Source organism: Gymnogyps californianus, chromosome 1 (genome assembly GCF_018139145.2).
Source record: "Gymnogyps californianus isolate 813 chromosome 1, ASM1813914v2, whole genome shotgun sequence".
Lineage (NCBI taxonomy): Eukaryota > Metazoa > Chordata > Aves > Accipitriformes > Cathartidae > Gymnogyps > Gymnogyps californianus.
In genome coordinates, this window is record NC_059471.1 from 28183052 (window position 1) to 28326797 (window position 143746).

The window sequence follows — 143746 nt, forward strand, 5'->3', positions numbered from 1 at the left end:
TCCTGCCTTTCAAGACATTGTGTGTCTTTCCTGCAGTCTGGAATGCCTTCAGCTGATGAGTCATCTTATGTGCTTATGCTAAGATGAGACTAATTACCCTCTGGAAAAGCCCTCTGTCTTGACCGTAAAGGAAAATTGGGCTGAATAGCTCAGACAGAGACATCCATTTTATTTCCACTTAAGTTAAAGCAGATGAATGCCTTCTAGCACTCCAGATTGGGACTGAGTTGTACAGGTGGATTTCCAGCGCAGTTCCTTTGGTGCTATCTATACCAGAAGGAGCTTTCTCTCACCTTTGCTGGATCACAGAGATGCCTGGACTTAAGTAATGGCATAGACAAGGGACCTGTCACCTGCATTTGTCCCCATTTAGAAGTGCTTTACAGCCACTCTTTTAGCCATGGTGTCTTGTTTGATTTGGGGATTGCCTTTGCAGTATTTGTGAAAACGTCTCTCTGCACATGACTTTTAGTTGCTGTCATGTGAAAATAGTGAAGCTGGGAAGAGAATGGATGAATAATCCAATGTAAAATTGTGGCTTAGTCCAGAATGTCTCTCCCCAGGCTATCAATTTGTGCATCACGGTTGCACGGTTTTGCAAGTTATTAATAAATAACCAGGACAGGTAACGTTCTTTGCTGCAATGCGCTATCAGCCCATTTCTTACAACCTGCACCCTCAAGGGTAGATTGACGGTGGCTGTTTGGTATTTCTGTTTTGCAGATGTTGTAGCGTTTTCCAATGGCAAGGCTGCTATTTTTGATGAGCTTTTGTTCGCTGTTGTCCAATACACAGCAAGCACCATCGTAAGTACATTTTATTATTAATTCTTCACTCCTAACAAATCCCTTGAAAGAGAAAGTAGGAAATGCTAATAGTCTTGACAGAGAATCATCAAAGCCTGTTTCTTGGACCACTGAAAATTTGTGTAACCTTAAATAGGTAAAAAGTAAAAAGCTTAAAACTGCCCTTTTAAGGCACTTTTAAGGGGAGAGATGTCCATTCAGTAACAAATAATTAAAAATGTCCTACTAAAGCATGATGTTCATGCTGTTATTGCTGCTTGTTCATCTTTAGTTTATGACATCTACCGGATTGGAAAATCTTGGGAAAGAATAACTCTCTTTCCTGTAATTGATTTATACATTGCAGAAAACAAAGGTTTCACATTTGGGAGAGCTTCAGGATTTTTCTGCACTCATCCTCTATTTTAGCGGAGATTTACATATGTTGATACTGGTTCTTCGAGTTGGACAAATTCCTGGCTTTGGGAAACAGATGTAACTCTTTGAGAAAACCTATGGAGCATGTTAAAGGTCCTTCAAATTGACTTATCTGTAGGGCAGAGGTACAGGAGAAGAGACTCTTGCTTTGTTCCCACCAGGATCAAGTGTATTCTCATACTTGCCATAGCCAGAGGAGAGCTTTGATGAGATATTTGGGCAGCCAGGTCAAACCCTCCTCCCCTTCTGTGTCAGCCCACCTTTGAGGTTGTCATCTCCAGCCCCAAATACTTATTTCTCTTCTTATGAGGTTTTAGCCAGGTGCAGACTCCTGCCTGCAGTCTGCTGTTGACCTCCAGTGTCCACATCAGCATGAAAACTACAGCCCCATAGAAACTTGATATTGGGTAACTGTGGTGCATCTTGAGACACACTTCATCTTCAGTGAAGCTATGATGCATTTCAGTAATCATATCAAAGGAGAGAGATGATTTTTATTCTGTTTTCACAGTGTGCCATGATTATTATCAGAAAAAAGCAAGTAAATTTGAGTTTCATTGGAAAAAAAAGATATCAGTTTTATCCCCTTATTTCTATACCCCACCTTTCATTTTATAAATTTAAGAAAGAAGAAACATTAAAAAAAAAAGTAAAAAAAGAGAAAGTTCAGCCAACCCATTCTGATAATGGTAGAATCATTTACCTTTCATTTTAGAAGTCTTCTGCAGAATAATCATTTTCCAAAAGCAGCTTTCTTTAGCGCAGAACTGTTCTTTGTGTATGTGCCATTATATCATTAAGACATAGTTCTTCACATAGTTCTCTGATTTTTGTGTGTAAAAGATACTTGAAAAAAAGAGGGCAAGAATGATGATCTACATTTTGAAGGTCATTAAATTAATTACCAAGAAGCACCAGAGCAGAGTTAAGAATAAAGGAAAGTAATAAAGAGAAAAAACTAAATCCCAACCAGTTTAGCCTGCAACTCAGCCCTTCCCAGGGCTGTGGTCTCACCTTCGGTGGTCTCTCATTATCAGCATTTCACAAACAGTGACATCTGAATGAAGATCAGCTACTTGAAACCCCATAAATACGATTATATAGGAAATTGATACCTCCTGACATATTAATGCATAAGCTGGCATAAGGTAGGTGCTAGTACATGAAGATACATGACTTCGTAGTATCAAATATGTGTTTATGAATATCTATTCATTGTCTTTTAACACATAGCCTGGTTTTGTTTCCAGAAAGTTGAGTTTATAGAACTTTCTCTGAGTTAAACTAGGCTATAAATGGCATTGGCAGTCCCTGGGACATATTGCACGGTTTTTTCTCTCCTATGTATAGGGACTGATCTTTTGCAAGACCTAAATGTGATGGTTCAGAATTCGGGGATCAGTTGGAGGGAAACTGTCTTCTTTTAACCTCTATTCTGACTAACAAGGGGGATGGACTAGGTGGTCTCCACAAGTCCCAAGCTCAACTATTCTGTGAGAGTCTTTTTTTTCTTTAAAATTCTTATTGGTTGGCCATTCTTGTATTATACGAAAATCAGCCTACATACTGGACAATCTGTTTCTATGTTGTTTTAGATTTCTTATTACTGCCCCAAATGTGGTACATTTGGGCACACATGAGACAATAACAGTTCAAGTCCATGGAGCACAGCACCCTGTGCAAGTTACTGCATACTTCAAAGTCGAGACAAAAAATCAGCTCATATCAGAGAGGATCACCTTTAACCTTAACCAAAATAACAACTACCAAGAGATGAAAAAAGTAATGGTGAGTCTACCATCATAGTGATCTAAATGTTTTAATCTGGTGATAAAAACCACATAATCTGTACTAGGACTATGTTGGAACAGAGACAACACTGATCCCTAGAGACAGATGACAAGACACCAATTCCAGTGACAGCAGCACCCTATTCACCCAACCAGCTAATAAAACAATACCTAATATAATTTCAGTGGTGATTGTGAGTGCTCTTTTGTGCCCACCGAGCAAGCTCAAGATTTTGTTACATGGTGATGATCTTTTCATTGCTATGATGAAATTAAATTTAAAAACATTTAGTTGTTTTATCACTGTTTGTTGTTCTTCATCACTTCTTAAACTAAGACTGCATTCATGCCTTTGGCATACTGGCTATTTTTACAAAACAGGAGAAACTTTTAAAAATGTGCAGTCTCTCAGACCAAAGCCTGTGATATTTCTGCAAACCTGTAAGTTGATTAATTCTTTACATCCTGCTTTGCATCATTTGCTTCTGACATGATTCTTTGAAGCCTGGCAGCATTTAGTTCAGGAGACTAGTTTGGGCTATTGGGTTGGAAAACAGCACACAGTAAGACTCAGTTTAGCTCTGATATTGATTACTCCCAAAGCTAAAAGCTGAGCTTTCAGATCAGGTTCCTCTTGAGCATGATATTTAGAAGCATCGTATTAACCTGCATAAGGTAAAGCTCTAATCTCATAGCCAAGATTTTAGCAAGTGAAGGATGCTGCTACAGCTACCAAATGACATGGTAACTGGAATTTAACATGCATATAGGCTGAAGAAAAGTCACTGGGCTTGAGTTATTGCCATTGGACAGAAGAATGTGTATTTCTATGGCAGAAAATGGGGGACTAGATAGTATTTCTACTTAAAAAGAAATATTCACCCAGTAAGAAAGATATAATTGAGTATCTTCTGTTGAATGGTGCTAATAAAATTATTTAAGCACTTGAGCTGTTTTGGGGCCTCAGCTGTGTGGCTCCGAAGTTACCGGGTTCATATGTGACTCTGCGGGGTTTTTCCTTTTGTCCTTTTCAGGTCAAGCCAGGGAATCTGCAACAGGATCTGTTCAAGAAGAGTAATCAGCCATATGTTCTGCTTGTCACCGAAAGCAGGGAGCTTTATAAGGAGACCGTTCAAAGCACTCGCATCCTCCTGTCTTCCAAGAAAGGCTACATTTTTATTCAGACAGATAAGCCTATATACACACCAAGCTCCAAAGGTTAAAATACAAATGCTGCATTTCAGATGTTGAATATAGATGTTACAAGGGCATGAACAGAAAAAGTAATAATGATTTGATCCTTCCTAATGTAAATCCTTTTCGTTTAACCCCAGCTTTGTCTTGCTTACCAGCCAGTCCAGATTTTAAACTTGCCTTCTGCAGCTGGGGCTTCGGCAGGGTCTGCACTGCACATTGCAGCAACCCATGTGGAAATGCCACCAGAGTCAAAAAGCAGTTCTCTCTTCTAACAGGAGCCAGACAAAATCTGCTCCTTTCTGTTCAAAAAGCTTAATAATGACTTTCCTTTGGAAAACAAAATTGTGAGAAACCTGCAGAAAAACTCCTATTGCTTCTGCTTGCAACACCACCAATAAGTATCCTTTGCACTTTAAGACCACAACTGTTTTGTTACTTAACAATTTAATTAAGTAACAAGAGAGGGAAGTCAAAAAAGTTCTTGAGTTTGGTTGCAGGCCTTGACTTCAGAAGGAATACAAAAGTGAGTGAAGCTCCCTGAGAGTTTTTTGGAATTTGCTTCAAAAAGGTGTATCTGTTTGGTCACGTAACATGCAAAGCCTATGGAAGAATGCAATTCTTTTTTGAAATTTCTCAGACTTCTTTTCATTAAAAGAAAGTGTTTTATCCTATATTCAGTAACTCAGTTTAGCGCTTGTAATAATTACTATCTAGAAAGGCCAGAAATAAATATGTGAATGCATTTATTCTTCTGTTAAACAGTAAAATACAGGATCTTCATTCTGGACAATGCTATGAGGCCAACAGATGACACAGTTACAGTTGCTGTGCTAGTAAGTATACAAAAAACACTGTTAATGAGTGCTTCTTCAGCACAGGAACTATGAAAAACTTCCACAGAAGATCCAAGAGTAAAACTATAGCTATGACTCCTCTCCAGAAATCAGTATTTACAAATTGTGAGATATGTCAAGTCACTTTTGGCCAATATCAGGAGCATGGAGGGAAATGTAACATGAATATTAAAGTAGGAAAGTAAGCAGAACATTTTGTCTTCCTTAGGACTCGTATATGAACTTGAGCTTTTGAATGTAAATGTTTGACACTTGGTGCATAATTTTATGTTTGTTTTCTCTCTCTCAACAGAATTCAAAAGGAACGGTGGTTAAAAAGTCAGACCGGAAAATAAGAACAGTGTTCAGTGAAAACTTTGAAATACCTGACGTTGCCGAGTATGTTACTGCTGTGCCTTGTGCATTAAAACAGTTCACATGTCAAAATGTCTCTTGCAGCAGAACTATCTTCAAGCTAAAAACAAGTCTTGTCCTTCCCTTCCCTTCTTTCTGCTCTGCTCCTCTGTTTTCCTCTCTTGTCTTTTTTTTCTTATTGTGTATTGTCTGCTTTACTATTTCTTCAGAACAGGAGGTGCACTAAAGCAGACAGTTTTGCTCTGATTACACCTGGGAAGCACCACAGCGCACTGTCAGCACGTGACAGCAGGGAACCGAGCATGGTTGCTCTGCAGCCAGCCCTGCAGCCTCCTGCCATGCAGGGGTCTACGCCTGAGCTGGTCCCCCCACGCTCCCTTCTCTGACACTGGGGAGAAAGTCACATATTTAGGCTATGATTCATCTGACCTGTTTCAGATGCCTGTGTCAGGATGAGATGTACTGTGTCTCGGCACTGTCTGTTTCTCTCCATTGGCAGTAGAGGAGCCCGAGGGGACCTACACAGATGAAAGACCTCACAGTATAATGTCTAAAGTGAGGAGGACTAACCCCACCTCCTATTAGCAGGATCAAACCATCCAGATTCATCCCCCTTACCTGTTGAAGTACTTAAGATTTTTAACTGCTGAATTGCTTGAATTACCTTTCAAAATTGTCTTTCTCTCACCATGGAGCAGAGATTGAGCCTATGGTTAATATCTTTTTACCTTTAAGCACCTCATCTTGGAGAGGTGAGTCCAGAATTTAATGTTAATATGCTGCAATTAGCAACATTTATCCTGGTAAGGAACAATTTAGCAAACTGCTTAAATATCTGCTCAACTGTATGACTACATTCAGGAAAGCACTTCTGTAAGGGCTCAGTTTGCAAAGTGTAATTAATTACCTCTGATTTCAAACAGTCAAGCTTTTACTTAATATTCAATGTGCTCTTGCATGCTAGATTGATTTGACATCACAGTGAAGGTAATCTATAGGAAATATATGATAAGTTCTCTATTTCTGAGGGCTTTTCAAAGGCAGTGCATGTTACATGTGGTTTGCAAATACGTTATCTTGCAGTTCCTCATAAAAAGTCTTTTTGAGTGTTTCCTAGGACATTTGGAAATATGTTGCTGGCTCCTCCCAGCAAAGAGAAATCCATTAATAAATTAGTTTGGGATGAGATCAAAGCAAGGAAAATATTAGCATTTAGTGATAATTTAAATATATTAGCCTCATAAAATATCTGAGGAATCCTAATTAACTATTTTCTGCTGAATCTGAACTTTAGGCCTGGAACTTGGAAAATCAAAGCCTGGTTTCATCAATATGGAATGTCTAATGTTTCTGCTGAATTTGAAGTTAAAAATTACGGTAAGAGAACATTTAATTTGCATTATAAATATATGAAGTCTTCACTATGTCTTAAAAGGTATACTGCAGTGATTAAACCTGGCTGTAGTTAGGTACTAAGGACAAGATTCACAGTGTTTCAATGCCTCATTGCTATCTCTGATGTACAGAAGAACAACTCTGGTTTTGTGTGCCTTCCACTTATATTTGAAAAAAACTTTATTTTTATACAGACTTAGTAACTTTAACGTTTTTCACAAAACATCCTTTTTTGGAAGGGCTCTCCTACCACAGAAAAAAATGGAGATGAGCCCCATTTTAAAATCATTGCAATTCTGGCTAAAGTTTCCAGTGAAGACTAGAATGAAAAAAAAAAGCTGCCTATTTTCTCTCAGTAGAATTCAGTTTGGAAGTTGATTAGAGTTGTTCCTATACTCAGAGAAGCTTTTTTAAAGAAAACTAAAGGCACTGTGGAAAAAAGTAAAAATGTAGAAATTTAACAATTTGGGGTAAGAAATGGCTTGATTTATTTGCACTGAAATTATGCTTTCTGGTAAAATTTAGTGTGGGGGTTGGTTTTTTTTCTTAAAGACAAAAGAAAACCTCAGGATTATATGAAAATCTCAGTTTAACAAAACTGGTTTTGCCTTAGCTAGTGGATGTAACAGAATAGTGGAGACCACTGCATCCTCTGCAAACACCTACATCCAGGACCAAATTACTCTGGCTATGTTTACAGCAGCAAATAGTTTGGCTTTATAGGAGTGAATTGCAGAGTGACACAGCTGATGCTGAGGACCTCATGTTCACACTCAACCCATTTCAGGGTGGGTTTACTTCAGACTACTTCTAGTCCAGGGCACTTAATGTCCATTAGCAGTTAGAGCTTATCTTCTGGCTTATTTTCATTGTAAATAAATCAATTTTGTGTGCTCGAAGACTGCTTCACTATGTGAAGCAAAGAAGAATATGGAAAGATGATCAGGAGATTTGCTTCAGAAGTGTACTGCTGATTCAAACTAAAACATCCTCTCAGTGCAGCTGCATCCTCTCAGTGGGTGTTGCCACATGCCAGGAGTTTAAGGTATGTTTGAAACTCGCATGTCATGACCTTTTGTCTTCTTTTTTTCATGCAGAACTTCCATCTTTTGAAGTCAAACTCATCCCACTTCAGCCCTACTACCACATCTGGAATGAAAACTTTGTGTTTGATATCGAGGCAAAGTAGGTGTGCTCAAAGCGAGGCTGGTTTTGGAGGCAGATATGTAGATAACGAACTTTGCAGCTTCTTCCTTTTTCTTGTCATTAACAGTTAACCAGCTTCTGGCTTTACTTGAATCTGACTTTAATCTTATACACTCCCTGTTTCCACTACTAACTTGAGACATCAGTGTAAAATGCTACCTGGGTCCAAATGGTGATGATCAAAATGGAATAAGATTTTCTGAATATTTTAGTTTGCTTGTAAAAAGGTGACTATTTAGGATTCTCCTCTGTGTTGCCAGGTAACGTTCCAGGCAAACCGATAACCTGCTTTTCTTTATACTTTTTGGTTTAAACATTTAGAAACATTCTAAAGCCTCAGATGTTGCTATTTAATGTCATTCAAGTAGAGATGGATTCAAGTTCAGGTATGAAATTTTCTTAAAGCCCAGTGAAGTTTGGAAGTAATAAGCCAGTGCTTATTTGAAAGTAATGATTTTATGCAGAAATGCTTCCAGGCGAACAAATACAGTTTATACTGTGTTTATATATAAATACATGAGGAGTTTCCATGACCATCACTACAGACACGTACATTACTGCACAGTAGTGCAACACTGATCTGGATGAGACATGGCTACAAAGCTCTCAGACTGGCCAGACCATGAGCTCAATGGAGAATAAATTAGACCTGATCCCATATCAAATTAGAATGGCATCAAACATAGAGTAACTTAGAAAAGTCAGACAATGAAAATTTAACCCATCAAAATATTTTGAATACTTTGGAAGAATCAGACTGAACCTAGATTGAATAAGTATTTTGTGCTGTGTGGGTCTGGTATTTTTGATCCCACACTGACAGATCTAAATTTGCTGTATGATCTAATAGTGGCTCATCAACATATATCAAGCCTTCTTGGCTGTTGAATTTTCAAAATTCTTAGGAGTGGAAATACTAAACGACTGCCTGTTAGGAGAATGTTCTTCCCTTATTTACCACTCAGCTGGAATCCAAAATGACTAGAAATATCTTGGCCACCTTGCACATTGGGAAGATGGAGAGAGAAACCAAATAGTTCTCTGGAGACTCAGCGATGTATTTCCTTTTCACTGAAGTCGCCACTCATGCAACTAGAGTTGATGACTTCGGTAGGATATATTTATATAAGATTTGTAAGTCCAGAATCTACATGCCCGTCATTTAAGTGAAGTGGTTCAGTGTGGCATTAGTTCAGATGTTATAAATTTGATTTACAGTTAGATTTTAAATCTGTTTTAAAGATCACTCAGTGTAAAAAAAATATCATGGTATGAAAATTGTATCATATTGGTGAAAGAGTATGTCAAGTTCCTTCATGAAAAACAATGTACTAGAAATTGGCTAAAACAAACTTAATACTGCACTTGAACAGAAGTTTATGTTTTCTGAAGTCAAAGAACCTCTGCATGAAAAGTTAGACATCTGAATTAGTGTACCTATGGTGACTAAATTAGAACTAGAACTTGATACCTCTCGATTCTCTATTACCTCTATTCCTTGATGAGGAATAAATTTTATGAAATGAGAAGAGGCAGCTGGAGGCAGCTGGCCTTCTCTCATAGCTGGGAGAAATCTTTTCAATTTCAAAGGAGCAAGGAGACTGACCACCTTTTTTTTCACGTTTCATTTTCTTTGTTTCTGTGGATTCCTAATTTTTTGTATCTTTAAAGATCAGGAAATAATATTAGCAAAGACTATCAAATTGAATAGGTTTTTAGGATATTGCCAAACATCCTGGATAGTTGATATGGAAGAAATATATCTCCTGAAATAAGGTAGTCTGCATTATCTAAATAACACTGAAATAGTTATTCTGTTTATTTCTCCCTATCTAGACAAAAGCTCAGATTTATTTCAGGGCAATTCTGATGTGTCAGCAAAGAGCTGAACATACAGTATTAGCAAGTAATGTCAGACCTTCACTAAGAACAGCTCCTTAAAAAATAAGTCAGCATCTCATGGCTTTTGAGGTTGATTCACCATGTTCCTTAAGATTCTTTAACACAAAACCACAAATAAGATCACACAGAGTTATTGTAGCTAGTATTGTTAAATATATTTAGTGTTAAACAGGAGGCAAATTTTGTGTGCAGTAATGATACCCAAGATAGTGGAAAGTGAACTGTGTATATTTTATTAAATAATCAGTATTCATTTTTGAAGCCTGTAAAGCTTATTGTATCCATTCACTTTTACTATTTTGACTATTAATGGTTTGCAAGTATTTTTGAATAATATAAAAATATACACATGTGACATTGTTGGGAGATGTTTTAACAGTTAAGTTGTTAGATTCTAATAACTTGCTAATTCTACAGAATAACTCGTATAATTTTATCAAGTTATTTTATTAATTTTCCTAGGCAAAGCCCCTTTGAGTGTTGCCTTTTACAAACATACACATAACTGAATAGTATAAGAATATCTTATTGATAAGTCACCATTGGATAGTTTGTGTCTATCTCACTAGCTGATGGGGATGGCAGAGAAGAGACAGTCAATACTGAAGGGAGGAAAGATCTAGGTATAGAAATTGCTGATATAATATACAGATAAGAATAAAAAAGCCTGGTCTATACAACCAAAGTTTGTGACTTTTTGTTAAGCACTGACAGTAACTAACCTTGTAAGTAATTTGACTTACAGTAGCCTTTAGTTAAATAGGCATTAAATATTAGCATTGAACTATGTGAGTGTATGTGACTAAAGTATCATCACCATTTGTGTTTCATCTTGTGTTTGACTCTGGAAAGCCCTCCAAACTGAAAGCAGTAAACAAATTATTATTATACTCAAACATTATTTGATATCTTTTGAGATATTTTTTCTTAGATTCTTTCCTTATATGAGGAATTATTCTCATACAGTAGGAGTTTTGTCTGCATTTGAATGTGATACCAGAAAAGACATTTGAGCCACCTGGGTAATAAATTAAACAGTTCCAGGAAAGGTTTCTGAGCCCCCAAGCTTGGCTGCCGACGGCTTGGCTGGTGCATGGCACAGGCTCGGCCTCCGCCATACAGCACTCCCCAAACAATTCCTGGAAACTCTTTGGGAGGAAGCACAGACCAAGGTCCACCCCAGGTCTGCATGTGGCTACCCTGCTGTGGAAGACATGGGGTTTAGTAAAGCGGGCATGGGCTGCGCTGTGCCAGCCAGCCTCAGCCTCCGAGACAGCACTGCACTCATTTAATTTAATTTAATTAACCTGGTCCAAACAAGGTGCAGTCGCTAGATTTGCTACATGGACCCTGGCATTGTATACGAGTGGAAGACTGATCCTCCACCCCCTCAGTTCTAGTGGGTTTTATTTCTGGTCTAAATTCATCCCTGGCCAGCTTATACCCTGTTGGTCTTCTGCCCGCTGTCCTTGAGCTCTTCGCCTTGACTGTGCTGATCCTTCCTTTCCCCAGCGCACCTTGAGAGAGCAGACAGAACTCTGTATCCACTTCCTTTTGCTTGGCTGAACAAACTCAACTCTTCCAATCTCCTCTTAATCACCTTCACTTCTCTATTTGGTTCTATTGAATAATTACTAGTTTTAATCATGATTACTTGATATTGTGATATGAAGTGATATCAGATAACTGGCTTTAATATTTTAATCCTTTCTAAAGTTTTCTCTGTATGTTATTGCAGCACTCAATTTTGAGGTTATCAACTGTGCAACTCCATATATACTTCACTACCCATTAACATCATAATTATTTAAGAGGAAAAATTGGGGTTGAATAACCGGATACTGTTCTTTTGTCTATTGGAAAAGGTCTTAGTGGTGCTACACAGGCCTGCCTAACTTTCATCAAAATCAACATATGGAATTCCTGATAATTGAGCTTATTTCTCTGAACTGGCCATGCATGTAATGAACAGTTATTTGGTATATTGACTGTTGTTTCCCACAGTTATTAGTTCTGACATTTTAAGCAGTTTTCATAAGAACTGCCTCACAGTTTGTTTCATTGGTATAGATCAGTGCTGCTGATCAGGTCAATTTGAAAGAGGTTTTGTTTAAACAAAAATAAGCCGTTACAGAACTGAGATGAAGCAGGATTTCCACAAGCAAAAGGCAACACCACGGCCGTGTTTGTAGCGGTCTCATGTAGCACATTACATGCTGCAGGCAGGAGGATGCCATCTGCCAGGGTTTCCTTGAGTAAGGAGCCTGCCAGGTGCAACGACGTGCCCTATCCTCTCTCTCCATTACCTATATGGAGAGTTCAGGGGTGTTCTGGCCAGATACTTATCTGGCAAATATTTCACTTACAAGAGTTCCCTATGCTATACTGCCTAAATCCATAGGAGAGACGTGGGGCAGAGGATGTCTACTCTGCCTAATGCAGGTATTAAAATTTCAGCAGGTAGGATCTGTCTCTGGAGGTCTTCAGAGGTACCAACTATTTCATATTGGTCCCTGGGATGATTCTCTGGCCCTCTATTTTAAATGCTCTGCTCATGAGATGTCTCATACAAAGGAATTAGCTGTTCATCCAAGCTAAATAGACTGGATACCTCCCTTGCTCCCTGCGAAGGGGATCAGTTGTGTGAGACCTCACTGTGCAACTAAAGTTCTCATTAATTTGTAAAAAAAAAAGTTTAAATTACTCTGGTGTAAATTTTGTCAGAAGATGTCTCCACATTCTGCCAATGATGTGATTTACTCCATATATTTGTCTGCACTTGAAATCACCACTTTGTACACAGACCAGTAAGAGTCTTTATGTTTGAGTTATCAGTAAGTGGGACTAATTTTTGTTTTCAAGCTATTAGTTACAGATGGGATGCCTACAGATATCCCAATTTTATTTCAGCATAAAATGATTAGTCTGATTTATGCTTGCTTTTTATTAATGTAATGATTCATCTCCTCACTTTTCTTCCTTCCAAAGACACTCTTATGGGAAAGGGATTCAAGGTGCTGCATATGTGCGATTTGGAATAATTGATGAAAATGAGAAAAAAGTCTTTCTTCCAGGCCTGGAACAACAGCTATCAGTAAGTACTGGAGTTCAGTGGAACTATTCTGATTTATCCCAGGTGAGCTGAATATTGTCAGAAATTATCGAAATATCGATCCCTGTAACAATTTTTTAATTCTAATGGCAACAAACCACTAAAGGGTTGTCACTTTTTTTTTTTCACTTTTGTTTTAGATTAAAAATGGAACAGGAAGAGTTACTTTAAATACACCACTTTTGGAAGAGAAATTAAGAAAGAGTATTTCCACTCTGGAAGGGTTGCATTTGTATGTTGCTGTTACCACTGTAGAAACTGCAAGTGAGTACACTATGCCTTAGCTGATACAGTCTGTAATATTTACATTGATCTTTCTCTAGCGTAATCCTTCATGTGGGAAGTCTTGTCCCGCTGGACCAAACTTGACTGCAAAGCTTGCTCATGCTATAGTGCATGACAATCTCTTTTATCTGACCCCCTTCTGTGCACAAACTTAATCTTGGGTGAGATTCACTTATCTGAACACTAATGTCCAGTACCACTTTAAATGCCCTATGTAGTCCTGTGTGGTCTTCCACTGCTGCTCCAGAAGTGCTCAGGTCTCCTGTAAGTATTCTCCTATAGGGTCTGTCCCATATTAAACAGCCCTGTGAGGATATCTAAGATACCTTAGTCCATCTGAAGTGGCACCAGATGCCTGTATGAATGCAAATAAACTGCTCCCCTTGAGATCTTGTTTGAGCACTTGCCTCAGCCATGTCTGCTCCTTCCATACATACAAAGTTATTAGGTGAGCTTGGTATCTTAGCTTGCTTTGGACCTCAGCTGGCTAAGCTGTCAGTCTAAAGGAAAGGTATATGTATTACAGCTACAGTGCGATGCAGAGGAGGATCTAGCCCTTGTGAGTCCTGCTTGTCCTCTTATGCCTTCCCACAGTTTTATCAGACTGTGATCCTTGGCATATGCACAAGTACAATATAGTCCAAATAGCTTGGTCATGCTGTTCATCTGGGACGTGAGCCTGGAGCATGCCTATCCAGAAGTTTTTCAGTGTCTGTTTGCCTTCGTTTTCCTAGAGGACAGATAATTACTTCCACAGTTCATTACAAGGGATTTGTGTAGATATTTGCTCACAGCAGTGCTAAGCATGTTGAGTAGGCCCCCCGATATCTTAGAGCTACCCACAGGTGAGCACTGCATTAAATTAGATGCAGTGGTCAATGGGTTATTTGGGTTGTAGCAAGTGCTATTGTTAGTCATACGAGGCTAAGGTGAGTGGTGCAACTTCAGTGCTGACCTCTGAAGTTGAATCTGTGACGAAGCTGACCTTTCCAACATGGGCAAGATTTTTCTTGTTGTTCATAGGGAGATTGATCCCTTTGATTTTAGATATCTGAAAATAAGGTATCTAGTCAGAGCTCAGGCACTTTGTATAGTCAGTATAGAGAATGTCTGGGTTAAACTGCACTTCAGAGGTGTCTGTTCCCGTTGGCTATAGAAGCAGTCCAGTTACTTAGCTTAGAATTGCTAGAATTCTAAAAATTTCTAAAAATTCTAAACATTAAGTAGGATTCCTTAGAATCCTAAAATTAAGTCAAATGCATTGCAGCTGTGCAGTTCCTTAGTATAATCTACTATAGGTTCTTACATGCACTATTGCCACAACATTTACTGCAAGAGCACGAGGGGCCGAAAGACCTCCCATTACCACACCAGCATGATGGACATAAGATCTCATGGTGTGGCATGGTCTCTACCACACTGTGCACACTTCCTCTTTGCGCTGCAGGCAGGCTGCCTCCACGCTTGTGTACTTGCTGGGTTTGGTATTAATTATACGCATGACAGGGCAAGGCTGGTGGGCTTTACTGACACCTCTCAACCTTGGAGTGTTAAAGTGGAAAATAAGGACACTGAAAGAATGTCTCTAAATGCACTTAGTTTAAAGCAAGCCATGTAACTGGTTTTTTTAGAAGTAGTTATGGGTAGTGGTTTAACTAGAAGTTAACTAGAAGAATGAGTGGTTTAACTAGAAGAATCTTAGATGGGAAGCAGATGCTCAAGCTTTTTTGTAGGTGCAAAGTTGCAGAAGATGATATTAGGTAATATTAACTCTCACCACTAGTAAAAAATGAAAAAAACCCTCTTTCAGAAAATTAGAGATCTAAGGTCCAAACCCCCCTACCGATTCTGAGTGACTTCTATGTTGCGCTTTGATGTAGCCTTCCCCCAGGAACAAAGCCCCGACAGCTCGGAAAGGGAGATGCACGGCCGCAGTGGCTCCTGTGGTACCAGTGTGCTCTGTGTTTGCAGGCACCTTGCTCCAATCGATGTGTTAGAAGGGAATTTTTATGTTGTGAGTAACAAACCGCTTTGCAGGTCTCTGTGTCTGAGCTGTTGAGAGCACGCACCTGCCAGTGCCGGCTCGCTGGAGCACCGCACACGTCGCACTGCCCTTGCACTGGCCTGTCTCTGGTTGTGTTCCCCATCCACCTGCACCCATCTCTTCCTCTCTTCAGGACTGAAGCTCCTTGGGGAGGGATCATATTTCAGGGTTTTTTATATATGCTGCTGAAAATGCAATTAATCTTGAAAACAGAAATGATGGGTGCTATAGTAATATGCAAGCACATAGTTATTGCTGCCATAGCAACACATACTGTTTGATATTAACAGGTGGTGAGATGAGGGAAGAGGAACTCAGCAATGTGAAGTTTGTGAAATCTCCTTATGCTGTTGATCTGTCTAACACCAAAAAGTATTTTGTGCCTGGAGCCCCCTTCTCTGTTGTGGTATGTAACATTTAGCTGACTCTGTCCGTTTGCCTTCATAGCAAGAGATTTATATCTATCTATCTATCTGCCCTGTTTATAAAATCCTTATCTGATCCAGTGGGAGCTCTGTAGGACAGAGACCTTCAGGAATAGGTCCGACACAGGGCTACTGTTTGTGTGTCTGGTTTGTCTCGTTTCTGTACACACAGAGCCTGAGCAGGGAAACTGAAGCCAGAAAATGCTGGTTTTCTGGTCTGGAAGTCATCTGTGCACTGTTGCACTACAAGTTTTTACAAAACATGTAGCAGTCTCTTCCTCACTTCCATACCAAAAGATTAAAATAATAATGTATCAAATTAATCCCATATCAAATTAAAATTCTCAAAACTAATCCAGGGTATTGTCTTTTTTTAAAAAAATGCACTTAATTTTTTGAGTTTTTAAACTTTACACCTTCAAGTTTTTCTACAAAGTTTTCTACAAAGAGTTAAAGTTAGAAATTTACCTTATAATAGTTAAAGACAAATATCTCTGGGATCAGCTGAGATCTAATAGATGCTAAGTGAAAATCTGGGGCAGCTGTTAATCTATATTCATGGATTTTTACCTTAGCTGCAGTCCAGACTGAGTCTCTCAAAGCTCAAATTTTCAAACACTAATGTGTAGAGTTTTGTATTTCTTCTTAGTTTATAAAATAATTGCTGCTTGTTTGTGGGCATTTTTTAAACCCAGGCATTTCCCTGAAGTAACATAAAAACATTTTTTTCCAATAGGCATCTGTCACTTTGATTGATGGCTCTCCTGCTGCCTCTCTACCTGTCACTGCTACTGTTACCTTGCCTGGAAAATCCCCAGTGAAGAAGACTGCACTTTCTAATAAAGAGGGTCTAATCCCCTTTACATTTGACATCCCTGGAGATGCTCAGACGCTTCAAATAATGGTAAAAAAAACCCCAAACATCCATGTTTAAAAATATACCACTGAGAAAAGCTTGTAAGGCAATTACAAATGACTGTGAAGATGATCAGTTTTCATTAAATTAGCACAGAGAGTGGAACATGATTTCTTACACTATCTGCATAGCTTTGTCCAGATTATGTAAGATATGTTAGAGAGACCAGGGGCCCGAGGGATGTCTCACTGAAGTGAAGGACACTCTCATACATCGGAGCTTTGGGAGTATGTGCATTGGTGCTTTTTTTGTGGTTCGGATGTGCGTTTTCCTGGCATGAAGGATGGAAATGGGACTGTAAGGAATATCACCATGAGAAATGACAGAAAATGATGAGAAGAAGGTGAAGAAAAAAGTCCTCAGCAATGCAGACAGTGGGCTACGTCTGGACACTCAGAGGGTTCAATTATGTGCACAATAGAAAAAGGGAAAAAAGCTGTCTAAGTACAAAATCACTTTGTGATTTTGAGCCATTGATTCTCATTCAGAAAGAGCCAAGGCTGAAAAATATCAAGTGCAAATACAGCAAGAGACAAAATAGAGTGAGGGAATAAAGTAATTAAAATCCTGGGTTTTGATGCCAGGTTCTGCTAATGAGGTCTCAGGAGTGATTCATCTCATTTCCCAGCATTTTCTGAATAACCTGGCAAGATATGAATTAAGGGTGACACTCTATACAGTCTCCTGAGGGACACTTTACTCACTCTGTCCTTTTCTTCCCTGACAGGTAAAGGCTGAAGAGGGAAAAGAAAAATTAGAATCACCTGAAACCAGTATCAGAGCTGAAAGATACCAGTCTGCTTCCACAAACTACCTCAGCATCAGCATCCCGCATACTGTTGTGGCACCTGGAGATACCTTACGCATCACCTTGAATGATATTCATCAGTCTGGCAGTGGAAAGATTGACTATTTCTATTACATGGTAAACAGAATAGTAGCATATCAGTAATTTCTTTTAGAAATTATATAACCCAGAACATCTCTCTGGTTACTAATACGTGGGAAACCAGAGGGGGTCCAACAAAGGGCAACTGAGATGATCGGTGTCCTAGCACACCTGACCTACCAAGACAGGCCGAGGGAATTGGGCTTGTTTAGTTTGGTGAAGAGGCTAAGAGTGAGTTAATAGCAACCTAAAATTACTTGAAGAGGAATTAGACATAATGGAGACAAAGCTTCCTAGGTGGTGCCACGCAATATAACAAGGGACAAAGGCTACAAATTATGGCCTGGAAGGTTCATTTTGGACAAATCTTTTCACTAGTGATGAATGCACTACTGGAAGAGGTTCCCCACAGAGTTTAGGGAATTGCCATCCTTAGAAGCATTCAACGCTCAACTAGAGAAAACCACATCTGACTTAATCTGACGCTGGTGATGGCTCATCTTAGAGCAGGCAGTTGGACTAGAGATCTCCATAGGTCCCTTCCAGAAACTATTTCTACGATTCTGTCATTTTTATATATTTGCATATATTTTTGGGTGTGTAATATACAAATCTTTGTAAATTTTTCTTCTGAAGGACACATAAGTACACTCCTTCCAATCTCTATTCTTTCCTCATAATAAGCCAATATTAAATATTATTTTTATTGGTCTGATTCCCATAAATACCTTTTTTTCAGCTATTACAGAGCTGCTCACCTTGTTGTGGGCAGATCATACATATAGATAACATTCTGTCCCTGCAACTAGAAAACCTAGTCATATTCTAGCGGACCTTGAATATCCCAGAAAATGCCTTTTATAGTTAACTATTGTTTATTTCATGAACAACACATGATTCTTGTATTACCATGGCTCCATATTACCTGCACTCAATGTTAGTTAACAGGTAGGTCAGTGTTATCTCTAACAGATAATGTCATAAAGGATCACTGAAGGCATTGGCTGTTGTGGCCCTAAATAGCATCCTGAAATTGGGCCTGGAAAGCAGTTCTATAGATCGAAAAGTGAGGAAACAATCCTGCTTAGCCTGGGACCAGGAATGCAAAGTATTTATTTTGCTGAAGGAGACAAATGTGTTCATGGATACGTTCCAGGAGTGAATCTGTTGAATGTCAAATGTGTTTAATCCCCTTCTCCCTCTCTTCGTCCTAATTTCCCTTGGCAGCTTAAATTTCCCATGATGATAAGCACTATGGGCACCAGTTCCCATTTATTTTTAATAAGACTCTGATATATTGGAATAATTGTATCCCTAGGAGTTAAATTTAGGTTTGGGAGTTTATTTTCATTGGATGACTTGGCATAGGGTTGTAATTGCCGCTGCCGGGCTCTGGGAAGGTGCAGTGCTGGGCAGGCAGGGTGTGTGGGAGGGGTGGTGGGGGACACTGCTGGAGCTCAGCAGTGGGACTCTCTCCCAAACTTTGGTCACCTAAACGAAGGCAGTGAGGATTTCAGACCAGGCTGCAGCATGTCTTTGTTTCTTCCTGAAGCCCATTCATTGCGCATTTAGGAAAGCTGCATGTATTTTGTTCAGGGAAGAGCACTATCAGTCCTGCCACTGTGTCTGTTTTCCACTCCTCTGACAACCCATGAATATAATTAACATAACACAGGAAGAAAGGAATTAAATAGTGAGAGGTGGGCTGAAATTAGTTAAGGGCCAGCCTGTGATACTTTATCCTGAATAATAGTTTTTGGGTGAAACCTCCTGCTCCAACCCTTCCACACCATCTGAAAGATTCAGTACTGATTACAGATTAAATAAAGCTGATATCCTCCTGGGGGTGATGACTTGTTATTGTAGAAGACAAAAATAAGACTGCCATCTGGGACCCCCTTTTCAAGCTGTAAGACTGAGTGGAGGGTGGTAGATTTGTGTTCAAACCCGGGCCACAGGACCAGTGCAGCAGAGGCTTACCACCACACTCCTGGGCTAGAGGCACTGTGTGCTGGTCTCCTCCAGGCTACTGGTATGCAGGTTGGGAATTAAAACTATTAAGTGCCATTAGAAAAGAATAAATTTTAAACAGAAATGGCCTCAGAAATTCTATGTATGTATATAAAATTATGCAACATAATGCCCAGTCTAATGTGTATTCACAATATTTGATTTCTGTTTGTTTCTGCCTTGCAGGTTGTGGCAAAGGGACAAGCCGAGCTTTTGGGAAGGATTCCCTCCTCAAACAAAATAATAAACCTTAAAATCACCGAGAAGATGGTGCCCGCCTTTCGCTTTTTAGCTTACTACTTCATTGCGCATGAGGGCCATCAAGAGATTGTCGCTGATTCTGTATGGGTGGACGTTACGGATGTCTGCGAAGGAAAGGTACTTTCAAAGCAAGTAGCATCTGTTATTATATTCCAAAATAAAAACAAAAACATGGGGTATCAGCAGAGCAAGTGCAGGCCTGGGGTTAAAAAGTGAAAGACATTTCATTTTTATTGAAAAAGGGAGTCGTCGGGGTTCTTGCTAAAAGATATAGCTGAGAAAGACTCCCAGGAGTGATGGCAGAGATAGCCTTCTTCCATAGGACAGGTTGTGCCCTAAAGAGATGAAAAATATCATTTCATACACATAAATCCCCCTCTGCAAGTGTCTATATATACAGACATATATATAGACATGAGAGAGAGAGAGAGATAAAAATATATATATATCTATCTAATATATAATATTAGAAATCTGCAGGGAAATACCAATAGAATCGTTGAGGGGCAGAATCTCTTTATAACTTTGTGTTTTTGTAGTGAGGTGCATCACATGAAAGAAAGTAATTTATTGGGAAAAAAAAAAGAATTTTAAGTCATTTTCAAGCTTTTTCGTTCCTGTTAAAAGTAATTTTCTTAGATTTTGTAGCACTTCAAAAGCACTTTAAAAAAAATAAAATAGTTTACATTACAAAATGAAGTGTGGACAAAATAGGAGTCCCTCTAAGCCTTTCTTTCACCTTCCTCCTCCTCCTTTTTTGTACCATAACATAAAATGAAAAAAATAAGACACAAGAATTTTTCCCAATAGCATGAAACACAACTGCTGAAAAGTGTCAGCCATCTAAAATGATTTTTTCCCCCGAAAATGTTTGTTTTGGAAAAAGAATGTGATAGTCCGTTGGGGAAAAAGGTTTTCAAGAAAAATTTTCCATCTCTAACACACAAGCCAATTCTTCATTCATATGATGACAAAAGCCAGTTACGTTCAAATTGGCATTTCTATTAATAAATCCCTGTTAATTTCGTAATCACCATGGCTACTTCCTCCTAAACCACAGAAGTGTCTGCATCAGATATGCACCAGTTCTGAACCCAGTCACGTTGAAACATTCAAGTGTGAGATAGAAAGGAGGCAGTACTATTGCAGACTGGTTTAAGTCAGTTAATTTTGTACGTTAATTAGTCTTTTGCTGTATTTCATGGTGATTTTGTTTCCACTGGAAAATAACAAAATTATGTTAAGGGCCCTAGTTCAGCAAACCCCTTACACATACTTTTAATTCCCCTTGGTGCTTAAGCGTCATTGAAAGGCAGTGTCCAATATCCTGCATAGACACATCTTTTAACCCCCCACATTGCCCGCCAGTGGAAGATATGTGCATCTACGTCTTCCAAAACGCAGGATCCCAGGCAGAAACACCGCAAAACAGGAACATCACCCAGCCTCTGACTGCTAACGGTCACAGCTGACATTATTCCTGGCCCAAAGAGTCTTTGCTTTTTATTAACAAATGTAAAATTTTTGTTTCAATCTTTTCTATTTAGATTAAAGTGAGAACAGAACAAGAGAGATACGAACCAACAGACAACATCAATTTAGTGATTGAAACGGACCATGCGGGAACAGTTGCCTTAGCTGTGGTTGATAAAGCAGTTTTTATTCTGAACAAGAAAAATAAGCTTACAGCCAAAAAAGTAAGAGATCTGTAAGAAGAAAATATCATATCTACTAGTCAAATGAAATTTTCCATGACCAATGAGAGGATCAAAATGTAATTAATGGCTATTAATTGCTTAATCATAGCTTTGCTAAACTTGAAAATGTTTTTGCTTTTGCAACTTAGGATCTATTTAAGATGAATGATGTATTTAAGATGAGGATTTCCATGTTACAGCAGACAAGTTTGTAAATTAAAAAAGCATTACTTGAAAGCTCTCCCCAACTAAAACATCCCTCAGCTTTAATCTCAGTTTCCAAAAGCAGCTTGTACCACCAGTTTGTCTTGCTTCTGTGGGTCAAAGGCTATAAGTATTTTTTTAATATATATATTAAAAAAAACTTTTGCAAATGTGTACACTCCATCTATGCTATTTTATTTGGCAGGTATTTAATGCTATGAATTCGTATGATCTTGGATGTTCTGCAGGTGGTGGTGCAAATAGTGTTCAAGTTTTTACTGATGTTGGTCTGGCCTTTTTATCGGATACAATTAAATCCAACGTTCGGGAAGGTAAGTGCAATCTGCCCTTTACTTTAGATGTTTGTACAAGACCACTATAGATCTGGGGAGGCTGATTGCTTAAAAATCAGAAATATTTTATCGTGATGTTGTAAAATTTCCCTTGCCTGTAGATTTTTCTTCTTCTGTTCTTCCACTGGGTGCTGGCAGCTCAGATATAGCCCAGATTGTGGCTGCTGGTCCTTTGGTGTCCAGCTCAGCTGGGACAGGCAGCAGTTGGCTAGGGCTGTAAGGTAACTCATCAAACTGTGGGTCTTCTGTGAATGAGATGGGTCCTAAGATGGGTCTTCCATGAATGACCTGAATGATCAGGCTGTTACGGTCATAGTATCATGACCAAGCTCTTCTGTTCTGCTTTCCCAGGCTATACATGCCTCCAGGTTACCAGAAGGCAGAAAAGATCTTTGGATTTTCAGAAGAAAATGTCAGGAATTGGTATGTCTGCTCATCTGGGTGGCCTGAAAGGCTTAGCAGGGGGAGGCAAAGGGATCTGGCTGGGATCTAGGGGGCAAGAAGTGATGGGATAGTAAAGGATACCAAGATATTCATAGTCCCAGTTCTTGCATTAAGTGACATAACCTAGCGCAAGTGTGTATACTATGCTGTGTGACCTGATGCATCATCTATGAAAACAACTCAAAAAACAAAACCAAAGAGCGGCCCAGCTGCAAATGGAAACTAATTCACCAGTTTATAATCCCAAATGTGAAGTACTTCTGCTAGATAACATGTCATGGAATCAGTCATGGCTTTAAAGCTTTTCAAAATTATTTGTATGGCCAGAAAATGTTTTATAGATCCTTTTTTTTTCCTTGACATTCTCCTTTGAAGTTGTGCCAGCTTTGGTACTTTGTGCTCCAATTAAGAGATGAGCTAGTATAATATTTGGTCTAAATTTAAAAAAAAAAATTGATATTTCCTTTCCAGAAGACATGAAGGCCTGAAGCTGGGATCTTCCTTACTTTTGAAGGCAGCCTCTTTATTCAAGAATGAGAACACTGCGATGGCTATTTCTATCAAGATATCTAATTCCAGTCTGCCAAGGAGGTGTTTTAATTCACAGTCTGAATTTGAAGAGAAAGCTTAGAATAGAATATCTAGGATGCCACAGGGCCTATGCTTTCCTCCTGTGTTTGTGGACTGTTTTTAGGATGGAGAACAGGTCTCCGGCTGAAGGTAGACTGCTGCAGTAGCAACTAACGTTAACTGCAAAGACTGACAGAAATGAGCACAATGAACACATTTACACTTATTGCTACTTCAACAGCACTAATTCTGGGCTTTAATTATATTGCAGCCAGCAAATATCAAAACACTGATCTACAAAAATGCTGTGAAGATGGAATGAAATTAAATCCCATGAAGTTTTCTTGCGCGAAAAGGCTAACAAAGGTGGCTGGCTCCGCCAAATGCAGAAATGCCTTCCAGGACTGCTGTGAGAAAGCCACAGCCCTCAGAAAGGAGGCGAAGCGGACCAGAGTGGGCTTGGCACGATGTAAAGAACAGTGGCATGCACCTGTCTACAGAAAAATACCCTTCATATGGTGGCAAGGGAGGGTTAAGGGGCATTTAATGCTGTGGGGCCAGGGAGGAAGTTTTCACATCAACATTTCAGTGAGACCCAGTACAGTGCAGCACCCACGTGCCATTGCATCTTCACAACTGTGCGCTGTGAAGGTGGGAGTGGGACAGGATAACTTCTTGGGGTGAGAAAAAGCAGGAATCACTTTAGCCACTGTTGGCCCCAGAACAGCCTTGTGGAGGAGCTGTTGGCCCCTGCCCGCACCCCGGGAGGCCGCAAACAGCGGAGCAGAGAAGGGGGTGGTTGTCTGCGTTCAGGGCGCTGAGTGATCTTGGATTCATGACTATTTTGTTAGTGGTACTACTGTTGTAACACCCGAGTACCTCCAAAACACTACCTCATGAGAAGGGGCCACTTCTGCCAGGCACAATTTTGCCTCTTCCTTCCTTTCTTCTCCCCAAAGTCTATCTCTGATCACACAAGAGCTCATGTTACAAAAAAAATATTTTGTGTTGAAAATGACCCCATTCTAAGTGTAATTTCTGCTACCATTTTTCTCAGAGCTCCCCTTTCACACCCTGTCACAAATATGGGATGGCGGGAACATCTTTGCTACGCATTACTAACGGGGAATGTTTTCTTGTTTGGTAGCATATAGTTATTGAACTTGGAAAGAAGAATTATCCTTTTGTTCAACAACAATCTTTGGTCATTGCTTCTCTTTTTTCAGCATTTTTTTTTTAATGCACGAAATGAAACCCAGATGAAGTCTTTTCATTCAGAGTATTTTTCATGCTGCTTTCTCTCTGACAAACTGACTCCCTGCAAGACAGTATAAGGTCAGCCGCCAAGGACTTCAGAACAGAAACCCCACTCTTGTTTTACAGACTATGATGACCATGAAGAAGTGTTTGATGACATCTCTGTCAACTTGCGCAGTTATTTTCCTGAGAGCTGGTGGTGGATTTTTGAAGAAGTGAAAAACCCTGGAAACCATAGGTACGGTATTACCTGACTAGGTGAATATGTCTAAATGTGTACAGCAAAATGTATATAACTATCAATCAGCTTTATGTGTTACCTGATACAGAGGACTTCAGAATATTTGCAAGTACTTTGTCTCCACAACTGAGGGAATATTTTTTTCCCTTACAATATTCAAACTTCAGCAAATGATGTTTACATTTTATACGTCCTTCCTAATACATTTTATTTTGTGTTTCTTAGTGTAGAAAACTTTGCTCCTGACTCTATAACTACCTGGGAAGTTCAGGCAATAAGCATATCTCCCCAAAAAGGTACAAGTATTGGGTATTTTATTGGATTTCTTTGTATGGATGAATAGAGAACGTATATTTTTTAAAACACAGATACAATGTTATGTTGACAGAGTGAGACAGTCTGTACTGAAAAACACAAAGTGTTTTGATCATGACATTTACTCTTCCCTTTTATGCTGTATTAAAGCCCAGCTAGAATTTAAGTGATAGATATATATTTCTAAAAACAACATGAAGTGGGTTCTGAAGGAGGATGCATTATACAATCAATCAAAACTGTCTCTTACTCTTTCCAGTCTATAAACCATCTCATTTTAGCTTCCACATGGTCAGGAAGCCACAAGAAGGGCAGCAGTAATAACACCGGTTTTATTTGAATATTTCTGGGAGTGAGTTCTGGCCTTCTCAGAGAAGCATGAAAGTCTATGGTCTCTGGAAAGTCAGAGAAGAGAAGAGCACCACGAGACTAGCAGAGGATCAGCAAGGGCTGGACACCAGAGAGCCCAGGTTCCCAGGTGCTGCTCTCTGGGAGCTCCTGGGGGTTGACCAGGACCATGCAGGAGGGACAAAGGGTCCACCTGGTACTGCTCACTCCCCTTCAGAAAGGGAGGTTCATCCAGGGGTGCAGTGATGGGCATGGAGTTTAGGTACAGAAAGCGAGGAAAGGTCATTGTGTTTTAAACATGGCCTTTGCAGGAAAGCTGGGCCACATTTCACTCACAAAAGCTACAAACAGTCCTGCCAAATTTTACCTTTTGAAAACCATGGCAGTAACTCCAGAGGTCAAATCATCTACCCCTGAGATAGGTCTCTAGCGCAGGTGAGTTGAAATGCTTTCTGGATATGCCTGTCTCCCTCTCCTGCTCTTGACCTCAGGGGAACCCAGGCAATGAGTTTTGATTAGACATTTAACTTCTTATCAGCTGATGTTAAGTGTGTAATTCTCAACTCTGTTTTTTTTCTCGTTCCAGGATTTTGCATAGCTGACCCCCACACCTTTGCAGTTTTCAAAGACTTTTTTGTATCCCTGAGATTACCATACTCAGTCAGACGACATGAACAACTAGAAATAAAAGCAGTGGTTTACAACTATCTGCCCAACGATCTCCAGGTAGTATTACCACCAACTGCTGTGCTATACACATCTAGCCAGCTAGATGTATAGCTATGTAATAATTTAATGTAAATGACTCAGCCACCTTTCAGTGCCCTCCTACAGCCCAGACATCACGTTCCCATTTTGAAAGTCTCCCCAAGGACAGGATCCACTTGCTAAGCAAACTTACTGTATAAACCAGATTTTATTTACCATATTACATAGCCAATTCCTTGTCTTTGGGTATGTCTTCTCCCCCTTCATTGAAGCAACCTGTTACTTTTTTGCTGCCTGCCAATCTGGGCAACACCCAGCTGCTGATAAAGAAGGTACACAAGATACAGAGGTAAATTATGAGCATACAATCCAATATGTTAGCCACAAAATTCATTGTGCATACAATGCAAAGCCACTTTTTGTCTGCATGTGACACCTATCCAGCTCTGCATATGGCCACAGTTGTCACTGGGCTTAGGGCCCCCATCATCCTCAGGCTGATGCTCTTTTTTTCATCTCTTCCCATCTCTCAGCCAGATCTGCTTGATCAGCATCTTCTGAACTGTGTTGAATTGTGTAGAGTTGGGATGTATAAAAATGTATTATCCTTCTTACTTCCCTGTGGTTCAGGGATAGGCCAAAACTATATTGCAAATTCAGTGTAATGAAGAAATACTGGCTGATTTACCTTCACAGCCCTAGTCAATGTAGATGAATGTTAACAGACCATAGGGTCATAGAACAATTTAAGTTGGAAGGGACCTCCAGAGGTCTCTAGTCCAACCTGCTGCTAAAAGCAGGTCCAGTTAGAGCAGGTCGTTCAGGGCCTTGTCCAGTCAGATATTGAATATCTCCAAGGAGGGAGACTCCACAAACTCTTTGGACAAGCTGTGCCAGCATTGGATCACTTCTTGGTGAAAAAGTTTTCCCATTTTTAAAATGGAGAATAGTGAATTCAGGGGAGCGAAGTGAAAAACACTTTCTGTCTTGCAAAATATCTGCATTGCTATTTCTTTTTCAAGCAAAAGCTAGTCTCCTGTTATACCTGTTTCTCATTTCCCATTCTTACCTAGACATGGTGGAGCTGGAGTATTTTTCCTGTGCAGTGATGCACTAAGCCTGATCGCAGGCATTGCCTTGTCCCCGCAGGTCACAGTGAAAATGGATGCAGTGAAGGGGCTGTGCGCCGCAGAGGTGATGGAGAAGGCTGTGCAGCTGACGCTGGTGGCTAAGGGGAACTCTGCAACACCAGCCTACTTCTCGGTTGTCCCTCTGACTGTGGGAGAAATTCCAATTACTATTACTGCTTTTGACACGATTTCTGGGCACAGTGATAGCATTAGGAAGAACCTTAATGTTGTGGTAGGTATAACTAGTTGAGGGCAGGCACTTCATGAATATGTGTTTCTCCTCAAATATAACATTCACTATGTGTGGGGCTCTTGTGGAGGGAGTGAAATCGTAGAAACATAAGGCTGGAAGCAATCTCAGGAAACCTGTTTCTCAGCAAGGATTGAGCTAGAGCATGGAGAAGAAATTTAACCCTGTGGTGAGCTTGTGTGTGGTGTATATGGAAAGAATTGTTTTCTACAGCAAAAAGGCATCCTTCTACCCATGACATAGCAACAACTTCCTTCATGCAGTCAGTGCCTATCATCTTGTAATCTTTAACTTCCACCTGCTTCATCAACATTTGTAAAAATTCTTTTTGTCTTATGAAGCCAAGATTGAAGATGTCCATCTAGCAATATTTTGAGAAGGAAATACTCTCTGCTAGTCATAAAGTTAAACCCTATTTTATTCCGTCTAGTTAATGGATCTTCAATCCTAACAATTGCATAGGTAAAACACATGCAGACAAACAAAGATATTGCATTGATTATTTAATACCTTAGTTCTCTTTCAAAATGATGAAAAGGAGGAGCCTTTTAGAAAAGACGACTTTTCAAGAGTCAGCACTGACCGGCACAGACTCATTACAGCGCCCAAGTAGCCCACTGAGGGCTATTTTCAACCCACACAAAAAGTGCAAAATATGAATCCTTGCACCATTAACGTCAGGGGATAGCCATGTAGGTAAAGATAAGGCATGGGATGCCAGGAACCTGCTGTTGTAACAGGCCATAACTTTTCTAGAGATAGACACAGTCTCAGAGTCCAATGCTACCCAAAATACAAAAGTGTCTGTAAAAATAGCTTTATTAAAATAGAAACTGTAGGAAGAGGGCTGTGTGGAAATCAGAAGGAAAAAAAAATTAAGTTTTACCAACAAGATGAACTCAGAACTTGGTGGATTTCATAGATGAGAAGTTTATAAAAGTGAGTCCACCTGTGAACTGGACTTCTACGGCTCACAAAGCTGGGAATAAACTTTGAAGTTTAATTTTTCTGGGTTAGTTTTGGTTAAAGGAATTTCATCCAGGGAAATATGTCCATAATAACAAAGAGTCAGTAATTAGCATTTCAATTGGGAGACTGAAATTCTGATTTGAAGCTTCAGTTTTACATGGAGAGAAATCTCACTCCAAAATAACTTGTTTCTGCCACCTGCTGGTCTGGTGCAAGGGCGGAGATTGCAGCTTTCATGCAGCTTAATTTCCGGTGTTTTTGCAAAGGTTTTGACTTTTCTTTCCTCAATTGTACAGGCTGAAGGTGTTTTACAGAGAGAAGAAAAGACCATTTGCATTAACAGTGGCTGTAAGTTACACAAAAGAATTAGGAGTAGGGACAGGGAGTGTAAAGCCTGTCGTTGAATATCTGATGGGTGCAGTGAAATACTTCTTAACGTAGAAACGTTGCTCTGGTTGACCAGAACTTGTCACGAATCTCTTCATCCAATACATAGCAAAAGACTCAGGAAAGAAAAATCATTTAATTCTGAATGTTTAGAATTGATTTGTATTACTTCTGTATTTCAAGGTAGCATTCTTTAAATATTAAATAGGCATCTATTTCATTTACTAATGGATCTTAAAGGTATTAAAGACAAGCCTCATTTCAAGCCAGAGAATATTGCTAATGATTGAAAATTAAATCAATTTAAGAAAGATAAGAATATTTCTTTTCATAAATTTCCATTTAAATGTTTCTGATCACGTTTCTGTTGTAACTGCCATCAACTGTGAGATATTTAATGAAAATCATGTTCTAAAATTACACTGTATGTTTTTATGTTTAAAGAGCCTGGATGTAGATCTCTATTTACTATTTATTTACAGTAAAGTCCCATACACTGGACCTGAACAGACCATCTGATATGGTACCAGGTTCTGATAGTCACGTGTTTGTTAGCCTGAAAGGTAAATGTGATTTTTTTGTCAATAACTTCTCTATAGGTGACAAGAGACATGCCTCTTTGTGCTGCTCATTCCTGAACGCCAAGTCTCCATTCCCTCCTAGTTTTTCTGCTATGACTCAAATGGTCTGTGCTACATGCCCAGGTCATAAAACAAAACAGTCCCAAGGCTGATCCAGAACCTTTCCTCTTTCTAATTACTCCTTCTCACTTGCATTGGTTATAATAGCTTTATGCAGTCCATCCTGCCTCACTGTGCCCAGGCTAACTTTATGGGAAGGCCAGAGGAGAAGGGAAGAGTTCACCTTCTCTAATAACCCCACACTGCATGTAAGTCTGTAGAAATCTGCTTTAGTCTTCAGAAATAAGGATGCCAGACTCTGATGTATGAGTTCTGGAAAGTTCTGTTTTTCTAAAGAGAATATGTGTACAATCATATATGCATTTCATCAAATAATCGTATACATATATATATACTCATGCATACATATTTTAAAAACATCTACTAGCAAGTACTCTTATTAATGTTAAAAACATTTTTTTCCCAGAAAACGTAAAATAATGCATTCTTGACACAATGGCTATTGGTATCCATTTCAAATCCCTGTTCTAAAGTATGGGGATGCTTGAATACATCAAATGAGAAAACTGCAGAGAGGAAAAAAAACCAAAACTCTGCACAAAATGTTTGGCATGATTAAGGCATGATCTTTTTGCCCTCTGTGGGAGGATCAGGTCTGGTTTGACAAGACTTTTCCAGCCTGAACCTGAAATACCAGTCTTTCCCCCTTTCCTTGCTTCCCTGCCTCCAGTAGCCTCAGGACTCTTTCTCCTCCATACTCCTTTACCGCCCCAGCCTCCTTTCTCCAGCTTTCCCAGGGCCTGGCACCTCATCCTTGTTCTTCTCCAGCTTTACAAAGTCTTAAGTAGCTGAAAACAGTGTTTAATAATGAGAAGTATCAGGCTATGTTGGAGTGTCAACCTATAGTTACTATCACCTTTCTTCATGTTACACCAGCCAGCTTTAAATATGATATGTACTATCATATTGTGTTTTTTACAACAGGGAATATTATGGGCGAGTCTGTTGAAAATTGTCTTAGTCTCACTGGAGTTGAGAAACTTATTCAAGTGCCCACAGGGTGTGCAGAGCAAACAATGGTGAAAATGGCCCCTGCAGTCTACGCTATTGAGTACTTGGATGCTAGTGAGCAGTGGGCGAACTTCAGTGCTGAACAGAAGGAGGAAGCTATTAACATGATTGAAAAAGGTACGCAGAAAAAAAAACCCAGAGACCAACCAACATAGTCTTTGTTATCCTTTTGCATTGCACACTAACCATTGCTACTTGCTAAAGGAGTGAGCGTTGTCTTAACAAACACAGCCATGCAGAAATGCCTCTGACAATCTGGAGACAGACATGAGAAACAGAACTGGTGAGGAGGATTTAGGTGGCTAATTGCCTGCATCTGACATTGTACAGTATTGACATTCACAGTCCACCCTCTCTCTTGCCTAATTGAGAAGCAGAAAGTAAAATCTGAGCTGATCAACATCAACTCTTTTCAGAGCAAATGGACAGCAAAGGCCCATTGATTATTTTCTCCTAATGTAGATATGCAAAATAGATCAAGATGAATCATGTCCTAAAAATGTTTATTTCTCCCCACGGATCACAGACAGTGCTTAGGATGGCCAGCTGGGATGTAGACATCTCTGCTGGAGACGTCTGTATTGGACAAGAGGAGTATCACTAAGGAAACTCCCAATGGTAACCGTGATATTGACATTTTCTCTTCCACACTCCTGTATTCATTGCCTGAGCTAGAATGACTCCAACAGCCTTGGACCAACCCAGGGAGGGAGTTTCCTTAGGGAGAGGACAGCTACAAGCTTGCTTCTTGAAGACCCCACTCCAAGATATGATCCAAAGCTGGTGTTAAATGTACAGCAAAGCCAGGAAGTGGAGGTACATGTACAGCAGGTGGAAGCGGAGGTGTTCCAGCTCACAGGCACTAACATAGAGCCCAAGAGTTATCAGTATTGTAGCAGGTACAGCTGATCTTTCTAACTGTAGTGGTGTGCACATGGCATAAAGCAATATAATGCACCTGTCTTCATGATCTTCAGACAACGTGACACACTTCAGTGAAAAATAAGGGTATAAATAGAGATTAAAAACATGCTAATCATTGCTGAATGGAGGTCTTTGCCTACTTATCTAAGATTGCCTAAGGTGACATGAGATCCTGATGATGAGTATTTGGTATTATCAGCAGCATTTAGTCCCTATATTATGCTTTTATTGATTCTTATTGACGTTCACTGGGGTAGAAAATGAGTTGTGTGGCTATGATACAGACTTTGTCAAGATAACAGCAGTCAAGATCAGAGGTCACAACTCATGATTTCTAAGCCTATGTCTGACCCAAGAGATGATATTTTATATATTTTTTGATTCCATGCAACATAAAGTCAACAGCTTGAAAAGTTGTCAGTAATGGGAAATAAGTTTCCCAAGATTCACTACACAGAAAATGTTTTTTAACTATAGATACCTGCAGTTTTCAGGTTATTCTCATGGCTCAATTAAGTCAAACAAGACAGAGCACTTTCTAAGCCTAGTGCTTTTTCTGTGTCAAAGGCCTGCTGACCCAGTCATTTCCTCCTTAATGTACTAGTGAATACCTCCATGTACTCTTCCACTAGTCTATACTGAACATGTCCATGTTAATACGAGTGATGTATGAAAAATGCCCAAGAAATATGTGTATTCGCTGAACAGTTATGTGCTGTCCTGTTCATGCAGGTTATACTAGACTACTTGAGTTTCAGAAAGTGGATGGCTCCTATGGAGCATTTAAAACCACGCCCAGTAGTGTATGGTAAGTGTATTTTTCATTGTTTTGTTTTTCCAAAATACCTCTATTACCATTGGATGCATCAGAATCTGGGGGGATGGATTTTCAAAATCTGATGGGCATAGTGTTGCCTATATACTTTTGTCATGGATAGTCAGCCATGTAAGTCTCTGAGCATGTTTAGTCCTTGATGAAGGAGATTTATACTGAGCCACTGATTATTTTGCATTTGCTACAGAGTAGAAATGTTCACGCTGATGTCGAATGATAACTCACTAGGTTCCAGTGAGTGCACTGTATTGAATATGAGTCTATGTACAAAATTAGTATGTTTCTTTTCCTGTCAATATACTCTTCTATAAATATATGTCAGCACAAGTTTGGAACATTTTCTTTTGTGCAGGTTAACTGCATTCATTGTTAAAGTACTCACAAGGTGTAGAGAATACATTAGTGTCCAAGACAGTCACATACGCAACTCGATTTCCTACTTGATTAATCAACAGCAGGCAGATGATTCATTCCATGACCATCACCCAGTAATGGACAGGAATATGCAGGTAGGTCATACATATTTAGAAGAATCTGTTGCACATTTAGGACTGCTAGGGATTGAAAGGAATATCGTGAATTGTTGAGTAACAAGAAATGTATCTAAAGAAAATAAATCTGTAATATAAGAAGTACAAAATCTGTAATGTAAAATGAATTTGTTAAACAGTCTGTTATGTCAGAGACACATAGCTAGCACTTCACCACCTTTATCTTTTGATCCAGTCTTAGATAATTTTGCAGCTAACCTATGCCTCTAGAGCACTTAGAAAATTAATTCTGAGATCTTTGTGCTTGGTAAAAATTTATGCCTTTTATTGCCAAAGGCAATAGAGCCATAGAATCGTAATTTAGTTTTGAAGGGACCTCCAGAGGTCATCTAGTCCAAGCCCTGCTCAGAACAGGTCTAGTTAGATCAGGTTGCACAGAGCCATGTCCAGCTGAGTCCTGAGTACCTCCAAGGATGGGGATCCTACAGTCTCTCTGGGTAACCTGTTTCAGTATTTAACCACTCCCATGTTGAAAAAAAAATATCTTAATACCTAGTCAGAATTTCCAATTGTGTATGTTAGTCTACACATCCCCTGTAAGTGTCCAGAAACACAAAGTTGTTACACTGTCCATGCATCTAGGATAAGAAAATAACGTGCATCTTCCAAAATTCATTGAAAATGCAGATACTTTAGTAGTGATCTTATATGAAAAAAATGTATTAATTTTATTAATGACCTTTGTCAAATCTCTAGTGAGGCTTTCACCCTCAAAGCCAGTTCCACAGTTGATGTAACACTGTTGTGGAAAAAAAACAGCTCAAGAACTGGCCAAAGGTTTTTTTGGCATGTGTTCATGCTGAGATACTTATCTTCTATTTTACATTTGCTTCAGGAGCTGTGCATGATAATTTTGTACAGAGACTTAAGTCTTTCCAAGCAAACAACCTATCCTTCTCCTAAGGATAAACGTTTGGGGCTGAGTGAAGGAGAAGGTTGTTGTTGAAGGTTGTTGAAGATCCTAAGGTTGTTGTCAAAGGAGAGCATGAGCAAAAGAATCACAAAGAAGAATACGAATGAAAATGCAGATCTTCAGAGGAAAAAAGCTAATGAGGGCACTGTGTTTAGTTTATCAAGAAGAGGAATAAGAAATTATCTAGTAATGGTGTATAAATACCTTTACAGGACAAAAGTTCTGTGTGTTAGGGGGCTCTTTAGTCTATAGGGAGTAGCACGGAAACAGAAAAAAAAGACCCCACTAGTGCTTGGAAATTGAAGCTATGAATATTCCAATGAGAAATTGTAGATTTTTAACTATGAGTTAAATAATTAAATATATGATTACCAGCTGAAGGATGTAGTGGGTTCCTAATCTCTTAACATTTTTTAATGCAAACTGGCTGCCATTGTAGAAGATATATTTTAGGCGGACACAAGTTATTGAGCAAAATTAAAGGATAAAACTACACGGTCTGTGGCCAGACGGTTTGACAAGAAGGTCTTTGACTTCATGAAAAGTTACTTCCTAAATTTAATCATAAGCATATACATGTACATTTAACTTTTCCTTTTCATGTTTCATCTTTCAGGGTGGCATTGGGTCAGCAGAAGAGGATTTGGCTTTGACAGCCTTTGTAACTATAGCATTGCAACAGACTCTACAGGTCTACGAGTCACCTGATGTGGTAAGAAGCCTGGCTGTTTATCTTTAAGTCTGAAGGCTATTGCACAATGGCATGTCCACCTTACTATCTTAAAGTACTACAAATGAGGAGGTAAAAGTCTGTTTACATCTGTGGTGGATAGGAAAAGATGCTGTGGCCTAATGTAAAACAAGGTGTTTCGAGCTATGCACTCCATCATCAATGGCTTTAATCACTAAGCAAAAATTATTAAAATTGTCTCAAAAGTGACTACAGTGAAGTATTCTAATTTCCTAGTACTCTCACCAGCAGTCACAGTTAGTAAGTCTGAATGACCTTTTCAAATCCATTCTGTTTTCACAGGTACACGTTATTAGAGGAGCAGTGGCTTACATGAAAAATCAACTTTCAAGAAACACTAACTGCTATTCTACAGCCATCACTGCTTATGCTCTGACGCTTGTGCAGTCTGATAGTGAAGAAGCCCAGTTTGCGAAAGAAAAATTAAGGGCCTGTTCTGTTTTTGACGCAGGTACTGGTAACCATTCTTAAAAATCCAGTTAGAAAGCACTTTTCCTAATTAAAGCATTTTGAGCACTCTTATAGGAACAAAACAAATTCAAGTAAATGAAGACCATTTAATTTTATAGAAGCGTGTATGTATACTTGTAATATACTTAATTATTTAAATTACATAATTAAAAATGTCAATGTTGAAATTGTAATATGTAATTTTCATAATTAATATCACTATAAAGTAACAGCTTAGCATTGTGATGTTTGAATCATGATCTTATCTAATACTGGAATTGGAACAAAACCATGGTAAATAGTCATTTACCTTTTCTGCTTCCCTTGCTGCCTACCAAAATTTCCACACCCCTAAAGTGCATTCAAAAAAAAAAGTCCAAGCCAGCTGAGAAAGAAGAAACTTTTGATGAGTGAATAGGAATGAACAGCTACATGTGGGAGTAGTCCAGACTGGATTTGTGATCAAGAGAGAAGGTGTCTTTTCCAGCCCACCTGCTTTCAGAGCCCCCTGCCAGTTCTGAGCGCTCTGTTTCAGCTCCACATGGATGTCACCTCTTCCCCCCTGGTGTGTGGCTGTGGTTAATGCTGAGTCAGCTGGTTGTGTGGCTGCATTGCCACGCTATTAATTTCTCCCAATTCATGTGGTAAATACATTATGGTTTAATAGCCATAGTTTAAGCATAGGGAATATGCTTCTCCTTAATCAAGACTGGACTTATGGGCATAATTAATACTATTGTCTCTTGGGGACCACCAGACACAATGCTACCACTCCGTCAGATGCACATTGCCGTACAATGGGATCACTAGACTGTGATGGTTAGATAAGTCAAAATCGAAAATTGTGGTTTTCCTCTTTCTTTATCTCTGCTTCCCAACTGATTTGTTGCTCTCATGACAGCATCTGTGTCTTGTGGTTCCTCAGTGTTATGACATGAAATATCTACTGTGTAGAACAATAGTCATTTTTGGCAAATGTCTTTACTGAGGGGCTTCAAGACTGAGTTATTCTTGCAGTAAATCAGCAGCGCTACTGGGGAAACGGCAACAATGCAGTCTCAGTGGAAACCACTGCCTATGCGCTGCTTCAAACATTGCTCCTGAAAGACATGGAGTATGCAGGGCCTATTGCTACGTGGCTGACGGAAAGAAGGAACTACGGTGGAGGATACTGCTCTACACAGGTGCCTGACCACCAGTCCGGGTGGAGTTTCAGGGGGAGGGAAGAAAACGGAAGCCCCATAAAGACTTTTTCATTTAGATTTGAAAGCATCATAACAGTTAATTCTGAACTTTTTGGTGTATGAAGCACTAAAGATTTTGGCTCATTAATAAAAAATGGGCCAAAATAAAATTATTATAAGCCAGCAAAGATTCTTTGTCTTTATGAAGACTTATGATAATCGAAGGTCAGAACTCCAGTGGTTTTAGGATTTTAATGCTAAAAGAAGAAGCTGGGACATGAAACAAATAGTCTGCGCAGGTAGGAATAGGCAGATACAGGAGAACTTCAAAGCAGAAAAAACCACAAAACTGAAGAATAGCTCCAGGTCACTGATCATTTCATCTTACATATTGTTGAAATAACCTGGCATAATTGTTAGTTTTTTTGCATTTCTTTCTCACCTAGGACACAGTGGTGGCCCTAGAAGCTCTGTCAGCATACAGCATACAGACATTGAACACTGCTTCCACCAACCTGACTGTAAAACTGGGAACACCTGGAAGACAAAAAGACTACAGTATTACTCTGACTGATACTGATGAAGCGATTCAGAAGCAGCTAGAGGTACACAAGCATCCATTGTTTCAAGCTTTTTTCCCTCAAACAGGAGAAACATTGGATCATCTGGCCTAGGTTTTCCCATGTTAAGCAATCATGATGTAGCTGGTTTATAATATTTTTAATAATTTAATCTGTAAAACAACAGAATCTTTTTTAAAAAAAAATCAACAGATGCTTAGCAGCACACTTTAGAGGCCCTTTCCTGCCTCTTGAAGGACTTCAGTGATGTGAATCTCCCCCAATATTGAAGAGCAGCCAGGAGCCCAAGTCTTGCTAGGGAATGAGGAAGAAGGGGAATATTCTGATATTCAGTGTGTTGGAACCTGTGAAAATGTCAAATCCAGGCTACAAAGGAGAGAGTGAAGTTGGGAAAATATGCCTCCTGGGCCCCAGAATGGCAGAGTAAGATGCACCAGCCCAGCACATTAAAAATCTTGAGACTTGAGGTCTCATAACTCCTTCCATAGCTAAAGGTTTTCCCTACCCCAGTTCTGAGGGGTAAAGGCATAGAAGACAGTCAAGATCGCAGGAAAACAATAGGTCAAATGCTGAGCACAGACTAAATCTCTTTTCTTTTCTTTTCTTTTTTTTGTTTTTGCTTTGGTTTGCAGTTTGAACTTGGGAGAAAACTTGAAGTGTCTGTACACGGCAGAGGAAATGGGACAATGAGTGTAAGCTGTAAATCAGAAACTCAGAGTCCAACTGGACTTCTTTTAATGCCTTTTCAGAGTGAGAAATTACTTGCCATGGCTTCATCCTTTGCGTTCTTACCTCCAAAGTTCTAAAATTCAGGGCCTACCGACTGCCCTGATGGGCAGTCCATTTTTCTTGGTTTTAAGATCATGAAACGTCAATGCTGGAGTTTGAAAGACCCCTTTGAGGTTGGGAATGGAGAGTTATCTCAGAGGTCCTACACCATTTGTGATTTGCACATGGGACCTCTCCTGCTTATACCCACGACAGTCCTCTGCGACTAGTCTGTGCCTCTGGGAGACTGGTGTTTCTCTCCACACTCCCATGTCCCATCAACATTTGCTGAAGTCCTGGAAGAGTAAATCCCTTGTCATTTAAATGACATTTTTAGTGGTTTGCTGTTTGTGTGTTCATCTTAGATATTAAAAGTGTACTGGTCTTCTGATCTGAAGAACACCACATGTAACGATTTGATTTTGACAGTGGAAATGGAAGGGAGCATTAAGTACTCTGGTGAGTGAAAAGCGAAGTGGTTGGGTCTCAAAGCTGATATGTTTGGCCAGCTGCTAATGATACTTAATGGCTTTCCAGCCTTGGAAAGTGGGAATAAATGAATGAAACAAGGAAAGAGAGAGGCCTTTGAACTCTGCCTAGCTATTATTTCATTCAGCTTATTAATATTTTTAAATAGTTTAATATCTCTCTGAGTGACTGTAGGTGCAGCGGGTACCTAACAGATACACAGGTACAATTAGTAACTCTTCTTTGTTATTGGGAGGAGAGCGCGGTAAACTCCCTTCATGGTGTTCCTGGCTGCCGTGAGGGGAAAGCCCAGCTCAGTTCCCTGGCTAATAAGGGACCTACCATGTGGCCTTAAAAATTCTTTGGGGCAGATCTGTCATAGGTTTTTTATATGAGCAAGACTCTGTTTTCCCTCCCCTGAAGTGTGTATTCATCATCCTCTCTGCCTATGTCTGCGTATTTTTTCTGTTTGAATAGCTAACTTTTGGAGGCAGGGATTGTCCTTTACATATTTATGCATAGCCTAAGCCCCATTCTTAGCTAGAACTGTTGGTTATTCTTACTAGAGTTATCCCTAAAATTTTAACTCTGAATGAATTAGAAATACTGAGATGGTGTACAGCAAACTTTTATGAAACCCATAGAGATGGTATGACTGCCCACTGGTATTTATCATTATACAAAAAGGAGCCAAATTACCAGGTCCTCTGTCAAATTTGTGCATGGCTGATCGTGTCTGTCACCTCCAGAAGCTGCATACTCTGACGAAAATGAAGATTATGAGGACTTGATTGCTGCAGAAAACAGTGCATTTGAGCCACTGTCTGAAATAGAGTGGTTTGATATCCACAGCAGAAGGAAAAGGGATGTGATCTCTCCCAGTAAAGCAGAATCGCTGCAGTACAAAGTCTGTGTCAGGTAGGTCTGCAAGATCAGCTCTTCATTAGAAAATGCATTCATTTTTGTTTGCAATTCTTCTTGGTCACCCTCTTCATATCCACAAGCTCAGCATCCAACCTGGTGATCTTCTGTGAGTATGCATACATGGTGAGTCTGCATCCTCTCTCCCATGGCAGGAGAAAAGGTTTCCACACAATATATTAGGTTTAGATGGTTTACGTGTAGACTTCAAAAGTCCTTTGCCGATTCTGCCCCATCAAACTCTGGGGAGACTCTAAAGCGTCTGGCTGGCTAATCATTTAAAAGAAGTTTTTTATTAAATAAAGTAGATACAGTTGGAATACAGTAATAACACATTTACAGAGATTCATTGCTTTCTGGAGAGACGCTGTTACTTCCTTTGTGGTCACACTCTGGCCTCATAAAAAAGAAAAGATGTCTACTACTATTTGGGGGAGGAGAGGAGGCAGAAGGGATATCGTGTTGTGGCAATCAAGAAGTAGGCAAGGGCAGAGCTAGTGAGAAAGAAATCCTCCTGTGAAGAATGACACTGAAACATCTGCTTTTGCTCCCTTTCACAGTCTGGCAAGGGTCGCAGAAGCGCAAAGTGGTGGCTGTCCTGAGTTCCCCTTCTAGAGGGTGTCAGAAGCAGGTTTTGCTCCCCAGCAGAATTTAGCTTTTCCACTGACTTTTGACAAAGCCTTGGAGGCAGTGGTTTTTATCCCCCCTCCCAGCCAGCGGCATGAACAATGGCAGGGGAGGACTGGAGTTACCCTAATTCCCAGGTTTCACTCTCCCTAGTTAAATATGTATTCAGTGAATTGTGTGCTGGCTGAAGCATCATTTTTCCCATTAATTGCTATGTAACATTTATCAACTATCAGATCCACTGTTCTGCAGGACATTGCTGAGTGTTAGGGTGAGCCTTAAACAATAATGTGAAGCTCCCTTTGTTGTAGTTAAGACACAGGAGAAAAACTGAAGGCACTGACTACATCACCATACTTCTTCCCTGCACCATGGTACATCCCTTATAGGGAAAGGAGGGTGCCCAAAGAAAAGTTTCTGAAGTACCGCTAAGTGTATGTAGCATATCTTATGGCAAGGCACCCTATGTGAGTGCAGAACAACTTCATTTTCCAGCAATGACACAACTACCTGATTTTTGAGAAGGTGGAAGTAGAAAAGATTGGAAGCTCAATATATATACCTAATGGATAGTTAGAGCGATGAGGATTTTTGCCTTGGACAGCAAAGGTGATGTAAATATGACTTTGTCCATGAAGAATTTGGATAAACTCGTTTCCTATCTCCACTCTCTAGGTAATAGAGAACAGACACTTTGTCAGTGCTGTTTACCTTCCCTATCTTCAACAGTGCTTTTATGGTGGGATGAACTGTCCTTTGAAGGTGATTGTTTCTGCCTATCAGCTATAAAGAAAGCCTAGATGACAAGCTCAGGCAAGACACCTGGGTTTTGGATAACCATTTGACTAGTTTAGATGACTAATTTTGCCTCATGACTCTTAATTTTCAAATTAAAATCCACTTAAGAAAGTTAAATGGAGCAAAATGTTTTGTTTCACCGTTAGCAAGCCTGAAGAGCCAAACTCTTCAAAGCAAGCTGGCTGTTCAGTGCAGATGTTCACTGCTGACGGTCTCCCTTATAAAGGTCCACAGGTTCCAATGCACCAAAGATGTCTCTGGTTGATCTCTCTCTGCTGAGTGGCTTGGAGCCTGACACAAAGGATCTCGAACAGGTTAGAAACACACTTTTCTGTGCAATCTTTTATAGCCTTTTCTATAGAAAATTTATCTTCCGAAATCTTTCCAAAGTCCACAGAATAAAGAAGGCAAAACAGATTTTGGATAGATACATTTTCATTATTCTTGTTCTGATAAAACATTCGCTGAATATATACAAGAAATGAAAAGCTTGTGGTGAACAGAGTTCAGCCTTCTTAGTCCCTTGTAATAGAAATTAGGGCAAGGCTCAGCAGGGCCCTTACATACATGCCTGTTCTTAACACATATTGCTGTCCCCACTGGCACTGTTGGCCCACAACATGCCAGGACAGTGCGTCCTGTGCTTGCGGGGGGGAAGGCAAGGACATCTTTTAGAGGCAGTTGCCGGCAGGGCACAGTGACAGGGAGACGGGGCACAGTGACAGGGAGACGGGGCACAGCGCTCTGCAAAGGTGGGTACAGACTTTTGGGTTCTGGAGCCTGCTCGGCTGGGGGAGGTTTGCCCAGGTTCATGCTCTCAGGGACTGTCTCCTTCAGGGAGGAAGAAAGAGGGCAGAATAAAGCAAACAGCAGAACAAAGCAAAACAGAATATAGAGGGTGGTAGCAAGGGTGTTCCTGTTATGCTAGGTTTTTCTTCTGATTTGTGTGTTTGTTTGTTTGTTTGTTTCCCTGCAGTTGGTGATGTCTTCAGACCAGTACATTCAGCACTATGAGTACAAGGAAGGAAAGGTTTTGCTCTACTTTGGTGAGGTAAGCAAATCCAATGATTTTCCAATCTCTGCCATTTCAGATAGCATATGTGGACTTCCTTTTAAACCTAATCATTATTGTTTTTCACACTCTGTTGCCTTCTTGTGATTTTTGTCATATATTATTGAACAGCTCAGTTGAAAGAGGGCGGAGGAGGGGAAGAAGGGAAACATGCACCTTCATCCTCCGCCTTTCTATGTTCCAGGAGATGTAGTCCATGTTTGAGATTTGGGCTTTGGCCAAAAAAAAAAAAGATAAATCCTCTCTAGCCAGAAGAGGTGTTTTTCTTCCAAGATTAACAAAGTGTTAACTGGTGGTCCTGTAAATTCCACATGGACAGCTTGCATATGAAGTTCAGTATTTCTGGATCAAGATCCAGGCAGTGACAAACAAATGTAAACATCAAAACCCCTAGTTTCTGTGTATATTTCCCCATATTTTGGATAATGACTCCACCCTACACCCACTTGAGTTTCTTCACCTCCACAGCCAAAGCAGCAGGGTCCCTGTAGAAAGCACACACAGGGCAATGATTTTTTTAAATATAAGACAATAGACAAATGAAAAAATGTAAATGTTATTGCTGCTATGACTGTCCTAGATGATTTGTGTATTTAACATAGGTCAAAAGCTGCCCCTGAGCTTAGCATTTTACTAAGGAAAGTGTATATACTGGCGGCCACAGGTACAGGGTAGGCTGTGAACATATATTACACCCATTAGTCATGTGCAAGGTGGCTTTAGGCAAAAGCTGAAAAGTAAACACCAAAGTAGTGATGATGTGAGTCCAGATCAGACTGTTTCAGGCAGAGAAGACCTGCACACATCTCACAAAACTACCTTTATCAGGCTTAGCTCATCCACAAAATCTCCCAATAAAATCATGGAAGGAAATGCCTTCTTCAAGTTGAGGCTACAGCTATCAGGATTAATTCACCTATGCTATCAGAAACAAGCATTCAACAGCTAGTACAGGCACAAATGAATAAGGAACTGACTGGGGAGAAAGAGTTAGTTTACTTGTCATAACTATTGTTCCTTTTTCCTTCAGCTCACAAGCGGACCAGACCCAGATTGTATATCATTTGGGGCAAAGCAAATCAATCCCATGGGCTTGGTTCAGCCAGCAAATGCCATCCTTTATGATTTTTACAACCCTGGTAAGGGCACAGAAAAATGATACATAACTAATTGAAAGAGAGACGCTCAAGAACAAACTCCAGTCTATAGAAAGGTGGTTTTGATGTAGTGTGTGAAACCATGTGATTTTGTCGAGTGTTAAAATAACCTGCCTCAAATACTGTCTTCTACTACCATGGCTTAAGATCATCTAAATAGAGATCCTCTCAGGAAGGGTCCATTATTGCAAATGGACTGAAAATACAAACTTTTACACTCATAGATTTTTAAATCAGGTTTCCTGAGTTCCTGTTTCTCATGGTGCTTTTAAGCATGTTCCACTCAAATTATCTTTTCGGTCAGGCTGTCTTTCTATGCATCTGAGATAGGCAACCTTAGAGGTCTGGCTTATGTACTGTGCTTGCTGGGGGAACCAGTCTTGTTCCCCATTCAAAGAAGGTTAAATGCAAATCATCCCCATTTGCCAGAGTTATGTAAACAATATTTGAAAATTAGGTCAAATCTCTACTTTGCCTGAAGCTGAGGGATCCAAGACAGTTTACACTAGGTTTAAACCACTAATTATTGGTGATCTTATCTCATTATTCTGAAACAGTGCAGTGCTCACTGTAGCTCTATGGTCTAAAGATGCTTTTAAGATGGATGCTTTTCAGAGGAAACAAAAAAAAAAAAAAAGGAAGAGTACAACTTTAAAAAAAACCCACCCAAACAACAACAACAAAACCACAAAAAACACCCCCCCCCCCCCCCCCCCCCCCCCCCCCAAAAAAAAAACCCAACCAAACAAAACAGAAGCCACAACCCGGGTTGTTGCCCAGCTGAAAGGCAAGATGATCCCTGTAGTCTAGGTGCCTGGGCTATAGGTCTTTGTGCACTGCTGATGTGTATCTATCTAACCCCTTAGTGTTCTGATTTCTCTGGACCAGGGAAAAGCTGAGCTGCAAATGTAGTTTCTACTGCATAGGCTTTTCCACCTGAGCTCTCTGAGACAAGCCATTTTGTTTCTTCTCCACAGACAGAAAGTGCAGCATATTCTACAGTGCTCCCAAGCACAGTGCCATGCTTTCCAAGGTGTGCCACGCCAATGTTTGCCAGTGTGCAGAAGGTAAGGAATGACTAAATAGGCCAGTCTAAAAGAAGATAGTTACTTCTACGAACCATTAACATGAGAATTGTTAAGCCCAGAAAGGACCATTACAATCATCCTAATGTATAATACAGGACACAAAGCATCCTTTAGGATGTTTGGTACCAAATTGAAAAAAATTTTTTTAAGATGTCCAGGATTGATTTGATAGTTGAATGCAATGTATGTATACATGTGCATATGTATGTAAAAACCCTTCACCACACCTCTAAGAAAGTTGTTCTGCCATTTTATTTTATTCTCTGTTATAATGTTGAGCGAATGAGCATGTGTAAACTGTATCTGTCTAAATATCCATGCCTACAGAGGCAGATGTATCATTTATTTTCTTCACTCTAGGTCCCTGCCCAAGACAAAGATCAACTTTCGGTAAAGCTGTAACACAAACCACACGCTTTAGTTTTGTCTGCTACCATCCTATTGTGGATTATGGTAAGGCATGAAAGACAACTGTCGATTTAGTTGAAACATAGTTCTTTTCAATAAGGATAAGTTTGTAGTTTTATATGCCCAGACCTCTCCTGAAATGAGTAGGGTTTCTGTATCTGGCCGAGAGGCTGAGGAGATGAAATGAAGCTGTACACTATCGCAGTCATCAGGGGGGTGAAAGGAAAAAGTAAAGGCCTCAGAAAGATGCAGTGGGATGCTGGGGGAAGGAAGCGTGGACAACATTACGTTACATGGTTTAGAAAAGTGTAGGGATTGATTCACGGACTCTGGTGCAGGTAAAACCAAAGACCTTTACTGTTTACAAGTTTGTACTTATATAGATTCATTAGCTGTCCACGCGCTCAGGCTTGTTCCATGATTAGTTAATACTTTCTGTTCACACGCCGCGGCTAAGCTTCTGATTGGTGCTGTCGAGCAAGACACACGTTTTCTGGCTTCGGTGTCATATCTGTGTTCCAAATTATTTCAGTCTTCAGCTTCTTTTCTGCACACCTGCTTTATCACTTATTTACTCCCTCATTCTGTGTCTTTCAAGGCTATGTCTAATTGTTCAAGGTCGCTCGCAACACTCCCTGCGAATTCCACAGAAAAGACCTGTGGTGTGAGCACCACCATCCCCTACATCCCTAATGTTACAGGACAGAGATAAAGAGTAGGCTTTGCATGGCATGCCATAGCTCAGCAGCTCCTTCTGCGGAGCTAGGCGAGTATTTTCTCCTTTATTAATTTGCCTTTCTGGCCTCTTCTTTGGATGTAAAGTTGGAAGAGCTACTGAAGGAAAACTGGTTCCGCAGCTTTGGTAAGTTAGATGCTAACAGAAGGACAGGAAAAAAAGTGAAAACCTAATCATATAGGAGCTTCTTTTAAAAAAATACACAAAAGGAATACAAATCTAGAGGTTGTTGATTAATACCTGACTTTCTAAAAGCATATTAGGTATACAGGATTACTATCCTCTTGTCTTTCATACCCCCATGATTTGTGAATAGATGGTACACCAGCCTCTGTATAGAAATCTGGTAAAAGCATACCTATTTTTCAGTTTTTGGATGCAATTTCATGTTTCCGTCTGGCCTCACACAGTTGTTGTCTGTTGCAGTGTATGAGGTGGAGTTCCTCAATAGTACACAGAAGAATGTTTTTGATTACTATGAGGCCAAAATCCACAGAATCCTTAAAGCCAGTAAGTATCAAAATGTTTGGCTCCTTTCATTCACCTGTAGGAAAACAAGGTTGATTAAATATTAGCCAGTATGAGCCATGCAGATTCCTTCTCTTGCTGTAGAAAGTAGGGTCAGATAGACTTCTACACTAGGCTTGCAAGAAGACTGATTTCTTGCAAGGCTCATTTGGTGCAGCTACCTCACTGTTCAGTTCAGCTCAGGGGTAGGTTGCTTTGGTTCACATTGTGCAGCAATCCCAGAGCACATGAGCTTCAATCTTTTCAGATGAGACTAAACCAGAAGACACGTTCCAGCTGCATTCAGTCCATGGCTCCAAACTGGAGCTAGTCTAAGATCAACCCTCCAAAAACATGCATAGTGTGGATATTAGGTCTTCTGCATCAACTATTTCACTTTATAGACTGCTGTTATTGAGCCACATTTTTGTCTACTGTAGACATATCCACTGACCTCTCTTTTGATACTAGATGAAGATTTGAAGTGCTTGTTAATTAATTATTAAGCACTTGCAGCCCTTGCAGAACAGGCTAAGAGTTGCCCACGATGACTTGCCTCAAGTCAGTGAACAAAGGAAAACTTCTAGAACTTTGATTTAATAATTGTGATAACAACAAAGAGGACTTTCTCTATCTTTAGGTGCAGTGTAAAGATTTGCACTGCTCTCACACAATGTCCTTCTGCAGGCCTGCCATCCCAGCTGTTCCCATGTGAACTCTACCTTATCAGCATCATCAGTGAACGCTGATATTGTTCAAAATAAATTCTGGAGAGGCTGTCAGATGACATCTCAGACTTCAACCACTGTGGTATCATGTGGTTGTCAGTTTTGAGTTCGGCAGCCAGAGATTGCTTTTAAAAAGCAACTTCAAAGATTTCAAAATCTTCCCTGCCCAGAACAGAATAATTATTGCACTCCTTTGATCTTTGCCCAGGCGACTGGTGATGTCACCCAGTACTTCATGGCACACAACTTGTGACCTGTGCCCAATGTCCAGTTCCTGTCAGAAAATCAAGTTCACGCTTTGTGAGTCCAGAGACAGCATTGGTCATACCCAGACAGCATTGGTCATTTCCGTATGCAGGGAAATGATAATGTACCTAGTGATCAAAACATCGGCTATGGGAGATTACAGTACCATGATGGAAAGTTTCATTAATCCCTCCAGAAAACCTACGTGATCTAAAAGGATTTAGAGCTCTGGGCCCCAATGAATTTGTACTCACAACTCGCAGGCAAGCACTGGAAAGATTTTGTTGGCAGCTGAGAGGAACATCCTTTGAATCTGAAGCTGAAGGGAAGAGATGACTTCTCACATTCCCACCTCCTTCTTTTTGACCCCTTTAAAATCCCCTTTGGTTTGTGCTGTATGAGGCAGTTTATGAGCATCAGTAGGCTCTGAAGACTCTTTCGGCAGGCTTGGGAAAGGCTGGGAAGAGGCGTGAAGCCATGATGAAGAAAATGCAAGGCGTTGCATCCAAATCAGCTCATGACTGAACTAGAGTTGCTATCTTTTGTATTTTCTGTGGCTGTTTTGAGCGAGGTTGGTCTCTATTGCCATCACCAAGGGTAGGTGAGAATTAGCAGGGTAAATTCTCATTCTCTGGACCCCTGGCATTATTTCAGTATCAGTCCTTGCAGATAAAGGGTTGGTTCAGAAGACAGATGGAAACACTTGTTTGTGTTTGGGAGTCAGCAAAAGAGAATTTTGCAGATGTGCACTCCTCAGATTTCTTTGATTATTAATAGAATTAGTGCATGTGTTTTGGATGGTTAATGTTTATGCTGTCTTATGAGTCCTTTAGGAGAACAGTATGGCCCATGCAAAATAGCACAGAATCCTTCCCCCCCACCCCCGATTACAGATTCTAAAATTTGAAGTAATTGTTTCCCTTAAATTCTGCTTGGATACTTTAGAATATTACATTTTTAATTTAAATTTTTTTTAATTGGAGATTTAGAATTGGAAATTACACAATAACCTGTTAAAGTAATAGTTCAAATGCTTATGATCCCCAGAGTTTGAACTGTGTTAGGCCGTTTGTGAAGCATATGAACCAAGAAACACCATGGTAATTTAAGCGCAATGAACCTGAGGCATAACACCATCATTTTCTCAAGTAATTCTCATCCATCTTTGCATTCCTTGAACAAAATGAAAATTCAGTACAGCATGTGGCACAGGAACAATAGAAAGGTCTTGGATTATATCAGAAAACCTGTAATACTGTATTATTCTTTGGAAGAATGCAGATGTAAAACAGCATACAATACTGAAGACTGACTTTTCTCTGGCCTATAAGTACCATATGTAAAATTAATGCAAGTTTTAACTAGGAAATAGATAGGGTTCTTAGTGCTAGGTTTCACAGATTAGCACTCTACATCAAATTTTCTGAAATCTTATTAGTGTTAAAATATTCTACTTCAGGTTGTTATTCTACTCTTAGGATTTTATTTTGAATACTAGACTTTCCATACTTGTAATATAATACTTTAGAAAGCAGAGGCTGCACAAGGTTCTGGACTGTGGTGTTTTACCTGTAATTTAAGCTAGTTTAATGTTGAATTTGTCACCACAGTTGTGCATGACATTTCACATTATAGTTAGAAAGAGAGTAAGAAATTAGAATATTGCTGTTTGTTATTTGCATTTTTTTTTCAAATGGACTTTGAAAACTGTTGTTCTAGCCAAACAACACAGTATCCTCATGACATGCGTTAGTCTGATGAATAAGCCTCTTTCCAGCTCTCATGTCATTGCAGAACCTGAGTACCCTTCTCTTCTGCCTTGGATGCCCACTTCTGTAATAGGCAGTGAGGCTCTTGAATGAATAATCCTCTGGGCCAGAATCCAGACCAGAATCTTCAAAATTATTTTGAGGTGGAGATCACCAAGCACATGTCCTACATATCAGCTTCAGAGGCAATAGCGTAAAGGCTAAATCAGTGAAGTTCAGGTCGGGTGCGCTAAGGAGAGTGGGTTTTTAATACTGCCTGCTGCATTGTTGAGCCTTAAGACATTTGAATTTTGTTTGCTAGCTTTTAAGACCACTATGAGCCTGAGCAATCTGAAATACAAGATATAGAAGGTTTTCTTTCTCCTTTGGCTTTTCTTTCAATTTCTGAGATTTAAACAAACTCCATAAAGCCTGATAGATCTCTATAGCAAAACAGCTCTTGCAGTAACTACTGAGGAGGCCAAGAAAACCAGGTAAGACAAAGTGCTTTACTTTTTGTCAGGTAATGTTAAAGGAAATATATCCTACCATAGCATGGTCATTTATTCCCATTTATTGACCACAAGGGGTTGCGTCCAGTGGGCTATAGTTCTACTCTTTATTACAAAAGTTCATGGGGTTTTCTCTTCTCACGCCACAGCTGCTGATGAAAGCGTCCAAGTGGGTGCCCACCGACAGTTCCTGTCACGCTCCACGTGCAATTTAAACATGGTCACTGGCAAGCGGTACCTCCTCATGGGGAAAGATGGGCAAACGGTTGATTGCAACAACAAGTAAGTGCAATGGTTTCTGAGCAGCAGTGGCTGCTATCGTGGACCATGAATCCAGAGGTTACTCAAACTATTAGAATACCTCCAGAAAGCAAAAGGAGGGCCAAATTGCTTAGGGACTGATTCTGCTGGCATTACTAAAATGCAAAGAGTAACTTAACTAACTCTGTAGGTAAAAGGCAAGCTGTGGGGAAGAGCTGAGCCACCCAAATCCATCAGCTCATCTGTCTGTGCAGAGCCTGGTTCCCACACTTTTCAGAATCAAAATCTGGCCCTTACTTCACTGGGTTAAAAACTCACAGCTAGAAAAGGAGAATGGGAAACGCTACACGGTTCCATCTGCTGCAAAGGCCTTACACAACTCCTGTGTTTGCAAAAGAAATGGGTGGGACTGTGGCTAAAGCAGCTCTCAAAGCTTCTGTTACATCCTGCATGCAAATACATCATTCTTCTCATTTCTCATTGGAAATTTATCTTCTTATTTCTCAAGGAAATTTATCTGAGGAGGAATTTAGTCTGACTATTAAGTATTCAGTGAGGAAGCCATCTTAAACATTCAATTTCCCTGCGCAGAACTGTAGAAAGGTAGTGCCTTTGAAAGCTTCTAGGAGGGAGACCTTCTCAGTCGAATGGTAAACATCACTTCCTAAAACCTTAAAAGGTCCCCTCTCTCCATCTCTATATGACACCAATGTGAGTGCTTAAGTCAGGGCGCCTGCTTCAACAGATGCCTGCTAAAGACCGAAGACTCCAAGAAGAGGTGTAGCCTCTAAAGTCTTCTCCAGCCTAGTCGTAAAATGCCAGAAGCTACAGGGTCTCTCACCACAGAAAATGAGGAAACATTTTGAGATACTCTGTTGAATCTAAACACCCCTTCACTGTGTCCCATTGGTGTTCACTGGGGCTTTTTGTGCCCCTCCAGAAAACTCTAATAGAAACTTAGCCCAAGCTTACCTGGTGTCACTCAAAACACAAGTACAGCCAGGTTTGTCCCAGCTTGGCACTGACTCTTCCTAAACTTTATTCAAAGCTCAGTTAACCTGCTGGTGAAACTAGGTTTCAGGCAAGTTTCCTGGCTAGTATAACTCCTCCTGATCTCAGAGATGCCTCAGTGGAGGGATGCAACCCCATGAGGTTTACACTTTCTGGTTGCTGCAGGTCAGCAGTAGTGTCTCACCTCCTTTACCTGTCCCACTTGCACTCAGGATGCAGTACTTCCTTGATGCACAAGCCTGGATAGAGAAAATTCCAGATGACAGCGAGTGCCGCACCACCCTGCACCGGCAAGCCTGTGCTCACCTGCAGGACTTCATGAACACGCCTGACAGCCTGTGCCACTTCTGAACGATTGCTCTGCTCCCCACATCCTATCCATGTGACTGCGACTCAGCTCCTTCCTGAGTTTTTCTTGCAAAGTCTGTACATCAGAGTGGCACCTGAAACATTGCAGAGCTGCTTCTGTTGCTATCTGTTTTGCTGATTGGAGTATCTTCTTGTAGATGTATTGGGGGGGTAATATAACAAAACTTGCAGTTACTCTACTAGTTATTGTGTTTGTTGTCCCTGACACTGGTGAAGACAGAGCAGGAATTTCTGTCTCCCTGATCCATTATACAACAGTGCAATTATCCTGCAGGGGATCAAATGAAAAAATGCTGTGCTTGCGGAGCTGGTTAATTGCTGCAGTCTTTGTCACTGGACATTAAAGAGGCCAAGAAATTTGCATGGGTCAGAAAGAAGACTGGGCATTCATGGGCTTACCAAGTACAGCCTGTGTTACACTGCTGCTGAAAGAAAAGAGATACTAATGTTCATGCTTCAGCACTTCAGTGAATTTCTGATTTTACTTGTGAGTCCTCATGTAGGGGAACGAATGCCCCCACTTGTACCACAGCAGGATTCCCATACGCACTTCTGAAGCTGGAACTGGAACTGGCCCAGTATCAGGGATGGGCAACTGGAATGGATGTGTCCTGTGCCTAACCCAGGAGTCCTGCACAGGCTACTTAGTGCTGGTAGCTCACTGAGGGCACAGAATTGCTTTTTAATTGCAGTCCGTAGTCACATGTTTTTCAAGCTTTTCTTTTTTTAGAGTTTAATTAATTTGCATTACTTTTAAAAAAAAAAAACCTGACACAATCTGTGGTTGCATTTTTCTAAAGTATTGCTGCTTCTGTGGCTATGCAAACAGCTTTATAGCGGAGATGCAATATTTGCCAGGGAAAGGTGGGGGGTTTGCTGCCACAGTTATAAAGGCTTCCACAAACGGCAAACTAAGTTGATGATGAAAAATAACCCCAAAACTCAAAACCTCTCTTTTCTTAGTATAAGAAAAAGTCTGTAGAAAATGTTTTGATACCACTGATAAGTAGATGACTTGCAAATACAGGTTTTACTTTAGTTTGCCAGCAAAACGCCATTTGGCAGTCATGTCTGAAGCGGAGAAGAGCAGCAATAAAAAGCTGTGTTTGCTGAACAGGCCACCATCCTCAGATGCTCATACCGCTGTCTTTGTGCCAACAGCTACTGAGCGCAAAAATTTGCCACCTGGCCTGCTTGTGTTACACTGCAGTAAAAATAAGAAGGGCCTGTATCAATGATATGATAATTAGTAGGTCCATGCTGATCTGGTTAATTTGGAGTCAAATGACCCTACTGGATAGGAGGGGTAGCAGTGAGTCTTGTGTGGAGAAGACACTACATGGCGGCAGCACCTACCAGAACAGCTACTCCACAAGAGCCTTCAGATTCATAGCAGACAGCCCATCACTGTGTGCCAGCAATGTGAACTGCCCAGCTCTTTTTGAAGGCTGTAAACTCGGGTATAATGACAGCTCAACTCAGATATCAGCCATGTGCCCCGCTCAGCTGCCAGGCATTGCATGGGTGGAGGGTGGGGAAGGCTCATTTTATGAAAGCCTGCATCACTGCTACATGACATCTGCATGGGAGGATAAGAAACCTCCTGAAAGTGAAAGACAGACACTTAAATTAACATAGGACAATTTGTTTTCCTCGAGGTTTGCCCCAGCTTTCAGATTTAGGAAATGTGACTGTAAAGCATGGGCATATATTCTCTTCCTTTTATTACTGAGCTTATAGAAATGTCAGTGATATGGCAAAATCCAGCTCAGGTCAGTAAAGTGAGTACTAATTTTTACTCATATAAGATAAAGAATAGGCTGTTCCACTGACATACCAGTTATCCAGTAATTCTGCTAATAGTTATGAAAGAATACCTCTAAGGTTAGGAGCCAAATCCTTCTTTCCACTCCACAGGACTTGAGTTAAATACCAGCATCTGACCCTTTTGCTGTGTGGAGTATATCAAGAACTCAGAGGTTCTTGCTTAGCAGACAATTCACCAAATAATTGCTACACTCAAGACTCTGTAAAATGTGGTGAAAGCATCACTAAAATTTCATATTAGGTCTAACATGCATTTTACATATTTTATTGCATATTACATATTTTCTTCCATTTCACTTGGAGATGAGTCTAAGCTGAAACTGCTTAGTGCCTGAACTTTGCAAATGCAGTCTTCTAATGTGGGAGCTATGTGTGGTTATTAAACTATTTTTACTCTTATTTTTGGTACAGAGGACCCAAGCATGCTTCTATTTTAATTCTGGTAATGTGGAACCCCTTGCTTCCTGGGAAACCCTTTAAACCTCTGCCCAAGGAGCTAGCATAGAACAGTCTCTATCCCCCTCTATTTTTCTGCCCCAAACTCTCAATCATATTTATAGGGAGAGGGAAGACAATGGTGGAATTATTCTCTGCTGCCAAGGTTGTTAACGTTTGCAGGTAGCGCAGCTGAAGACCTGCTGGAGACTCGGCCAGCACCATGGAGGCCTGCTTGAGGGCTTTAGAAGCATTCATTTCTCCCTCTGCTGCCACAACCTGCAAAGTAAGAGAAATGGAAATGGCACTGTGATGCTGCCCATAGTGGGGAAAATCCACCTTTACAATGAGGAGAAAACAAAGAGGCACTTGGATGCCTGGGACAAGGATATGGGAGCTTGGGGGTAGACATTGCTGTGGGTCTCACCTTAGCTCTTGCCTCTCGAGCAGCCTCTGCTTCGGCTGCCATTGCCCTCTGCATGGCCGTGGGAATCCTGACATCTTTGATCTCCACTTGGGCCACTTTGATTCCCCACTGCTCCGTGGCACTGGCGAGGATAGCCTGAGGGACAAACACACAACCCCCCATGAAGAGCACAGTGATGGCAGAGAGAAAACCACGCAAAGGAAAGGCAGCATGCAAACCTGCACAACAGAAAGACGGAGCCCTCCAGGGGCACCAACATCCAACATGGTGTCCATACAGCGGGTACCGCAACCTTATCAAACTCTTGCTGATCAACACCGGCGTCTCCTGCGTGGCTTCTCTACCGCCTCCTAAATTATGATCCCCATCCTTTCTTTAGGTGGGCACTTACCAAACTTCTCCCTTTTACAAAGTAATACTACAGCAACTTCCTAAAACAGCACAACGCTGTAAAAGCACATAAAAGCACGCTATGGGTGAAAGACACAGCACAGCCCTGCAGCACTGGCATGCTCTTCTGTGCTCAGGCTCCTGGGCGCTACTGCAACCCACGTCACCACCGTGACCCTGGCTCTGCCCGCGGCCGCTCTCCTGGCTGGAGAGGGGTACAATCTCTCTTCGATTTGACTATGCCTTCTCTGACTGAAAAGAGTAAATCAGGTGTTGGATTTCTTCTCTGCTCCCTCCTTGGCTGCCAAATGAAAAAAACAAAACAGATGGCATTTTAAAGCATAAAACAACTCGGTTCTGTACTCTTCATTGTTATGACAGGAGATACAAGCTTTGCCTTGATTAAACCTCAGTCAAGGGTCTGCTCAAGATAGAACTTCCCACAAGCAGCAGACTTCTTTTTCACCACTTGCAGCAGCCTCTGAGCAAAGACTAAATTGATTTATTCAAGTCACTGGATAATTTCAGAATCTTCATTGCTTTTTAATAGGAAATAACTCTTCTACAAGAACCTGGGGAAATACCTTTGGAACAACTCTTTCTGACTCTAAGCAATGAGATGTATAATTGAAAAAAACATAAAGGAAAATTTTGTTATCATTGTTTGTGTTGGGTTTGTGTGGCGGGGTTTTGGTAGTGGGGGAGGGGCTACAGGGGTGGCTCCTGTGAGAAGCTGCCAGAAGCTTCCCCAGCTCTAAGTCGGACCTACCTCTGGCCAAGGCTGAGCCCATCAGCGATGGTGGTAGCGCCTCTGTGATAGCATGTTTAAGAAGGGGAAAAAGACTGCGTAAAAAAAACCTGCAGCGGAGAGAGGAGTGGGATGTGAGAGAAACAACCATGCAGCCACCGAGGTCAGTGAAGAAGGAGAGGGAGGAGGTGCACTGGAGCAGAGATTCCCCTGCAGCCCGTGGAGGACCCCACGGTAGAACAGGTGGCTGGGCCTGGAGAAGGCCGTGACTCCGTGGGAAAGCCCACGCTGGAGCAGTTCATGGAGGACTGCAGCCCGTGGAAAGGACTCGCATTGGAGAAGCTCGTGGAGGGCTGACCCCCATGGTAGGGACCCCACGCTGGAGCAGGGGAAGAGTGTGAGGAGTCCTCCCCCTGAGGAGGAAGGAGCAGCAGAGACAATATGTGGGACGAACTGACCGCAACCCCCATTCCCATTCCCCTGCGCCGCTGCGGGGGTAGGAGGTAGAGGAATTGGGAGCAAAGCTGAGCCCGGGAAGAAGGGAGGGGTGGGGGGAAGGTTTGTTTTTAAGATATGGTTCTATTTCGCATTATCCTACTCCGATTTGATTGGTAACAAACTAAATTGATTTCTTTTTCCCCAAGTCATGTCTGTTTTTTGCCTGTGACCATAACTGGTGAGTGATCCCTCCCTTGTCCTTGTCTTGACTCACGAGCCTTTCGTTATATTTTCTCCTCTCCATCCCACCGGGGAGGAGGAGTGAGTGAGCGGCTGCGTGGTGCTTTGTTGCCAGCTGGGCCTAAACCACGACATTGTTGAAGAAAGAAAGAGAGATTATTTCTGATTTGCTGCTCCCCAGAACACATCTCCATGCTTGTCTGAATTTTCAGAGCCAGATTTACCTGGATACTGTGTGCAATCTCCTCACGACCTGCCAGGAGCTGAGCCAAGCTCTGTGTACCCAGAACCTTTCTCAGGGTTGTCTGTGCCAAGAGGAAGGTAGCTGAGTGGACATCAGTGATGTTAGCAACGGCGCTGACAGGACTGTGGATCCTGTAGTACATCACCCCATCGACTTGGATAGTAAGAGCATCTTTCGTGAGAATCTGCATTCAAGAAATGTACAGAATTAGAGAAGGATCCAATAACACACCCTTTGCCAAGGAAGGGGAATATTTTTTTTTCACCTTAGTGAGGAAAAGGCCCTGATAATTCGAGGAAACTAAGAATTTCTTTTGGTTTCTTTGTCACTCACCTGAGAAATGACTTCAAGGAAGCTATCCAGCATCACCAAAGTTTAAACTGGGGCAAAATGTTGTTCATAGCCTTTGAACAACTGTTTCAACAGTAAGTGAATCTCATAACTTGAGTTAATTTCTTCTGCAATAATAAATGATGGTTATCCTCTTCATTTATTGTAGAAAGGGCCATTAATGATTTTATACATTGCATGCAGTTTGGAAGATCTGTGCTACTTCCCCTAAACGATGTATTTGTAAGAAACACCAGCAAACTAAAACAAAAATGAAAAGCAAAGTGCAAGAAATTGTGAGAAGAAGCTCTGAAAAATATTTAAGTATTCATAGAGGAGTTGTGTCATCTTTTGCCAGACAAGTCCCCTGTGCCTCAGCAGGCAGTTCGCCTCAGTGGAGCACTGATGATGCTCCACTATCTCTTCCCTCCTTAGCATCTTTTGCCTGCAAGTAAATGCTTCACAGAAGCCCTGCCAACCGCTGCAGAAGCCTTGCCAAAAGCTGCTAAGCCTTGTACAGCACAAGGACTGCAACTATCTTCCTTCCAGCCTCCCATTTTGGGGGAGCCATTTTTCATTCCAACACATGCACCCCTGCAACCTGCACTCTGAGAAAAGGCTCTTTGTGATTACGGAAAGATAATGGTCCAAGAAACAGCTCCTGGGGAACACAAAGGGCAATCCTGGGGGCCAAAGGGGTCCTGGGGCCATCTCTTCCCCCTCTGCCCTTCGAGTAAGGAAGGGGACAGCAGTGCCAATTCCATGAACAGAAGCATTGTACTGCAGTGGGGCTGGGTCCGCAAGGAGCCAAAACTTTATCAGGAGGACAGGAATTGCTCAGCAACTGATTCTTCAGATTACATTCTTCGGTCAATGTTTGTCAATAAAATGCCTACAGATACACCCCTCCATTCCTGCTTGGATCTGAGTTTTGTGGATGATTGTCTGCTAATTCCTGTTAATTTAAGGAGATTTGTTACCCATATGTAATTTGCCTTTTCAGAAACATGTAGAGTGTGCGTACCTTCAAGCAGCAACTACAACATCAGTGAAGGCTTTTTTGAATGGTGAGCTGCGTGTCAGATCCAATTTTATTAGGACATTCATTTCTGGATGTCTTACACTAGTCTATTGCTTCATTTCCATGTGTGGAATAACAATACAACTGGGAATTTTTTAGCCTCTTCTCTCTTGTCCTCTCTGTCTCCCATTTGCAGTTCTACCCTCCTCGCCCCCCTCACCCCCCCCCCCGCCCCTTATCTTTTATCTCACAGTTCTGAACATCAGCAAGAGGAGTTTGCTTGACCTGCAATGACGCGTCTGCAAGTTTTCATAAGAAGAAGAAGTTTTGTAAGCAGTTTGGAAGTCAGAAGATACAGCAAATAAGCTAAATTCTATATGGTAGCTCACAGCTGCAAGACTATAAAACGCCTGCATTATTTTTGATCATGCCACAAACCACCTCTATCTTTTATTTGTCTTAGATGGCTGCTAGAGAATAGTTACCTCTTGTGGAGGAATGTTACAGGTAACCGTTCTAAGATCAACCTTGATAAATGTATCTGTACATGGAAGTATGAGGATCATACCTGAAAAATAAAAATAATTAGATTAAACACTTCTGAAAGCTAAGTCTAGAACCAGGTATCCTGTACAAAGCAAACAGATGGAAATATCCACAGGGTGGGGAATGAGCCCACCTTATTACTACAGCTGTCCTTTCTGCTACAGGAGGAGACAACAGTGAGGTTTTGCATTTTCAAATAAAAGAGGGAAATGCAGATATCTGCAAATAATGTGAATTTATTAGAGCTTAATGACCTAGGGCTCTGGACTGGGAATGGGCAGATTGCAGTTCTGGTCTCAAATCTGCCACGAGACTTTTGGCAAAAATTTCTTCCATGCCTTTGTTTAGTTTCCCCTTTTTTAATCCATTTACGGTGCAGTATGTGTGTCCTCAGGAAAGACATCCCCGGGGTCCAGATTCCTGCACGTACATGAGGAACGTTGTCCCAAGATCTGACACATCCTGTGAAGAAGTCCCCACTCTGCCTTCACTGGAGAGGGAGACTTGACAAAACTATTCTTCTAATCTCAGCACCTTGCTTACGTGCCCAGAGCCACGCAGAAGAGCTCTGCACCTGCCCTAGCTGCTCTTTGGACCACATGGCTATTATTCAAGAGGAAGGACAGTACCTGAAAAGGACTTTTTCCTCTTATTTCAGCTTCCAGTTTGCCCAGTTTCATTGCACAGAGGTGGTAACTGCACCAATGCAAATACCTCATGTTGTTGGGTTCGGTTTGTATTTGTGATTTGTAACCTGATCCTAGGTGACTGTAACAAACTGTAGATGCAGAGTGTCCCTGCCCTGACACATTTACCATTTTGAGAGCAGAAGACAGCTAAAGAGCTGGCAGCAACAAGCAGTGTTGGAAGTGAGGTGCAGGGAGAGTGGCCACAGTCACGCAAAAAAGTCTGTGGCAGACCTGAAGACTGCATTTAAACCTCCCTGGTCCCCCGCCAACGTCTTGCAGCATGAGCTCAACCTTCCGTTGTCCAACCTACTCAAGAGCAAAGCCATACCTGGTATCAAGGTCCTCAACCTTCTGTGTTGTGCTGTGACAGGAGGGTGGCTTTATCTTCTCTTCAGAAAAACAAACAGCCTGCAGGTAAAGGAACTGCAGCAGAGAGGACCATCTCATCCCCCCCTATGCTATGAAGAAAGATTTCATGGACCTCTGCAATTCTCTATGTGGTTAGAGCGGATAGTGACAAAATAAAAACAGTGCATCTTAACGAATAAAGCTGCATGCACTCACCTGGTCCCTTTGCTTTCTTAGACAGTACACGTCCCAGCCGAAATACAACAGCACGTTCATATTCTCTGATAACCTAGGAAAATATTTTACATTTAAAATTTTACAACTAATTCTATTCCTGCTCTCTGGTCTGATTTTTTTTAATCTTTGGCATCCTTATTAAATGTGAAAAAAGTACAAATAATATAGGAACTAACAAAGCTGCAAATCACTAGGCATTTTACGTTTTCTTCTCACCTCATGCTCTGCCAGAAAAACTCAGACCCTGGCCCTGCAAACAGGTTATAAAACAGATCAAATATGAAAGAATTGCCACTTGTCTAATGAGGCTACCCACAACTCTCTCAACATCAGTACTACACTCAGAGGAGCTGTAGGCAAAGTATGTCTCAGCTCAGATAATCTCACTAATGACTTTGGTTAGTGTATCAATCAGGACTACTCAAGGCCTGGTGTTCAGGGCAATCACCCTGGTAACTCACCTTTAAAAATCGCTTTAAATTAATCATATTATGCCCATGTCTTGAAGGGGCATTTTGTGGGTTTAGGTTATATAGTCGCTCAATGCAGGGACCCATGTTCCCATGTACTCGTGGTAATCACTATTGCTGGCAGCATCAAATATGAGTTCTTCAGAAAAGTTTGTAGATTTATTCTCCCAGTGTTGTAAAGCAGGGAAGTTTAACTGATGATGGAAGTTGAGATTGGAAGAAATTAAATGAGTAAATTGTGGTGATACAGAAAGTCAGTGGAAGAGCATGGATCTCAGTCCCAGACCACATCTTTGCTACAAGCCCTTATGATTTCCAAAAAGTGAATGTGAAGTGCCTTGTCTTAACAAAATAAATAATAAATCAATAAACATAAGTAACAGCGATGATAATAGCGTTCTTTATGTGCCTCAAATCCCACTAGCTTACCTTGATACATGCCCAGATGGAAATAGGAAAGGTAATAAGCACCAGGAGGAACGAAAGGGAAACTAGGATCCAGCCACAGATACCAATTCCTTCCTGCCTGTCGGCTATAAAAAAAATAAGGAAGAAAAGTAATGAATACATATTTTGAAAAGAGTTATCCGAGGGATGTAGCTCTAGCCCAGTGCAATCATGAGGGACTGCGAAGTCCACAGACACTCACTCCCTCTTCCTCCCTCCCATCACTCACAGAAAGCCATAAAAGGCCTAACCAAACATCCAACCTTATGGCCCTTCTGCCCAAAAGGTTAAAAGGTTCAGGAAGTACATTTTGCAACAGGAAGGAAAGCGGAAAAGTGAAAGGCATTGCCAAAGCTGGGGGCTGGGAAGGAGAAATAAATCATTAGGTGGAGTATCCATGGATATGAATCTCTGTCAGTGCGCCATGGCTGGGGCAAAAGATTTAGTTTGTATGAAACAGGCAATAAGGAAAATGACGGGAACTCCTGCTGTCTTTAGATGAATGTTTTGAGGAATATTGATGGACCAGTTCATCCACTGGACCATAAGCTTCAAAATCAGTGCTTGTCAAAATGCACGCCCATACATTTTGAGCAGTTCTCTCACTGCGTTCAGCTCATCTCATCCCAAAATTTCATTATAATGAAATTTCATTATTTCATTATAATAATGAATAATAATAAAATAATTTCATTATTTTAGTGCCTGAAGGGAAGGCAGCGGTGAGTTGTTGTTCAAGTACTAAAAGTTTGGGAGGCTCTTTGTAAGGAAAAGGTGATCAAGGAGCAGCTACTCTTTGAAGAGAAGAGCAGCTGGAGCTGCTGAGGTCCTCAGACAAGAGGCACAGAAGAGGGTGAGGAGTGAAAGAGGACAGTCCTGCCACCAGGAGAGAGTGCTGCAAGGTCAACTGAATTTTGCTAACTGCAGAAATGCCTTGGATCAGGAGAGTCATGAGAAAAGCAGAAGCAGCAGGGATGCAGGCTGGGCTAGCCTCAAGGGCTGCCCGGCTGCCAGGTTTGGGCCAGAAGAGGATTTTTGCAGGCATGAGCATCAACAGACGGGAAGCTGAATGCCACAGTCTATGTTTCCCAACGCAATGGGAAGAGGCAGGAGGGAGGGACGAAGGCTCAGAGGTCTCCTCAGAGAACCTCGCCATGCTGATGGAAAGATGCAGCGTGTTTTGGATATGCTACTTCAAAGGTATAGGGGAGCAGTGGGAATTGCTGCCATCAAATAAAATTAATATGCAGATAGAAACTGATAAATAGAAAACAATTCATTTTATACATTGTGAGAAAAAAACTTGTCACCACAGTGAAACGGCGTGATGCTACCTGATCTGTAAGGCACAAGCTAACAGACCAGCAGAGCAGGACTGACAGGTTCGTCAGAAAACCCCCAGCAACCCTGGAGGAGGAGCCGCAACGCAGCCCTCCGGCAGCTCCTTCCTCTCGCTGGTACCTCTGTGCAGAGCTGGGCTGCACCTGCTGGCAATGTTAACTGCAAGCCTGGGTGTTACAACCAAGCCCTTTGCTGCTTGCAGTTTTGCCCATCCCACTTCTGAGGTCCCCGCTGCAGATTTAATCCCTCACACTTAAATACGTTTGTGTCCAAGAGGGTCTTTTAATCAGCGGAAAGAGATCAAGGAAACTCATGGAATAGCCATCATTCATAATTCTTAATCCAAAACTTGGGGAAATCAATCATGAAGGGATGTTCTGTTCAGCAGAACTCAACATTTTGCACTCTCTCTCTTTATTTCACCTAAATGATTAGCTTACAGAAAAATGTCTGGTGATCTTTTTCTCCAGTGCCAAACCTGGTTATGAAGAATCTCCTCAAAAGCAATTTTGGATTGCAGCATCATCTGCCATCACCCACCTGAGACCACTGTGAAGATACCTGGTAGGAATGACACAATCCACAGACAGGGGGGAATGGCCAGGAACAAATGCCCGCGCTCTGCAGACTGATATTCGAGCAGCTGAGAAGAGGTAGGGGGTCAAGATATCACTTATCAATCACCACTATGGGCAAAAAACACACATCCAAAACTTGACAAAGTACAGTTGAATCCTTCTTCATGAGAACTGTCCTAGAGATCGTGATGCCAGCTAAAAACGTAGATTCCAATGACAAAAGCAGGATATGAAAGTATGCCTTCTTAATAGCGAATCCAGACCTAGCTCCCCAAAAAACACCACAAATGTTCTCTGATTACCCTGAAGTTTCAAACCATTTAACCACAACACAAATGGAAGACTAGAAAAACACAATAGTGAAGGATAAGGATCAGTCACAACCCAACATATCAGTGACCTGGTTTTGCCATGCCTGTATATGGATTACAATAGTCGTAACCACCAAAAAACCTCACTTGGGTCTACAGTCCAGAGCAAACCAAGAGCTGCAATGCACTGCAAAACGTGAAAACTCAGCAATCAGCAGTTGTGGAAAAGCTCCAGGACACTCGTTAAGATTCACTTAGTTTTTTCTTCATACACTCATCATGGTACATCATGAACAGACTTGATACACAAAATCATGATGTGGGTGTCAAACTTGAAAAGCAAATGAAAAGCTCATGTCCAAGTTGTCTTCTGAAGCATATAAAGAACTGTGGGCAAAAGTCTCCCAAGTCTCCTACAGCAACAAAGAGATGGAGCAGACTCAGTCTCTTGTAACTACTATGTACCCTCCTGCTTTCTACAAGCACCCAAACCAATCCTGCCGAGACTCACACTTGTCCCACCGCACTATCCATACTTATGGCCAGACACAACGGTGAAAACAGCACACATTGCCAGTAACAACTTGGTTTGGCATCCGTTCCCTTGCTTGAAGAGAACACCAGGTGTTCATCACACAAGTCCAAACACATCAAGTGTCCTTTTGGGGCCAAAAATTTCTTCTACCTTCCCTAACTCACTCGTATTTTTCCCTTTCCCTCCCATCCCTATATACAGAAGTGTATCAATAGCTGAATCAGCCATTTTAGTCCCTGAGGTCATTTTGCTGGAAGGCAGGTGCTGACCCGTGCTGGCAGGGCAGTATGAGGCAATTTTCTCTGTCACTCACAGTGGCAGATTCTGAATTTTCATCTCCAGCCCATGTAGGAGACATGATGAATGCCTGGGATCAAATGTACATTTTTGTTTGGTTAGTTTTGCTCCTTTTTATTATTACTGAGAAAAAAACCACACACACACACACAAAGCGAGGCTTACCAATGAGATGCTCCGTGGTGTTTTTCTTGGGTGTCTCTCTCTGGGGATCCATCCCATTCGAGGGAAGCTCTGATCCCCTCACAGACAAGACAGCAGCATACCTTGAAACTGCACAGTGCTCATGCAAAGCGCTGAAGAGAGAAGCAGGGTGAGAGAAGGCGAAATCCCCACTTGTACGAGAGCCCTCTGGGAGTTAGTTACCCTGGCGAGGAGGGGATGTTTACAAAAACAAAGTCTTGTGGATCAGAGTTGCCTCTGATGTAACTCCGCGGTCTTCCGTGGTCGTCTTCTGGCTGGGGATGCACTTGGCCCAGCTGGTTTTACACCCCACAAAATCCAAGCTGGAAATCATTTCTATGAATCAGTAGTATCTGTCACCAGAGACAAAAAAACAAGAACAAGGCAAGACAGAAAGAAGATAAAGAGAAAACAAGTCCTATGAGGAGCGGCTGAGGGAACTGGGGTTGTTCAGTCTGGAGAAAAGGAGGCTCAGGGAAGACCTTATCGCTCTCTGTAACTACCTAAAAGGAGGTTGTAGCGAGATGGGGGTCTCTTCTCCCAAGTAACAAGTGATAGGATGAGAGGAAATGGCCTCAAGTTGTGCCAGGGGAGCTTTAGATTGGATATGAGGAAAAATTTCTTTACTGAAAGGATTATCAAGCATTGGAACAGGCTGCCCAGGGAAGTGGTTGAGTCACCATCCCTGGAGGTATTTAAAAGACGTGTAGACAGCACTTAGGGACATGGTTTAGTGGTGGACTCGGCAGCGTTAGGTTAATGGTCAGACTTGATGATCTTAAAGGTCTTTTCCAACCTAAATGATTCTATGATTCTATAAACCAGAGGGTACAGATTGTACTGCTCCTGTGCTGTACACCTCTTAATATTATGGGGCTCAGCTACTGTTCGGATCTCAGACACTAGCAACATAAATAATCGTCCAGGTGAGGTCCCCATGCTGTGTAGAATAGCTCATCACACACTTCTCGATACTGTCCATCACTATAGGTTGAAACCTATTGTGCTGGATAACCTAAAAACCACAGTAGAAGCATTTCAGCTCCAAAGTCTTAAAATTTTTCCCCAAATAAGAATATTTTTCACAAAACACTTTTTAATATTGACAATCAAACCAAGCATAGCATTTCAGACTAAGCATTTCTGAAGGCTGCAGCAGCAGAGAGCAGCCTTCTCAAAGGACACAAATCTGTTGCTTGTTGAGAAAAAATGAGAGGTGGCTTTTCATATGTAACTTATATGTAATTTATGAGTTTGACATATAGCTGCATTAATTATATGGCTGTTTTCTGTGGGCATCCATCATCTAAAATATCTTTGAAGATCTGGCTCCAGCTTCATTTCACTTAAGTCTACATCCCTGCCAGTAATCACATTGGCCCCAGATGGGTCATTCAAAGCTGACTGCTCCCCAGAGAATCCTTTATCAGCTTCACAGAGCGGAAACTACACCATTGAATGGATGTTTTAAATCACAGCAAAAACCGTAAGCACAAATAGCTTGCAAAACTGGGATTGATGTGCTTATTGCAATACCCTCCCCAAATACGTGACAATATCCATTTGAAGTCATTTGTAGCATTTTCTTCATTATTTGGCTTCTCACGCTGAGCTGTAAGATCAAACCTGTTCAGGGCAGATGCCTACTAGCAGGGCAGCAAGGGTGAACAGTTAGAAGAAAAATGTGCTTCAATTATTTCAGAAGCAAAAACATAATATGCAAAACTACCCCAACAGCTTTTTTTTTTATTTTAGAGCAACTCAGTTTTATTGAAAATAACTTTATTCCAAGCCATTTGAATACCACAATCTACACAGCTGCTTATACCATCAGATAGATGAGCAAAACATATTAAAATCTGACAGAAATAATTGTTCCCTGCTGTTCATTGATAATTCCCTGAGGTGCCTGTAAATATATCCCTTGAAAGGTGACTAAAGCAGATGGTGTTTTTCTTCTATGGTCAGGAACATCGCTGTATTAGTTTCTCCATGCTAACTTCAGCTGCACTTTTATTCCCCGTTTCAAAAATCCGAAGTCAAACGCAGGGCAATCTTAATCCTTTCTCCTTGGGGCTATACAGGGGCATGTGGATAACTCACGTCCATACGGGGGCATGTGGATAACTCACGTCCCAAAGTGCTGTAAAACACTCAGAGAAGAAAATGCATGAGCACTCTGGGGGAAAGCAGTTTACAAGCAGCAAGTTCACTGGTGCTGAACAGCCTGGCGCAGCCCTGTTGTCATAGAGCAGTACCACAAAGAAAGCCAGTTTTGAGTCCAAAGCCACTTTGGCAGGACTTACGGACTTAGAAGAATATTAGATGAACGTGGTTCGGGTCGGTGGCAGTTCAGCTATTTCTGCAGTGTGCTGATGTAGCTAAAGCCTTCAAACTCCCGTCCGGAAAGCAGCACAAAGGCTCAGGTCAGGCACGATGATTCTTAGGTGCTTACCTGTAAGCAGGCCATTCTCCAACAGCTCTCTGCACCAACTGCTACATTTCCAAATGGCACCAGCCCTTTACAAGTTCCCTAAAGTGGCCAGTTGCTCCCACCTATCCCACTGGATGATGATCCAGTTGCAGAGCCTTAATCCTACAGACCAAGCACCCACTTCGAAGTTTGTTAAAACCAGAACGGGAATTCTTACACACAGCCATTTCCAAACAGTGCCAATCCCAAAGGTATCAAAAAAGTCATCAGGCAGTCCTCACATGAGGTTTGCATATAACAAAGTTGTAGGTTTCAGTTTGTCTTTTTCTGACCTTTTTAGGCCCGTAATACTTTCCTTCCCATGCTTTGGCCACTCCCTAAAGATTTCTCAGTCTAGTCCTTTCCTGGCCCCGAATCCTGCCTAGACACTAGCCTATTTGCTTCAGGCTTGTCACTCCTTTCCCCCAGATCAAAATTTAGAAGGCGGCACAGGACATAGAGAAGATTAACAGTACCATCCTATTGCTTGTAGGAACATCCCTATATTGCTCCTCCTCCTCGGGCAAATGGCATCAGCTTTCAATAGCTGAAGATGGGGAGATGACAGGAGGCACCCCTTTGGCTACACTTCACTAGAGCATAAGTAAATATGAGACAGTCAATCAAAGGGATTGCTCCCATCTCAATCCAGAAAGGAAGGCAATTTGCAAGAAAGTAAGAACATTCATACCGTGGCAAGTTTCCTTCCAGGCCCAGCCAAACTCACAATGCTCGCTTGCAAATCAGAGGAAGAAGAGGGCAGAAAATTGCTCTGTTTCTCTCATATTTACTACAGCTGCAATTAAAGCACTTGAAAGAAAGAAATATTGAAACTTGTATTTGCAAACACAATCACAATATGTTCTTAGTTGTTCTGAATAAAGATTTTATTTCAAAGAACATCTCACTACACCTTATCTTTGCAGTCTGTCAACATAGCTGAAACACAGCAGTAATAGGCAACTTGAACAATGAAAAAATCATAGTTAGTCCAGAATTAAGTCATACAGCAACAGCCCTTTCCCCGCACAGGCTCAGTGTAAGATCTGGCATGGTTTGCCTCAGGAGCGGACTTTTCCTTGGCTTTTTAAAAATGGTGCTCAAGTAAGCATGAAAGAGCTCAGGACAAATCACCCCCTTCCGAAATTCTAAGGCTGGGTCACAGGAGTTTGCTGCAATGCAGAACACAGACTTTATTCCTGAAGAGAAAAAAAAAATTAATAAAAAACAATTTGACATCAGGAGAAATATTTAAGAAATTGAAACTTACCTTAGTCCAAACCACTGGAAAGTTCAATTTACAAAATCCTGCTCAATATGATTCGGTAAGAACCAGAGAGACCATTCTAGACAAAAAAACCTTGACAGTTTAATGCTTTTTAGCCTATTTGCTCACTTGTCTAACACTAATGATGAGCTTCTATGTAAAACTACACCAGCTGTGCATGAAATACTCTTTTCTGGGTAAAGGTAAAGTGGCTAGACACCACTTAGCAAGTACGTTGTTTCAGGAGAATAGCATTTAATACAGTGGATATTCACTACTACTCACCTGCTTTCATTTGGAGAAACAGGGCTCCACAGTCTCTTAGGTATCTTTGAGTTGTCTAATGTTCAGACAGAAAAGAACGACAACCCATACCCCATGACCATTCAACAGATGTTTTCAGAAACAGACTACAAACTGCTTACTTTTTGATAGAACACTGCATAACAGCTGATGTCTGGTACTTATTTTTGACTACAAGGTAATGTGAGTTAGCTTAAACTTCGATTGCTTGATGGGGAAACTAGGACTCAAATCAGAGATCAAACTCAGCACCTCAGTAAGGTTACAAAATGCTTACTGACTTTGAACTACTTTACATTCACATCTATGGGACAAAAGCCAATTTGCTCTTGAGAAGATACCTATATTTTTATTTTCTCCTTCTCCAATTGATCTACAAATCCACAAAGAACAAGTCATGAAAAGAATGAGAAGGAAAGTATAATGAAGATGGTAGAGATATCTTCCACAGATTTCTTGAGTCAAGATATAAGGCACTGATTTTAAAAGCAGTTCAGAGTGGAGAATCATTAGAATTCAACAGGTTTTGCAAAATAAAAAAATGTAAAAGTGCACTATGTTTTTATCTTTAGATTTAAAGTAATATTTAAATTTGACTATTAAAATGCAAGACTACCCAATTGCTGACAAAGTATCAAGGACACTATTAAAATTTTTTATCTAAACACTTCATAGGATATTTCTATTGCCACTCTTTAGGAAACCAGTTTTATAATTCAGTATGTAATTATGCATCATAAAGAAACAGCATAAGCAAGATCAAACATTAGGAAGTGTCTTAGTAAAAACAAGTTTATTCATCTGTATTTTAGGCAAATATGTAAATAGTCAGCAAAGCCTTTTTGCCATGACTGTAAACTTTTTATTTAAAAAAACTGTGTTAAAAACCAATACAGGAATTTCAGTTAATGTTCTAAAAAAGTTTGTTCACATCTTGAAAGAAAATACATTAGCAACATCTCCCAGCAGAATTCATCTTTAAAAAAGTAAAACTCTAGGTGCAGAGCTTTTCTACAGTATAGTATCTTCTACGTTTTAATTTAATCACAGGATTGAATATCATTCATCTCTATTGTCTCTAGAACGTGATCAAGAGTTATCTTAAATAGATGATATTCAATGATGTGTTACACATTGCCACAGGTACTAACATTATTAGAAGAGTGCACAACCGAATTTCACTAACAAAGCAAGACCTTTCTATATGCTGCGTCATAACCCTTCCTAATCAATACAGTTAATTTAGCTATATGCCTTTAAAATCATGTACGTTTTCCAAGGAAAAATACTAAAAAATCCATGGTCCAAATTCTGCTCCCACTTATATTCGCAGGATAACATAAGCACCATCAGGTTGTGGTTTATAGCTGAAAAGCATATAGAAAACCAGTGAGTTTATGAGTATAAGGGAGAGAAGAACTTGACCCATGTCTGTAAACATTCACAAAAGTCTGCAGTCAAAAGTGCCGGATAGGCAGCCTATCCGCAGTACAATTATTTCATTCACAGAGAGGTGTGGGGGCAGGAGAATGTTATGGAACATTACTTTAGAAGCAAATGAAAATGCTTTTATATACTTTGGAAAGACATATTCTCAGCTAGCTAAACCATACTCCAGTAAAACTTAATCCACTTCTACCCAAATACAGTACAGCATCATTTCCTAGCTCTCCTCTTCAGATTCAGACAAAGGAGTACTCAATTCAGCAGCAAGCCCATGACAATATCTCAAAGCGTAAGAAAACCCCCACACCCCTCTGATCTAGCCTTCCCTTAACATACTGCTGACGCTAACAGGAGATCCTCACACATACGAAGAAAAGATCCGAAGAACCATAAACTGACCTTGATCTATGCACGCGCAAGAAGTGTGCATCTAGACGAAAGATCGTCTACAGCTTTAAGTATCTAGTTTCAGTCTAGATCTCATTCTATATTAACCACATATACCATACAAAACATAACAGGATAGGTGCTTATACACACTATTAAGTATACTTGTTCTCCCCATTCAGTTTGACAGCCAATTGCTCTATTTACATAAACATCTGTTTGAACGTTCCTGATCCTGTAAGACACCAAACATTCAACTCATAAGCCAAAAGGAGAGTCAAGGATGCTCAGCAATTCACAGGATCAGACCCTGAATCAATTAAATGCAATCACAAATTAGGTTTGACATCTGACACAGCCTCCTGCAATCATTTTACCCTCATGTTTTCCCCCTCTTTCCCCAGTTCAGACCGTGCTCCCACTAATGCGGAGACAGCCTTCAGAGTGAATAGGATCAGGCTCTGTCAAGCAACCACTGCAGTCTTTAAAAATGTCTGGTATTTATTGCCATCCACTCTGGGGCAGACTTGTCTGCAATGAAAATGGTGTTCCTGGTGTTGACGGATAGTTAGCAAAACCTTCAGGCTGAGCTGTATAGTTCTCCAGAGCAGAAGCAGAATGTGCCTTCAAGGAAGAGAAGAAGTTAGGAAACAGCACTGATAAAAACAAAGAAACAAACAAAAATCTAAATCAAGCAAAACTTCAGGCACAATACCAGTCCTACTCAAGCCAAAACATCTGAAGTATGCAAAGAACAGAGATGAGCAATGCACCTCTACGCAGATGTTAAACTGTAGTGCAACTGTTGCTCTGAAATACCAGAGAATGAGGAAAGCAGTTGGATTAAGAGGAAAAATGAAGAAGCGTTAATGACGTTTACTTTCCCGTGGAGTAAGCCACAGCTGATTTGGAAGGCATAGCTTAATCAGGAGCTGTAGTATTTCACTGACTTTGAACTTTCTTTATCTTCATTGCTCAAGTAGCTAAGTGTTAATTTTAGTGATTGGAACTTGCAAACAAGAAAACTGACGTTTCCTCAATGCAATCTGCTTACATAGATTTCTACAGAATAAATGAATTCCTGACCTGCAAAAGCATCACAGCCTAGATTAAGTAATTTGCTTCTTCCGATCTATTTCCCCCGATATTCAAAAGATATCTGACAATATCCCGTATATTGAACAGTACTTAGACACATGCTCCATTTCAAAAACTGATGTGTCACAGAAGAGAGAACACATTAATTCAGGACACTCAACTGCCTCTTTTAGTATTTTGTAGAGAAGGGCAAATTTCCTACCAGAATCCTTAATCTGTACAGAGGGCGTTTTTAACAAAAAGCAAACTAAATATCTAGATACAAACCTGATGATAGTTTCAGTTAACTTACGTAGGTTGATGACTGAAACAAGTTGTTTCAAGGACAAGAGAGATGATGAAACTACACATTACCTAAACCCACCTCAAGCTTATATTACAACAATTGTATTTGTGGGAACTATCAAGAGAAAGGCACAACCACAGCAGACACAAATTCAAGACAATCTGATTGCGTGTGTAGAGAAGGACATAACTCATAACAAAGTGGTTTTCCACAGACATCTTTAAGTATTAAAATGTCAGACTGGAACTGAGCACAAATTTTGCAACCACATGGGCAGCTCATTAGATTTAACACAAACCTAGCAAAAATTTCACTTGCGTGTCTTTTCTTTTTTCTTTCTCTCCTCCTCATTTTACAAAGAGTTTTCAAACAGGGTTTAATCACATTCATAACAGCCAGAAGCATTGTACATTGGCCTTGAGTAAGAAGTTAATATGAGTTGTTCTTTATCATCATCCTTGTAATCAGTTCTCAAACAGGGTAGCAGTTTTCATCATTTACTGACTTAAACTAATCCTAAGAAGTTAACACGCAAGTACACACTCGAACGATTACTGGAAGCAAGACAGTATTAACAAATAGGCACGTTACCTGTAGTAGTGCTGACTGTGCAGCCGCACTATGCTGCAATTCCTGCAAGGAAGATTGTGCGGCACTTTGGGGAAAGCCAGGGATACCAGGGAGAGATAAAAGACCAGGAAAAACTGCATTTCCCGGTGTCTGTAGTCCAGAAGTCAAGCTGAAAGAATGTGAAGATGCGGCTATTATTAGGAACATCTGCACCATGTTTTATCCTATATTTCTCTCTCTATAAGCTTATGTCTATATAAATTAGAAAAGCACCTCTTTTTCTAAACCTCATAAAGGCCAGAATTTCCAAACAGAAGCCCAGTCTCTACCCACCTACAAATTATTCATGCACACACAAACCAAGACTGTCTGGAGCACACCTAAGAAGGGAACTCAGAAACTTTTGTACCTGGTCTGTGCCTACAATTTGCACACAAGAAAAACTTTACAGACAAAAGTTAATGCTGAGTACTTCCTTAAAACATAGGAGCATCTAAGATATTGTCTGCTATTACCTGGATGTGTCAATGGATGCCCACGTGGAATCCATTCTTGTAAAAGCCTAGGAGGTGCCAAGTATCCTCATCTGGGAAATAAGATCACTCAGCACCTCACTGGATTAGACTGTTGTAACGGGGACTACTGAGGACAACCTATTTAGTAACTACTCTATCAGTTTCTAAAGACAGGTGGAAATCAACTGCTGAAATTAACTTTAAAAATTAACTGTAATTACTAACTATGAGTTAAAATAATGTCTACGCCTAAAGTAAAATCAGTGTTTTGCTCAAGAGAAAAAGAAATGGTTCTGACCTCCTTCAGAAACAGAAACATACCCAGCCTGTGCAACAAGTGCAGAGTTGAAGTTTGAGCTAAAGGCCGAGGCAAACCCTGGCAGGACCGGAGCCGGAGATGGGGCTGTGGCAGCTGCCGGCAACGGTGCAACTGCTGCTACTGCAGAAGATGCCTGGAGGCCAGGGAAAGAAGGGAGAGCAGGAGTGACAGAGGGTGTGTTAGAGACAGGAAAACCAGGGAAGGATGGGTTTGATGATCCCAGAGGTCCCTGGGCAACAGAAAAAAGGGAAGGGACGGCACTGGACAAGTTAAGCGAGAAGGGTGGAGCAGAGACTGTTGCTGAGGCGGCGAGTCCTGAGAGTACGGCGGCAGTGGAACTCACATGAGGGGCAGACACGGCTGAAGCGGTTGTAGACGGAGTAGCTAACAAAGACCCTGGGAGAGTGACGGGTGGCGTAAGTGCTGGATTACCAGTAAAAGCAAAGTTACTGGTTAGAGACGTAAAAGGAGGAAGTCCATTGAACACAGGGGCAATAGGAGCAGAGGAGCCATGTGGGGCGAGGGAAATGGAAGCCAGAGAACTGGAATTGTTTAGAGGAGCACTCAAAGAGGAGAGACCTGACAGCGCTGGATTCAGGGAACTGGGTAAACTGACTGGCACTGAAGCTGCTGAGGTGTATGCACGCCCGAGTGCTGACAGCCCTATAGTGCCATGAGAAGGGCCAGCCGAATGAGTAGGACCTTTGAAGGCCGAGAGGGTAGGACTCATGGGTTCTGTTTTGACCAGAACTGGGATACTTGTGGCAGCTGGGGCTGATGACAGCTGCTGATCAGGATTAGTAGGGCTTGTGCCATGCAAGAGGGAGGCTGATGAGCCACAGTTGACTGGCATAATCGATGGCGAAGTGGTTAAAGGTGACTGTGCAGGCAATGTTGGAGGAGTGGAACTAGAATTGGCTACAGATGGGGATGGAAGACCTGGAAAAATGGCCAGGCCGGGTGTGGAGGAACGCTGTGGGGTGGGGGTGGCTGATGGAGTGTAACATTTGTTGACAGAGGAAGTGGGAGGGTCAGAGCTTTGATTAGCAAGAGCAGATAAAGAAGCAAGCTCACTTGTCATAGCAGAAGGTAAAGCAGATGAATTGATTAATGAAGTGTCATTTGATGTCAGAAATCCCTTTAAGACAGACAAAATTGGGTTAGGCAAGCTAAGTGAACCAGGAATGGTAGTGGCGGGAGAATTAACAATTGTAGATGGAACAGGACTAGAAATCCCTTGGGCGTTGGGTGGCAAGGACAAAGGGAGGCCAGCAAAAACTGATGACAATGGAGTGGGATTATTAGCGGAAGCAATTGAAGAGGTTGCAGAAAACGGGAGGCCAGCAAATGGTGCAGTAGCAGATGCGAAAGCTTCGCTAGGTGCAGGTGTGGCACACGGTGTGGAAGAACCTTGCGGAGCTGGCGTAGCAGTGGGTATAGAAGCCAGCCCAGAAAAAACTGCAGGGATAGGGGTAGAGGTTGCACTGTGAACAGATGTGACAGGAACACCAGGCAATGAAAGAGATTTGATGACAGTAGGGGTTGGGGTGGATGGCTGAGATGTATGGATGGAAGAGGAGACCTGTCCTGGGAAAACAGGAAGGACAGGGGTAGACATGTTCATCCCAGAGATGAGTGGAGTTGCAGGTGCTAATGGATGGCTTATTGCCTTGACAGGTGATGGGGTAGGGACTGGAGTAGCAGCAGGTGTTGAAGGATTAGAACCATGAGGAGTAAAGAGCTGATTCGCTTGTGCAGAAAAAGCTGCAAAGAAACAAAACTGGTAAGAATACTTGAAACTGTCAGAAATATTTGAAATCAACACAAACACATTTTATACAGCATTTCAAAATATGATACACAGGCAATAGCTAACATACAATGTCTGTATATAAACAATGAACACTGGAGCCTATGAAAACAAAACAAAAAGGTACGTACAAACACATCACACAAGTTGTACATCATGTAGGCTACCACTCCTCGTTAAAACACTCTGTGACATCTGCTACCTCTTCATGATCTCATGCAAGATAGTTAGATACTCAAATACACTCCGTAAGAATGTCTAAGTGATACAGGTAAACACCCTCCCTCTGGTACCTAACATCTGGCAGTACCCAAACCAGATCTAATATTCCATCGGCATCAGATCACCTGGGCTCCTCTGCATCCACTCTCACTGAAGGTCAGAATTTCCTTCAGAACCAGTTAAGTCAATGTATCATGATTTCAGAGAAGTTTAGTCAACAACTGAAGAAAGCTGATTTCAGGTGCTGGTATTTTTCTTTCCTTCAAAATCAGGTCATTCTCTTCACTGTGTTTCCTTCAGATTTTGATTCTAAGAAGGTACACTTTTACATTCATGTATCACACTACAGTATTAAACTAACATTGGCACTTGACTTTACCAATAAGTCTTTAGTCAGGTGGCTACAATCGAGGTAAGCACCTGCCACTAGGAGTATCAGCTTATATCAACCCTACAAAGCAAGTCAAAGAGACATCAGTCAAGCTGGAGGAAAACAGGCACACACACTGCGAATGGGGATGTGGAGGTTAATGGAAAGAAGCTGCATTTACGAACATTGGCATGTCAAGAGCCTTGATATGCCTCTATCTAGTTTCCTGTGGAATACGAATGTGTTAATAATTCCTCTCAAACAACCCTCATGCTTTATTTTACTTTTAAAATAATCTGTTCAACTGTAAGCAAATCACTGATCCAACCAGGCAAGCTCATCACCCATAACTCTGTAACAGCTTAGATTTCTCTCTTGCCCAAATTCTACATACACACACACAAACTCAAAACTGGAACCCTTAAAAACTTGAACCTAAGTTGATATGACAAACTCCTGTTGTATGTATTTTGAGACTATAAAACTAGCAAGTTTGCAAACAAACTACTTCTGTTTTACATATTCTTTTCCAAAAACCTAGACCCAGACCCAGATTGCTCAGCTCTGGATTCTGTTCTTTCCTCATCCTGTTTCCAAGCTGAAGACTCTCCTAAAGATAACAGTTGTTAATCCTGACAGCCAAGATAATCATCAGAGAAATACAGCTGCAATAGAACCCAGAGCTGTTACTGAATTTCTCCTCCTAAGAGTTTATTCCTTACACTGTATTCATTTAGCTGTATAAACTACCTTGTAAATACATGCACACTTAAAGGGGTATATATGAATAAAGTGATTCTTTGAAACAGCAGCATTTCTGTAGAACCATCCCTGGGCATAGAGAAGAAAAGACAAAACATAACTTTTTCTTTCCCCTAGAAATATTCACAGGAGCTAAACTTATCATGGTCATTTTATCTATTTTGGGTATGTGTTAACATGCCTGACTCAATAGTCAGTAGATTCTCAGTTTCTATTTGTCAAACCTAACAAAGTACTGTCAAAGCCTTTGTATAAGTAGTTCATAATGGGATTTATTATTATGATTTGTACTAAGTATACAAAGCGTACAAAGTACCACACAAATAGAGACAAAAAAAATAAAATGCACAACTCTTCTGCAAAAAGAAGTGGATTTTAAAGGGTAAGACAAAAGTGCAGGTAGACATAGTTGGATGTAACAGTCTGGGATAAGACATTCTACATATGGATTTCAACAAACTATAAACAAAGAATATCTCTCTCCTGTATTCCTAGCTTCCCACTGCAATTAATATATGAAATTAAAATGTGAATGAGTTTTCAAATAGATGTCCAGAGTTTTAACAACTGCAAAGATATTACTGAAGTGTTTCAGTGCACTACATTGCAAAGCAGATTTTGATTTAGTTTTTTACGTGATTTCTCACATATGCTGAAGAATATAAGACTTTAATGAGCTAACACAAAAGGCCGAATTTTAATGTTTCGATGCTTCTAAGTGCCAAATGCCTGAAATGATTTTTTTTCTCAACTCTCAAGGGATCCTATTCCAACACTAGTTAAATACTTAGAGGCTTATGAAAATCCCACTAAACAAATAAGTTGTTTACATTTTCTGAACAAATAACAAACATACAATCAAAACAAAAATCCCCCTGTGGATTTGCAATTTACCTTGATTTTGGGAAGGTTTTGCCTGGCTGGAAAGGTCCTCATTTTCTAAACAGAGAACAACAGCTTGTTATTTAAAAGCAAATGAAACTCCAGCAGTGAATGATCCATTCACAACAATGAATTAGAAAAAATACCATCCACATTTTTAAAGGTATGCATGCTTTACCTGATACCACTTGATTAGGAGTGTATGGGGGAGGAGCTGGTAAGCCTGGAGCTATGACGTTAGCCATTGGAACTAAGCCAGCATTGTTGTAAGCACCTAAAAGAACAAACGCAATACACATCTCAGCTGTCAGAAGAACCCATATCTAAATGAACCAGTAAGTGTCTTTTCCTTTAAAAGAACACTTTCAAGATTGTAAGACATTCCTTCACCAAAAAGCCAGACCAGTTATTCATCCAGGCTGGATGCTGGCTTTTGCCAATGTCTGCCTGAATGACATGCATTACGATCCAAATTTTAGTAAGGGCAGTTCTCTTGAAAGAGCTGGAAAAAGTCAGGTTTCAACTGCTTTCAGTTCCATTTTGCCTGAAAAACTCAAAGGGGAGGAGTGATTCAGAGTGTCTGCAGCATCATTTGTTCTTCTCTTTTTGTATTCCTAACTTAAAGGCTGTTGCAACTCTTCCTTTAGCATTAAAGCCTTGACAAACAAAAGAGCCAAACATATACATCAGTGACCATGACCAGTCCTCCAACACTAGTCATAAAATTCAGAGAAAAATGTCCCATCTCAAATACTTAGTCTATCATTCTTCAATATTTCTTTAAATGTTAAGAAATTCAAGTGGGTTAGCAAATTATTTTAATATAAAATACTTATTGCACTTGACATATTGAAAAATACCTTTTTTCCTCTCTTACTCTGTGGAGCAACTCAAACTGTTGTATTGCTGTGGTATACAGTTCTGATGAAGAACATCAGAATTTAAATCACAGGAACATAAATACACTTCACAGTGGTCCTGAATGAATATTTGAAGAGCATAAGAACTTACGCTTCATGTGAAAAGGTAGCACTTGAACCAATGCAGTGATTTGTCACACACAACTCCTTTCTGATTTCACACTTTCATAATAGTTCTACCTAATGTTAAGATTTCTTGCATGACAACTCTTGGCTGAAAATCAGAAAAGTAACTAACAACCATGGCGTCACCCAGGAAGGAAATGTTAAACCAATACATAAAAGAGGCAGAAAACAAAACATCATTCTGACCATTGCTTGAAAACAATCACATTCAATAGTTTCAGGTGAGCATCTGCAATCTCATTAAACACGTTTTTTATATATATAAACACGTCATCAGTTATGAGTTCCATTGTCACAAGAGTTTTTTTGAAAACCATGTTGCAGCCTAATAAGGCCCTGAAACCTCAAAAGCTGTTTCATATCCTAAAATGTACTAATACTTACATCCAGTCACAGGCCAAATTTTGTGCCCTAACTTACTTTGAATAGGATTTATTTAATATAAATTTGAGCTAGTCTGGAAGCTTCCTGTACACTTTCTGGGGAGCATGTCATTTCTAGGGCACAAATCACCAGACTTACTTTAGCCACTAGTAGTGCCCATTTTTCTGAACCAACTATAAAGAGACTTGCAGACATCAAGTTGGTTAGATGACTCACCCTTCAACATGCATGCTAAGAGCTCTACCAGACTTTCTTATCAAATACCTTAAAAACTCCCTGAAATCCCTAACATCAGTGAAAAGCAAGCTTCCTAACCAGAGCACTCCTTGTTTTGCAGTACAGAATTGCAAGATTAGGAAGAGCTTTCAGCTGCTGCTCAAAAAGACCAGAGTCTGACTACTGAAGTACTCCAACCTCTTCTTCCAAAGAAATGGCAATTGCCTTGCTCCCTTCCAAAAATGTCTGGAATCAAACAACTGATGCAGCAGAGCAAAGAGAGAGGAGTTTATGAAGAAAGACTCAATCTTACCTAAGGCACAAGGCTAGAAATAGTCAGACCAAACACAAGAAAAGGCAATCACTATGTCCCTTCTGAGACTGAAGTCTACATGCCTAAACCTTTCTTTTAGGAAACTGTTTTCTCTCCATTGTGATGGAGAGGAAGTAAAGCTGAAGACAACTGAGAAACAGATTACCCCCTCCACTGAGAAACAGATTACCATCCTTCAGCAAGTTCCTACATATTTCCACCCAATTCAGGGCTGAGCCTGACCATATCCTAAGTTTGGTATAACAGCAACAAGTCAACAGACTTGTCAAGCCAAAGCCCAAATCTTGGTCAAACATTACAACAAAGACACAGCCCTAGTCTGGTCTAACACGCACAATGCCTCCCATAAATGAAGTATTTTGTCATCAGAACAGGATTGTGAATTTTCCTTATGATGTGGATGTTGGAAAAAGAAGTCAATATATTCCTCTTTTTATCAACTCTGCAGGCATGACAGGAAGAGGTAGAAATCAGTACCCAGAGCATGCTTGGGGAGCACAAGCCAATTTCAGATATGATCACGGTCAGAGAAACTGACACTTGACACTTATTACTTAAAAGGCAAATGGATGAAACAATAGCATCAAGCTAAAACACATAGAAGCCTTACTTGGTGCAATAGTTGCATGTGGCCGACATGGTGGGATGGGGTATGGAACTGGTTTGTGTGGATTGTAGGTTGATGGAGCCTACATAAACAAAAAACAAACGGAAGAAGCAATAGTGAAAGCATTACCTAATGTTTCTCAGACAAAAAGCTAACATTCAGATACTACTACAGAGAGCTGTTCTTCACTGGAAAAATATTTGATATCAAATTTCTTCATAATATCCATACTGACTGCAAATATTTCACTCTTTCTGAAAAGAATGAAACAAACACCACTAGTATACCTTTAGATTTTAATATAATACTGAACACAGGTGGGAAAGGGAACTCCTTGTGCCTTGTAGTCTTCACACTCTGCAGTCTTGGACTGACTTCTTATTTTAAAGATTTAGCACATTTAAAACTAACAAATACTTATGAAGGTACCTGTCCCTTTAAAATAATACAGGTTAGTGGGAAACATCTCATAATAAAAGTGAAAATAAAACATTTGGACAATACTTCAAAGTAGTATCAGGTTCATTGAAAGTTTGTCCCACATGCTTAAAAATTTTGAAATACAGATCAGCTGTGCTGTTAAGAAACAAGAACCTCCTTCTAAGGCACTGCTGTAATTCAAGTTTCCAAGATGCAGGCATTTTTTTATGTTTGTGTGAGAAACCCTCAGAGATTGTAATAAAAAATTGTATGTATTTGTATCTAAAACTTCCACTAGCTCACGATGGACTACTAAAAATGCTTTTAGTTTTCTCTTCTGCTACTGTAATGTAAATTATGCCTTCAAATGCACACACATTGTATCCACTAGAGAATCCTATTCCCCCCCCCCCAATATAAACTACAGCTTCTTTTCAAGTTAAATAAAAAAATACTAGGTCATATTATCTTCATTATAGAAGTTTAGCTTTGTTTAAATTGCTGCTCTACAGTCTTCTTGCAACATAACAGCATTTTATATCAAAGCCTCATTGAATTGGCTGGTGGTTGGATTTTTTTTTTCTTAAAGTTTCATTTATTTATTAATTTATTAGACATACTGGTTTGGATGGTCCAAGTATACGGGCTGCTATTCCCTTTCCTTCATTAGTACATTCTTCTGTGTCCTTTTTGATAGGGGTTCCCTGAAACAAAATAAAATTAAACTATTAAGTATTAATTTAGAAGTAAATCTTGCTATAGAATTTCTGCCATATTTGATTTTTTTTCTAAACTACATTTGAGTTTTTGAATATTCTGAAAGTGGTACTTAACCATGTTCATCAGGAAAAAGAAACTGTGTTCTAGGCTTGTAAAATGATACATAAGAGCATTCCAGTAGCTCGGTTTATAACACTGAGCTTTTGTACAGAGATGCATATTAAACAGTCCATGTTTCTGACATAAGCAGAATTCTGCACTTTGACTTGTGGACATGATAACTTACATTTTGCAGTCCCTTAAGTGTTCACAGGAAATACTTAACATGGTTGGTCAAGAACTACACTAAGATTAGCAGCAGTACTGTACTGACCATATTAGGTCATCTTATCAACCTACCAGTAAGGCTTTTTACACCTCTCTGGATTCTGCCAAATATTGCTGGAGTTTACAATGTTTTCCTTATATGAACAATGTCTTATTTATGCAGTAATCTTTACTTGAAGCAACATAGAAAGACTGGGCAAATAAAAATAATGCAAGTTCACTATAAATGTGTAATGCGGTAATAAAAAAAAAACAAACACTATTGCTTTTGATTCAACTCCTCCTTCCATGCATACGAATACTGGTTTTGGTTATACTATAATCAATCCTAAATCAAGGATGCTGTGAAAAGCAAAAGCACAGAATCATGCTTACTGGGAAAATTCCATTTATGCGGCTTGGTTTGCCCTTGGGATAAGGGTTGCCAGGAATCATGCCACAGGATGATATCATAGCATGAGGAGCCTTACAACCCGTTTTTGAAGCCTGCAAAATAATCAAGAAAGGACATTATTTGCTATCAAATTCAATGCTTTAAAGAAATGAATTACTATTTCATGACATTTAGACTGCATGAACCAACCTACATGGAACAATTCAAAGCTTTGTCTCAAATCTTCTTCCCAAATAGTCCAAATAGTGTGAGGTTCTGCCAATGTCCCCTTTGTTTTGAGTAACTCTACTTGGACCACCTCTGCTTCTACTGAACTTGGGGTTAAGCACTTGGTGTTCTCTAAAACAAATGCAGCCTGTTTCCTTCAACATTGGTCGCAATTCTGTGCCCCTTTTTCCATATGATCCTAACGCCTGACAGAAACTTCCCCTTTTTTTGCACATGTATTACATAGCTCTTATCTTTTTGCAGCTGCTTCTTTCAGCTTGTCTTCCACCAGTAGTTCCCAGCAGACTTCATGGTAAGTCCTGACCCCACAATGACCATAAGGATGGAAACAATACTGTATTTGACAGAATAAAGGATACTAGAGTATCTTGACTACCTGTTCAAGAATTCTTCTGCATCTTTTCTTCTCTGACATATTAATTCTGAACAGATCTTCAATAAGGCGATAATTCTGAGCATCAACAATGTTGCTATAAATAAAGACATTGACAGACGGTTACTGCCATTCCATACACTTATCAGAAATAATGCACTACTGAAAAGTGATCAACACTTATTGAGCCACTATCCAACAGTACATTAAAAAAACCATCATTAGTTCAGATCATAATATTACTATTATTATTAAAGTAAAAACCTTGGGCTTAAATATGGACTTCATACTTGTAAGTGAAGCATGGTATCAGAATTAAATATCTACGGAGTATTAGAATTAAATATCAATACGGAACAATGGACAACGACGGCTAAACTTTATGGCAAAAAGACCTATGTTGACAAAATGAATTTTGCATCACAACAGTTAGAAAGCTTTAATTGCTACTAGCACACAATTCCCAGCACAGCAGAAAACCAGCAGCTACTCAGTTTGCCACTGTTTCTTGCTAGACTGGTAGAGAAAAAAATGTTCATCTTATTTACTCCAGAATGAAAAAGATGAAACTCCTGGCAATTCTGTCCATGTTCTGCAGAGCTAGTGAAACCCCTCACACAGTTCTATAAAGTACCCTTCCTTTCTCCTTGCTCCTCTCCCAAAAATAACACTAGACACACCACTAACAAAATATGCAAGTACAAGGAGCCTAATGCCTGATTCTACCTGCCTTTCTCAAAACCCTGACCACAGCACCTTTACTGCTGTCAAACATTACCTGCCCTATCCAAACTACTGGAAACACAATACAGCCCGAAAAAGGACTTCTCAAAGGAGGATATTAGAAGAAATGGAATCAGCAGAATGTTGAACAAAGACATGAAAAACACCTCAAAGAACGGTATTGAAATGTGAATGAACTTTCAGCTTTGTTCTCTAGTTTTGATTAGCAAAGTAAGTATTACATAGATTTGGGTTAGGATTTCTATATCATGACTCCCTTATTATGCTCTTGCACTGCAAAAATTCAACAGCTAAAGAAGTTACCACGCTTTCCCCCCACACCAGCTGAACTGTAGCAACTGAAGAGTCTATAAGCCCCAATCTCATTTCAAGAAGCAAAACAGGTTAGTTTAATGTGACACTGAACCTCCTTTAGGCTACCCTGTTTTGTTTTGGTCTGAAAGAGACCAGGAGCATTCATACAGCTTCTTAAAGCTCAACTCCAAAAGCAAGATCATGTCTATATCCTCAATCTTAATTGTTTTATGGATATTTATATAATGAATTTATATGGCTCAAAATGTTCAAGCTGGCTGTACTGTACAGGATTCATATGCAAGGCAGACATACTTCATGCAAAAAACCCCCAACCCAAAACGGAACAACACTTCATATAACAAATCCCCTAAACCAGGCAGAAGAGTTCCAATATAAACATATGTAAAAGGCAGACCCTTTGAAGCAGCTGTGTTCAGTAAAAAAACCCAACTTTCTGTGTAAACATACATTTAGAACATCTATAAGTCTTTTATAGACATTACACCTGTACATCAAATGCATCAATTTAAGAGATGTATTTACTTAACTCATTTTTACATATATAATATTTAGAGGGCTTTTCAAATGCAAAAGGATCAATTCCCAGAATACTCAGGTCTCAAGCCTTTCACATTTCAGTGAGCAGAAATAAGCTTAAGGCCCTCTTCATTCTCTACAAGATTTGAATATCACTGTAAAAATATTGGCAAAGTGGCAGTTTTCCAGCAGGCAGAAGCCCACATAGCAGCATGCTCAAGACTCAGATGAACTACAGAATTTTGCACATCTACTTCGAATTCTCCTTTTTACAGCCCCATCAATAATGGATATGTGCTTTATCTTAACTGGCCACAGTGTTTCCTTCTAGAAGTATCTTAAGTTTTATATACCGAAACATTAGTAAAAACAATACAACTTAAGGAAATATAACATGAGAGATACTTACGAAGCTAAGATTTCAAGGGCAATAAGTTTATCTTTACTGAATGTGAAGCAGTTGAGAATATTAACCATTTTTGACGCCGGAACTGCCACTATTTTCTGACAAGTAAGCAAGAAAGAAAAAAGTTTATACAAAATAAGATACTACAATTATTTTAGACCCAAAATGCTACTCAGTAGCAGCTTCATATCATGTATTTCAGTAAACGTTTAATATTCTCTTTCTCCTACTGGTAAGGAGACTCTATGTGCTAAATGCTGAACAAGGAACTGCAAAAAGCACTGGCCAAAAGCAGAGAAATTAGGAAAGTTAACAAGGGCTAGGTCTGTTCTTGTGATATACACGAAAGTAAAAGATACTTTAGTCAGAAAAGATACCCTGATTGAAAGTATGACATTTTGTATTTTGATACCATTGAAAAAGAAAGAGATGAAGAGGAAACTTTGAAGATTAAAGGGTAGACCGACCCATCAATTGCAAAAGTAGACATCACAAAACTAAAATAAGATTAAGAGGGCAAACTTACTCTACAAGATTATGCCGCAAGAACTTACATGTTGTAAAGCCTTTATTGCCTTGAGCTGTGGTTCAGCCCAGGAAAAGTATCTCAGCAACTCAACAACCTGCAACAGAAAGGCCTTCAATTAATCTTTTATATATATCAAAAAATTATGCTAACAGCATCAATATGTTCTTTCCATTTTTGGAGTATAGTGGTATACTGCTAAAAAACATGTGTCTGTCTGTGATGTTTGATTACATCAGTGCCTACCAGCATCTAATGTTCTTTTTATTTCTAAGTAGACACCTAAAAATTCTATGTTATGAGATGAAGTTTTTCTATGGAAATATTTAAAATAGACACTTACTCCTCTCTGTATAATTGCATAGATACACAACAATTGCCACAGTATTAGAATAAAAAAATTAAGTCTTCCTGAAAAAGCTTATAAACATTCAGTATCTCAAACAGCATATTCACCAAACATACACAAAAAAAAAAACCAGAAGAAAAAGAAACAGAAAAAAATCTACATAGTATCAAAATAAGTTGGATACTTATTACTACATGCCAGCTTAGAAAATACATGCAAAACAATCCTGAATTCCATGATAAATTTCTCCAATTTCCCCCACACAACAAGAACGAAAATGTAATGATTTTGATAACAAAACAATTTGGAACTATTTTTAACAGTTTAATCCTCACATAATAATGAGGAATTAAATCTCAGTTAATAAATAAAAAAGCTAATATGATCAGCCTCAGTACGACTGGAGACACTGTCTTTCTGTATTACTGAATACACAAGACCAATAGCTCCCATTAAACCCATGACACTGTTGACTTTTACCTGTTCACTAGAAAAGTATCCATGAACATATTCAATAGCTTTTAATTTGTACTCAGTCAATACAGCCTAGAAGATATTAAAAAAAAAGACGCATAATTAGTCCCTCAAAAATTATAATTATAGCACAATCATCTGCTAGGCTAACCTATTAATCTAAAAAAAATCTGACCTTACAAAGTGACATTTGCATCAATTACACTGCAATATTTCTAAGTAACATTATACTCCTTAGATAATTGAGAGAACAATGAAAAGCAGAGATGTAATTTAATTCTTGTTAAAAAAAATCACTCATTTTTTTATTTACTTCATTTTGCCTTTTTTTTTGTTGTTTAAAACTGTACTGAGAGAACATAATCATCACTCTTCCTTTTGCCTCGAAGGTTTACATCAAGTTTACGTTAAACAAGATAATACAGTTGATTATTCATACAATCTCTTTGTATGTTCCCTGTAAAATAATTAGCAAAGCATCTTACTTCAGTGAATTTATGAAGAGACTGGATAACACGTCTGTACAGACAGAATTAAGTATACAAGAAAGCTTGCTCCAGAGGTTGATGTTGTCTTATCATACCTTCTCACAGTTCAAACTTTAATATGCAATCATACAAAACAAAGGAAACAGAGTAATTTAATGCAGTATTGGCCACTACTTTTGACTTAGTGGCAAGACAGTTCTGTTGATAACCACGTGGGCTATCTAATAGCCAGGGCTTCCTCCCTCTCCTCATACCCAGCTCACTGATACAGGTACAAGATGTAAAGATGACAGGTAACAGCTGAATTCCTGCCCCAAACTGGTGCAAACACCTTTCTTCCCCAGTCTCCAAGGCCCCCATCTATTGCTAGCTCTCATGCTTATTCTCAATCACCTCCAGCTTCACCCACACATCCATTTCTATCTTCTTCCCAACAGCCCTAAAACCTACCCGTTCCTTCTTTTTTTGTCCTTGTCCCTACACACAGACAGACATGAAGTTCTCCATCACTGCAACCTGACTGTGAGTAGCACAGGTGTACAGAAACCCACTTGCATACTGTTTGAGGCAACCCCCTTCCTTTCTGTACCTCATTAAGAGACCAACACTACCAGACACGCTGAAGTCACAGGGGAAAAAGAACTTCTCTCTTCATGCTCATTTTTTATTCTCTCCCTTCCTTCTCTTCACATATTTTGGAAAAAAAGCCTGGTATGTCATATAGCAACTTCTTTACCAAAACAAATGTCACTCTTCCTCCTTAAATCAACTGAATGGCTTTATAAGAACACAAACAGAAAGCACTGCTATGTATATTTACGGGGGGGGGGGGGGACCCACCCAAAAAATGAAACTTTATTTTGTTAATAATCATAAATATATATGGAGAAAGATAGAACTAAGCTACACATTAGGACATTTAAATAATTGTTCCTGCTTATTGTAGGACTGAAAACAGAACACACCAACACAACTGACTTGTGAATCCCATAACAAAGAAGGTTCTACCACAGAGCTAGAAATGAAGTTTAAACAAAGACCTAGCAACAAAGACACAAAATAAGCATTTGGAAAATGAATGTTACACTGGAACAGCACAGCTATTATCAACGCAGAACAGCACTGATCCTTAGATCAACAGTAGGTTAGGTTTACAGGAATACAGGCAGATAGCATACAGGAAATGTAATTGCCTAAAATCACATGTCAAAACCCTTTTGTTTGAAGTCTTTAGTAATCACAGAGCGTATTCTGAAGGGCCGCACTGCAGTAGTAATATTTGAAACACTACTTCCCACCATCAATTCTCAGAAAAAGTATTCATGTTCAAGTTGTTCCTTGACTTTTTCCCCCAGATTTTCCATAAAAATTCTTAGGTTGGGAGGGAAGTCCACACCCTGAAATATCTTAGGCTGCTACATTTTTAGCTGGTTACACAGCATGGAACATACTTGTTTTATAAAGGAGAATTTATGACCATAACCTTATGCAAAAATGCTAGCAAGTGCAGTTGTGATAACAAAGACTCATCCCTGGGGCTTTTGCACACGGCGGTTTATACCTCAATATGTTCCAAATGATAATACAACAACTGCAGCCATCACTGCAGCTCATGCTGAAGAGAAGCTGAACTGAAACTCAACTGTAGCACCCAAGTCCAAATAAAGGAAATGACCTCTCCTAGACAACCCATCATAACAAAAAACACCTATTACAAAAATGCTAAGGATTCCTTTTCTGTCATAAGGCAATCTTATCTGAAACAAGCCCTTCATTTTCACACCAAGACAGCTTTAGCAGGATATATAACTGTTCTACTGTGACAGTAAAATCACCTCTGCTTAACTACAGCAAAATACGTCATCCCAGGTTTGTACTTCCCACGCAAGACAGGAACCATTAATCTCAGAGGTTCTAATGTTTTCTATCTCCTTTTCCACTTCCAGCATTTGGGGAACTGTCCCAACCACTAACCTCTAGCTTTCCTGTTAAAAGCAGACCTCTGTGCAGAAAGAAACGAAAGACCTGCCAGACAGCAGGAAGCCTAAGTCTGTATCTCTGCTTCCCACAACTAGGAGGTATTTTGCTCAGTGAGTTTTTACCAGGAGATGCACAAGCACAGTTCAGAGCACGCATCAAAACCCAGGATTTCACATCCTGGAGGAAGGTGTGCACGCACTCCTGAGCTGTGGGAGATGTGGCTTTGAACAAGGACAGCAGAGTGCAGCTTTGAAATCAGCCCTCTGATGTCATATTTGTGTGTTGGATCTCCTAAACCGTCATATAAAAGCCCCCATCTCCGGTCAGGCCAAGCAAACGCAGCCCCTCTCCCCAAATAAGAGATACTTGGCTATTTTGCCTTTTCCTCATCTTCCTTGACAGTGAAAATACCGTGATAAACTTATTCAAGTGCTTATGTCAAATGAGCGCTCTTCAAGCACATGTTGTTAGCTCAGTGGTAGCAGTCTGGACATTCAATCTCAGTTTTCTGAGAAAATACAAACACCTCAAAGAGAGCAAGCATGTCACAGCAGCTTTACACTGTTATAGCTGACATACAAAAACTAGGACACACCAGCAACACAGAATTACAGTTTTTCACACTGAGGTGAAATTTAGTCTTTATTGAATCTTGAAGTGATTATTAAAGAACACAAAACACCTAACCTGGTGTGTTCATCAAGAAGAATATTCTACCATCAAATGGTTAAACTAACATGCAAAACGAGAAGTTACCTTTCTAATTTCATCCAGCACGGTTTCAAATGATTTCTTATCCATCTTTATTAGTTCATTCAATGCAGATACTTAAACATGGAAGAAGAAAAAAATAATTTAAAAAAAAAAAAAATCAGGCCAAAGACTTAGTCTTTAAGCATACAGAAAAAAAATTTAGGGGGAAAAAAAAAAAAAAGGGCAGTAGGTCAAGAAAGGCAGCCTGGGATCTTCTCAGCCCCTGGGAATTTAGCGCTGACGCCTTTGCAATGCTGGACACAGCGCAAGAGACAAAGGCGGACCGCCGGCTGCGGCTCGCCGCCTCGGAGGAGACCCGCGCCCGCTCACTGCGCGTTCCGAGCCTGTTCTCGCCGGCGAAGGCGGAGGAAGGGCACGGGGCAGAGAGGCCGAGGCAGCAGCAGGAAGGGGGGCGGCAGCCGCGGCCCCCCGGAACGGCCGCGCAACGACCCCGCAGCGCCGCTCCCCTCAACACGCGGCACCGAGGCCCGGCCGGCCCGCGCCCGCCTGCGGGGCGCCCCCGCACCCCATAGCTCGCTGCGCCGCCACCCTTTGATCCCGGCGATCAGAGGCCGAGGCGCTTCCGAGCGGCCGCCGGGGAACGCGGGGCAGCGGGCCGAAGCGGCCCGGGAAACGAGGGCGCGGCACGCAGCCTGCAGCCACCGACAGAGCACCCCGCTCCGGCGGTCCTGCCTCTCCACCGTCGCGCTCCTATGACATCACAGAGCGGAGCCGAAGGGCCCTTTCCATGCTGGTCGACAACCACGATGCCTGTGCAGAAGTGGCGGAAACTCGAGCTGGACTCGCCCCTCTTCCAGCTCCCGAGCGTCGTGCCGAAACGCTCACCGCTTCCTCGGGGCGTCGCCGCGCCCTCCCTGGCCTGCCTCTGCGCTGCCGCCGCTCGGTTCGGAGCCGGCACGATATAGGGCAGCCCGGCGCTGGGAGAAGGGGCGAAGGGGGACGAGGGCTCCTCCGCCCCCTTTTCCTGGGCCAGCCGGTGGCGGGGGGGGGGGGCGATCACGTGGCTGCCATGGCAACGCGGCCCGCCCGCGCGGCGGCCCCTCCCCGTCCCGGCCTCGATGAGGCGGAAGCGGCCGCCGGGGCCGGGGTCGGGGCCGTGGCTGGTGATGGCCGGCGCCCTGCTGGCCCTGCTGGCCCTGCTCTGGGGCTCGCAGGTGGGCGGTGGCCGGGCTGCGTGTGCCTCTTCGCGGCCTGAGGGAAGGAGGGAGCGAAGCGCGGGAGCTTTGTGCCAGTCCTCCGGTTACGGCTTCTCGCCCGAAGGCAGATACCGGGGGAGGGGGCCGGCGGACTGCCGGCAGGAGGGCGCTCGGGGGCGGCGGGGATGGGGCCGTGGTCGTGGTGCTGCCGCAGCGCCCGCCTGTCCCCGGTCTGCGCGGGGACCCTCCGGAGGCGGGGGGGGGGGTGCGGGCAGGGCCCCGGGACCCGTTTCGTCCTGTTGCCTTCCCGCGCCTCTTCTGGCTTACCTCGTTCTAGGCGGAGGCTTGGTTATGTGGCTTTACAGCGCTTCTGAGACAAACGCGGGTGCTTAATTACTCCCGGTTTTCCTTCATGATAGTCTGGTCTTTCTTAAGCTGTTCGTACTTCTGCGTCATCAACTTATTCCTACTTCTAGCAAGGCAGTTAACAGAAATGTTAAATGGCGCTGGTCCTTCAGGGTCACCACTTGTTACTTCTTAGTTCTAGCCTGGTCTTTTAATTTCAGTGCTTAGCTTCCATTCTTCTGCTGGAAAAATAGAACAAAAAGGTGGAAGATTATTTTTTTCCATTATCCTTTAAAATGTATACATTGACCTGAGTTTTGCCGTTCCTGGTATCTTACATTTCCCCATTTCCAAGGTGTAGTTTTCTTTCTTGACCTGTATTTTCCCTTTATTCTGACTTTTCTTTTTATTTTCCTATCTTCTTGAAGTGGTTATTGATTCTGTTGCATTTGGAACCTTCTCTACTATTTTCCTCATTTTGGAGTGTGATTTACAGACAGTAATAGCAACTTAGACATAAGAAATTTCAGGGTGTGTTTTTTGCCTTCTAATTCCAGAGTTCCCCAATCCAAAGGACTTCATTAGCTAATTTCCAGTTTGTCAAAATTTTCCCATTTGCAGTCCAAAACCCTAGCTACAAGCCTATTTCTGTTTATCTGTCTTCTTAATTTAAATTGAATAAATCAATTTCTGATGCTTCAGTACACAGTTACTCTCTACTGCTGGTTCTTCTGATCCCACCATCATGGAATTTAATTACTAATGGATATTTATTTTGTATTTTCAGGTTTTAAAAGCATTTGATTACTCTTCTTCTTGGAAGGGACAGCAACAGATGTACAAGCTGGACATAGGCTGGCCTAAAATTCCAGAATACTTCACTGGCCAAACATTTTGTGTTGCTGTTGACTCTCTTCATGGTTTGGTCTATGTGGGACAAGTGAGTGCGAATACTATATTTCTCTCCTTGTTGTTCTAGTGTATTTTTGCCTTTAAAGTGTCTGGTTTAGATTAGGATATGTATGTGTGTGTCTGTATGAATAATTATTGTATCAAAATTAGTGAAAATGTAAGTATAGATGTCTCTGCTGTATCCATTTTTTAAAGCACTTCCGGCACCACACTTGTTTGTGCTTTTAAAAGCATTAAATTTGTGTGGTATGAATGCATGATCCAACTTAACTGAGTTACAGTAGCTTCTTCTCTTAACTCTAAGGTAAAATGTGATTCTGGGGCAACTGAATCTTCCACTCTTTCAGCCTTTGTCCCATGAAATCAAAACCATGCAGATCTTTCAGCCAGTTACAGTAATTTGAGTTCAGTTATTTGCTTTACCTAGTTCCATGCGTTGGTATCTCTAGGTCACGGATAAGACGTTCTCTCCATGGGAAGTGGTGGGATTCAATCATAAAGCACAGTATGAGTACTTGAGTGCCGTGCAGCTAATAAGTACAGTTACAGTTTTTCATGCCTGTGTACTCTTGGCATATTTTTCAACAAGAACGTAAAAACATGATTCAAAACGAAGACCAAGATAGCCGCAGGAGCTTGGCTGCTCTGAAAATTGGACTCTGTGATTTAAGTTGAAACTCATTCTAGAGTGGAAAGTTTTGCATGCTAAACTTAGACCCTTCTCTGTCTTTCCTTTTCTAGCTGGAAAAAATGAGGTCTAGCAGACAGTCTCAGGAGATTCTTATGATTCATTAAACATTGCAAAAACCTTACAAAGAGGAATTTTCAAAAATATGATTACTTGCTTAATATGTCTTCTTAATAGACCTTTTTTTGCCTTTCAGAGGGGAGACAATGTGCCAAAGGTACTTGTATTCTCAGAGGAAGGCTATTTTCTTTACTCCTGGAATAATACAGTTGAAATGCCTCATGGTATCTTTGTATTGAACACCGCAACAGATAGTTCAGTATGGATCACAGATGTTGGAACAGGTATGCATGGTGGTGATATGAGAAGTATTAGGTGGGGAAGAAAATGCTAATACTGCAGATATTACTTTAAACAACTCATTTATTTAAGTCTCTCAAACAATTCTGAGACAGATTTGTGCTTTTCTTGCCATGAACAAACTTGTCAGATGCTGCACAAAATACTCTGAAGGTTCATGAGTTATGCTATGTGTCTGCTTATAGCTTCTGAACTTAGTAAGCACTCCTCCCCCCAGGAGAAGTATCAGGAAAAAAAAAAAAATCTTCTGGCTAGGCTTATTGTCTGTCCTAGGTTTGGTGACCCTAATACAATGGATAAATATTGTTGTAGCCTATGGATTTACTAACCTACAGTCATATTCTCCCTATAGAATTTTGTCTGCTTGATTTATTAGTATCACTTGTGAGTATCAGGAAATTTTCTTTTTTAATCTTTGTAATCAGTTGTAATACATTTTGTTTTGTTAAGATGTTTTTGCACTTTTTTTTTTTTCTTAACTCAGGGAAATATGGGCACACCGTGAAGCAGTATAGCCCTTCGGGTAAACTTATGCAGATCTTGGGCACGCCAGGTAATGCTGGTTCAAGTTTGATTCCCCTGCAATTTGATCAACCAGCAGAGATCTTTGTAGAGGAAAGTGGAGATATGTATGTTGTGGATGGGGACGGAGGAATGAATAACAGATTGCTCAAACTATCCAACGGTATGGAAAAATGAACTTCTGCAGTAGTTGACCATTGAAAATTGAATTTTAAATAACACAGCTTGAGAATACTTTTAAGCGAGGACTGGGTAGAGCTGTCATTTAACATTAGTTTGAAGACTTTGTTGAATCAGATCCTGTTCTATTGCCTGTCACTTCAGGAGAAATCTCCTAATCATTTATGACAAGAGGCTGAGGGAATGAGTTTGTTCAGCCTTCAAGAGAGAAGGCTAAGGGGGATTCTATTGCTGTCTTCTAGTCAGTAATGGGAGAGTATAGGGAAAACAGAGCCACATGTTTCTTGGAGATGCACAGTGAAAAATGAGGAACACTGAGCAAAAGATGCAAGAGGGGTGAATTCCAGTTTGATTTTTGGAGGGAAGGATTCACAGTGAGGGTGATCAGACAGTGAATAGTTTGCCCAGAGATGGTGTGCAGTCTCCACTCTGGGAGATGCTCAAAACTTGATGAGTTATGAGCAACCTGATCCAACTTCAGAGTTGGATTTGTTATCAAGGCTAGTCCTGCTTTGAGAAGCAGGTTGGACCAGGTGGTGTCTGGAGATCTTTTATACTTAAATTATTCCATGATTCTAATTAGCTTGCTCATATTCCCCAGTTAGATGATCAGCATTGGTTAGGGCAGTGAGTGAGGAGTCTGCGCATGCCTACAGTTGGGAAAAAGTGGAGGAGCTACTGTTTCTCCTTTGTACTATTATAAAACAGTCGGTTTCCTAATACCTAGTTTGCAAAATGGTAACTTGTTAAAACTCAAAACTGACTGAAAACTGCCAGGTAACAAATGTAAAAAATCAATTTAGTAAACAAATGAGTATCATAATCAACCAACTACTTCTATTTTTTAAATTTTTTTAATTTTTTAATACAGTGCTTAACAGAGCCTTGGACTATGGCTCTTGTGTACTAGTGGCTACATTTCTGTAACTATAACCCTGAAACCACTAATAACAATCCAGTAGTCACTGTAGTAGTTCCAGTATTTCTTGGGTTTATGTATCGGGAGTACTGTGTTTAAAAAGTCTGAGTTTAGAAATTTCACCTTTTAAAAATTACTCAAAGTAACTTTGCAAGGGAATGACTTAAAGCTGTTTTATTTGTTGTTTTCTTACTGTGATTTTTTTACTTTTATTTTTCATGATGCTCACTCTTTAGATTACAAAGAGATATGGCTGACTGGAACAAATGGGACCGGCATTGGTCAGTTCAAGATTCCTCACAGTGTAACAGTGGATCCTTTTGGACGGGTAAAGAATAAAGGGAGAATTTTTTTCACCTTCCAACAGACTTGTTTACATGTATTTGAACAAAAAAAATTGTATTTCTTTTTTAATTGAACTCTTGTGATCTGGGTCATTTTATGGGCGTTACAATTTTCAGTGTGGTAGTGGTCATGAGCTGAAGTTTCATGCTGCAGATCCTACTGAAGTAGCTGGCTCCAAGATTAACAAAAGGGTTCTGAGCGGTTTTGTTGTCAATGTCCGTGCAACAGCAGACTGTTCCTCCTGCAGTTTCTAACAGGTTGCCGTTGTGAGAGTACAGGAGAATTATGTTCTGTAATAAATATCTGCCCAAGCACTTTACATTTCTTCAGGGGACTTTAATTTCATATTTGGAAATTCCACATAAGCTTAAGATGATAGTAAGGCTCTAGCCAGGTTGTGAACATCAGTCCTTTTCTATATGCAGCTCCAGGCCTTCAAGAGTCTGCTTCTGCCAGGTGTCAATCGTGGTCTGGCTTTTGCTCTGCTGCTCTTGTAGAGGAATTATGCGGTCGCTCCTTAATCTCTTTCAGGGAAGATAAGATTGCTTGACTAAAACATCTTAAATCACTGGTTTGAGCTAATTCTTCTGATGCTGTCTGAACCAGAATAAGAAGCGTATATAAAATTCACTTCTCTGCCAAAACTGTCAGGGTGGGAGGGAGAAGGGGAGGGACTTGGTTGCTTTGTGTTGAAGGCTAACCATGAGTATATACATTCAAAGACAGCAATTGCGATGGGCTACGATTTCATTGCCAACGTAGTGTTGATCATCAGCCTAGGTTAAAAATAATTGTTAATTCCTAAGAAATCTAAGAGAATGTTGTAGTAGTGTTTCATTTAAAAATAGTGATGAAAGATCTCAGGTCAACTTCTTTATTGCTCCCTTTTGGGTGATATCCTAGAAAAGTCATGACGTTTACTTATCAGACTGACGGGTTGTCAACAGCTAAAACTTCAATGATTGTAGTACAAGAGATGCCTTCACTGGAACTATCTAGTGGTATTGCTGGCTTGCATTGTTTGTGAACCCAGTTAGCACAGGCTGGGACAGAGACAAGCTCCACAAAACTGATTAGACAAAACGTGCTGAAAATGCTCTTAGTGTTTAAGTTGCTCAATATTTATAGTAGTATTAGGCATATCAAGAGTGTTTGCTGATGCAGTCATCATAGGCCTGGATCATGAAATGAGACTACTGTTGAAAAAGAAATTGTTAGCGGGTTACAGACCAGTATCTTTAGAATTAAATAGGTGGGAACATGCCCTCACAGGGAGGGGGGGGGAATCCTACTAAATATATTCATATCATAGCCACAAAAATGAAGAGAAGGCATCGATTTCTCTGTTAAAGTAGTATAAAATAATTTGTGTGTGTTAACTATGAGATGGTTTTGTTTTATATCTGGAAGTCATATCTACTTACGTAGTTTTGAATGGGGAGGTACATTCTTCCACAGTGTACTTTTTTACTACAGGATACTTTGCTCATGTAAGAAACTAATGCATTTGATTTGTTCTATTTGTGAACAGCCATGATTTTTGTTCTTAACAGGTATGGGTTGCAGACAGAGACAACAAAAGAATCCAAGTTTTTGATAAAGTCACAGGGGAATGGCTCGGGTCTTGGAGCAGCTGTTTTTCAGAAGATGGACCCTATTCTGTCAGGTATTGTTGAACAGTTCTAGAAGCATGCAATTACATAAATAAGGTGTAGTCTTATTGATTAATTAAAATTTTGATGTTTAATGCCTGATGACAAGGAGTTAACTAGTTTAACTAATAGGGTGCTGGGTCCTAGTCACATGCAAAGATCAGCACAGTTGTATCTTGACAGGGAAATCCTGGCTTTATAACAAGCCCCATGGATTTGAGTGCAGGATTGGGATCTTCATTTTAAAGTTGTTGTGTGTTGTTGACCTTACTGGTGCAGCTTTTACAGGAAGAGGGAATGAATGAGTTTTCTGTAGCATAATCTGTCTCAAGGAGCAGCAACATGTAGAGCAAGGCTTACAAGTCAATTCTCTAATGTTTCACTGCATGTAGTCTGTTGTAGCCTTCAAAAACTTGACTATTAAGGAGGTTTTGTTTGTTTAGAAGTGCACGGTTGTGTTAAAATGAGATGTCATATGGAGTTCCTAATTCAAAAATATATTTCTGTCTTTCACAGATTTACGGCTGATTACAAATACCTGATTGTAGCTCAGCTGAATATCAACCGGTTAGCAATCTTGGCAGCACCACCAGTTGGCTCTATTGGGGACTGTGTTATGGTCAACACAGTCCAGCTGGCAGATGAAACCAAGCCACACCTTGTGGATGTAGACATGAAGAGTGGAGCAGTCTATGTTGCAGAGATTGGAGCCCAGCAAGTACAAAAATATGTACCCTTAAGCTGATGGTTTCCCACAACTGCCGTGGCACAAGCTGTGTGACATGTAAGACCTATGACCACATTTCCTTGAGTTCTCTGTAGCTTGTGTTTCCTTAGACAAGCACAGAACATTGTGCTCCCAGAACTCTAGAGCTAAGAATCTGTCCTAGCTGTTCTGCAGTCCTGAAGAAGTACTTGGTCTTGAGCTGTTACTCATTTTAGTAATGCTATGGTGGCTTTTGCTTTTGTTGCTCGCAATTGTAAAATGACTTTGATAAGCATCTTAATTTTATTATAAAACTTTACAAACACAGCTGCTGTTCTTAAATGTATAGGTTCATCTTCGGGCTCCTCTGCTTAGCCTGTGTGTGTTGTTAAATGAAGGTCAGAACTGTCTGAAAGAAGTGTATAAATGATTTCCTGGGAGGCGAGCACCTCATTTTAATGTTTCTTCACTCGGGTTTTTTTTTTTTTTTTTTTTGAATCATTGTGCTGATACTGCCCAACACTGAATATAGGGATGCATTATGATGTTGCTGGATGCTGGTGTCGGTGCTGATACTGGTATCTGCCTTAGGTGGTTAATGACATAAGCATTGAAATCTAAGTTTTCAGATCTAGCCAAAGCGGTAAAGTCTGTAATAAGCTTAAGTTAAATTGATATCAGGCACTTCAAACTAAATTAAAAATATGTGCACAGCAGCCAAGTACTGATTCTTAACTAAATCAATTCTTAACCTGATTTGATTTATATCACCATGCCTTTTCTGTTCCGTAAGATTTCATAATAGAACATATTGAAGTTCAACTCATGTAAGTTCCTCAAGATAAACAAATTGCAATTTGCTAGGAAATTCTTAATCAGCATTAGGGACTGGGAGACACGTGATTTTCTCCCAATTTCACTGAAGCTCTGTCAGTTAACAGCAGTGCATCTGTTATGATTTGAGGATTTTTAACTGTTTTATATCCAGAACTTAGTCTTCATCAACTCCATTAATGTGTAGAGTTAAGTTTCTTGTGCTATGTCCTAGCAGATGTCTCCAAGCTCTGTCCTAAAAAATGCTGTCTCTTTCCATTCGCACTCCAGAGTGGTTCTGTTTCCTTTACATGTTGCTACAAGATTTTAAGTTCATTCACTTTATAGCATAGAGGGAACTGGGTATAGGAAAATGGGATGGGGAAAATGGCATGGCAGAAATGAGACAGTGAATAACTGATTACGTCTGTAAAGCTGTGGACCCACATTCCATATTTATCTACTAGCTCTTCAAAACATTTGGGAGGATTTTTGCTGTTTCCACACACTTATTCTACTGTGTGGACTATTTTAATGCTAATTACCAGCTAAGAGAGGCAATTTTTTTCCTACTTCCTTAGAAAGGGAATATGGGAAATAGAATTATTCTGATGGGAAGTATCCACTTCAGTGAAATGTTATCAAAAGCAAATGCTTCTTAATTTGGCAGGTTTCAACCTATGATCACAGATTGTGGGTCAGCAGATGGAAAATCTGTCCAGAAAAGTCAGATTCATATTTTCTGTGGAAAGTAACTCAGCTGTGGAGCCTGATGGCCTGATTTCAGTACTATTTGAGATTAATGCACTAAATGTGAATGTGTTGTTGTTGGCTATATCCACAATAACAAAAGCAGATCTTACCTGGCTGCCCTCATGCAAGCCTTAGAACCAGAACTTCAGGGTTATACACTAGCAAATATGGTCCATCATTCACATAGTCTTGAATGGGAGCTCGTAAGCAATATTTATTAGCTGTAAAAGTAGCAGTACTTCCTCTAGACCTAGATGGACAGGTCCACATTGCTTTGCAGTGTGTTGTGTGGATTTTCTCACTAGGTCTCCACTAGCTCAGGGATCTCTGCTCTGTGTGCAATTTAGCTATTTCTCACCTACACAAGGTGGATTTCTTTTTAAAATACTACTGTAATATCATTAACTATATTTGAGCGTATCTTGGTGATGTAAGGGTTCCAGGCACATCCATCCTTCCTTACCACATCCTCTCCTTATTTATTTTTCCTTTGTCACATCCATGTGAAACAGAACTCGAAGCTCTCTGGGAATACGCTTCTGTGTTCAATAAAGGAATAGTGCACTTTTGGATGTTGACAAATAAGTTATTTCTACAAGTTTCTGTTTGCTGTGTGGATCTACTCTCAACTCTCTTTTTACGTGGGCTTTTGCAGCCCCTAGAAATGGGGAGCATTCATCCAGTTTTGTCTGGCTTTACTGAAATAGGCCATGGCGCCAAAATGTGCCTTTTCTCTAGGCATTTGGGTATCTGTGATAAGAAGGGATGCTCATAGTTAACTAGTATGAGATGCTTAGACTCCTTTTTACCTCTGCATCTATGAACAGACTGAGAAAATGATTGATTTGTGCACTAACTTGCTAATTCTCTGAAGGTTTTCTTATGTATCATCTTGAAACTGATTTCTGAAAAATTGCATAGTAGGATAATTTGATAAAATAAATTGAGAATTTCCTATTATGAAAGGCTTGGGTGCTTTATTTCTGTACTAAAATCAATACGTTCCATTGCAATGGATTACTTTTCTAAATATGGGGTCCTCAGCACTTTAATAAGGTATTTAATAATTTTGATACCGACATTCAAATGTAATCTAAAATTCCGTGTTATCTTTATACATTACTATTTCTGGGGCCCATCTCTTTTGCATTCTAATTTATGTATCAAAAAAGGCACATAAATCTCTTCCAGGTGTTTTCCTCCGAGTAATTAGTAAAATGGGATGATGAGTTACATAAGTGCCAAGTATATAAAAAAAAAAAAGAAAAATTAAACTGTATACCCTTTTGATGCTAATAGGGAAATTAAAAACAAACTGACAAAACACTTCTTAACATAGAATCAGGTTTTATTTCCAGAAAAGATTTACCAAGCAATCTGTTTAGTTTTTAGAAGATCAAGAAAGGACTTCGGTATGGGTAGAAATACTTGCACAGGAAGAAAAATAACATGCTACAGTGTTAACTGGACAAGAAAGAAAACCGAAGGTGATTGCTGGAAGCCCATTTTAGTTAATATGTGCCAACTTTTAAGTGTGAGAAGTAATCACTGCAGTATCCAAGTAAAGGAAATAGGAATATTCCATGTTTGGATGTCTCCAACTTTGCAGACTTTTTTTTTTTTTTTTTTTTTAAATTGATCCTTTTCTTTGGGTAAGTACCTAGATTGTTAACTGGATGACACTAACAGGAGGTAAGACCAGGTCACGTAGTCCTCACTCTTCTGATTCTAAGATCTGTATTAATACAGTTAATCTTGATTTTTTTTCTGTGATGCTAACCAGCCTTTTTTTTTTTTATGTTATTATAGTCAGCAATTCATTAACAATATCTGTCTGACCAAAACAAAAGAAGCCTGAATCAGGTTTGTGCCATGCAAGATCAGTTTAGTGAGGCTGAACTGTCTCAGTAAAAGCTGAAGGGGAAGGTGCACAGGTATGTCTGTGGGTCTGCTCGTTACTGTGAGTAAGTTCACTGCCTTAAAGTGGTTATTAACCTTTTTGAAGCATTAAGTAGTTAGTTATCTTAGTTGACACTTTCTTAAGAATTTGTAACCTGAGAAGCCTTCACAAGTGATCTATCACCAAGAAGGGAGTGTTTGCAATCACTGGAGTTGCTTGTATAAAACATAAGAGGGCACCAAACCCCTGCTGATGCTTGGCGTACTCAGTGTAACTATATACTAGCAAATGTAAACAGCTGGTAATTTCTGAACATTTGGAGTAAGTGAACAAAGATAATGAATTGCTCCAACCTTCCTTTCTCTTTTCAAAATAGATTGCTTTAAACATAAAAAGATAATTGTATTATAGTCCTTTTGGCTTATTACTACTGGATTTATGTCCATCTTTCATTATTTCCATTTTTTTTCCTAGAAAAAAAAAAAAAATCAGTAATTCAGTGTCCAGAGAAAACTGGTATGGTGAATTGATTCTTCTAGTTCTTATGTCATTGACTTCGACAGAATTACTCCTGATATGTTGCTTTGGAAACATAGTAATTTATAATAGTATAACTGTAGCAGCATAATCATACCAAGAGAGTAATACAAATATATTTCCCTACAGAAGTGACCTTGAGTGAGATTAGAGCTAAGCTTACTGGATCTCATTCACCATTTCTATTCTACTCCTCCTTTCTCAGCCTTTGTCTAAAAACCTTGCTCCAATTTTGTATTATTATTTTATTTTACTTTTTGGGGGGATTGCATCTGTAAAAATTGTATTTGCCAGCAGTTGCCATAAAGTTTGAACACGGACTTTTCTTCAGGTAAGTGATTCAAAATATTTGAGTCTTTCAGTGTTCATAAAGCATCAAAGTCATGTTGATTATGTGAAATTTTAAAGTAGGAGCATATTAATTTATGCACACAGGATGATTTGTTACTGCATTAAAGCCAAAGTAACACTGATACAAGTGAGATATTGAATAGACATACTTTATCATAAGATCATATGTTTTGAGGCTGAGGAAACCAAATCTAATTGGATCTGCAAAACAGAGGTAAAAAACTTTGCCCAGTTACATCAGGAATAAGCCTGTTAATTCTGTCTGAGCTATGATGGGATCCCTTACAAACAAATTCAGACTTAAGAAATCTCTTGAATAACTAAGGTCTATATATTTGAATCCTTCCTATCAGTCAGTAAACATCATTATAAAGGTGAAGGCTTTACATTTAGTCTGGATTCATCTTCAACCTCATGTTTTCTGTTTTCAGCTAGCTTAGAGACCTAATATGGAATTTTTTTTTTTCTTATCCCCCACGGAGTCATTTATGGATGATGACTGAGTCATCTCTTGCTCCGCTCCTTGTCTAAACTGTATAGATCAGAAAACTTGCCTTGCAGTGGAAAACTGGTAAGGATTTAATTTCAAAGTGTTTTCGTAGCACTTTTTATTAAAAACAAACAAAGCCAAAAGAATGTTTACCACGTGACAGGAAGTCTGGATATTAGAAGTGCCAGCACTAAACCTATCTGTGTGCTGTACAGGAGTAATACTATCTCCGCATGATTTGATGTGGCTTTCAGTACAGTACTGTCTCTGACAGTTATCAAAGGATTTGGGTGACTAGGTGGTCAAGGTGTAAAGGAACCCTTCTGGAAGAATAGACCAGAATAGATATTGAGGTTTTTTATCTGTGCTTGCTGTTGAAGTCCTTATCAAACTTTCTGTGCTGTTAACATTTTTTGACAGGGTCTTAATCAGAAGATCTGGCTGAAATTGAAGTGTCAGTAAATGGCTTATTAAAACAAACTGATAAGTTGCTAGCAGGTGTTCATTTCATTAAGGTCATTCAGTATTTTCAGAAGACTTCTGAAATACTAACTTCTGCTTAGAACTGCCTTAGTACCAGAGGAAAGAAAAAATGGCAAATATGGTTTAAAGAAAGAAAAAACACCCCCCTCCCTCAAAAAATCACACAAAAAATTTGTGTGAGGATTCTGTAGAGATCCAACAGAACTGATGGCCGTACCTTGCCAATTGACATAAACCGTTATGAAAGAGTGGATGTATCGGATACACAACCATGAAATCTATTACAGGTCTTTGGAAGAATCTCTGAGTGTGTATGTCAGGATGATCTGGCTAATAAAGTTTGCTTAGGTTTTCAAAAGGCTTTCAGCAGCATCTCTTGCCAAGTATGCATAAAGAAATTGCATGGAATAAGAAAGAAGGGATAATTATGGAAGACTAATTAAAAGATTATGAATGAAGTACATTAAAAACTAGTTCCGTGCTGCTGTATATTGATAAATGATCTGGAAATGGACTTGGGAAGTCAGGGACAGAATTTACTTACAATACCAAGCTACTCAGGCTTGAGATAAAAGACAAAAGCTGCAAAAAGTTGCAGAAGGATATCAAGAGATTGAATGGCTGGGCAATAAAATGGCAAAAGGAATATAACTGATAAATATAAAATCAGGTACAATTAGTAAAAAGAAGTCTAATTTTATATATACACTATGATGGCTTTGACATATATTGCCATTTCGGAAATGATCCCAGGCTCATAAAAAGTAGTTCTATGAAAATATCAGCTTCCAAACTCAGCAGCAGTCAGAAAACAAAGAGAATAATGGGCAGTACTAGGAAAGTACCAGATGATCAAACAGAAAGCATTGCAATGTAATTATGTGAACTCCTGGTCCATGCTCATTTTGAATACTGCAGGCAATTCTGGCTTTTCTTCCCCCTTCTAATCTCAGGAAAGCTACAGTGGAACTAGAAATAGTAGAGAGAAGGGGAAGAAGAGTCTGTTAAAAATCCTTGACTGTATCCAGCTACCGTGTTCGGTATCATCAGCATTTCATCATTTAAAGCATCTGCATGAACATGCCTTTTTCCCTATAGCTGCTGTTCTGAACCAGTTTGGCTTCAGAACTTGGTGAGGCCATACAGTCTGCTTGGCGTGCAAAGGTGGGGTGGAGAATAAAGATGGGCAGAGACACGTGGTGTCTGTTATGCAGGAGAAGTGAGCTTGGAAGGAAGATACGAGTTTGCAAATATCCTAAGGTTTTAGTGTTGAAGGTACTTTTTGAATAGAACGTACAGTCACAAAGTCAGTTCATTGGTCTTACCGAAAATCAAAAGTTTGTGTAAAGGAGGCCGGAGTTGCCCTTACTTCAGTCTGGTCAGCTTTGATGTTCTCCCCAAGGAGCATTCCCTGGCTGCCTGTGGCACCTGTCCACTGTCCTAAAGATGACTAGCACTATACGTGCTGCATCAGGTAACAAAATTGCAAAAAATATTACATTTTTCTGTAACACGTCATCACCCATGGTCTGACACAAACATGAGGTAGCACAAGCATGGGCTAATTTTTGATCAAAAAGATCGGAGCACCTGAAAAATCTTGGAATCAAAATGAAGGTGCTCTTTCAAATGTTTTGATAATTTCCAGCCAAGACATAATGCTGATGGTTGTGCTGGTTCCTTCTCATGTGCATGGGTGTAGCTGGAACCAGCAGGCAGAAGATGACTGTTAGCTCTCACGGGGGGCCTCCTTATACGTCCCAGCTGCAACGTTCATAGCAGTGGGTGACTGGTCTGCAAGCAAATACCAATATTTTTCTCTACAGGGATGCTCTAAAAGGGAAAGGAAGGTAGATAGCATCATATTAGGGACATGTGCATCAACATATGTATAAATCTTATAGTGGAAATATGCCTTTAATCAATTAAGGAGGAGACCTGGAGGTCAGGGGGAGGAGGGGGGGAAAGATTCTACCTACCGTATTCCACACTAGCGCTGTAATAAGACTTGCAGCGTCTTACTTCATGCCCAGTCTAATTTCAGAGCTTTTAGGAATGAAAACTCTAGAAAATTGTTACAAGAGTGGGAGATTATACTGTAACTAAGGGTTGCCATGATGTGCCTCCAGGGTGTTGCCTTAATGGGGCTTTGTGATGGATGATGCTACCAGACAAAAACAGGAGAAAGACAGTTTGAATCATCTGTAAAACAGATAACAAGCTGGAGGAATTAAAAATATTTGGGATAATTTTTAAGGTGGGACCTTTCAATTAATTTGAAAATGCTGGCCTGTGTTCTTACAGGGGTGCATGGTGCAGGAGAGAGCTCCTGGTTTTCATTTTGCCCCATCTCCTTGTCGTAGATTTCCTTCTTTCTCATAGACAATTGAGTCAGGAGGAAACCCAGGTCACAGCCAATATTTATCAAACACCTTTTATTAATTAAGCTGTTGCTGTTAATAGAGTCAAGCTGTTGTTATTAATAGCAGATAGCTACTTCGTAGCGCTCAGGCACACAGCTGCCCTGCTGGAGCACCATTTGGGAGGCCCACCCCAACTCTCCCAGGAGCAGAGGGTCACCCCGGCGCACTGGTGACGAGGAAGCCCCTCAGGGGCTCCAGTGCTTTGTGCGATGCCTACAGACCCGGCAGTCCCTGTGCGTGCACGGCAGCCACCGCCTCCCTGGATGCGGCCAAGTTGCACGGCCACTGCTGACGGCAGGCACGGCCGGCCAGCCCTGTCCCCGGCCGACCCGTGTGGATCTAGCTCCGGAGCTCACCCAGCTGCAGAGGGCTGCCACACACAGCCCCCAGCATGTACTTATCTTCTCTCTGGCCTGCTGCTTTCCGGTCACTGTTTCTCCATCCCCACGCGGTTTGTAGCAATGCACAAGTCTTCATCCCTGCACACAGCTCCCAGGCAGCGCACAGGAGAGGAGGATGGATTGCAAGTCAGGAAACACTGACAGCACTGGAGTGGCTTATGTTAAAAAAGTCTCTTTTCTTAACCAAGCGTTGCAAAGAAAGACGCGGCTTATCTGAAAAGGCAGGCTCGCTGGCAGTCTTGGAGAGGCCGCCTCTAAAGCAGGGCCGGCCACCAGGCTGTCCTCGGAAGGCTGCCAGGTGCTGTGAAACCCATGCAGCTCTGCAGAGCAGTCATGTAAGGTCTGGTGCACCACGTCTTCTTCTCCCTGTGCCCTTCCTGTTCTGCACCAAACCCGAGGGCCCTTCAGTCGTGACGGCTGCTCTCTGAGCACCACCTTCCTTCTCCAACAGAGGAAACAATCACGCTACTGTTGTAAAACCCATAACGATCTGCAGATACAAGCACAGCAACATTTGCAAGGAAAAAATAATATCTCTTGTTAGTGCAATTGTGGCAGTTTAAAATGGGAGACAAGCTTTTGGGTATGCAAGGCCTTGTGTAACTTTTTTTTAAAACAACTGTCTCACTAGGTATAATAAATGATATCACCTCCCTCAGCAAATCTCGACTTGCTCAAGAAACAGAAGTCATGTAACAAATTTCAGATGTATTGCATCTCCTAAACATGAACACACACACGCATGTATATAGATAAATACGTCAGGAGAAGTGTATGTAGCAGATGCAGTACATATAACCTAACATTCATATATATATATATATATGTTATTTTTATTTAATCTTTATTGATCTAGTCTGGGTCACAGGCATGCTGGGAGAGAAGAGTGGTAATAAATGCTTCTATAATGAAACTGCCTAAGCCACCCAATAGCAGCAGTAGTTCCCTGCTGTGTTTGCACTGTACATACATGCAACAGAGACAGCCCTTGCCCCAGAGGCCATTGCCAAGGAAATGGGCTGGTGTAAAAGAAAAGCAATATATAATTCAGTAAGATGAATGAGCCAATCTGAAAGCTCCATGCTTTCAAAAGGAGGTCCATTTTGGTGTGAGGGATCCATTAGAACAGCTCAGGTGTCCCAAGAAATGCTATTGCACCAGTCTAACTCACTGTGTTAATCCCAGTGTATGAGTTTTAATGGATTTTATGACATCCTCAGTTCTCACTGTTCTGCTTGGGGGAAATTTCATCTGGGATAAGAAAGGAATAATAGCTGCTTGACCCAAAATCTTTATTGGAGAAAAAACATTTGCAGCTTGATCTAAAAATCTCAAACCCCATAATTATTTCAAAAGAAAAAAAAAGTGCTTGGCACTATACAATACATGAGATAAAAGCCTGCACCTTGCCAAGAGAGCTTGACATAAGCACATTCCAGATAATGGAAACAGTGGAAAAATTAAGAGATAGGAAATTCTGAGCACCTTCTAAAAAGTTTTATTGTAAACGTACTTGTTAGCCTGTGGAAGGATTTATTTTTCACTGTAATGTGGTTAGAGGTGAATCCAAGTAAACAAAGCATTCAAAATTTAAGTAGACCACAGTGGCATTTAATGAAAGTATGAGTCCATGAGACAGGCTGGAAACATATCCTTTTTCTTAGACAAAGCTTTATGCAAGCCTAGTCAAATTAAATGTGATTACCGGTGCATACATTTAAAGAGCTAGCGCCGGGATAGAGCTATCCTTGGGACAGCAGTTTCAAATCAGAAGTGTAGATTAGGCTCCAAATCAGGAAGGGCAATTGGTGATATTTAAATAAACACCAGCAGGCCGAGTGGCCGATAACCCCACTGCTCATCCCTCGCTAGCCCGTGGCTCCTCGGCGAGGGTGAGTGGTAAAACTGGGTACATCCTCTGAAGCGTAATAATTAAATGGGCTGAATGCTGAATGGCTGGGTGTTCAAAATGCAAATGCTGCTGCTTTTTTAAATTCAGCAGAGAATTTATTAGCCTTTTATACAGATAATCAGATGCGGTGGGGGAGGGATGAAGGGTAAAATGGAAGCAACACTGGCAACCCAGAAACTGTGGGACAAATGGGATTGGGTTGCTTCATTCTTGTTATGGGATAAGACTATTTTAGCTGCCGCAGTTAGTTTAATTGCCTGGCCTTAGTTTTTTAAGTGGGTGAAAGCAAACCTGGAGCCTTGTGTTGGTCCCTTACTTTTTGTTTTCCCACTCGCTCCACAAAGGAGGGAATGAAATACAAGGGGAAGCTGGCCGCTGCTCCTGCACCCACTGGGAGCACGGGTGCCTCTCCGCAGCCTGGAGAGCTCTCCAGGTGCCCAACACGGGCAGCTTTTGCTTTGCAGCAGCCCCACTCACCCACAGACCACCCCGAGGAGACAGACGGGGAGAGGGAACAGCACTGACCCTGGACAGCCTCTCCTCCCAGTTTTATGCAGGTGTCTTGCTTGGGGACCAGTGTTAGACCCTAGCCTCTGATCTCCTGTTCCTCTTCTTCTACAAGGCTGCTGAAGAAACTCCCAGGGACTACAGTGGGCTTATCAAAATACAAGCTGTGTGACAGGTAAAGCCAATCGTGTCACCAAGCTGAAACTTTCACCAAGCTGAAACTTTCCAACATTTGCCTTTATTAGATGCTGGTTTTGTTTGCTTTTGACCTCTGAAGCTGAACTATCAAGGCTGAAATCATCCATGCAATGGATGTGGTTTATCTTCTTCTGAAATCAGTGACTTCTAAGAAAGTATATTGTTTTCCACTTATTTAGAAGAATTATAAAACATGGAGAAGCTTTAATGCCTTCCTACTAAATATGGCTTTAAATTCAGCAAAGGGCATGTCGTCTGTATGAGATAATTTCCACTTGTTATTCCTGTGGAAAGTATGTGGATGTTTGGCTGTGCAGTGAGCCTGGAGATGTCCGAGGAATGGGGAGCTGGAGGAGGGGCATTCGGCAGAGGACATTAAGTGAGGCAGGAGCCCCTGGGGAGAAAATAAATTGGCAATCATGTTATTAAAGATTGTAGCCATGATGCATGTGGGGAAAGGACAGATTTAGGGTAACACAGATAGCATTAATTCTGACACTTCCTAGGCTTTTGTCTGCTTGAGTTAGTAGACTTAATAAGGTTTTTAATGTGCATATGTGCATGTAAAGTAATGTTTTTTGACAATGTCCCTTTAACCTGGTAATCCCGTTCGCAGTTCACGATACCTTGGCACATATCACTCAAGGAAAATAACTGTTGTGCTAAGTGAAGCCTAAGACATAGCTGAGGAGCACACAAAATTACAATGCAAAGTGGGGTTTTGGTGTTACTGAGAAAGAAAATAATCCATGTTACCAGAGGTGGGCTGCTTCTTTGGATCTTATTGTCTTTTTACAATTTTCCTTATAGCTATGTCCGATGGTGTTTCCAGTGTATGTGCTTAAGTGGAGGGGAGAAAACTGTTCACTGGAAGTCTCAAGAACCTACAATAAAAACATTCTTCCTGGTTTGTCAGTTACTTGTTTTTGTTACTTCTGTAATCAGCTCTATCTTTTGCTCCTTCTTAGCTTTAAATTTTCTTTTTCTCGCCTTGCCTGTACACAGATACACATACAGAACAGGCCAGTGTCCCCTCTCACAGTGTCAGGTTCAAAAAAGAGCTTTTAATGAAAGATGTTTCCAGTCTTTTGCAAACAGAAATAGTAATTTGAGTCGCAACAAGAAGCATTAAATAATTTCCTGTACTGAGCTACAATAGGTGTTTTCCTCTCTACACCTCTTCTAATTACTCACTATTATTCTTATTGCTTATATAGCTTTGATGGGTTTTAATGTGCTTAAGATGTTTCTCCAGAGTATTTTCCTAGATTCTGGTGAGCAAAGTTATTTTATGGTTGGTCCTTTCGTCTTCTTAGCATCTTATTACTTTATCAGTTAAGATTTTATGAGCAGTCCTATCTTGCTAAAATTTGCAAATCGAATTCCTTTTAATTTAAAGGAGAATGATTTGATGGTAGTGTCTGCTGGGTTCAGTTAAATCAAAACACACTCAGTGTAGCTGAAATTGTCTGGAAAGCAGAAAGGCAGTTGCACTGTAAATCTGTGGGGGTGGAGGTGATGAATTATACTGTGAAAGAAAATGAAAACCAGATGGCACTTGCCAAACACCAACACAGTGCAATTATGCATAGTGGAGGCATAACCACACAGCACGTATGCAAACCTGTTACCTAGGTCCTCACCAGACTGCTGAGCGGAGTGAAGTTTGAGTTTTGCTAAGGTGTCTGGTGACATCGGGGTTTTGCGAGATGAAGACAAAGCAGCAGCTTGGGCTGAAAGAGCCCAGGGTAGAGATGAGATGATGGACGGGCAGTTTGCCAGGAGCTCCCCAGCACTGACGGCTTTGCTCAGAACTGCTGCATGGTTTGGAGCCCCCACCAGCGCCTGCGGGGCAGGGAGCTGCTGCTGCTCTGATAACGGGGGGGAGGGGGGGGATAACGGGTGAGGCGGGGGGGAACTTGAAGTCTGAGTTTGAAGAGCATGATTTTTCCCACTGCTTTTACTACAGCTCAGGCATCACTTTGGTCGCCACGGATAGTTTTAAAACCGCAACTTCAGATGCATTGTGAATCCAAACTTGGTATAGGAGGAATCCAGACTTCATATAGGTGGAGACAAAACTTGTAGGAAAGATTAAAACTCTGATTGCACTGCAGCCAGGAATAAAACTGTCACTGACAGCTACAGCAGAAACAGGATTTCCCCCTATGCAAATACCCCACATTTTTTTGTTGTTGCTAATATGACCCCACTCACTAGGACCATAGCAAACACAAGCAGACACAACCTGGTGATGAGGGATTGACATCAGAGCTGGCTTGGTTCTGCTGCTCCAGAGCATCCACAGTTTACAAGCTGAGGAGCGGAGCTGTAAGTGAACAGAAGCTTTTGCGCAGCGAGTTATTGCTTATTAAATGTTGTTGTTCAAATTTCCTTGCAACTTTAAAGTAGATTTTCCAATCAACAGATGAGTCATTCCCCTAATCCTCTTTATTTTGCCAACAGACAAGTAAAAAGACCCAGCTGATATACAGCTTGGCATATTGCCATTTTATGATTCAATTTACTATCATAATTGTTTGTTGTTCTGCTTTGTTTCTGTGAAATTGATGGATTATAATAATTATTTTGCATATTGTATTTCTCTTTTAGTCCTTAGATCTAGAAAGGTATTTGGACCAGTTTTCCTGCAAGTGAACCACAGTAGGGGTATGCCATTTTTATTTAGAGATACCTAGGTTAATCTTTATTATCAACATCTGCTATTAGCAACATTAAAGAGGAAAATCAATTCCCAAGAAAATCTTTCTGGGCACTTTCCCATCAGCTAAAAGGTCATGGCACTGCAGAGTTAAAACCTCATCATCTCTACATGACTATTCTTGCTGGGTTTGTTCCAGTTAAAATATCTTGTGAGATGGTCATATGAGTGCTTTATGATTGAATGAAACAGTTTATAGAAGATATGTCCCCTTTGGCTGGAATTTTCCACCCTGCAGAGAAGCAATAACTGACAGCATGACTGGTGCAAAGGAAGGTAAAAATCAAAACAGGAGAGGCTAACGGATCACGTAGGTACGCATTTGTAGGGGTTCTGCCATGCTGTGGCCCTGCAAGGTGCTCAAGGTGAAAAAGTTTGGTCCGTTTATATTGCAAAACTGACCCCTCCTTCAGCTCCGGTGAACGTTGTATGTCACAACACAGAAAGTTTCTCTGTGGTGAGAGCTTCCAGGTGAGATCTCTCATCCATCACGTTGTGCAGGCAAGGGTCTAATACATCTGTCAGCTATTTCTCTTGCAAAACCCTCCTGCCATAGGTGGCAAGGGGCAGGCACGGCAGCGTGCCTCCGCCTGCAAGCCGGTGCTGACCTGGGTTGTGCAGCTCCTGGTAGCTGCCCTGACTTACACCCGCCTGATGCTGTCCATGGGAAAACAATGTCTGCTCTTTGAGCACCTGGAGGAGGGTCTGAATTCCAGTGTCTCAGGTTGAAAGGCTAGACAGCAAAGGCTATGTCCACACTATTAAAAATAATAAAACAGAGGGTTTGGTCCCTATCCCTGAGTGACATGGACTGTCTCACATCCATGCTGCCCAGGGCATGTCCGTTCTGTAGCACTCCCACCCCATCCTCTCCCTCGATGTCCTTTGGGACCCTGCTGGTGCCCCTCTGGTGACAGAATCATGATTTGGTGGGAGGGGTGGGGAGCTTCACCTTCTTCTCTTTTTCTGAAATAATCCAGGGTTTGCTCTGCAGCTCTGAATGGCATGAACACGTGAATGGGTGTTTTATTCACACCAGTGTGTGGCACGAGGACATACGTCAATGTTGGAGGGTCAGGTTCAGCCATGGTGCCTTCTGGGAGGAGTTGCTGGGAAAAACTCTCCCCAGAAGCATGCTTGGGCTCTGTCTTGGAAAAAGCTCATTGGAGTGGTCAGGCCAGCCCGTGAGCAAACAAAAAATTCAGCAGAGTTGGGGACCAGCCCTCAGCCCCGCTCCCTGCCCCACATTTATTTAGCTGTACAAGCATACCAGGAGTCAGCACCTTATTTTAGCCAGAACAGTGTTACCAAATGAGCAGAAAGGGAGTGACACAAGTCATATCCAACATTGCACACACTCACTCCCTGCCAGGAAGCAGACATTCTCATTGGATGCCGTTAGTTTAATCCAGGAAAAAAAAAATTATAAATATGTATATATCTGGCAGGGAAGGAATCTTATGTCTCTCAAGTCAAAGTGCCTCCTGGGACTTCTCCCAGGGAACTCAGCGCATGCCTTACCTCCTGCTCAAGGTCCCATCCAAAATTATGGTTTCATCTTATACAAAACACCTTGATTTTTTGGCAGAATACTTGAAAGTGAATACTGCAGCACAATCATGGAAATTTCTCTCGTTTTAATAGGATTTTCTGCCTGGCTAACAAATAAATTTTCTTTCAAATGAAAGCTGCCTCTGACTCTGTTCTCCCACTAGATTCCAGCCCAGCTAAGAGAGAAGGAAACTCCAGAGAAGTTCTGCTCTCTCTGACAATGATCAATGCTGTTGAATGACGTGTAATGGCAATATCATTATTTATTTATTGATTGATTGATTTGCCATCATTAATCTCTGTTGCATTGCTGCCTGTTGTCTCTCCCCATTGATTTAAAAGGAATGTTGCCCTCTGGGTTGTTGTATTTTTCCTCCCAGTGCTTTTGCCACCCACCTCTTTTGTTGTTGTTGTTCTTCTTGTCTCCTGTCTTCTAGCCCTGGGGACAGTTTTCTGCCGTCATCATCCTTTACCTGTCTTAGGGTTAGCTCTTGCAGTCCTTTTTCCCTAGAGGTGGGAGAACGGAAGGAAAAATGGAGCCAACAATGCATGAAAGCAGGAAGGCTGCATACCCCAGCAGGGTAAAATGCTGACTTAACCAGCACTGCTTTAGACAATCAAAGTTTCTCCCGAGTTACCTTACTGGTCACAATCTCTACAGGTGACCTCATTGTTGTGCTGCATAGACACCAGCTCCTCAGACCAACAAATATATATTTTTATTTATCTGTGAGGCAACCAGCACAGCAGTGGCGCTTCTGAACGTAGATGATAATTCACTTCTGGCACTGTCTTGTGCTGTGTTAATATGAAAATGCAGTGCTGATTTTGTTTGTTTGTTTTGTGTAAGGAGATTGATGCTAAATTTCTCCCTGCAAATCCAACAGGATCGTTGCGGTTTAAGATAATTGCATAGCTTAGCACAGTTGTAAAACTGCAGTTGATTCTGGCACTGAGAGCCTGCCTTTGATGTGCCTCAGGTTCATCTCCTGAAATTGAGTGCCAGTTTGTTCAACGATCCATCATTTATTTATTTATTTAAATTTAAAATAGTCAAGATCGGTTCCCAAGGCTCTATGGACCTGCCATAATAAATTATGCAAAAATACCATTAAGTTAAACCTCAGCAATTCAGTCAGCCAGCTACCTACCTCCATTGTCAGCTGGAAAGCACATCTCTACCTCCTCTGAAAACCCTCTCACATAAATGTCTTTTGCAGTGTGCCTGGAAAGTCAGCAAATCTGATGTCTTCAAAAGGAAAAGAGGAACAATTTCGAGAGCCATCAAATATAACACTTTGCAAGTACTGTGCTTTTCCCAGTTTCTAGGTCCTAGAGCTTCTGAAGAGAGGCCATTTCTTGGTGTTTCAGGCCCAGTCCACAGAGGACTTTACTGTGCACGCAAAACTGAGCGTGTGAGAGGACATGACACTCTTAATCCAAATTGACGAACACGGAGAATAAGTAAAACTGCAAGGGAAGACCACAGATATATTCAGTCTGCTTTCCCAGGCAAACACCATGAACTCCAAGCAGACTCTGAAGCACTTAACACAGTTCCTGGGACCCCAATATCTTGTAGTCTGTATTGGGTTTGCATGGCAAGGTTTTGGTAGCCAGGGGGGAGGGCTACAAGGGTGTCTTCTGTGAGAAGCTGCTAGAAGCTTCCCCTATGTCCAATAGAGCCAATGCCAGCCAGCTCCAAGACGGACCCGCCGCAGGCCAAGGCCAAGCCCATCAGTGACGGTGGTAGCGCCTCTGGGATAACGTATTTAAGAAGGGGGAAAAAAACCTGTGCAACAGCAATTGCAGCCAGAGAGAGGAGTGAGAAGATGTGAGAGAAACAACTCTGCAGACACCAAGGTCAGTGAAGAAGGAGGGGGAGGAGGTGCTCCAGGCACCAGAGCAGAGATTCCCCTCCAGCCCCTGGTGAAGACCATGGTGAGGCAGGCTGTCCCCCTGCAGCCCATGGAGGTCCACGGTGGAGCAGATATCCACCTGCAGCCCATGGAGGACCCCACATCAGAGCAGGTGGATGCGCCCAAAGGAGGCTGTGACCCTGTGGAGAGCTCACGCTGGAGCAGGCTCCTGGCAGGACCTGTGGACCTGTGGAGAGAGGAGGAGCCCATGCTGAAGCAGGTTTGCTGGCAGGGCTTGTGACCCCGTGGGGGACCCACGCTGGAGCAGTCTGTTCCTGAAGGACTGCACCCTGTGGAAGGGACCCACGCTGGAGCAGTTCGTGAAGAACTGCAGCCTGTGGGAAGGACTCACGTTGGAGAAGTTTGTGGAGGACTGTCTCCCGTGGGAGGGACCCCACGCTGGAGCAGGGGAAGAGTGTGAGTCCTCCTCCCCCTGAGGAGGAAGGAGCGGCAGAAACAACGTGTGATGAACCGACCACAACCCCCATTCCCCGTACCCCTGCGCTGCTGAGGGGGAGGAGGCAGAGAAAATTGGGAGTAAAGTTGAGCCCAGGAAGAAGGGAGGGGGCGGGGGGAAGGTGTTTTAAGATTTGGTTTTATTTCTCATTACCCTACTCTGATTTGATTGGCAATAAATTAAACTAATTTTCCCCAAGTCAAGTCTGTTTTGCCTGCGACAGCAATTGCTGAGTGATCTCCCTGTCCTTATCTCGACCCACGAGCCTTTCATTCTATTTTCTCTCCCCTGTCCAGCTGAGGAGGGGGAGTGATAGAGCGGCTTTGGTGGGCACCTGGCATCCAGCCAGGGTCAACCCACCACATACTCCCAAATATTCTGCCCGGATTTCAGCTGTTAAGCTGCATGAGGCATGTTACCAGTATCTAACCCTGAGGTAACCGTCATGTGGATCACATTGTCAGTGTTTGTGCCCAAGAGGGAAGGCTGTATGTGCCTAATGAGACACACGTGATGAAAACTGGCTAAAGAGGAGGCTAGCAAAGGAAGAAGAAAGTTATAAATAAAGCAGGCTTAAAAACCAGTGAAATTATTTAAACTACAGCTTCCTCTGTAGAAGCTCTAAACTCCCACTTTGTCCCCTAAAGCCCATGTCCCTGGTATCTCCTAAATAACCTCCCACTATGTTATTTCTTTCTACTCTTGACAGTGCTGTGGCAAAATGGTCAACTGGCATAAAACGACCTATGCTCATACTATTAAATTCCTTTATCCTCCAAAATGCATGGCCACATCCAGTCTGCCTATTGGCACTGCTCTTTGACGTGTAGTAACTCCTGTGCTCATGAATTGTCTGGAAAAGTGCTTGTGGGATCAGGCCAAAACTACGTCAAGGACTCCTTGCAAAAATTCAGCACATTTTAGGCAATTTGAGTTGCATGAAGCACCTTCTGCAATCAACGGAGAGCAACAGGCCACGTCCAGCCAAGGATGCTGCCCATCCAAAAAAGCTCTTGACTCATGGGTCTTGAGGTCTGTGGCTGAATCTGGACTTGTTGCCCACCTGCATCTTTGGTCACCTCAATGGCTGTGCCTTGGAATGGATTCTAAGAACCCAGGCAGACTATGGGCCCAGTATTAAATGGGAATAAAGCATCTTTCTGAAATCTGGTTCCTAAACACTAAAAAGGGGAGGGTAATGGAAACTTGACTGAATGGAGGCTAGATTTTAGCTAGATCTCTAAATCCCATTTTTCCAGATCTGATCTCTGGATCTTACAATACCAAGTAGAGCCAAGTACAAACACTTTCAAATATAAAGGAGTTATACTTTCTCTGAAAATCATCCTCTGCAGGCTTCAGCCAAGGCCACATCCCAAATAGGGAGAACTGTGGGGTTCTGTCTTTCAGCGTTTCAGTAAAGAGGCAGCCTCACGGGAATGCTAAACACCCTGGGACCAATATTGCTTATTGTGTCATGTTGGAAGGTCACTTACCCTCTTCAGTATTTTCTGAATGAAAGACTCCTTAGAATGGGGAAAAGTAAAAGGCTGTAGACTGTTTCCACATATTCAGGGATTTCAAAATCAGAAGCAGCAGCAGGATCATCTGTTAGACATCCTATTAACCGTGGCTGTATATTGCCACTTCTAACATGGCTTTGCTGAAGCCTCTAAAATAACTCAGCTTTCAAGGCTTGCAAGAGCACTAAAAGATTATTCAAGGATCAGGGAGCACTAACCAGAGAAGTGGAAGTCTGTAACTGGTTTTGATGAAATTACCAGCATGCGTAATTAAATCACATGTACACATGCTGTATGTTTCAGCAAAGTTGTGTTTAAGCTGCTTTTCTTCTTGAAAGAGGACAGCTCCATCTTTCCTACAGGTGAATGCAATTTAGATATGTTCATAGGTAAAGCAGACACAGCAGCTGCAGGTTTAATTAAACGTTTGCCTAACCACGTAAAAAGACAGTGATATATCTTCATAGCATCTGGCAGTTTAACCATTCGCTAGTCATCCTATAATTAGCATGCTGGTGAATTTAATAGAAGACTGTTCTAATGCAGTGCCAGATGGCCCTTCTGACTGACAAGGGGAATGACAATTTCTGTCACGTTTAGTTCAAGGGTAGCAGAACACCCAAAAAGATCCTTCTTAGAGCATAACGCTGATGAAGTAAGAGGTTACATTTGCTGTCCTCGGAAAGCAATGGCTTTGAATGTTGCTATATGGAGTAAGCATGATTCATGAACTTCCCATGAAAAGTTTTGCTTGGCTTTCCTTGTTCATTTCTTCTATATTTTGTAAAGACATTAGCTTGCTTGCTACGTTTGCAGAAGAGCTTTGTATAAGTCAATGTTAGCATCGCAGGGTCCTGTGGGACAGGAGGAGGTGGGGGACATAAGAGTAGTGCTGAGAGGTCTGCTCTGCAGCGAGGCCTGTGAGTTGACCCCTGACTGTCTCAGTAGAGCTTTAAATTAGCCCAAACACTACACAAGTGACACTTTGCTGCAGCTCCATTCATTAGGGAAATTAACTCTTACAAAGCAACTAGTGAGATGGCAAGGACACTAAAATGAGGAACATCCATGGAGAAGAAAATTAAAAGACAGAGACATTTTTGCTGTTGATAAATGAAGACAATTATTATGTAGCCAGTGGAGAATTTCAATAAACTTCATTATTGTTCTGGAGTTTATAATAGACTTTAGTGGAATTAGTAGTCAGACTATAGCAATCTTGTTATCAAAGGATGTCTTGTAACTAAGAACCTCTGGGAGAAGATATTGTGCGTGACAGGTAAAGCTTAGTGGTTCTTTCATTTTGAAGCTGGATGCAGCCTGGTAGGCCAAAGACTCCATGACAGATATCGATCATGTTCCAGCTGAGCTCCAGCTAATGTTTTGAACATTAAAACTTGCTGACTGATTTTCAGTCAGCCTGTCTCCGTACAATCCCTTTCTCTTAAATAATAAAACTTTGATTGATCCATCCATCTATACTGTCAAAATGTCAGTGTAGAGACTCCTTACAGACTGTTACCTTATCAGCATGAGCAACACGCTCCATACTAATATCCTAAATCCCCCTCTGCAGAGAACAACTGCTTTTAACGTGAGGCTCTTTCAAAATGTATCCAGACTGATGGAGATAGACTACTTTTATGGGGTCCTGCAGTGATCCTGACCGGAAGACCATTGCACATCGAGGATTAGTGATCCACATAACAGTGAACCTGCGGAGGCGCAGATCTGTGCTGTGCTGTGCTGTGCTGCACCTACAGCATCTCCTTCAGGCCTGTGCTGGGCTGCACATCTCCCTCGGTGCAGGGCAGACGCAGCCGGGTGATGGTAACGGAGGAGCCCGCAGGCAGCTCCCACTCGGTACCAGCGATTACACACCTGCGTGGCCTTGCCTTTATCTAACAGCGCAGCAACAAGTTCTCATGTGAACATCCTCTCTGTTTGACAGTAGAAATGATGAATAGAGTTGTTTTCTTGTAAGAAAATCCTGTAAGAGCTCGAATGGCCAGAACGGACTAATCCTTCCTACCGATGGGGTCTGCATGGCATGCTGCGCGTGGATGGGAGGCCTGTCCAGTGCTGCACAATTCAGCATTCCCAGCATCTAAAGGGATGTAAGATTAACTATACTATTCTCTTTCTTTTTACTGTTAGCTCTATATAGCTTTATACTGTTATTGGTCTTTTAAACTATACTTTACAGAATCCGGGTGACTTTCTTACTGGCATCATAACCTCCTGGTGCAAAACACTTGTTGCAGTTGGCAGGTCCCAGTTAGAAATGCCTTTCTGGAGAAAGGATACTGAGGGAGACAGAGACCGGGTGCCTGGCTGGCCCGAACGCAGTGGTGGGGGGAGCTGCAAGGCGTGTAGCCCCGGTGGCTCCCACGGTGGCTTGGGAAAGCGAGGAGGGATTGCCGGAACGCCTCACCCCGGCTGAAGCATCGGCGTGTCTCAGAAAGCATGGGGCAGGGAAAGGAAAGGCCAGGGGAAGCTTGCGCTGTGTTGCCCTGCAGGCACAGGACATCTGCTGTGGAGCGGGAGGTGGGACAGAGGCCTCGGGGACTCCAGGGATGAGGAGGGGACTGAGGGGTTGGGGGGTCTGGCCGCCGGTGACTGCCGAGGTGAGGGGAAGGGGCGAAGGGGGCCCGCGCCCCTCCGCCACCAGGGAGATGCACCTTCCCTCGCTGCCTCCTCTACCCCCAACCGGGCCGGGGAGGGGCAGCCTCCTCCCGCACAGCACACACGGGGTCGGGGGGGACCGGCACCCACACGCTCTGCTCGTAATACACGGGGATTGGCAGAATAAGCAACGGGTTATGGCTCTGCCAGGCAGCAGGGATAGGGCAGGGATAACCCTAATTCACGGAAACCCGCCCCGTTACCCCAAGAATGAATGGACGAATATGAACGCATTGGGGGCTGGCAGGGTGGAAGGGTCGTAGAATCACAGAACGGTTTGGGTTGGAAGGCACCTTTAAGGCAGCAACAAGTTCTCCCCGGAGCCTTCTCTTCTCTAGGCTGAACAACCCCAACTCTCTCAGCCTTTCCTCATAGGGGAGGTGTTCCATCCCTCTGATCATTTTCATGGCCCTCCTCTGGACCCGCTCCAACAGGTCCATGTCTTTCCTGTACTGAGGACTCCAGAGCTGGATGCAGTACTCCAGGTGGGGTCTCACCAGAGTGGAGTAGAGGGGCAGAATCACCTCCCTCACCTTGCTGGCCACACTTCTTTTAATGCAGCCCAGGATACGGTTGGCTTTCTGGGCTGCGAGTGCACATTGCTGGCTCATGTCCAATTTTTCGTCCACCAGTACCCCCAGGTCCTTCTCCACAGGGCTGCTCTCAATCCCTTCATCCCCCAGTCTGTATTGATATTGGAGTTTGCCCCAACTCAGCTGCAGGACTCCTCAAGCTTGCCAAGGTTCATAAAATCATAGAATGGTTTGGGTTGGAAGGGACCTTAAAGATCATCTAGTTCCAACCCCCCTGCCATGGGCAGGGACACCTTCCACTAGACCAGGTTGATCAAAGCCCCATCCACCCTGGCCTTGAACACTTCCAGGAATGGGGCATCCACAACCTCTCTGAGCAACCTGTTCCAGTGTCTCACCACCCTCACAGTGAAGAACTTCTTCCTTACATCTAATCTAAATCTACCCTCTTTCAGTTTAAAGCCATTACCCCTTGTCCTATCACTACATGTCCTTGTAAAAAGTCCCTCTCCAGCTTTCTTGTAAGCCCCCTTTAGGTACTGGAAAGCTGCTATAAGGTCTCCCCAGAGCCTTCTCTTCTCCAGGCTGAACAACCTCAACTCTCTCAGCCTGTCCTCATAGGGGAGGTGCTCCAGCCCTCTGATCATCTTTGTGACCCTCCTCTGGACTTGCTCCAACAGGTCCATGTCCTTCTTATGTTGGGGGTCCCAGAGCTTAACGCACTACTCCAGGTGGGGTCTCACGAGAGTGGAGTAGAGGGGGAGAATCACCTCGCTCAACCTGCTGGTCATGCTTCTTTCGACGCAGCCCAGCTTTCTGGGCTGCCAATGCCCATTGCCAGGTCATATTGAGCTTCTTGTCAACCAACACCCCCAAGTCCTTCTCCACAGGGCTGCTCTCAACCCATTCTCCGCCCAGCCTGTATTTGTGCTTGGGATTGCCCTGACCCAGGTGCAGGACCTTGCACTTGGCCTTGTTGAACTTCATGAGGTTCGCACGGGCCCACCTCTCAAGCCTGTCAAGGTCCCTCTGGGTGGCATCCCCTCCCTCCAGCACGTTGACTGCACCATGCAGCTTGGTGTTGTTGGCAAACTCGCTGAGGGTGCACTCAATCCCACTGTCCATATCACCGACAAAGAAGGTAAACAGCACCAATCACAATACCGACCCCTGAGGAACGCCGCTCGTCACTGGTCTCCACTTGGACATCAAGCCATTGACCGCAACTCTTTGAGTGCAACCATCCAGCCAATTCCTTATCCGCCAAGCGGTCCATCCATCAAATCCATCTCTCTCCAATTTAGAGACAATGATGTCATGTGGGACAGTGTCAAATGCTTTGCACAAGTCCAGATAGATGTTGCTCTTCCTTTATCCACCAATGCTGTAACCCTGTCGTAGAAGGCCACCAAATTTGTCAGGCACAATTTGCCCTTAGTGAAGCCATGTTGGCTGTCACCAATCACCTCCTTATTTTCCATGTGCCTTAGCATAGTTACCAGGAGGATCTGCTCCATGATCTTGCCGGGCACAGAGATGAGACTGACTGGCCTGTAGTTCCCCAGGTCTTCCTTTTTTCCCTTTTTAAAAATGGGTGTTATGTTTCCCCTTTTCCAGTCAGTGGGAACTTCATCGGACTTCATCCAGGTTCCTCTGGATGGCATCCCTTCCCTGTAGCAAATCAGCGGCACCGTTCAGCTTGGTGTCATCTGCAAACTTGCTGAGGGTGCATTCAATCCTGCTATCTATGTTATTGATGAAGATATTAAATAGTATTGGACCCAGTATAGACCCTTGAGGAACACCACTTGCTAATGGTTTCTTTTGAGCTTCCTCCACCAGTAGGAACAAAGTTGATCGTGTCTTTTAATCCTGGAGTCAGGATTAAAGGGCAGGGAAATACCCAATAATAGGTGAGCAAGTCTCACTTTCAGCCTGACAATGCCAGCGGGTGTTAACTTGAGATTTTTGTTTATCCCGTGCTAAAAACTGCCTTGTGGGGTTGACATTTGGTCTTAGTTGTAGTGCTGTGTTAAGTTTCCTGTGGGGAATGACCCTATAGCACTCAATCCAGTTATTGCTGATTTTATCCTTCTCAAAGTTGATAATACCACAACCCTGACATGGCAGCCTGGTTCAGTTCAAAAATTCCTCTTTCCTCCAATTACTAGGTCTTGGAAAGATGACTTTGGAGCAGGGATCTCCCATTCAGAGGCTGGGGCCTCACAGCTTGCAACTTCTGGGATTACCATGACTGTGTTGACATCCCAAATAGATGGTACTTTCTCTTCCCTTCCTCCCGAGCAATCCATAACTTTTTGAATTCACCTTCAATACCCTCTTGATGAACTATTGATTTTATAACATCATCATGGGAGTGGGAGATTTGATGCAGCCAATGGGCTTGCACACTTGGGATGAATCCTGCATGCTGGATAATACCACCATCCTGCATGCTGGAATATAGGATGGCATCGCAGTTACAGGCAGGAAGATGTAAGCACTCTTTGACAGCAGATCGAATAGCCAAGTGAAAGATTTGGAGGTATAAGGCCTTCACGTTGGCATGGTCTACCAGATAACTGAACAGTGGGATGGTAAAACCTTTCAAGATGCTTACTTTCTGAAAAGACTTCAGTGAAACCTACCCAGTCTACCTCAGCCATTCTTGTAGTTTCTCTGACAGTTCAAGCGTTGATAGTCCAACCCATGGGTCTACATGTAGGCCCAGGTATTTCTCTGAACTGCCAGGATCGATCGCGTTGAGGGGTGTGCCATTGAGTGTCCATGCTGGACAGTTGATGATCATATAAGACTCTTTAGTTGGCTTAAGGTAAAATTAGTCAGGTCAATAACATGATCGCCTGTGCCCTTCTGTCTTAGACACATTAGAATATGAGAATGGCTCACTGAGTTGAAGGCCTTAGCCAAGTCCACAAAGACTACACTGCGGAGCTGGTGTTTCCTCTTGGCACAATGAATGAGTAGTTGTAATAGTTTTAGATTTTCGGAATACCCAGGTGATATTATAAAGCCCCTCTGTCGTGACTTGATTGGGCATACCTTGATCAGCTGGGCTGTAAGGGTTCTTGAGAACAGCCTCAGGACAGGTGACCCAGTCGTAATGGGCCACCAGTCATTGATGTTATTTTTTCATTCTGGCAACGCAGATTTTGATATTAATACCCAGAAAGGCTCAGAGTTGAAGGCCTTAGCCAAGTCCACAAAGACTACATTGCGGAGCTGGTGTTCAGACAGGCTGCAAGACTTCTTGAGAACAGCCTCAGGATAGTTGACCTGATCATAATGGGCTGCCAATTATTGATGATTTTGATATTAATACTGTACAGCACTCTTTCATCACGTCTGGTATTATACCAGACACCAGCCACAGGTTAAAAAGTTCCATTAGCTGGACATGCTGGGTATCTGTTTCAATCAAATCCCTCAGGTTTAGGTGGTCAGGGCCTGGCACTGAACTCTTGCTCATTTTTCTGATGTTCTTAGATGTAAGATCTTAGATCTTTGTCGTAATCATGGCACCAAATGCCAAGTTGTCTTCAAGGCTGACAACCTCAAAAGCACCCAGGCCTTTGAATGTACCAGATGACTCCCATCTGGACTGCATGCATCGTGTCCATGGGGAGACCACACCTCAGTGTCGTGATTTAACCCCAGCCAGCAACTAAGCACCACACAGCCACTCGCTCACTCCCCCCACCCAGTGGGATGGGGGAGAGAATCAGAAAAAAATAAACTCATGAGTTGAGATAAAGACAGTTTAATAGGACGGAAAGAAAGGAAAAATAATGATAATGATGATAATAATAAAATGACAATAATACTACTAAAACAATTAGAATATACAAAACAAGTGATGCACAATGCAATTGCTCACCACTCATCAACCAATGCCCAGTTAGTTCCCGAGCAGCAATCCACCCCTCCTGGCCAACTCCCCCCAGTTTATATACTGGGCATGATGTCATATGGTGTAGAATATTCCTTTGGCCAGTATGGGTCAGCTGTCCTGGCTGTGTCCTCTCCCAACTTCTTGTGCACCCCCAGCCTTCTTGCTGGCTGGGCATGAGAAGTTCAAAAATTCTTGAATTCTTAGTATAAACATGACTGAGCAACAACTAAAACCATCAGCGTGTTATCAACATTATTTTCCTACTAAATCCAAAACACAGCACTATACCAGCTACTAGGAAGAAAATTAACTCTATCCTAGCCGAAACCAGGATACTCAGGGACTCAACATCATCCAGGATGATACCAGCTAGCATCCCCCTATCCAGGTGGAACAGTCGCTGGAAGCACTGTACCCATTGCACCTCTCTCTTGTCATCCACTTTTTCTGTGGACCAGAAGGATGTGCGTTTTCCTGGTGCTTTTGCAATTGGCTGAACTTTGCCATGATGGTTTAGGCAAACAAGCATGATGTTAGATCTTCACAGCCTTCGATCACTTCATAAGCCCTTTCAAGAATGAAAAGTTTGCCAGAAGCTAACCATTCTGAGATGGTCCTTCTGTATTGGGGTTTTAGCCCCCCTTTTCTATATGGCCCAACATCATCGTGATCTTCCCCTTCTTCATATAATTTTTTCTTCCATTCCAGATCTTTTCCTTTTTTTCTCAACAGACTTTTCAGCAGTCCTCTCCGCTTATCACTTATTTGTTTAGCCTTTTTAGATGGCAGTTGTTCTGCTATCAGTTTATTGATGCTTCTGTGTCCTTCATACTGCTTTTCAAGCAGCACACCTCCTGCAGGACAGAGGGACATCTCTCCTTGCATCAGAGACAGGCCCCAGGCACTCCCTGCAGCCTGGGACTTGGAGGGCTGCATCCGCCATCAGAAGATCAGTCTGTGTCTAACACATGCTGGAGAAATGCTCTGTGGTGTGTCACCACCGTGGTGTCTGGGACTGTCACAGTGGTGCGAATTCAGCCAAGGCCACCTTCTTCACATCCTCCTGTACAAACTGCTGCATCTGTTGGCTGCACCCTTGGAGCTGTGCTCTGGGCCTGGCCTCTCCTGAGCATCAGCTAAAAGGGTGATGAACCCTCCCTAATTAGGGGGTGGCTGCAACAAAGGCTCCAGGCTCCCTGGGTCAAGGGCAGCTGATCACAGCTGATCGCAAGCTGCTAGAGCTTCCTCGGCACACACCCTCTTTGCTCCCCTTACCTCATCCTTACCTGGCAGCAGCAGGCACCCTCAAGTTTCTCAGAGGGTTCCCAGGCATTCCTTGATGCTCCTGGACCTTGTCCCCAGAAGGTCCAGAAGCTCCCAAAGCAGAACCCAGAGACTGCTGTGTCTATTGGCTGCCTCTGTTAGCTGTGCTCTAGTAGGCAATTCCTTGCTTACATGAGAGTGCAAATTAAGATGACCCCACTTAAGCTGTGTTTTCTTGATTTTGTGTTCCCTTTTGTTCACATTACCCAGGCTCTTTGCTTGTCAACACTGTCCATCACGCCCTCACAGGGCTACTGGTTGCTCTTTTCCTTCCCCATCGTTCCTAGTTTAAAGGCCTCCTTACCAGGTCAGCCATCATACTGGCAAAGATGCCTTTGCCCCACTTCGTGAGGCTAAGCGAGTCTCATGGATCGAGATAATGACAGTTTAAAAAGAAAAGCAAAAGCTGCGCACACAAACAAAGCAAAAGTAAGGACTTAATTCACTATTTCCCATCTGCAGGCAGATGTGCAGCCAATTCCAGGAAAGCAGAGCTTCAGCACGCATAATGGTTACTTGGGAAGACAAAAGCCGTAACCATGAATGTTCCCCCTTCCTCCCCCTTTCCCTGAGCTTTTATTGCTAGGCATGAAGTCATATGATATGGGATACCCCTTTGGTCGGTTTGGGTCAGCTGTCCTGGCTGTGTCCCCTCCCAACATCCTGCCTACCCCCAGCCTACTGGCCTTTGGGGGTGGGGGGTAGCAGGGGAGACAGCCTTGAATGATATGCAAGCCCTGTTCAGCAATAGCCCAAACATTGCTGTCTTATCTACAGTGTTTTAGCCACAAATGTGAAGCACAGCACCATATGGGCTGCTGTGAAGAAAGCTAACTCTCTAGGAAGCTTGTTCCAGTGTTTGACAACCCTCTCAGTAAAGAAATGCTTCCTGATGTCCAGTCTGAATGGCCCCTGGTGCAGCTTTGAACCATTCCCATGCGTCCTGTCACTGGATACCAGGGAGAAGAGATCAGCACCTCCCTCTCCGCTTCCCCTCCTCAGGAAGCTGTAGAGAGCAATGAGGTCACCCCTCAGCCTCCTTTGCTCCAAACTAGACAAACCCAGAGTCCTTAGCCACTCCTCATGGGACATTCCTTCCACCCCTTTCACCAGCTTTGTTGCCCTCCTCTGGACGCATTCAAGGAAACATCCTTCTTAAATTGTGGGGCCCAGAACTGCACACAGTACTCAAGGTGCGGCCGCACTAACGCTAAAGACAGCGGGATAATCACCTCTTTTGACCGTTTGATGCACCCCAGCATGCAGTTTGCCCTCTTGGCTGCCAGGGCACACTGCTTACTCATATTAAGCCTGCTGTCGACCAGCACCCCCAGATCTCTTTCTACAGGGCAGCTCTCCAGCCACTCTTCTCCCAATTTATACTTGTGCCTGGCATTACTCCATCCCAGGTGCAGAATCCGGCATTTGTTCTTGTTAAATTTCATCCCATTGATGATTGCCTAATGCTCCAATCTATCTAGATCCCTCTGGAAGGCCTCTTGTCCCTCAAGAGAGTCAACAGCACCTCCCAGTTTAGTACCATCAGCAAACTTGCTAATGGTGTATTCAACTCCTGCATCCAGATCATTGATAAAAATATTGAACAGAACTGGCCCTAAAATTGAGCCCTGAGGAATGCCGCTGGTGCTGGTCACCAGCCAGATGTAGCTCCATTCACTACAACTCTTTGAGCCCTGCCCTTCAGCCAGTTCTTCACTCAGTGCACCATGTGCCTGCTCATCCCACAGTTGGACAACTTGTCCAAAATCATAGAATCATAGAATCATTTAGGTTGGAAAACACCCTTAAGGTCATTAAGTCCAACCGTAAACCTAAAACTACCAAGTCCACCACTAAACCATGTCCCTAAGCACCACGTCTACACATCTTTTAAATACCTTCAGGGATGGTGACTCAACCACTTCCCTGGGCAGCCTGTTCCAGTGCTTGACCGCCCTTTCGGTGAAGAAATTTTTCCTAATATCCAATCTAAACCTCCCCTGGCACAACTTCAGGCCATTTCGTCTCGTCCTATCACTTGTTACTTGGGAAAAGAGACTGACACTCACCTCGTCACAACCTCTTTTCAGGTAGTGTCGCGGATCCTGGTTTAGAGTCCTGCTGACTACGCCAAATTGTCACAGTTTGTGTGTGTAAACAGGTGTAGTTTAGACCACTTAAAGAACCACCGCCAAAGGTATCAGCAAAAGTGATTTCACTGAAATATGATGTTGAAAAAGTGCAACTTAACAAAGTTCGATGGTAAGGTTCATGCTATTACTTACTGCACAAAGGATGTAACAATGATTCAAAATTATCACTATAGAATCAAAGTTACCAATACAGAATCTAAGTTGCCAATACAAAATCTTAGTGCACTATAATACAAGTTTATGCATGATATCAGTCACTTACCAAAGATCTGTTGCAGCTGAAAGGTCTCTCTGCCTCGAGGAGCAGCCTTGAGAGGTGTCCCAGCTCAAGGGGAGATCACCACTGAGCAGCCAGCTGCTTAGCTGGGAGAGCTCAAAGAAGGCGCACTTGGGCTGTCATATTTACGGGATAAAGTGGTTGGCTTGTAGTCAAATTACATGCGATGGAAAAGGTGAGCATGAGACTTCTTGTACCCACAACTTTCTTTGTTCCTCGATAAATGAGTCTTGGAAAAGCCACCTGCTATTCATGTGTTAATCGCATGATGATCGATGTTCCAGTTTCCAAGCTCATATGCATCAATGCTCACCATGTCACCCTGTTTCTTTGTGCATTTTCAGAGAACAGATTGGAACTAGAGAAGTTCTTGGCCTGAGTACAGGGGGACGATCACTTCCCTAGTCCTGCTGGCCACACTGTTTCTGATACAAGCCAGGATGCTATTGGCCTTCTTGGCCACCTGGGCACACTGCTGGCTCATATTCAGACGGCTGTCAACCAACAGCCCCAGGTCCTTTTCCACCAGGCAGCTTTCCAGCCACTCTTCCCCAAGCCTGTAGCATTGCATGGGGTTGTTGTGACCCAAGTGCAGGACCTGGCACTTGGCCTTGTTGAACCTCATACAATTGGCCTCGGCCCATCGATCCAGCCTGTCCAGATCCCTCTGTAAAGCCTTCCTACCCTCAAGCAGATCAACGCTCCCGCCCATCTTGGTGTCATCTGCAAACTTACTGAGGGTGCACTCAATCCCCTCGTCCAGATCATTGATACAGATGTTAAACAGAACTGGCCCCACTACTGAGCCCTGGGGAACACCACTTGTGACTGGCTGCCGACTGGATTTAACTCCATTCACCACAACTCTTTGGGCCTGGCCACCCAGCCAGTTTTTTACCCAGCAAAGAGTACACCCACCTAAGCCATGAGCAGCCAGTTTCTCCAGGAGAATGCTGTGGGAAATGGTGTCAAAGGCTTTACTAAAGCCCAGGTAAACAACGTCCACAGCCTTTCCCTCATCCACTAAGCGGGTCACCTTGTCATAGAAGGAGATCAGGTTAGTCAAGCAGGACCTGCCTTTCATAAACCCATGCTGACTGGGCCTGATCACCTGGTTGTCCTATACGTGCCATGTGATGGCACTCAGGATGATCTGTTCCATAACCTTCCCCGGCACCGAGGTCAGACTGACAGGCATGTAGTTCCCCGGATCCTCCTTCCAGACCTTCTTGCAGATGGGCGTCACCTTTGCTAACCTCCAGTCAACTGGGACCTCCCCAGTTAGCCAGGACTGCTGATAAATGTTTGAAAGTGGCTTGGTGAGCACTTCTGCCAGCTCCCTCAGTACCCTTGGGTGGATCCCATCTGGCCCCATAGACTTGTGTGTGTCCAAGTGGTGTAGCAGGTCACTAACCATTTCCCCTGGGATTATGGGGGCTTCATTCTGCTCCCTGTCCCTGTCTTCCAGCTCAGTGGGCTGGGTAACTGGAGAACAATTGGTCTTACTATTAAAGACCGAGGCAAAGAAGGCATTAAGTACCTCAGCCTTTTCCTCATCCTTTGTCACTATGTTTCTCCCCGCATCCAATAAAGGATGGAGATTCTCCTTAGCCCTCTTTTTGTTGCTGATGTATTTACAGAAATATTTTTCATTGTCTTTTACAGCAGTAGCCAGATTAAGTTCTAGTTGGGCTTTGGCCCTTCTAATTTGCTCCCTGCATAACCTCATGACATCTTTGTAGTCCTCCTGAGTTGCCTGCCTCTTCTTCCAAAGGTCATAAAACTCTCTTTTTTAACTCAGTTCCAGCCAAAGCTCTCTGTTCAGCCAGGCCGGTCTTCTTCCCCGCCAGCTCGTCTTTCAGCACATGGGGACGGCCTGCTCCCACGCCTTTAAGATTTCCTTCTTGAAGAATGTCCAGCCTTCCTGGACTCCTTTGCCCTTCAGGACTGCCTCCCAAGGGACTCTGTCAACCAGGCCCCTAAACAGGCCAAAGTCTGCCCTCCAGAAGTCCAAGGTAGCAGTTCTGCTGACCCCCTGACTTACTTCTCCAAGAATCAAAAACTCTATCATTTCATGATCGCTGTGCCCAAGATGGCCTCCAACCATCACATCACCCACAAGTCCTTCTCTGTTCACAAACAACAGGTCCAGCGGGGCGCCTTCCCTAGTCGGCTCACTCGCCAGCTGTGTCAGGAAGTTATCTTCTACACACTCCAGGAACGTCCTAGACCATTTCCTGTCCGCTGTATTGTATTTCCAGCAGACAGCTGGTAAGTTGAAGTCCCCCATGAGAACAAGGGCTAGTGATTGTGAGACTTCTCCCAGCTGCTTATAGAATATTTCATCTGCCTCTTCATCCTGGTTGGGTGGTCTATAGCAGACTCCCACCATGATATCTGCCTTGTTGGCCTTACCCCTGATTCTTACCCATAAACGCTCAACCCTATCATCACCATTATCAAGCTCTACGCAGTCAAAACACTCCCTAACATACAGGGCTACCCCACCACCTCTCCTTCCTTGCCTATCCCTTCTGAAGAGTTTATAGCCATCCATTGCGGCACTCCAGTTGTGCAAGTCATCCCACCATGTTTCCGTGATTGCAACCATATCATAGTTTTCCAGCTGCACAATGGCTTCCAACTCCTCCTATTTGTTGCCCACGCTACATGCATTGGTGTAGATGCCCTTCAGTTGGGCTATTGATCCCGCCACCTTTTTGGGGGGAGAAGCCCTAATTCTTATGTGACTGTTCTCAGGTGCTTCCATGGTTTCTGACACATCGACAACCCTTGTGTCTTTGCTGTCACATACATCTCCATCCCCTACCTCCACTGAGATGGCTAGGGTGCTGCGCGCATTAGTACAGGGACATTTCAAATGTGCTGCAGTGTACTCAGCACATATGGTGGAGCAAATTAAAGGACCTTGTTAGAACACCATCCCTCAAACATTGGCTTGCTGCCCTCAGGCTTATCTCTAGTGAGCCTGGTTTTATCCCTTTCCCCCTTCAAATCTAGTTTAAAGCCCTTTCAGAAAGCCCTGCTAACTCCTCCACGAAGATCCTTTTCCCCCTTTGAGGCAGGTGTACCCCATCTGTCGCCAGCAGGCCTGGTGTCGTGTAGACCAACCCATGATCAAAACCCCCCAAATTTTCATAGAATCATAGAATACCAGGTTGGAAAGGACCTCACAGATCATCTGGTCCAACCTTTCTTGGCAAGCTTACTGGCCTTTGAGGGTGGGGGGTAGTTGGAGAGACAGCCTTGATGATACACAACTGGAGGTTTTGTGGGATGGATAGTGGGAAAATGAGATCATTCCACTGGGCATCCAGTGGGTATTTGTTAGTTATTTAGGTGTGTCGTAGTTTAACCCCAGCCAGCAACTAAACACCACACAGCCGCTCAGTCACTCCCCCCACCCAGTGGGATGGGGGAGAGAATCAGAAAAAAATAAACTCATGGGTTGAGATAAAGACAGTTTAATAGGATGGAAAGGGATAAAAATAATGATAATAATAAAATGACAATAATAATACTAAAAGAATTAGAATATACAAAACAAGTGATGCACAATGCAATTGCTCACCACTCATCAACCGATGCCCAGTTAGTTCCCAAGCAGCGATCTGACCCTCCCGGCCAACTCCCCCCAGTTTATATACTGGGCATGATGTCATATGGTACGGAATATTCCTTTGGCCAGTATGGGTCAGCTGTCCTGGCTGTGTCCTCTCCCAACTTCTTGTGCCCCTCCAGCCTTCTTGCTGGCTGGGCATGAGAAGCTGAAAAATCCTTGACTTAGTATAAACACTACTTAGCAACAACTAAAACCATCAGTGTGTTATCAACATTATTCTTATACTAAATCCAAAACATAACACTGTACCAGCTACTAGGAAGAAAAATAACTATCCCAGCTGAAACCAGGACAAGGTGTCAAATGGCCTCAGGTAAGACTTTACCCCATTTTCCTGTATATAAATTTTGTCCTAGAGCTTGTTTTAAAAGATCATTCCACCTCTCAACCTTACCATTACCTTGAGGTCTATAGGATAGGTGAAATACCCCGGTGACTCCATGGTGTTCACACTATTCTTGGACAATCTTATTTTTAAAGTGAGTGCCATTGTCAGATTGCACGACGGAGGGCACAGGAGTATCAGCACACCATTGATTAAGCCCTGCCATGGTGGCAAGACCATCAGCTCTCCAGCAAGGGAAAGCTTTCCCCAAGCCTGATATCATTTCAACTCCAATAAGGAGTTGCCCTGGCAGTATCACTGGTGCCCACATGGAAGAACAGCTGGGGGTAGTAGTAAAAGAGTTGGTTGAGCTTTGGCAGACCTGCCTCAATATCCCGGATCCAAGCTCCTGATAAGCAACAAACTTCTCTAGAGGACAGGTCAGATGGGCAGATGGGTGCCTCCATCTCCTGCAGAAGGGAGTCACCCTCTATGACCACTCGCCGGTTCCTTCTGGTGCTCCTGCGTGGCTCAGGATCAGTCAGCCTATACATTTTGCTTGAAAGCAACTCTGGCTCCTCAGCGTTGAGGGCAGTGAACCTGTTCTGTAGATGCAAGCCTTCAGGTGGGGCAGGAGCCCTCCTCCTGGTGCCAGAAGTCACCACCTTCCAGCCTTCCCCTTCTCCAGAGGTTTTGATTACCTTGACAGTGGGGGATAGACACTGCCTGCTTCTCTATTGCATATGGGGTCTGAGGGTCTTCCAGCTGTTGAGTGTCAGAAAAGATCCTGTCTATTTCCCTTTCCCCTTCTCTGATGGTGTGCAGCCTGCTCACTTCCTCCTGTAACTCCTCCAGTTGGTGGCACTTCTTGACAAACAGCACACCTCCTGCAGGACTGTTGCAGTCCCTTTGGATCTCTCAAATTTACAGGACAACATACTCTGTGGTTTAAATTTTATTTCATGAGCTCATTAAGAAAAATAGTAAACAAAAATGACAAATAGGGGCTCAGTCCCCTTTTGTCCAGACTAGTCTATCAATCACGTGAATTCACTTACTTATTCACCACTTAAGTCATAAGGTTTCATAACTTATAACCCATAACTCTTAATATCGTGCACCTATGAGCAAAAGAAAAGAATTAGTTACCCAGCCGATGGTGAGAGTGCTCATCCTTCCTCCTCCACCACGGTGCGGGCGTCCCCTGTATCACACTGGGAAGCATGAAAGCCTCAGTGGTCCAGCTTCAAAAGCTTTTTGGGCTAAGCTGATGTTTTATACCCTCCAAGCTTGGAGATTTGGTCTATACCATTTCCCTAAGTTAGTGGATTCTGAGGAAACTGCCAGACAAAAGATAATGGCTGCAGGAGACAGCAATTTGCAGGTGATAATGGCTGCATAATGGACCTTTAGCTCTTTCTTGCCACCTGTCCTGCCTATGGGGTGCTCTTGCTTTGACCTAATGGCACTGCTCCTAGCATACATCAGGCCTTAGCATGAGCTGCATTAGCCAAAATCTAAGCAGGTGTTGAGTGAACAGCCACAAGGACAGAGGGCCATCTCTCTCGGCCTCAGGGAGAGGCCCCAGGCACTCCCTGCAGGCTGGGATTTGGAGGGCTGCATCCACCACCCAAAGCTCCACCTGCATTGAAGCCCCTGTCCTGGCAGGGGCGGCCGCTTCAACACCTGCTGGGGAAAGTGCCATGTGGTGTGCCACTGCCATACCTGAGACTGTTTACGCTGGTTTGAACTCAGATGAGGTTGCCTCCTTTGCACCCTTTTGCACAAACTACTGTCTCTGTTAGCTGCACTCTAGGTCTGGCTTTTATATAGTCCCCTGCCTAACACCAGCTAAAAGGGTGCTTGACCGTCCCTAGTCAGGGGTCAGCTAGAACATAGGCTGGAGGCACCTTTTTATCAAGGACTGCTGGCAGTTTGTTAGAAGCTGCTGGAGCCACTCTTACCTCATCCTTACTCTCAGCTGGAAGCAGCAGGCACCCTCAGGTTCCTCTGTGGGTTCCCAGGAGTTCTCAGGTCCCAGGCAAAGTGCCCAGAAGCTCAAGAAGATCTCAAGAAGGTCTCAAAGAAGCAGAGCCCAGACACTGCTGCACAAACTGCTGCATCTGTTGGCTGCCTCTGTTAACCCTGCTCCTCTCAGACTATTAAACAGCTGTCAGAAGCAGGGCGTCTCCAGTGGAGACATTTGCCTTTAATAGTCCTATCTGGCCTATAAAGAAAGTCTGGGTCCTGGCATGTGAATGTGGGTTGCTGGCTTTGTAGCACGGCCGCCCCATGGGGCTGCAGTCACTCCCGATAGTGTCACCCTGCCAGAGGAGTCAGGGGCTGGGGCGAGCACCTGGCTTGCTGTCACCGACTTGGCAAATGCCTCCTTCTGCATCCCTAGTGTTGGGGAGTCCCAGGTCCAGTCTGCCTTCTCCCAGGGGGGCCATTGGTGGTGCCTCAGAGAGGCAGGCGCAGCCCCACGCCTTGTCAGGGGACCATGGCACAGCCTTTGGAGGAGGGCAGCCTGTCCCAAAAGTGTGGGATGTCTTGTTACACTGGCAACACCCTGGTGACTGCACCTACTGAGCAGGATGTTGGAGAGGCACCAGGGAGTGTCATCAACACTATGAGAGAGCATGGCTGCAAAGTTGATACATGGAGAGCACAACAATCCCACACAGTAAAATGGGAATGTTGTATTTCCATGCAGGCAAAGCCAGGTTCCCACAAAATCAGTGTCTTGCAGGAAAAAATAGCCCAAACAGGACTGTCAAATGCAACTCAACCTCACCTGGAGCCGTTAACCCCTGCCTGGGCTCAGGAAGCCCCAACAGATGAACATCTCGCCTCTGAGCAGAGACAGCGTACCTGGTTCACAGATGGATCAGGCAAATATGTTAAGAGTGAGAGGTGGCAGAAGGCTGCCACCTATAATACAGCTAAGCAAAGTAGGGGGAGGATAGTGGTCAGTATGGAGAACTGATGGCTGTATTAATGATACTAGAGGAGACCCAAACTCCTGAGTTGTAACTAAAAATAATGCCTTTGTTTTATCTCATGCAGAACCTCTATGCGAAGCCCCACACTACTGCTTTCACTCACTGTGTATCAACAGAGATGAAGTGCCGGATGCCCCTACCCTCCAGCTGCACCAAAGCTCATTGTTGACTACATCACACAAGTGACTGGACTATGTGGTGAAATTTGAACCACCATTGTCTTATGGGAGATGGGATGAGGGGTGGAGTCCAACGGCAGGACATCTTGGGTGGTCCCAGCCCTAGTATTGTTGCTGTTCTGCACTTATTCTCTCAACTAGTATTTGTTTTACTTGTCATTATGCAAGTATTATTATTCTTCACAGAATCGCTTTGTATATAAGGATCTTGCCAGCAGCCAAACAGCTTTACTAATATAATCAGTAACTTTTAGTATCTTTAAGAAAGTTCAACTGTATGTGGATCAGGGCAGGGAATGTAGTGATGCTGACCGGAAGACCATTGTACATCGAGGAGTCAGTGATCCACATAGCAGTGAACTTGCGTAGACCCAGGTCTGTGCTGTGCCCCACATCTCCCTCGGTGCAGGGCAGACTCATCCGGGTGATGGTAACGGAGGAGCCTGCAGGCAGCTCCCAGTTGGTACGGGCGATTACAGCTTTATACTGTTAGCTCTAATAAACAGCATTTAAATGGTATTTTACAGAGTCTGGGTGCCTTCCTCACTGGGGTCATAACAGATCAGCAGCTCCTGGTGCAAAACAGTTCCACACAATTCCACTTTTTCAATAGATGATTTGATGATTTAACATTCATCCCTGAAGTCTGCAGTTAAGAGGCTAGCATCTGTTGTCCCCTACTTATGGTCTCTGTGACTATTTTGAGTACCAGCTATTTTGTTTTACTAAACATGGGAACAACTCCATCTCCTGTCTTAGCAGAGACTACAAAGCTGGTAGTCAGCATACTCACAATTCTTCCTCAGCTGCTTTTGTGTCCATTTTTGAACAGCCACTTCTTGTAATGTGTAAGGACCAATATGAAGGAATTCCTTCACATTAGTATTGTGAGAGAGAGTATCCCAGCACAGCTGTCCAGTTGTATTGGGTTTACATGGCAAAGTTTTGGTAGTGGGGGGCTGCTGGGGTGGCTTCTGTGAGAAGATGCCAGGAGCTGCCCCCGTGTTGGACAGAGCCAGTTCCAGCCAGCTCCAAGATGGACTCACTGCTGGCCAAAGCTGAGCCAATCAGCCATGTTGGTAGCACCTCATATATGATAACATATTTAAGAAAGAGTAAAGAACACTGGGAGAGAGGAGTGAGAAAATGTGAGAGAAACAACTCTGCAGACACCAAAGTCAGCGAAGAAGGAGAGGAAGGAGGTGCTCCTGGTGCCGGAACAGAGATTCGCCTGCAGGCCATGGTGAAGACCATGGTGATGCAGGTTGTCCCCCTGCAGCCTGTGGAGGACGCCACGCTGGAGCAGGTGGATGTGCCCTGAAGGAAGCTGCAGCCCATGGAGAGCCCACACTGGAGTGGGTTTTCTGGCAGGACTTGTGACCCCATGGGGGACCCACACTGGAGCAGTCCATTTCCTGAAGGACTGCACCTGTAGAAAGGACCCATGCTGGAGAAGTTCGTGAAGGACTGTCTCCTGTGGGTAGGACCCCACGCTGGAGCAGGGGAAGAGCGTGAGGAGGAAGGAGCATCAGAGACAAAGCGTTATGAACTGAACACAACCCCCATTCCCCCATACCCCTGCAGTGCTCATGAGGAGGAGGTAGAAGAGTTGGGAGTGAAGTTGAGCCCGGGAAGAATGGAGGGGTGGAGGGAAAGGTGTTTTTACATTTGTTCTTATTTCTCATTATCCTTCTCTATTTTATTGGCAATAAATTAAATTAATTTCCCCAAGCTGAGTCTGTTTTGCCCATGACGGTAATTGGTAAGTGATCCCCCTGTCCTTATCTCAACCCATAAGCTTTTTGTTGTGTTTTCTCTGCCCTGTCCAGTTGAGGACGTGGAGTGATAGAGCAGCTTGGTGGGCACCTGGTGGCCAGCCAAGGTCAACCCACCACACCTGTTGTGGCTTTCAGGCTGTCACTTGGCCTTTTCCACTGAGAAGCCATCCCCTCCTGGATGCTGCTGTACATCATAGAGTCCTCCACTGGTTCAACATTAAACCCATAACAGCACTCTCCTGTCACGAAAGGGTCCTAAGCAGGCAGAAGAGACTAATTTGTTTCCCCCTCTTTCCAACTGCAGCAGGGAAGAAACCTAAATGAACTCTCTTTTGGACATGTGGAGATAGGGAAGGGCTTATCTAACAAGAAAAGGTGTGTGTGCATGAGGTCTGAATGTATTCAGCCATATCTCCATACATTTTTACAATTAATCTTTCATTCTGGATATAAAACAGATATTTCCCAAGTTAATGGATGTGATGGCTTGCAGTTTTCCATGCATGGCCTTTCACGTTCGTCGCTGAAGTCAAATGAGTTACACCATTAGAAACTGAAGCTGCATCTCAGTGGTCCACAATCCCTGGCCCACTGACTAGAGACCCACAAAAGCCTGTCACAATTCTTTCAATCACAGAAAACTATACATGTTGCTATCCTGACAGAAAAGCTGCAGCCTCAGAAAGCTCCTTTTTGCTCAAGGGTGCAGGAAGACTGAGGTGCAGGCTGCAAACAGCAGCAGCAGTTTCTAGGATCTGAAGAGCTGAAGACTGGTGACATCCTGGGGAGAAACCGAAATGCTCAAGTGAAGTGGAGGGGGGAGCTAAGGACAAAAGAGGAGGTAAGGATTTTCTGGAGAGGTGGAATGAGGGCAAAGTAGTGTACTGGCTGAATGAAAGCAATCTTTCACCCAAATTGCCCTAGCAAACTTGCAGGCATGGGAGAGATTTGAGAGAGAAAGTGTAAGAGACAGACAGTAAAAGCACATTGAAGGTCTGAAGTAAGGTGGGGAATAGCATTGTGTTAGATGGTGGTACAGGTGTTCAGAAGAATGTTTCTGACTCTGAAGCCTTTTCCAGAAGGAATTCAGCTGGAAAATGACTCCTCGATTCAGTCTACCTTATTCAGTCATGTCTTAAGGAAAAAGACCAAAAAGTACCAGAAAGGCAGTATCCTCTCCCATCCTTAGTCTTTCCACAGAGAAAAGATATGGAGAATAGGAAGAGACAAAATTATGTGAGCCAAGTCATTTCACCCTTTGGCTTTTCACCAAAAAAAAAAAAAAAAAAAAAAAAAAATCATGGAAAACAGCTGGCTGGGTGAATATACTTTCACAGAATGAGCTATGCCACTTAACAGTCAGAGGTCTAGGTCCCAGTAAACCAGCTATTCATCTGTTAAAAGCAGGCCTGTCTTAAGTCAGCTCAGGGAAGGAACTACGACACAGGAGTAGAGCCAAGAAATGGCTGTAAAATTTTTATTTCTGGCTTTCTGCCCTTCCAGGACTCTCTCACAACCCCGGTTTCCTCAGTGAAGTATTTTGGCAGAGAGGATGCTCACAGAGCCTGGGATGTGAACTGTGTGGGCGGCAGCCAAGAGCCCCTCCGTGTGGCTCCCTGAGCCTTGCCTTGTTTTATCTCTCCCTCTGTCCCTGCCCCTGTCCCTGGGATGGCTTCAGGGTCCTGTTGATAGATCCAGGGGTAACCAACTAGTTTGCACACTCATGGCACTATTCATCTGAACAGTAACAGTTATTAATAGCATCATCAGTTATCTCCTGTATCATTGTGAAGAACACACTAAAAGCCATGGAAAAAAAAAAATAATCTGGTTATCATTTGGAATATCTGAAATGATTTCAAAGATTTTCCAAAACACTCTTAGGGAATCTGGGCTGATGTGGCTGCCATACTCCATTGCCTTACGCTAATCATTCCCATGGTGGGTAACATGGTTTCAAATGTGCTGTTTAATTTGCAAATGTCTAGTGCTGAGTGATGGGAGTTGCTATAGACATTTAAGTTATTAAACATTGGTAGAACATTAGGCATTAAGTCTCTGTGTAGTAGAAAATGGCTTGTTTTTTCATTGAGATTTTAAATTTCAACTGTTGCTTTTAAACGTCTGTCTCCCAGTCCAATTTAACTCATAATTCTATTACATATTTTGTAAGAAAAATTCATATAATGGATTTGATTTATTACTACCCTGTGTAGTTGGCAGAGACAATATAACTCTGTTACGATGCTTCACAGAAACACTGCAAATATAATACATTCATAAATTATTTCTTATTGATGTAAAAATCCCTTCCCTTCCCAGTTAAGCACACCTGTGCTGTGAGAATACAGAATGGCACACATTTCCCTGGTAGCAAATAGAAAAACTGCATAGTCTACTGAAAGACATACCGGCAATTAGTCTGCTGAAGGCTTAACATTTGCAAGGTAGTACTAATTCTCTCACAATTCTTAGAAAATTTCAGTGTTTAGAACCAAAAAAAAGGACATTCAGTTAAATCTATTTCCCGATCTGCAAATATTTGTTCTTTCATTTAATTTGAGTTAGGAATAGAGAAAAAAAAAAAAGAAATGCTGCATCACTGTGTCACTTGCATAAGCTATGCTATTTGTTGATCCCTCCCTTAGGAAGACACAAAAGAGACCACTATTCTCATCACCTCTGTTGGCTATAGAAGAACTCAGCTGTCTAAGCCAAAATTAGACATATCAAAGCACCTTTGATCACTTCATTGTCTGTCAAGTCCTCTCCAGAGCCAGCACTGTCTGCTGTAATGGGTTGTATTATTTTCAAATGTCATATTTAATGTGTGTTCCTTCAGATCCCTGATACTGTCTGAGGTGCTGACTGCGTAGCGCAGCGCTGAGAGCCTTGCAGGTGGGTCTGTTAGTTTCAGTGTGTTCCTGTTTCTCAACAGCATGTGGTTTAATTGCAGAATTGGTGAAGCAAGGGCATCGCAAGAATTCATCTGCGTTTTTCTGTATGTGTGCAACCACAAAGTCATCTTGCCGTGTAGGTTTGAATGAGTTATGGGACTATAAAAAAATACTTCAATTCACAAGGCTATCAACTCTTTGTCATGAAACAAAAACACCTGCCAGAAGAGTTTTATTCTTACTTGGTAATCACAGCACAAATAGGCATGGGACAAAGCCATCATTTAAAGGGATATTTTTATGCAGCAAGCATGTTGCAGAGCATCTGAGGAACCATAGTCTAAATTTAGTTACTAATTAGAAAAACACTTTTCACAGATGTCATTAAGCACCCAACAATCTGAGAACTGTCTCTTTTAAAAAGGGAATATGATACCCATTAGTAAGGTACCCACCACAGGATTTGACTTCTCTTGTCCAATAGCTCCAGCAGTGGGTCATTACTCATGTAGGTAACTTCTTAGTTTACACTGATAAAATTAATTCTTAGCTACCTTAGGCTAATACTGAAATGTTGTTCTTGGTCAGAAATCCCACTGAAGAAACCACAGAAATACATAATGAGCCAGCATTCTTCCATCACTTTCCAGGGTTTTATGAAATTTCCTCTTTGTTTTCTGTCTTTCAGGTTGTTAGGACACAATCAGATCTTGATTTCGTATTTTTCTCCAATAATATGCGATTCAGAAACTTCCTTTTTCATATATAAGAGCTAAAATGCTGAGGTATTCACGTGGTTCCAGGAGGCAGGTCCCTGAGAAGTCCTTTATAGCATAAGTAAAATAGCAAAGTTGACACCTAGAAATGATTAAGTTGGAACAAAACTGCGGTACAGGGAACAGGATAAAAGTTACTAGTGGTGGGAAAATGGCTTTCTGTGTCACATGAAAAATCTTGAATTTTCAGAGAAAAGAATGTCTCAAATATTTCAACTGAGAGAAAAAACTGTTGTTAAATGTTACAGTGATGATTTATGTGAGCTGTGGTTCAGTGGCCATATACACTCGATTTCTTTCCTTTGCACTGGGTTGTATTTCCCACGGTGTCTCATTTTGGAGAGGAAAATGGCTCCAAGAAACTCGTGAAGGATTGTATGGCCACAGGCACATTTCAGGAAATGTAAAGTGTACCTGGATACCCTGGAAATGGAAAAGTATAAGGACATGGGGCATCTGTTCTGCAGCACCACTGAGGCACACTAGTTACACATACCCTGAAATACTGGCTTCTTGGCCAACTCTTCATTCCAAGCTTTCATTCTTAGGCTCTCACTTTTCCAAAGAAAAATATATATTATGTGTGGGAAAGCCTGTCCTTTCAGGGGAAAAAAAAAAAAAAAAAAAAATCTTAATTTTGCATTTTGACAGAATTTTTTCAGCTAGTCTTGGAAAACCTGAATGACACCCATCAACAAAATCCATGTCTCCTTCACTGGTTTTGGCTTCCCCCCCCCCCCCTCCCCAGTTCTAAGCAAATTTCTACCAATTTCCAGGTATATTGTTGAATATATTTTAGAAGGAACTCGCTGAAACAAGGATCTGGTAAATACTAGGAAAGGCTTTAGGATCTGTCTTCAAGGTCATGGCAATGGGGAATATTTGTAGACCGAGTCAATCATATTTCTTAGTGAGATGAAAAATGCAAGGATTTAATGATTATTCATTCTTAAAAATCCCAGAGACTTTGACTGGCATTGGTTTACTAAGACACTTAGGCTAAGCTGGTTGTGCAAGCTTCCCTTGTAGTTAATGGAGACAGAAAGTTACTTTAAGAAGATTCATCCTACCTTCTCAGATATCTCTTCTAGATATCTGGGTCAAATACCCTGGTTTAAGAGCCATTCAGGGCCATTCACTATGGAGGGAACTGGGAAACAGTGAGGGAAACAGCGAACATTTTTGCTCACTCTTTCTGTAGGAAACACTTCTGGATTTCCTTCACTCAAAAACGCTTCAATACTAATGTTTTATGCATGAAAAATGATGCATTTCTCCATTGCCTGATAATCACAGCTCTCTCCAGAGACACATTCTGTACAAATAATTTCTGAACATGTGATCAGCTATGTCTTTTCATTCAGGTTTTCTTTCATGGGTATCCAACCTACATTTTTACCTCATCTATATACACACAACTATAATTTACGTAAACACAGCGACATGTACCTGCATTTTCTACTTTGGGAGATATCTATAAAAAGATTTTTCTCTGGTTTAATTTTAGCAGTTTAAAGTTAAAATTAATCTGGTGCAAATCTTCCTAATTATTGGTCTGGGGATTCTTTAAGATGAGTTCGCTGAAAGGACTTAATCTTTGAAACCTGAGGCATGTTGCTTCACCACAGTTGTTCACGTAGATCCAACAGTATCATTTCTGTTCCCTGGCTTAGAAGAACATCTCCGTAAGTATCAAGTGTTCAAGGCATAATTTCGGTATTGGAAAATTCACTTTCTTTCAGTATTTTCTTACACAGACAGTCACCTCAGTGAATATTCTGGCTTCTAAAGCCATTTACTAGTACACTCCCTGAAAGCAAATCCAAACTCAATCAAAGAGGATTAGCCCTCTCTGTCCTGTGAGGTGGCTGTTCTGCTCCTAGCGTTTTTCATCTCACTTGCAGCTTTCAGCTTTTGAGATTCGTGGCTCAGTTCCCCTCAGAGCCAAATTCCTATATATCTTGTATGCAAGAAACTCAGTAAGAGAACAGAGAATGGGCTGTCTGCTAATATAAACACAGCTGTGTATGGTAAGTGGCACATAGTTGTTTATATCCAAATTCAGGTTATCGTACAACAGACAAAATAAACAAAAACTTCAAATCAAAAGAAAAGAAAATTGTCGTTTTTGCCATTTCCTTTTACCTAAAAGTACTTATGCAGATGCATATTTTGGGATCAGACAAGAAGATAAGAAGAAATAATTTGCACACTTTTACAGGAGTATCATTTAATGATGTTTCAAGTCCTCGTATTACTTAAAAAGGCATGGGAGGCACTGAAGAATTTCTGGGAATGTGTGTGATGCCATAAAAGACTAAGTGATCATCTTCCACCCTATTTTTCTTTTGTTTTTTTGTACATGGCCTGTGAGTGTATTAGATGAGAATTTTGTACATAGTTTTCTCTCAGAAATTTTTGCCAGCAGTTAATACTGGCTTTCTACAGCCAGAATGCTGGAAAAATGCAAGGAAAATGCTTCCAGTCCCAAGAGAGAAAAGTGTTTCTTGTCATTCTTATTTATCAGAATGAGCACTTATTTATCAAAATGAGATAGCAGTACTCATTATTCAGAATAAGACATCAGCAATGTTGTGTTTATTTAAACAAATTCACCAGTGTACTGGAAAGAGTATAGCTTTGTTACTACAGGATTATATTAGACTAAGTAGCTGTACTGGTTCAAAATTAGCTTGGATAGTTAATATCACCTTGGCACACAGAACTAGCCCACAGCTTATGTCCTGTGTATGCAGTCAATGGCCTAATGCTATCTGTTAGGGTACCAGGAAGAATAATTGCCAAAAGAGGACCCCAAGCATGTTAGTATTTCTTGAGGAAGGCTGGTGAAAAATGTTTCTAGATTTAATTTGCAGATGAAAAAAAAAAAACCTTAAAAATATCTTCCACTTTGTCTGGATCTTCAGTTCTGCCTTCTTTGGCAGATCTGTGGGCTACTTTGATACTGGGACGAGCAATGGCCTGATGGGATCCAGAGTCTCCTTCTCAAATAGCTCTACTGGGTCTTCACACCAATATCCAGAGTTAGTAATGTCTTCCTCCTAACAGAGCTATGGAGAAGTTTTGACGATAGAGCCACACAGCAATAACAGCAGAAAAGGTGAAAGAAAATGCATATTTAACATAGGTTCACTAACTCAGGTTAAAAAAATTTGTTTTAAATTATAATGAGGATTAAGCAATTTGATAACTGTATTTAGTAACATTGTACAAAGCTTACTCGGGGCTTAAAAGCTGTAACTGAGCTGCCCACCAGTGATATGATTAAACGAAGCAGCTGAACCAATCTAATATCTCAGTGCAAGCTAAAGGGATTGTCTTGCTCCTCTTTTTCCCCTTCCCTTTGCATCTCTCCCTATACGTGTCCTTCCAGCTTTGCTATACTTCCTTTCTGTTGATGTGGCTGTCACTCTCTTCTGACCCTGTAGCGAGTCCTTTCAACTTGAAAATGGTCAGAAAACTGTGCTTGGTTTTTGGTTTGGTTTTTTTCCTTGAATTAGTTTTCAACTAGATCAGTGAGCTGAACTTTCTTAGCATACAGTCAGAAGAGCACTAGGGCCAATATAAGGAAGGGAGCAGGTTAAGCAGTCATGGTGAGGGCAAAAGGAAGAAAGGAGAAGAGAGATGAGAGGGCTGGACTGCTACTTTCAGGGACAAGCAGCCATCAGGTCAAGTCAGCTCAGCTGAGCTGTATAGTTTAACCCCATTCCTTATTAATGGGATTAATAAGCTACTTTATCAGCAGCACTACTTCAACCCAAATTGCAAACTTTGGTTAGTTATTTAAGTGGAGTGATTTTCATGTTCAAAAGCCTGCTACTCATCAGTCAAAGTTTATTTTTACTTCTCCTATCGGTATGCTGATGGTGGGACCAAGCATCTTGGTCAGGCATGCTGGATGCTGCAACACTTTATGAGAAAAATCATCCCAGAAGAACTCACAGGCTGTCCAGTTAGGATGTTGCACCTGAAATCTTCCTCTGTTTTGCATCCTATTTCACCTAAGAGGGAATCTCTCACATCCCTTTTGAAGCCATATTAAAAAGCCTGGCTTGGTTTGAGATGGTACAGAGGGACTGGTCATTCTTGGGATCGCTCCAATGAAAAGTGAACAACTGGGTGTCATGGACTGCAGTGTAACACAGCAAAGCTCTCTTCTGTAAAGGGAGCCGGTTCTGACAGTCCTATTTATAGGTGCACTCAGCCAGAAGGCTAGTGATTGTAAAAGCTGGATTTCATAGGAATGTCATTAAACAGAGAACACTGAGCATCCATTTGCTCTAGGAGGAATCCTTGTTCCACTGCAAGAGGGCAAAATGGGTTGAACAATTAGGCAGAGGTGCAGCTCTGTCTCAATTTAGTTTCAGAGATAATATAGGTGTGTCTTCTGCTGCTTGTATTCCCAGTGATTTCCCTGAAGCAGAATCAGTCTGCGTAGTGGTTAATGTGTTATTCATGTCTTCACGTTCTCTATAAACTATTTAAGAGGTACTGGGGAGGAATCTTTGTACATAGCATCTAAGGTTCTGGGCAAGTTACAACTGACTGGTTTCTCTTTGCTTAACCTTGTTCATTAAAGAAAGCAGAACAAGAGGAGAAATGTTTCGATTAAGTCATATATGTCTGTCCAAAAAAGCTTCCACCAAAGATTCAGTGAATACACTCAGGGCACACGCTTACAGTGTCCTGTGGTCTGTTAGAGGGCAGGAAACACCACGCTTTGTTTTCCAGGGAACAAACATGTACATCAGTTCAAATGCTGTCCTGACTGTAATGGGAAAAAGTCTGATAGTGGCAGGACAACATAAAAGGAAACTGCAGAAGGAGCACAGAAGCCACAGAAGCAACAGAAGCCTGGAGAATATAGAGTGGCAATGGTGGTGGTTGTATTAGAAAAGTTGAAGGTATGGAGGAGAAAAAAAAAAGGCTTTAACTTGAGCTTAATGCAGACTACAGGGAAATGGAGAAGGAGATCAATAGTCACAGCTGACTTGATCTAGTGTTAGCAACAGTCCTGTTGTAAACAGGGCTTTAGACTAGATGGCCTCCAGATGTCCCTTTTAACCAACATTTCTGAGAGTCTTTGAGTTCTTGAAGAGTCATGTGAGGACATGCTGCCATTCTCTGATTTTTCTGTATTGAAAAATACCAATACATTGCATAAGTTTTCAAAGACATCTCCTGATGGCCTTTGTGCGGGGATCCTTCTCCTCACCCAGAAGGGCAGCTCACAGAGGAGCAGGTGAGATTCGCTACATGAAGATGGGTAGGGATGTGACACAGGGGCTAGATGGGCTGAAGGGAACAGATTGTTGGCGGGCTTTATAATGGGATACAAAATTGTTCATTTCTTGGAAAATGAGTAATGAAAGCTGGTAATTATTATGAGGCGAGGACCATATGATATTCTGCAGGTGTGCCTGCCAGGTCAGTCCTAAAAGGAAAGGTTTCCAGATCACGTACTAATGCTGATAAGGGTTAGCGTAAGCTGGCAATATGCTACATGATCTTCTCAGAGAGGCTGAAGCCTGAGCAGCTGGGGAAAGCTCAGCTCTAGCCTTTATGCTTCATGTCATCTTTCCAGATGAAGGATGGTGTACATCCATGAGGTCACTTGAAGACACTAGGCGTCTGTTAAGCCGGAAGGGCGTAGTCTACCTGGGTTCCAGAGTAGCCATAGCTATGGTTTTCTGTTTCTCTGCTGGCCCAGGACAGAAGACATGGACCTCACTCAAATTCTGTCCCATCTCCTGATAGAGCTTTCCTGCAGCCGAGGAGCTATTCAGTAGAGCTTAGTGCCCTTCCCTGAGGCGCAGAGCTTTCACCTCCTGCTCCTGACAGCAGCTGAGAAGCACCCTGAGCCCCTTTTCTTGTTCTCAAAAGCAGGAAGGGTTGCCAGAAGTGAAAAAAACTCTGGCAGAAAGGGATGAGCGAGAAATGAAGCCTGCCCAAGGCTGGTCTTCATTATGCATGCAGCTGTGAACAATTATGGTCACACCCACACGCCATAACACACCTCATCGTGCCTTCTAGGCACAGCCCACAGCAGCTACAAGATGCTCTCAGCCTCTGTTGCAAAAACTATCCCAATCGCTATCAAATCTACTAGACCTGCCACGACAGGCACTTGGTCTCCTTTCCAACACGTTCCTCAATAACCCAAATCAATCATGAATGTGTGATTTTGGTATCGCAGCGTTTCAGGCAGTGAAGAAGGCAAAGGCTAATGAATGGAAAAATGCAAATACAATATCTCCTGTAGAAACCTGTATTTTCTGCAAGGGTTGTATATTGCCCCTCAGCGTAGGACCTGGGGGCTATATGAAGACTAACAGCTGCAGTGACCTAACTGCATATGTGTGTCTGTAATTAATTCTGATGAGCTACACAGACCAGCCTCCCTTGCTATATAAACTATGAATATAGATAGACATGATAGTCAAAGTTCATTTCTAGAACAGGGAGAGAATTTCTTAGCTCCCAGGTTTTATTTATCCTAATCACATCCCAGTTCAATTTTGGAGCAAGAACTGGGGATGTGCTATCTCCCCAAACCCTACACGACCCGCTTTCCATGCCAAGGAAACCAGGGTACAAGAGGTGCAAGGAGCAGCATGACACAAGGGTATGCCATGACATGTTACAGTAGGTAGTCTCTACACAGCCTGCTAAGTAGGTCATTTGTTACAGACACTTAATTTAGGCATTATAACTTCTTTCCAAATTGACTAAAAGGGGCATCATGGTCTGACAACAAGCTCTCCAAGTTGCTCATTGCTCTCTTCACTGTTACTTTGAGAAGCCACTAAAATAAGCATTTAAAGATGGTGTCCTGAAAATAGCCCCAGGCATCTTCTATCATGTCCCAAATGCAGGTCTCATCTTCCAAAGTTTCAAATGTAGATCTCATGTTTTTAGGGAGAAGTTTTTGGGGATATTATTACTTAACTTGTGGGTGGTTTAGGTAGGAGCTAGAGCACTCCTCAGGAAATGGCAGACCTGGGTTCAATTTTTCTTTGAGCAGATTCAAATCCACAACTTCTGCCCTACTACCAGTA

The 143746-nt window shown here is 41.9% G+C and overlaps 4 protein-coding genes across 9 annotated transcripts; 2 read left to right on the forward strand and 2 right to left on the reverse strand.

The window, feature by feature from the left end:
• Positions 1-741: 741 nt before the first annotated feature.
• On the forward strand, positions 742-50044 carry LOC127026367 (complement C4-like). Its single transcript, XM_050911576.1, has 41 exons — positions 742-806; positions 2819-3011; positions 4048-4231; positions 4973-5043; positions 5357-5442; positions 6713-6795; positions 7911-7998; positions 12910-13015; positions 13174-13297; positions 15653-15768; positions 16524-16691; positions 17431-17628; positions 19789-19980; positions 21411-21560; positions 21970-22096; positions 22469-22540; positions 23403-23600; positions 24515-24626; positions 24855-24925; positions 25879-26018; positions 27150-27362; positions 28646-28697; positions 29219-29299; positions 30362-30565; positions 32105-32180; positions 32560-32716; positions 34288-34383; positions 34705-34873; positions 35890-36056; positions 36503-36661; positions 37270-37329; positions 37771-37864; positions 38623-38791; positions 40446-40533; positions 41196-41270; positions 42322-42430; positions 43426-43515; positions 43897-43989; positions 45107-45190; positions 48571-48703; positions 49906-50044. Exons 1-41 carry the CDS (start codon positions 742-744, stop codon positions 50042-50044), a joined length of 5052 nt encoding a protein of 1683 aa, XP_050767533.1.
• A 2212-nt stretch (positions 50045-52256) lies between these two features.
• STOML3 (stomatin like 3) lies at positions 52257-62178 on the reverse strand. Its single transcript, XM_050912829.1, has 7 exons — positions 62127-62178; positions 58882-58985; positions 57962-58034; positions 56648-56730; positions 54792-54995; positions 52752-52886; positions 52257-52603 (listed from the first exon to the last, which is right to left on the reverse strand). The coding sequence occupies exons 1-7, from the start codon at positions 62176-62178 to the stop codon at positions 52403-52405; spliced, it is 852 nt and encodes a 283-aa protein (XP_050768786.1). The 3' UTR covers positions 52257-52402.
• Positions 62179-65486: 3308 nt separating this feature from the next.
• On the reverse strand, positions 65487-87043 carry PROSER1 (proline and serine rich 1). 5 transcript variants are annotated; one of them, XM_050894720.1, is made up of 13 exons: positions 86461-87043; positions 83243-83308; positions 82442-82510; positions 81891-81985; positions 79907-80000; positions 79284-79394; positions 78482-78565; positions 77445-77523; positions 75033-75128; positions 74867-74911; positions 70811-72572; positions 69996-70143; positions 65487-65816 (listed from the first exon to the last, which is right to left on the reverse strand). In XM_050894720.1, the coding sequence occupies exons 1-13, from the start codon at positions 86503-86505 to the stop codon at positions 65811-65813; spliced, it is 2700 nt and encodes an 899-aa protein (XP_050750677.1). In that variant the 5' UTR covers positions 86506-87043; the 3' UTR covers positions 65487-65810. The 5 variants fall into 5 exon arrangements, 4 of the variants coding, with proteins under 4 accessions (XP_050750677.1, XP_050750661.1, XP_050750670.1 ...); XM_050894704.1 differs by having other exon boundaries at positions 65487-68644; XR_007766265.1 differs by lacking the exon at positions 65487-65816 and adding an exon at positions 70490-70560 and having other exon boundaries at positions 70086-70143.
• Positions 87044-87575: 532 nt separating this feature from the next.
• On the forward strand, positions 87576-96791 carry NHLRC3 (NHL repeat containing 3). Of its 2 annotated transcripts, none has more exons than XM_050914897.1 (7): positions 87576-87632; positions 88747-88899; positions 89756-89903; positions 90404-90604; positions 91777-91868; positions 93439-93551; positions 94054-96791. In XM_050914897.1, exons 1-7 carry the CDS (start codon positions 87585-87587, stop codon positions 94280-94282), a joined length of 984 nt encoding a protein of 327 aa, XP_050770854.1. In that variant the 5' UTR covers positions 87576-87584; the 3' UTR covers positions 94283-96791. The 2 variants fall into 2 exon arrangements, with proteins under 2 accessions (XP_050770854.1, XP_050770852.1); XM_050914895.1 differs by having other exon boundaries at positions 87578-87632; positions 90404-90472.
• The last annotated feature ends 46955 nt before the right edge of the window (positions 96792-143746 follow it).

What these genes read in the sequence shown, in the direction of transcription:
- NHLRC3 (XM_050914897.1), top strand. Translation starts at nt 87,585, where the DNA reads ATGGCCGGCGCCCTGCTGGCCCTGCTGGCCCTGCTCTGGGGCTCGCAG. An exon ending in CCCTGCTCTGGGGCTCGCAG is followed by an intron (nt 87,633 to 88,746) that starts GTGGGCGGTGGC and finishes TTGTATTTTCAG; the next exon opens with GTTTTAAAAGCATTTGATTA. An exon ending in CAGTGGATCCTTTTGGACGG is followed by an intron (nt 91,869 to 93,438) that starts GTAAAGAATAAA and finishes TGTTCTTAACAG; the next exon opens with GTATGGGTTGCAGACAGAGA.
- PROSER1 (XM_050894704.1), bottom strand. Translation starts at nt 86,505, where the DNA reads ATGGATAAGAAATCATTTGAAACCGTGCTGGATGAAATTAGAAAG. An exon ending in ACATGCAACTATTGCACCAA is followed by an intron (nt 75,129 to 77,444) that starts GTAAGGCTTCTA and finishes TTGTTCTTTTAG; the next exon opens with GTGCTTACAACAATGCTGGC. An exon ending in CACAGTCAGCACTACTACAG is followed by an intron (nt 68,645 to 69,995) that starts GTAACGTGCCTA and finishes TCTTCCTTGAAG; the next exon opens with GCACATTCTGCTTCTGCTCT.
- LOC127026367 (XM_050911576.1), top strand. Translation starts at nt 742, where the DNA reads ATGGCAAGGCTGCTATTTTTGATGAGCTTTTGTTCGCTGTTGTCCAAT. An exon ending in AAAAACCCTGGAAACCATAG is followed by an intron (nt 24,627 to 24,854) that starts GTACGGTATTAC and finishes TGTGTTTCTTAG; the next exon opens with TGTAGAAAACTTTGCTCCTG. An exon ending in TATTAACATGATTGAAAAAG is followed by an intron (nt 30,566 to 32,104) that starts GTACGCAGAAAA and finishes CTGTTCATGCAG; the next exon opens with GTTATACTAGACTACTTGAG.
- STOML3 (XM_050912829.1), bottom strand. Translation starts at nt 62,178, where the DNA reads ATGGATCCCCAGAGAGAGACACCCAAGAAAAACACCACGGAGCATCTC. An exon ending in CCATCTGGGCATGTATCAAG is followed by an intron (nt 58,035 to 58,881) that starts GTAAGCTAGTGG and finishes ATATTTTCCTAG; the next exon opens with GTTATCAGAGAATATGAACG. An exon ending in GTAACATTCCTCCACAAGAG is followed by an intron (nt 54,996 to 56,647) that starts GTAACTATTCTC and finishes TCTTGAATGCAG; the next exon opens with ATTCTCACGAAAGATGCTCT.